This window comes from Sparus aurata, chromosome 1, assembly GCF_900880675.1.
Source record: "Sparus aurata chromosome 1, fSpaAur1.1, whole genome shotgun sequence".
In the NCBI taxonomy this organism is placed as follows: Eukaryota; Metazoa; Chordata; class Actinopteri; order Spariformes; family Sparidae; genus Sparus; species Sparus aurata.
In genome coordinates, this window is record NC_044187.1 from 26,465,088 (window position 1) to 26,595,087 (window position 130,000).

The following is a 130,000-nucleotide window of genomic DNA, read 5'->3' on the forward strand; positions in this document are numbered from 1 at the left end:
TAGTAATAGAATATAAATGAGCTGCCAACAGGAAGCTCCAGGACATTGTGATGAGAGCAGTTCTATATATAAAATAAGATGTTTACTGCTGTAATGTGCCAAAGTATAACGCTTTAACTACTTAGAACCGGGTCTTTTGGAGCAGAGTGCACAAGCTGACGAAGTACACACAGTAAAATCATTGTATGATCATTGCGACTCAACAGGCAGAGCAGCTGACCATCATTTAGAGAGTCGGCAATTTCATCCGTCACACCCGTGATTAGATTTAATGTCGCAGGATTTGCTCAAAAGACACGTTTGGTGCTTGATGAAGTTCAGATCAGATTCTCACATCATTTTGATGTCCAGCTAAAAAACTGATAAAAATGTCTCAGTTGAAAACCAGTATTGCAGATCCCAATGAAATATGATCCAAATTAATGTGTTAATTAATGTCAGTGAGCAAACTTTCACTCTTTAACCAATTTTGATCGTCTTTTCAAGGAAAAATGATCCCTGGAAGATCTCTTTTCCGAAAAGTCCCAACATTTTGAGATTTTAAAGGTACCCTGTAATTTTTCATTATATCTAATTATTGATTTTTTTATATATATTTAGTGGAGCTTTGGAGCAATGCTAAATTGAGCAGGTCTCTGTTTCATTTATGTTGTATGTTGTGCTCGATTTTATTCCTGTGGTTTTCTGTCTTGTCACCCTTTTTGTTCCTATTTCCGACTATAAATATGTACTGTAGACATATCTCCTCATAAACTAACTACCAACACATGTGAAAGCTAACAAGTAGGTGGATATTAACTTCTGCTGATATGTCAGTTGAAGTTGTTTTGCCACTGGTCTCTGGAAAATGGAAATGTTGAGTATGTATAAATGGTATTCCATCAATTATATATATAAAAAAGGGAAAACATTTTTTTTAAAAGTGCATGTTTTTCCTTGAATGAAGGGTAAGGGGAGGGATATTCAGTTGGTTGCCATCAGCACCCTGACTGCTAGATGCCACTAAATCCTACACACTGGAGCTTTAAATAAAAAAAAACTCAGCTTATTGCTCAGCTTTTCAAATGTATCCATCATAACAAAAAAAAACAACCCCATGGGAGAAAGAGAGAGAAATGGAGATGTGCTCAAACAGAATAAATGGAGGAGAAAAATCTTTAGAGTGGCAGAAGCTGTGGAAGGTGGAGGGACTGAACCAGTAGATGCAAACCTACTTAGGATTGATCACAAATAGGAGATAATCAATTCAACCGCAACTGAATTCACATCAAGCAGAGGGGAGAGGCATTTCAACAGAACAGCAGAGGCGTTGCTCTCCTCCACCATTGATGGCGTGTTTGACACACATTTGTCATGTCAAGACCTTGTGGGGAATTTCTACCAATTATTCAGTAAAAATCCATAGCCTCCTACTCCCCTGCCGTTTCTGGAAAATCTCTGCTGTCATTTTTTTTTCTTGTCGCTTCTCATCCGCAGGGCTTTGTCCTCGGCGCAGTGCAGAGTCACCAGGGGTATTGGGTATTTATGATGACTATACAGTCTGTGTGGACTGAGCACACACACACACACACACACACACACACACACACACACACACACACACACACACACACGGGCATCTCCTCCATGATGAACACACAAACGCTGTTCCATTGATCTGCTAATCTAGTGGGGCGGGGAAGTGCAAGACTCTCATTTAGTTAAAATCATTAGCCCTCCCACAAGATAGATAGAGATAAAGGGGATTCAGAGAGAAAGGAGAAAACAGGGAGGTTGAAGGAGACAGGAGGACAGATGAGCTGACAGGAAAATACGAGGAGAAGAGAGAGAGAAAGAGGGGGGAATGAGGCATGAAGAGAGAGAATAGCATGAAGGGCAATCCTAAAATTAGTTTTTGCAAATTCTGCTGCACAGAGCGTCACTTTCTGTCTTTCTCCAAACTCTCCTGTCCTCTCTGCTTCTGTCCCTTTCTCTCACTCACTAACTCACATCACACACACACACACACACACACACACACACACACTGCAGAGAAGAGGGTTTTGCAGAGGGAAGTCTTTGCAGCGGTCGATAGCACTTGGCGAGTGATCTATCGACAGAGCAGGAGCGTGTGAGAGATGAGTTCAATATACTTCAATTTAGCTCCACTTGCTTTAATTACTTCCACCCTGTATGTGTGTGTGTGTGTGTGTGTGTGTAGGTTAGTGTGTTTGTGTGTGTGTGCACCCCCAGAGGGTGAATGGTGTTAGACTACCCGTGAAGGCTCATAATAAAACTACAGCTTTGGCCATTATTGAATTCAGGGTCTGCTGAGTATTTAGGAGGGTCCTGAGGGCTGTGACCCCTCAAGGTGAGAATTCATTTAAAGAATACGGTATGTCCATTTCATATTGTTAGGGTTTTTTTCTGTTATTTATTTATTTATTCATTTTGTAAAATAAATGTCTGCAGCTGCTGATTTGAACCTGTGACTCTATAGATTCAAGCCCACCTGCCTGAATAAATGGCAGCTTTTATGTTGTTTATGAGTCCAGGAAAACAAATAATATTGGAAAACAATTTAATCTACATGGCTGTATTGGGTTCCAGTCCCACATTGGGAATAAATGTAAATGCTTCAGCTTGTTTTACCTCCAGGAGAGAAGATCATACAGCTACAAACCTTTTCTAGGAGAGACTGTCCTGAGATAAACAACACCATTAGTTGTTTTTTTCATTTGGCTAAAGTAATACAAAGATATTTATAGTGTCCCAAAACCTCTTACAGAAGATGGTTGAGTGGATGAAAGTGTGGTTGTGGCAGTTGGTAGGATGGGTCCACCATTTAAGAAAATGTTTTAAAATACTTTGGGAAATACTTGTATTCGCTTTCTAGCAGAGAGTTGGATTAGCAGATAAATCCCACTCTCAAGTCTGTGCTAAGGAGTTGCTATAGAAAGGAAGTGATTTGCTGAGTAGAGCACAAAGATTGGAAGCAGGGGGAATTAGATGTTTCTGTCCAGTGCTGAAAATTACAACGAGCAAGCACATCTGAAGCTTTCTGCCAGTCAACCATTGACTTTCATTGCAATTATGACTAGAATATTATATGTCAAGAAACATGTAACCACCTGACCTCGTTGTTGATGGTGTCATGACATCAAATAATGTAATATGCAACATACTAAATATTTCTGTAAAGCTGCTTTTTTGCCCACGTCATTGTGCTAATGAGGCCTCTGGTGCAATGGCATCCTTTTCAGCAGCTTTGCAATTCAACCTTGAACTGCAATCTTTCTGGAAACCTTGGGCTGTGTTTGTTGACCAATCAAACGCTATGCTTCTGACTTCTATACAGTATTGTCAGCCGCTGGATTTGTAATGAATTTAGAGAAACTTGAGCTCTGGTGCACTGATGACTAGATATGAAGCATAAAGTTCTTCTATTATGTAACCCCTAGTTGTACTTTTGAGCGTAGTGAAATCTTGTAGTTTACAACACTCTCGTTCTTGTTCATTAGTTGCAAACTGTTACATTCAGTTAACCAATTCTCAAGCCATTTCAATGAATGTTCTTTCAGCGTATTTATGCACAACCATGGGAGTGTTATTGATCCAACCTATATAATACTTAGCAAGAGAGCAAGTGAGTAGGCATAATTTACAAAGTTTGCTTTGCCTTTGACCACAGGGTCTGTGGTTTAATTTCATTTTCTGCTCTTCTTGTCGACCTGCCAAAGTGTCCTTGAGCAAAACACTGAATTCCTTATTGCTCCATAGTTGTGTTTATCATGAAAACATTCAATGAATCTAGACTGACTGTGCAGCATGTGCATTCCTTTTTCTCTACTGCACCTATCACAGTATCTTTCAAACTTTCTTTTACAACTCCCTCTCTCCATCTGTCACCCTCTCCCTCCCTGTACCCCCCTCGCCTGACATGTTAATGGATGTTTCTGCTCCTATTAAGAATTTAAGAGTGAATTTGTCTGTGAATCCATACCATTGAACCAACATGTCTGCCGTAAGCCACATAAATGATTTGACACCACAAGGGTGGAGAACCACAGGGGAATAAGTATCCGCTGTCTCATCTCTAATCACTTCTTTTTCCTGCAATCAGTTCACATCTCAATACCTCTTTCTCTACACCTCCACTCAGTGAGCTTTTATAAATGAGAAGACGTTTTTAAAAGTAAAATCAAAAGCAGCTTGATGTTATACACACAGTTGATGTTTTTGTCTTAATGTAGAAATTTGGTTAAAGCTATGCTGTGGAGCTTTTGACCACTAGATGTTTACATCTCCATCAGGATGACTTGTAATAACTTTGGTGATCCCGTAACCTTTCATCTAGCACCACCAGGAGGTGGACATGTCGTCCTCGTACTTAGTGGAATATTTTAACAATGCTTGTGAATTTCCATAAAATTATGCACAGATTTCCATTTTGCACATAGAATTAATTGTAATCACTTTGCTTATAACCTGACTTTTCATCACAATCATCAGGACAATATGTCAATTTGTCCAATTTGTATAATTTGGTTTATGTCTAACATGTTAACACGCTAAACTTTGATAATGAGTGTGGTAACCACTATACTTTCTGAACAAAAGTTCATATTTGTAACACTTATATTTAGATACATTTAGATAATACATCTACTGAGCTTGTAGAAACATGCTGAATATTCTATTCTATTAATCTATTGTCCTTCAAAACATAATTGTGATTAAGAAGTAATAGTTTTTACTTTTACTTTATAGTTTTTATTCTGACAGTTGATTCCAACTTCTACCAAGGGCTGTCAGCCAATAGAATAACGCCACTGGTATCACGTGGACCCTTTATCTGTGGTAGTTGCCAGTTTGTGGGGGGAAAAAAACCCATAAAAATGGCTGAGTTTACATTATGCACCCAGTGTACTGTACTGACCTTATGTTAGCTAGCTAGTGTTAGCGCTGTTAATGTTAGCTAGCTCGCATAAGCAATGCTGGCTATTGCAAAAAACCGGCGATATCGCATTTAGTGGCACCCTCAACATTGGGGGGGAATGTTAGCATGCTATATTAGCATTTAGGGCAAACCACTGCATTAGCAGAACTGTAAGATTGGCCGTTGTGTTCTGATATGTATAAACATGTCTAATGTTTGTGCCTAATGACTAAATATTTAAAATCCTGAGAAATCCCACATGTTGAATAACTAACAAAAAACTTCCAAGAATGTGTGGCTGCAAAGATTCTTCTTTACAGCCTTCTTCTTATGTTCAGGTGGTCCAGAGATTTCACACAGTACAACCAAAAGGGGGAAATTAACTTAATATAACATACTGTGGAATAAAGGCTTTCCACCTTCACCATTTTAGGTCATTATTCTGCTTGAGTTGATCATCACAATGAACGTTTCCTGAGTCAGGGTTTTTAAAAAAAAGTAAGCTGAGCTGAGATCACACCTGCAGGTTCGGCTGAGTTTGTTGTTCATTTTACCTCTGTTGTACTGGCAAATGTGTTGGGGAAACAGGAGCAGCAAGATTAATTAAAGTTGTAAGGTCGAAACTATTTGCAGTTATAAACAAACCACTGATGACTTAAAAGGTTATTATTTTTATGTGCTGGCACTGTTTTGTGACCTTAGGGCTAATGGCAACATCCACTGTAAACTATAAAAATGGATTATGATTGTCATAATCATCTAAGGAAAAAAGTGGGCTGTTCTGTATGAGAAAAAAAAACCTCTTCGTTCTCTGACCAATATTATTCCATGTTGTGTGTAATTTGTGGTTTGTGGATTTGAGCTGAAGACAGCGGTATTTGACATGGCATCTGCCTTCTGCTCAACAACATGTTCGCCGCCTGCTTCAGAACTGTCGATGATAACAGGGTTGAAAATATGTGCACCGGTGTGAATCTTTCATCTGCAATATGTCAGGTAACACTCTTTCATTGAAACAGACGGAGAGAAAACAGCAGGAAGGTGTGGACGAGCACATCAGTTACACTTGGTTTACTTTAGCTTGTGATGAGGTTTGACTGTGTGTTGTTGTGTCTTCTCAGATAATCTAACGTTAATTTTAGCCAACACCGGTACTTTCTATCATTGTTACAAAAATACATTGTAGGCAACATTTTATTTCAGGGTTGTATATTAAATACAGGAAATACACCCAGTTTTCCGTAAATGCTTGAAATCTGCATTAAAAAATGTTTTGCCACTTGGAAGCAGTGAAACAAGCTGTAAACATTGACTCATTAGAAAGTAACTAAAGAAAAAACTGTTAGCAAATAATTGCTTCTTTACACATGCAGCAGACACGGTTGGAGACCTTTGATTCCGTCCACTCGACCAATATGACTGATCTTTCTAGCATTGTTACATAAGAAAGTGGTTTCTCACCTGAAAAAGCAGACATCTGGGGGGGACCCCATCCTCATATAGGTCAATTGTAAAAGCAACTTATTACAACCTTTATCATTGTTTTTTGGTTAGGCAGCAACCTCTAGCGGCAGTTGTAATTAGTACAGCTGCAAAGGAGGAAGTCAGGAAAAACCAGATGCCAACAGTGAGTTCTTTTGACTTACTAAAGTAGTTAAGTTCACGTCATGGACTTTAGGTAAGTCACTTACATAGTGTAATAAGTTTGTGACACAAGGAATGTAATTATTTAAAAGAAATGAAAAAACATACACAATGTTCCGTAACCAGATCTGGTATGCCTGTGGCTGGTTTTGGGAATTGTGATATATGTTTTTTGGGGGGATCTGGTTTGGTCTTGGTTTGAAGATGTGCTGTGGAAATAACAATTAGCCAATCAGTGTAATGGGCAGGACTAATGCTGTTGTCATCTGTTGTCAAGGAGGAGAAATAGACACAATATCTGGCTCTTTAGCTGCTGAATTCTAAATGTTCATGAGGTTATGGCTAACTTTCATTTAACTCTAATTTAGTGCTTCCAGCTGTCTGTGGTGTCTGTGGCTCAAAGACACAAAAAAGACTCCTCAGAGCTGACAGCAATTGCGGCATCGCAACCCATTTCATATTTCACATCTTCATCGATACATTGTTGATATAAAGGTATATCTTATATTCTGCATACGACATTTGAAGGCCTGGTCACATACAGATGCTCTAACTAGAACAAACTAGAACTCCATGTTTTTCAGTTTTGTAGATTGCAGCTCCTTGATACTGTTTTTGATTTTTTTGCAGATATCTGGAGAATAGACAGAATTTAAGTTTTGTACTTTTGAACAGTGTGTCGCAGCAAAACATGAAGCTGGAGTGGGTACGTCACGAGGGGTTAAGTCATTTGTTAGTCAAAAGTGAGATGAGTTCATAGCTGTCTACTGTGACTAAGAATTTGGGAAGTGTTTTTTTGTCTGAATTCACCACAGCTGAGTCACTGTAGGACCATTAATCTCAAACACAGAGAGGGCGATGAGAGACAGTGTGCGCTAGTGTGAAGTGTGTGTGTGTGTGTGCGTGCAAGCGTGTGTGTGTGTGTGTGCGCACGTCTGTGTGTGTGTGTGTGTTTGTGTGTGTGTGTGTGTGTGTGTGTGTGTGTGTTGACGACTGCAGGAAGAACACCTGTGTGGACTCTAGTCGTAGATATGTACCGGCAGAGATCACTGACTTCTCCACCTGTGATGTTGAGAAAAACAAAACACACACACACACACGCACACACACACACACACACACACACACTTCATGGCACATAAAAAGGACAAACCCAAAAATGTTTGAATTGTTTTCACTCTGACAATTACTTATACTATTGAATTTAAAGGGGCCTTATGATATTTTGGTTGTAAAGGATTTGTTAATCCTAACAAGGCATTGTTTTTGCTGCGAAAAACACAGTTAAATGTTAATAACTGGCTCATAAGGCCATAGTTAAAAGTATTAATCTTGACAAAGCAACAAAAAATCTTCATAAAGGTTGAATAATGACATAATAGGTAAGTCAGATAAACTCAGTCAAGGTGATTATAATGCTATTATAAATAAACAACATTCTTATAGGTGCAATAATTACGAATTTTAGATTAAAACATTCCAAAATGAGCTGAAGTTAAAGTATTGACGTTATTTAAAGTATGTCTACATACTGTGTTACAGAGATGTCTGTGGAAGTTAGCATGCTAGCCAGCTAGCTGGAGCCAAGTCTTTTCTTGTAATAGCACTCTGAGCTCCCAGTCCAGACCCCTAGCTGCATGGCTAACTGAGCTAATTAGCTACCTGCAGCTAAAGTAATCACCAGTTAGCGGTTACTCTGGTGATTTGCTGCCCCCCATCTCAAGTTTCTTGCATTATAAATGTCCACAACAAATGTGTTTTTGATGCCATTATTATCAATAGTGTTGTCTTATGATGGCCTTCTTACTTATTAACTAAAGCTTATGACAACAATTTCAATATAAAGTAACATTTTAAGCTTCAAGCTGCCTTCATTGTTTCTTCGACAAATACAGTACATGGGCTTCATTTGGGCTTTAAAAATTTGAGAATTATTTTGCTCCTTGGGTAAATCGTGAAGACAAACATGACATTTATGATTTTTGTAGAAGGCACACTGAGAAGATGGACAGGAACGACACAAGGAAGAGATGAAATGATCTGAAGAGAGAGATAATATTTTTCCCTGTTCTACTGCTTTTGCTCTGGTTATCTCAGCGTGGACCATTACCTGCTGGATCCAACTGTTTAGATCTAACCAGTCGATGGAAAACCCCACAGAGGACAGACAGAGAGTGAAGAGAGGGGGTGGAGGCATGGCACTACACACACACACACACACATAGACAAGAGTCTTCACACATCAGTCAAACAGCCCTCTAGTCAGGAGAACCCCTGGCTCACCTTCACACAGATTCACAGATCACACACACACACACACACACACACACACACGCAAACACACACACACACACACATAGAAGTTGTGCTGACATGAATCTACGCAGTCACTTTGACTCACATAAACATGCCTCCCCCTCCCTGCGAACACACACACTTCAAAGGAAGATTGTAACCTGACAGGCCGGCAACACTAAGAACCCACATGCAGCTTTTTTTTCTCTAATTCTTCTTCTCTGAAACCCACCTGTTTCTTGCAAACTTTCATGTCATACACCTCTCTGCCTGGTTTTAAGATCTCTCTCTCTCTCTCTCTCTCTCTCTCTCTGTCTGCCTGACACACACTCTCAGTCAGTGAACATATGCTGGTACTCAGGCGTTGTGTGTCTGATGTTCCCTCCGTCTCATCCTACACTGTACGCCCTTATCAGAGGATTATACACACACTGAACCGTGTCCTAACTAGACACAATGTAGCCGTGTTCCTGCCTGTACGACTGGGCAGATGTGAACCACAGCGCCCTGTAATCTTATCTGAAACATGTTGCCGAGCTGATGAGCCTGTATGCTGGCACCGACCTACACATGGCACTATCTCCTTGATGTGAAGTGCAGCTGGAGACCTAAAACCATTTGAGGCAAATCTGACAGAGCCGGTGTTTCCCCAGCGGTAGGCCAGATGTTGAAGGGTACAGGCTTCGTACAGGCTAGACATTAAGTACTCTAGATGGTCAGTCGGGCTTCGTTGGGCCTTTTTGCTGCCATCCCCAGTACGTACCCGTGGGGTCCTGTGGGTGTCACAGTAGGGCGTTAAAGCATCATAGAGCTTGTTGGAGCACTTAGCCTGTGCTTAGTAGAGCAAAGGTCACTACACATTACAAGTGGGGGCACATTCCTACATCACACAGGGTCCCCAGGTAATTTTAGGATAAAGTGGGCTTAAGGTGTGCCAAGGTAATTCAAAAGATTAGTTACTGAGCTCTGGTGACCAAATAATGCTCGCTCCAGTTTCTCTCCACTTTACCTTGTAGACTGAATCACAATGTTTGTTTACAATAATGTCTGGCTAGAACATCACTGCATTACATGTTAGTTTACATACAATTTAATTTTCCTTATTCAAATTGACATTGCAAATTGTATTCATCTAACTCATCTTAAATGCATGATTGATGCTTTCATATTCAATTAATAACAGCACTTGGACTAAAATGAGGTTGGAGACAACTTGCAATCACCTCAAGTAGCAGTTAGCATTAAACGTCAGATAGGTCGGACCAACTCTATATCTTTAAATCTTTACGGCTGAAAATTACAACAGAAAAAAGTAAGTTTGCATATGTCTCATATCTCCATAATGAAGGCCCACATCAACACCCACTAGAATACTTTGATGAGTTTAACTGATGAATAGATATCACTTAGACATGTATTCAATGGCTCTTATGCAGATTTTCACCATATCACAATACAACCTCAGCAGATAAAATTTGGACAGTTGTCACTGAATTGACTGATTGCTGTCTCCCCTTTGAAAACTGTTGCTACATTTGTCAAGGTCCTGCACTGCACAAATGTAGCTTACCATAATACTGGGGGCAGATAATATATGCCCAACAATCGATCCTTAATCCTTTATTTCACCCTGAAGGACACAAAAGGAGGCTTCTCAATTGTAGCTGACGATCAGTTAAAATTACAACTCTGCTAGCACGTTTGTCTAATATCTAGATAGAAATTGAACCTCAACACATAAAGCCACCCATGATCTGTATTATTTGATTGCAATAGGCTGCAAAACAAATATCCCATGCCTCATTCTGTCTTCTCCTTTTTCTGCATTACTACATCATATCTGAACTCAAGCACTCGGCAGCTCTTTCTCTCACAGAGGCCACGGTGACATCTGGCATATTCAGTCTTAGGTGTCGTAAGTACAAGGGCTGACTCACCCAAGACAGGCGGATGAAGAGCGAGATAAAGGGATGATGAAGGGCAGGATGAAAGAGTGAAGCAGCGCGCTTGGCCTGCCAGTCACTTGTCTAATTGCAGTGTCTGTCAGAGCAAGCGCGTGCTGTCTCTTCACACAGATGACTTCATGTTATTTTTCTCCTCCTCACCCATTAGTCCCCATCACTCTGTCTATCTTTTTTTCGGTGAACCATGCACTATTTGCCACCTCTCTCTCATTATTGCTTTTTCAACATCGCTATGTTTACTTTCTGGCTTTGTTAATATTGAAACAGCAGTTGTTCAGATGGTCACAGTGTGCCTGTGAAGGTTGTACCTTTTGCTTTATGTGTATTCGCAACTGCATATTTTGGGATATGCACCAGCTGCTGCTACTGCTCCACATGTGCTTGACATTGATCAGTGATCAGTGAAAAGCTCTGTCTCACTGTCTCTGTTTTTAGCAGACTTTATTGGCTTTGTCAACCCGGACAATAATCCAATTGTCAGTTTCTCTATAACATTACACAGAGAGTCTGCAGGTTTGTACTGTGTATACTTTGTCATATGGACAGACACTGTATATTAAAGGGGGCACTAAAGCGATATTACTTGTCAAAGTTGATCTACTGTTCCACGGAGTAATACTCAGCTTATACAAAACAGAACATTATTTCTTCTGTGGCTCTGGAGGATCTTTGTCGAAGAAAGAGCAAAGCAGTTTGAGCCCTGGTTTGTTTAATCCCCTATGAAATCATCTTGAGTAAATACATATATTTTATGTGTGTCCCTGCATTGATACAGGTGAGATTTTGTTCTGCACCATGCTGCACAATGTGTCCACTCCTTCTAGAACTGAATCACTGTTAAATGTTAGATATTACCAGAGAATGTGGCCAGACTTTAAGTGAAGTTGGTGCATAATTCGTGGAGATGGACATTCAAGAGAGTTAGACATGAGCCTTCTATGAAAAGGTGTGCCCATAATATCTCAAACTATATTTTGTTGTATCTATATTTACAGTATGTATGTTTTGTCTTCATTATGATTAATTATAATTAACAGCAACGGAGTGATTTTTACCAGGACCTTCATAGTTTCATGTAAAACCATAATTTAATTAACGCTCTGTCATTATAAATCATGTGTAAACACACTGAGACACACTGAGTCGAACTGCTGTGTTGAAGCATTATGTATTGTATATTGTATATTGTTTTTCCATCTTTTAATTTTTTTACTTTTTGAGCCAGAAGAGATCATATTTAGAAGAGAGGGTCAGAAACAAGGTAGCCACGCCCTAAAGCATACCCTTCTCTGTCCTCAATTGTACTGTAAACTGGAACTATAATTCTTAAAATGAACATCATGCTGTATTGAAGAAGACTTGAAACTATAGATGGAGACCATAAACTCAACAGGAAACTGTTCACTGAGGTAATAAATCAAGTGAGAAGTAGGGTCATTTTCTCATAAGCTTACATACAATCAGACTTCTTTTTGTAACCAGTGTAGTCGCCCCTGCCGGCCATTAGAAGGATTGCAGGTTTAAGAGACTTAAATACACCTGGAAGCTCCATCCTTAATTATGCAGGCAATGTTATAAATCTAAATCCAATCTTTGTATTTGAAAATAAGTTTGTTTAGGATTCACTTTGGTTACACAAATACAGAAAAACAGCCCTGATAAACAGACACATGGCAGCAGTGTGCTGCTTTACTTGGAAGAGAGCATTTCATTACTTTCAGTTCATCTGATATGAATATAACTCTTCAGTGATACTGTAGGAATGGAAAACAGCACTTTATACCGTGACAACACAATAAATAAGAAAACCTCTGATGTCGTGTTCTTGATATTTTTTATTTTATCTCATACCTGTAAAAATAGATTCTCAAAATAAATAAATATATGAAATAAATATACTGTATGTCCTAGGAAACAAAAACTCATAAATAAGAATAAAATCTGTCAACAGGTTTGTGACGGTCCCGTGCTTGTCAGCGGGAGGACAACAGAATTCCTTCACCGGGTTCTCGAACGAGTTCCAACAGAACACGCAGTATTCTGCCACAGGACACCACAGAAGAAGTCCTCATAAATCTCCATTGGATCAGTACTTCTTCTCTCGTTCCTCATGCACTTTGTAGAAAAGTCATATTTTCTGAGCAGCCTCTGTCTTTGGAGCACTTTCAAAGGGAATCCATCCATGCAATCGCAGCAGTCAGTCCCATTTGGATGACCCCCCCTCCTCCAGCTCTCAGACCCGTTTCACAGAACAGACACAGCTGCTTTCCAGTGCATAATACTACCTTTTTGTGTAAACCAGCCACACTCTATAGTGGATTATGCATTTTTCAATAAATTGTTTACTTAGCAGCCACAGTAGTGTTTTGAATAAAGTTAAAAGGCCTACTGAAAACAGTGGAATTGCTACTAGCAGCCAGTTGTTAATCTCATTTATTAGTTCCCACACTTTTGTCCTCTTGAACATGCAATTTGGACAAGCAGATAGTTGGATTTAATTAGTGGAAACTGAAAGGAAATCCTTGTATCTTCTGTTTGGCCACCAGGGCTTCTGCATAGGACAACAAAGAGTGAAATTAGGGACCCAGGTGGCCCCGGTGTCTGTCATGGGACGTTCATGGCATCCACAGAAGTTCCTCAGTACTATTCAAACTCCCTGCCTCGTCGGCTTCAGAGAGGGTATCTTTCCTTCCTCCATGCCAGCACCGGGGAGTGTTGATTTGGTGCACTTCTTATAATCCTGTTTTGTCCAGACCAACAAGATCTCCCTCAAAAGTGGTCAGGATTATGTGCACTTGGGTAGCCTTTCAGCTCATACCAGCTCTGACGAGGTCACGGTAACGCCACCTCAGTCTCAGCTCTGGCCCAGTATGTCCCTGTACAGTTCCGGTACTCTATCTGGGTCTACGGGCCTCGGTAGGAAGTGAGTGAATCTCTGATGTCGCCTTGACCTCGTTCCATCCCGAGATGTCCCGTCTTTGTTCAGAGCAACAAAGTAAAACGCGCCTTTTTCTCCGTGTCGATAGATGTTGGATGAGTAGGTGTTGTACCAGTTTTCCTCAAATTGCTCCCTAAAAACACATTCGGCCGACAGCTTCTCCTGCAGGAAGAAAGACAAGCAGAGACGAATGTGAATTAAGCGATGCAAAATGTGCCATCTGGTGGCCATGGCTTACACATCAGATATGATGTGGGTCGAAATATAAATCTGTGGTGTTTAGTGTCTACTGGGTATGGTGTGTACTCACCGATCCGTACAGTTCTCCCTTGCTGTTCATGGCGAGGTAAAGGCCACTGTCCACACCTCTGATGCTAACCAGTCCCACAGCCAGACTGATGAACTCCAAAATACCTGCACATACAGACACATTTCATTACATCACATTCAGCTGACACTTTTGTACAAAGTGATTTAAACTAAGTACATTTAACACTAATAACTATGATTTGAGAAAACATAGGATACAATATGGCAGAGCTTCCAGGGTTTATTCCACTACAACATCCTATTATATGATATAATTTACAAGCAAAATGAAACATATCTGAAGGTGGTCAGCAGTCAGACTGAAAGTAGAGTTAATAACTCTATGTCTATCCACACCAGCTGACTCTGACAAGCAAGGCTGGGAGTCTGGAATGGCCTCTGGCGCAAAGTTGCATCCAAGTCCAATGGAATGAATCAAGTGCCAGAAGCTCCACAGCCTCGCAGCACTCAGAGAAATCTCTCAAAGATCTACTTTTGATCTGCCGTAAGCTGCGGCTGTTTATCTTTATAACTGGAGATAAGCTGGTAAAAGTAAAGAAAAGCTTCCAATTTAATCTCGCGAAGGAAATGTGTTGGAAATGTGCAAACATAAAAAATAAACGGTGTCACACCTGGAAAGCTTATTAATGTTGAAATAAAGGATGTTTCTTTTTCATACATTGGTACATCTACTGGCAGCACCACAGACTGCAGTTCAGTGTTACTAAAGCAGCAGCAGCTGCCATCACAGTGGGCTACTACATGAGTCTATGATTAGTATTTGATCACAGTAACCTGTATGACTGCAGTGATGTTAACAGTTTTCATGATTACACCCACCAGCACTTAGTTCTCATTTATTATCCATCTAAATGTAATTCTATCTATACTGTTCATTAAACCAGAGACAATTAAGGACATAAATTCTCACATTATGTCTGACTTTCTCCTCACTCAGTGTGTGTTCCAGTGCCTCAGCACAGGGATACCTGTCAGTCCTTCTGCTATCATTTATTATTGTATTTCTGCTCTTAGTGCACACCATTGAAGATAGATAGATAGAAATTACTACCTCTAATAATAATAATACAAATATAAACAACAATAATGACAATAATATTAATTATGATAATCATCCTTATAATGATAAAATGAATATAGTACCGAATCTGCTGTGGTCCTTCCTGGTGCCCTGCACGGTGCCGTCGGAACGGATCTCCAGGTGGAAGCCCGTCCTGCAGTAGAGCTGCCGCCGCCTCAGAATCCCCTTCAGATGGCTGAGGCTCGCCAGGCTCCGGGACAGCCTCTCCGCGGACACCAGGTGCTCCTGCTGCTGCCCATGTCCCCCCATCATCAGTCCGGTTACCGAGTTGTAGTCCATCGCCCCGGCTGGGGTGAGCACGAAATGAGAGCCAACGGGAGCCGGAGCTGCACCCGCGGGGCCAAAGCTGTCCAGAAACCCGTTGACGAAGCTCCCAACCTCCGCCGCTGCCCCCATCACAGAAAAGACACCCGATCCGGTTTACTGCACGGGAGATCCTAGTCAAGGTCCGAGTGATGAGCAGAGGGAACCTCGGTGGCGAGATTCAGCCCGTGGAGCGGAGAAAAGGGAAAAGTTGGACTTGCAGGGCGCAGAAAAATCCCCAATGAGTGCGCGTTTTGGCGCAGTCACCACCACCGTTAATTAGACTGTCAGCTAATTGAGATTGAACTCCCGCGTTATCTTGATGCATGCAGGTATCCCCGGTTGCAGCAGCCCGTGTCCCTTCTCCTCTCCTCTCTTCTGCTATTTATCACCCTCTCCTGTCCTCTGCCCGCTCCCTCTCTCTCCTCTTCACCTCGGGATACTCCCCTTTGCTCCGGAGCACTTCAGGGTTTTCCTCTCTCTCTCTCTCTCTCTCTCTCTCTCTCTCTCTTCGATTCACTTAAGCCTTTTTATTTCTGCGGTACCCTCCGCTCCTACAGCAGCAGCAGCGTGTAGCGCAGTGAGAATGGTACGCTGCGCTCCACATCTATATAGCGCAATACTCCCAATGGAAATTAACCCCGGGTTGCCTTTTTATGCAAATGCGGCCCGATCTCCTCCCTGCACGGCTCATTTCTGTTCCCGTTTGAAACGGTGGCCCTTCATCCCTCCGCTCATCGCTCTCCTCTGCCTCATCTTTGATGTTAGGTTTCAGTGCAGGGAGCGCAGGGAGTTGTAAAGGAAATTAAAAAAAAACTACTAATAAAAATGTGCCTGACAGGCTTATGTTCCCCCGTTTCCCCTTACAGCAGCGGTTTAACTGGAGCTCTTGCGTAGACGAAGTGTCACATTTGCTCGTGGGCACTCCAGGAGTGGCTGGCTCCGGATTAGACTATGTGCGTTAAAGAGTCGCGGGGGGGGGGAGTGGAGCGCACTCGGTGGCAACTTGTGTGTGAAATGGACACAGAGGGAGAGAGAGTGAGTGTTTATGTGTCAAACAGCATGAAAGTGATATTGCCATTAACCTAAACGCTTTACAACCCCACGCCCCTCGTTTCGAAATGACTCAGGTGCGGCGGGAGAGACAGAGAGACAGAGAGAGAGAGGGAGAGAGAGGGAGAGGAAAGCCCCCATTTGCGTAATTTTCGCACTCGGCTGCTGATTTATTGCCCCTGTTTTATGTAAACCAGCCGCACGTTTACAGCGCCCGCGCAGACACAAACACAGACACACACGAGCGCGCGCGCGTACACACACACGCGCGCGCGCGCACCCACACACACCTGTGCAAACGGCATCACTTGACTGTCAATCCCTTCATTGATCTTCCCACGAGGCTTTGAACAGCGCAGGGAGCCCATATACTCCTTAATTGTGGTCTTAAAAGACGAATCAAAGACGCAGATGCTTCAAAGTGCGGGGATCTTGTAAGGGGATCAGGCAATAACAGCCAGAAGAAGGGAATATACCTGTTTGAACTGCAAGCTCAGATAATACCCCGACACTTGACACTTGAAGGGCTTCATAAAAAACATGAGCAGCTGTTAATGCTTCATGTAAATGCACCGAGTTCGTTATGCATATACATGCATCTTTCTAAAGGTATTCTATTGACTTTTATATGCAGATAAGAAAACCCTCCTGAATATAGAAACAAATAAATGGCCTCCATTTTTGAAACTCTGTGTGGGTTATTTCCTATCAAAATAATGACACATCTGAATATAATAAATAGATGGTTGTTGGCTCACACATTGACACAGGTTAATTAAGTATTTCTCTTGATTAACATCAGTATAATAAGTCCAGATCTGCGTGTGTTGACCACGGAGGTCAAACCGCAGAGCATACGTGTGATTCAGACTGGTGTTTCATCTAAACAGTAGCACACACAGGGGTCCATGTTCAGCCTATATGGCATTGATTTTGGCAACTATAGCCTAGCTGCAGATACGCGCTCACACACGACACGCACGCGCGCACACAGCTGGCCCCTCCCCTGGGAGCTGCGTTGATAAATGAGTTGAAGGTGCAGAGGTGTTTGTGTGTGGTCGCTGCGCGTCAGGTCGTTTTGTAGTCGTGTCCGGCACGACGGCACGAAGGGAGGACAGAGGCATTGTGCGACATCATGTGTGTATTTTCTATTCTCTCTCTCTCTCTCTTCTTCTCTCTCTCTCTCTCACTCTATATATATATATATATTTATATATGTGTGTGTGTGTGTGTATGTGCGTGGTAGATAAACCTGTATCCATGCGCCAGCCGTGCGTCATTCTGCCTTTACCCCCCCTTCATTAGTATTTATGACCAGCGACTAAAAAAAAAGCAACTTTTTTTTTTCTTTTTTTTTAAAGGAAACGTGATCGATCTGAATTGCCTCCAGGCTGATCAGATCCTGATACACTCGATATTGACCGGGCCACAGAGAAGATGTCAACCAAACTGCCACATTTCCAGGCAGGCTTACAGGTGCAAGTAGTAATCAGTTCCCAGGATCACATGGTTGCTTTAAAGTATATTTTCTATAGGTTTACTGCCCTGTTTGTGCGGCAGTGTGAAGCCAACCATAGCAGTCATGGAGGAGGAGGAGGAGGAGGAGGAGGAGGCCCCCAGGGTTATACCCCCCACCCCTCACCCACACACACATACATAGACACACACACAAAGAAATTACAAACTAATCGAATGCCCGGGTAATGGAATAACTGAATAAATAGCCTAGAGGTTATTAATGCAAGTGCTTTCCAAACCAGGGAACTCCAGGGGTCCTTTAAAGCAGCATTCAGAAGGCCCAATATGATATTTTTGACTTGATCATAATTTAATCGGCTAAATGCCAGCTAGAAAATATGTCTGAGATTTTACCCTCCCCACTTTGGTGTTCCTGAGTTCAAAATCCAACCACAAAGAAAGCTTTTGTTCGTTATGGGACAAATGAGGCAGTGCAGGACCTTTGTGATTCTGCACAGAGCTCTGTTAGCATTTATGTAAATAATTAAAATGGCCAGATTTGACGCTACAGTCGATACAGAATGGTCAAGGGTTTTGAATTAGATGTAAAAATTGTTGGCCTTCAACATCTGAGGGTTTGTTTTACATGTCAGATTTGCATGTATTATTAAACATTTCTTTCTACATCAGTCAACCCATTAGGGACTGCATTGCTGTGATTAGTCACCATAGTAGGCTAATCTTCTTAGTGTTGCAAATGAAATAAAAATCAAAGCAACAAATTAAGGGCTCAATAGCTTTAATTAACCTCTTAAAGGTTTTAATTTTATCAAGAGGTTTTTTTTAAGTCATTGTTTGATCTGAGCTTACAGGGTCAGGGTGATCCACCATACTTCATGTGTGAACAGGTGACAGGCCCATCTATTAGACGTCTCTCCTTTATTCTCTCAGCATCAAAGTCACAAGAAAAGCCCCATCAGGTTAATATTAGTCCTACATGTAAAGACTTAAATGAAGAGTTCATCTTTGATATTCGTTTGATATCTGCTCTCCATCGGCTCCTTTGATCCTGCACTTCCTGGAAACGTGATACCACACTGACCCTCAACGAAAAAGACGATGACTGACAAATGTTAATGTCATCGGTCACTTAAAATTTCCCCCATGTAAATAGAGAAGTCTTTCAAGTTCATTCCAGGATGAAGCCTCACTTGTCGTGAGATGTTTAAGAGTTTTCACAAATGTGGCTTCACTGGTTTTGAATGTGATTTGCAAGACTTTGCATGTGTGTCAAAGCGTGCAGTCAGTTGGCCACCTTGGAAGTAGGTCTATGCAGCTGTGGAAAATACAATTACATTACATACATGCTACAGTGGGTCTTTACTTGTGTATGAATCCATTTCATGTTTTTCATTTTATGTTTTTACCACATTTGAGAGGGAAATGTGGAACATCTGATATTGAATTTATGAAATGTGGAACATCTGATATTGAATTTATGAAATATAATGCATTGTTATATGTTAAACTTCTCAACAACAAAACTAAGATTCTCTTTGATGAGTGACAACATGGAACTATCTTACACAGGAAGCATCAATGATTATATTTCAATAATGAACTGTACAGGCTAATAACGTCATAACTTTCATAGGGACATTTTACTGCTTAATGAGAGTGTTTACCTTTTTATGTTTTAAGAATATCTTTGTACTTTTACTTAATTAAGACTTGAAACACAGAACTTTTATACCTACTTAAAACCCGGGGGTGGAATGTAACTCTGTACATTTACTGAAATACTGTACTGAAGGATAATTAGGAGGCATTTGTACCAGCCAAAGTAGCACAATTTCAAATGTATCTTAATTGATCAATCTGATAAAAATGTAATCTGAAAATTTCAGATAAACAGAAAAATGGAGAATATCTAGTTTGAAAGTTTGTATATATATATATATATATATATATATATATATATATATATATATATATGTACATATATATTTATATATATATATATATATGTTTGTATATATATATATATATATATATATATATATATATATGTATATAATTTACCTTTACTCACTCACGCATTTATTGCCAGAAAACTAGGTACACTTACTAGCAGATACGATAAGACTTTTATGCAGTGTTATACCCAAAAGTCATACATTTTTGAGTAAAAATAAAGACATTGTGATAAAACATTACTTGGGTGTGGTGGAAGTCACCCAGAAGAAAAGTACTTTAGTAAAAGTATACTGATATTAAATGTACTATATCATAAGTAATTTTCTGGCAGTTTTGCAGTACATATATTTACATGTCTGCATGATGTATACTGTTGGTCAACTAGTTATTGAATCTGTTTGTATTTTTGTTGCTTATTTTCCCTTTTTTAACAAAATCTGACTGCTGATAGAATAGAATAATTTAAAAATGTTCTAGTACGAGAACAGCTTGTTTGTCTAATTGTGGAAACAACCTTAATATTTCTGAGTTCGTATTAGAACGTCTATTATAAATGTTAAAATTCTGAGTATGAAATGTATCCTCCAAAACTACATTGTCCTCTTTTAATCACTCAAGTATGACTTTTGAGTACTTTTTCCAACACTGGTTTACATTTGTGATATGCTATTCCTGTCTAATTAAGCGTGTGATTACGTCTTCCATCACTGTCTATAAAATATGACCTCAATTTGATGACTCACACTTTTAGATCTGACGCATTTCTCTGATAATTTTAATATGATGTTCCTGGCCTTATATGTAGCCTACTGAATTTGTTAAAGAAGAATCGAGTAGATAGGTTGAGTTGTGTGTTTATCTTCAACAACATTCTTGTATATAATTGACCCAGATTAAATGAATCACTCACTGTCAGTCAGTGGAGCATCAAACCGCTCCTCTCCTCACTGAGACTTTGCCCTCAGCCTCAGCATCAACACAGTGCCCGCACATCTCGCGATGAAAGCCAAGAAACGCGATATTTTTGTTCTGCCCGCAAAGTTATAATCACAGCAGCACAGCGGCAGCAGCAGCAGCTATGGCCGCTTTCCGCAGAGTGGCAGCGCTGGCCGGTAAGCTAAACCTCTGGTCTGCTGCGAGAAACGAGCTCGTCGGTGGTCAGACGGCCAGTGGAGGACGGGCACGGAAGTGTATGGCTGTCGGTATGTGTCTGGCAACGGGAGGTGCGGTGGCACTTTACTTCTACAGCGATATGACGAGCGGCAGGGGCAGGAAGAGGATGGGGAGTCCCAGCATCAGCGGTCTGCTGCCTTCCATCCCGACCGTTGAGGCCAAGGAGAAGGTAGGACTTGACCTAAACTGCGCTTCATGCTAACTGAATGCTAACAACACGGGCTGAATGACACGTAGCGACTTTCTGGGTTGCTGGCAGAGACTGTTTCGACCTCAGTGTTGACACAGGGGCCTCGGTGTGGAGGACCGTGGGATATACACGGCAGACCACTGAGCGAAAGGGCAGAGAGCGCCCACTGGTCTTCTTCCGCTGAGGTTAGAGCCCCACGGCTCACTCAGAGGGGCCTACTTCTGTTTTGTATCCATGGTATTTGCTGGCACTTTATGTTTTCCTCTCAGGCGGGTGAACTGTGTCATTCATTCCCATCACGCCCAGTGGAAACGCTTCGCTCAGGGTTTGGCTGCAGGACGATATGCGCGCGCAGATGCTGCTGGGATGGCGCTCTCCGCTCGAGCTGGTGCTGAAATGACAGCACGTTGAGGATGACTGACAGTCAGCCAGCTGTGGGGTCACAGCTGCACATAGCTGTGTGCTCCCAACCTAATATTACATGTGGTTTACTTGAGAACAGACTCAGATAATGTAAAAGCTGAGTAGCAATACCACACATTGAAACCAACCCATCAGAGTTTTGCTTTTACAATTTGTAATTTACTTCTAGAAGCAAAATACTGGAAATACAAAAAAAACATTAAAATCAAATATCTTGCGCTGGATACGATGCCCGTCAACATGTCCCATTTCGACCCATGTGCACTCTGAAGTGCTACACTATTGTGTGAGTAGTCCCGCCAAACCGTGCCTTCATTTTGAACATTTGTGCACACTTGTTTCCTCACTGCATCGTACATTGTTTTGACACTATCAAGATGACAAAAATATGTCCACAGACAGACAGACAAGGTGAAAACAAGAGTGGACTGTGTAATGATTGGAACTGTAAACCTGATTTGCAGTCTGGATGATAGAGACTGCATTTAGAATCACATGAAGAGACAATGGCTGGATTGGGTGAAGATGATTGGGTGAAGCTTGGCTTGGAGGGACATAAGACCTCTTGGGAATGTCTGGCAGCTGTGTTTTCATTTCTCTGGAGAGTCAAGCAGCTTCGAGACTGCCATAGACTAATGCTATGCTCATACAATGAGCAACTAAAGTTATAAAACAGCCAAATGCGGCCAGCTTAATCATCTCCAAGTCATGGTTGAAAGTCGAGGCCTGCTAAACTGTGATTTGTAGTGCTTTATATCACCAACTTTCATTGAAATTGGCTTTTGGTCTCTTGCTTTATCACCGGTAGTCTTAACTCACCAGTCCAGTTAGAGGCTTGCTGTACACCAGAGAAGACTGGAGTGTCAGCATTTCGCCAAACCGTGCCTTCATTTTGAACATTTGTGCACACTTGTTTCCTCACTGCATCGTACATTGTTTTGACACTATGTTGATGACAAAAATATGTCCACAGACAGACAGACAAGGTGAAAACAAGAGTGGACTGTGTAATGATTGGAACTTGCGACAGTGATCTGCAATGGGCCAGTGGCGTAATTGGAGTGTCAATAGCCCATTTCTTACTTCCTACCTCTCAAGTTTAGGCCCTCATGCTCAGACCAAGCCCATCTTCAAACCCAGCCTTTCATTGCATCCTGCACACCTGTAAGGTTTGGGGCCTGTATCTTGCAGGGTTGTGATGCTATTGCAGTGACACAAATCTGAGTGTAGACAGACAAATAAACACCTGGACAATTCCCAAAATCACTTCTGTGTTAGTTCCCGCTACAGAAGGTGTCTCCAGGAACACATTTTGTCATGATACACACACACACACAGACAGATTTCATAAATTCAAAACATTATCAGCCAATGCGGATGTGGCTGGTAAAAATTATGCAGAATGTGTTGTATTGTGTTGTGTTGTATTATTGACAAATTCAAATGTAAGCAGGGATTTGAATATAGAAAGCTATGATGGTCATTTTTCATGTTTTCTTACATTTTATAGACCAAACCATTAGTCGAGTGTATTAATTCAATACAATTCAATTCAGTGTATTAGCTGCTGCCTTAATAGCTAGATATGTGTAAATCTGCATGCAATCTTCATTAGTATATTAATAATGTGCCTGCGTCATTCAAAATGTCTGGACTGTCTGGCTCATGCAGACACGTTGTAAATGTTGTTTTTTGTCAGAATGGTAATTTAAATAAGGTACAGTCTCCAACAACATGTTTTGTCCACTTCTAACACTTTGCTGACGTCAGCCTTTTTTTTGGCTGACTTTGCACTCAAGCACATGTATTTTAAGTTAAAAATTAAATGAAGATTGATTGTTGAGGAGTCATTCCCAGTTATCAGGTTGGCACAAATCCAATTCTAATCATTACTTTTTGTTGTTGCGTACATATTAATAACTACAGTAAGTTCATCACCTCACTGAACTGAAGTGACTCATGTCGAAGGCAAAATAATACTAATTTAGACCATATTTAAAGGAATATTTACACCAAAAGACTACTAAAATATCATCAACACCATCATCAAAATGAGCTGATACCAATGTTTTATTGGAGGTAAGTAAATTAGAAAACTTGGAAATTGTCGGTTTTGAATGTGAGATAAAAGAGCTGCCTGATGGAACCCCCAGTCAACACACTAGACTGAAGGAGGGGTAGCCAGTTTAAAGCAAAAAAAGATAGCCCATACGAGGACAGGCAGATTACCTGACTGGGGAACAAGTTGGCTAGATGGCCACCCTGCTTGGGAACAGGATAGCTCCAGTGGGGAAAGGGATAAACAGCCATCTGTTCATCAGTAAAGGTAGTCTATATGGATTCAGAATAATCGGGTTTAAAGAAATATGGAAAGCTCCGCTGCAGGGAAAGAAAAACAAAGCGGCAGGGATACTTAAGTTCTTAGTTGCTGAAAAAAAGATACAGTGACGACCCTGTCAGGAAACAGAGGAGTCGGTCAGAAGTGGCTCCAGACACATGGATTAAGCGAACTTGGTAGCCGACTTGTTTTGGTAACTGCGTAAAAAGGTCCATAACCATGAGATGGACAGGAATATCGTGTCAAGATTATGACTGGCATACATAGTGACTTGATAACTGATTTGCAGTCTGGATGATAGAGACTGCATTTAGAATCACATGAAGAGACAATGGCTGGATTGGGTGAAGCTGATTGGGTGAAGCTTGGCTTGGAGGGACATAAGACCTCTTGGGAATGTCTGGCAGCTGTGTCCTCATTTCTCTGGAAAGTCAAGCAGCTTCGAGACTGCCATAGACTAATGCTATACTCATACAATGAGCAACTAAAGTTATAAATAGCCAAATGCGGCCAGCTTAATCATCTCCAAGTCATGGTTGAAAGTCGAGGCCTGCTAAACTGTGATTTGTAGTGCTTTATATCACCAGCTTTCATTGAAATTGGCTTTTGGTCTCTTGCTTTATCATCGGTAGTCTTAACTCACCAGTCCAGTTAGAGGCTTGCTGTACACCAGAGAAGACTGGAGTGTCAGCATTTCAGATACAAGAACTGGTCGATATCTGCTTTGACCTTAGCTGGCTGGATTGTATGTTAATGAAATTTTAATAGCTACATTTAATGTCTGAACACTGGATGGATAGGGTTGGGATAGTTTAGCTCTGAGAAAAAGGAGATTGACTAAGAACTGTAGCTGTGGGTGGAGAAAACCAGGTTGCCTGAGGGGAAAACACCTGGAGCATCTGCTCTGCATTCAGGAGAACAAGACCAGGCAACAGGAACAGGTTTAGTTGTGGCTACATGACATTATAACTACACAAGTACAAAGTGTACCACACTGATAAATTCCAATCACTGTTATTTTTTCGCACTACCTTTTACATCATGTTGTGCAGCATGGCACCATGAACCTAGCTGCCTTTGCTGAACTTTATAAACTTCATTCATTAGTGAGAGTCAAAGCCATGGGCGCCTGTACTCTTACACTTTATTACACTGCATTCCTATGAAGCCGAGCACTCATATCCTATTCATGCCTTCAAACGCCCCCTTGGTGAAGGCAGCATCAAAGCTTTATGAATGAATCTGTGTGCTCATTAGCATGTTAGCTGAGCTGAGCAGGAACCTCAGTGCACCGGGCCCTGCAGCCAAACAGGTTTAAATTTGGAAACCTCTCTGCTAATTACGCAGCTTCATGCAGCACAATCTGTTGGCGTAGCAGCTCTCCTCCACTGCAGCTAATCAGGTTGAAACCCTGGCTCCTCACTGAGAGAGAGAGAGAGAGATGCTAATCAAGTAGAAAGTTGTGACAAAGTATTTGTGTGTGTGTGTGTGTGTGTGTGTGTGTGTGTGTGTGTGTGCATGTGTGTGCGCCCCTGTTCTCCTGTTATCTTACTGCGCCAGAGGTGCTGACTGTATATAATCTCAGAGAGCTAAATGGAGAGAGTTGTTGCCAAGAATAGATGGATCTCCTCATTATAGAGGTTCAAAAGAAGTGAAGAGGCAGATATAGTTTAGATTATGCCGTCAGTGTGAGAGGCCAGAGAGTTTCTCTTCACAGAAGCTATCACAGCAGGGAAAGTCACATTCAAACTATAATCTTTGGGACAAATCAACACCTATCACTATGAAGTTTATTTAAATATGCTGGTTGAATAGTAAAAGTACATTTTTTCACATGAATCCTCCCTTCTATTCACTAGATACAATGTTTATATTGTAAATAATGTAATAATTTCTAAATAAAGGAAATACACTCCGTCGATTGCTTTGTCTCCAGCTCCTTGCTGATAGTTGTTTGGTTTTTCAATCGCTTTTCAAGTGCCTGTAACCTTAAAAACGCTTGGTTGGAAGTAATATCCTAAAATCATATATATATATATATATATATGTATATATATATATATATATATATATATATATATATATATATATATATATACACACAGCAAATCATAGTAAAGTATAGTGTAGTGCAACTAACAGTCAATAACACAGTGTTATGTTTTGTACTTTGGTCTTATGTCTGCAGGGTCGTCCTTTTGACTTTGAGGACGGTGACGTGTACATGTCGTCCCACGAGCATCGCTTCCGCATGTTCAGCTCTGTGGAGTATGAAGGGCAGCTGTACATGACTCCACAGAACTTCATCGAGTCGGTCACCATGAGCGAACCGAGAAGTACGTCGCACAGCTTTTACACTTGCTTGCTTAGTCTGGGACACTGAAATGATTGGGCTTTGTGTTGAACTCATCAGAAAGATTGAAGATTGTTACTTTTTGTGAAATGACATTCTTCATTAAGCCATTTCAATTGGGCATACACTAGATGTGCAATTATTTTTTATTACCTTGGTCCCATTTTGACCTGGCATAAGATGTGGTTTATATCTGGGCTTCATCAATCTTCTCACTGATTATATCCACACATTACATTAAAATATTTGGCATTATGCATTAAATTAATCCTAATGCCTCACAATCTTACAGTGTTCATAGTAATGTATCATTTTTTGTGCCGGTTCGATCCAAATATTAAAATAAAGTTATGTTCCTGTAGTTTATTTAATTTTAGACATAGATTTCATTGTCCTAAAGAAGTATTTCATTAATATTAGGCCTTAAAAGTCACTTAGTAGTCTTAAATTTGAATGGAGGTCTTAATTTTTTGCTCTTTTTGTTTTTATTCAAAATGAGTCAAGCTCTTGTGCCTCAAAGTCCACATTTCTGATGTTACAGTTTTTTTAACCTACCACTGAACCTAATACTATGTTTTACTTTACTACTCTACCCATACTATACTTTTGGCAAAATTATATAGAATAGATAATAGATAAACCTCAGTCTAAAAAACCTATTTCTACATTATACTTATTACTACATTGGACCAGATATGTACTACTTTTTACTATTTCTTATTTACTACTTTGTACTTACCTGCAATGCTTAACTAAGAAAAGATGATTTGTCTTAAAAACAGATCTTGAAAAGCGATACATGTAGGTGTCTGATACCTCTAGTCACATTGAAATGAATTGATCACCCAACATTGATTTCAGTACCAGGCTTAAAAATAGATTCTTTCCTTCCTTTTTTCTATTTTTACTGAAACCAACTCGGAAAACACATTAAAATTCAGGTTTTAAACATGTCCTTGCTGTTTCTGTCAGCCTGCTGCCAGTCGTAACAGATTACTCCTGGCCAGCCAGCCTAAAGCAGATGGCTTTACAGCTATTGTTTAGTCTGAGGTTAATGTTAGTCAGACACTAGCACACACGCACACACAAACACAGACACACACACCCACACACACTCCTCGACTTGTCCACATTTCTTTTGCTCACATTTACCCTTACTCTTAACCAGTAAATATCTAAACCAGACACTTTTTTCCCTTCATGACATTGGTGAGTTAAGGTTATCAAAAAAAAACCCTTCAAGAAAAAGCAACCGTTCCTCTCTTCAGAGGCCATCTGATTGTATTGCGTGCAGACTGTGCACCTGTATGTGTGTGTTTACATCTACCCTGGCTCACTGACATATGATACAGCCGCCCCAGCCCTCTCAGCAGCTGACATCCTCTAATGCCCCCTTTGAAGTTGAATTAGATGAACTTTGTTGTATAAAACAGAACAAAAGTAGTATGTGCTTTTACGGGGACATTCCGCATACTACAAAGACAAGCACGGGGCACTTTAGATGGTACAAATGGGCCTGTGATGATGACAGTGTATATACAGTGTGCATCTGTGTGTGTGCGTCTGTGTGTTGTGACTGTACCCGGCACATTAAGACCCATTTCTAGATCATACAGATGCTATCTGACCAAGCCCACCCAAACTCTCTTCTCCTCTTTCCCTTCTTCTCTCCTCTTTTGTCTCGTTCCCTGGCAGGCAAGAGGCCCTGGAGGTCCCTGACCAAACAGGTGGGAGACACACACTTAATGCTTCTCTCTTCTGCCCCACCATGTTGCGTGCATCTGTTGCATGTTACATCTTTTGCAGGCTTTGTGTACCCTGCAAAGTTGAAATCCTGATTTTGCTGGGATTGTTGAGAAGTTTCTTAATGCAAATGTAAATGTCTTAGCATCTGTGCATGATTGCAAGACTTTTTTGGTATCCATACTGAATTTAACACTAGATCCTGAGACATTTTGAAATTTTTTAGATTGCATTAGTGCACAAAACAAGAAATGGGTCCTGCACAGCCCAAAGACTGATACAGTCATCATTTTTGATACTTTTTTAACAGATATACACTGATCAGCCAAAACATTAAAACCATGACAGGTAAAGTGAATAACGTTGATCGATCATCTACTTACGATGCCTTGTTCTGCTGGGAAATCTTGGGTCTAGGCATTCATTTGTGTGCTCATTGAAACACACAACCCGCCTAAACATCGCTGCACCATACAGGTGGGAGACACACACTTAATGCACACCCCTTCCTGGCAGGACATTAATAATCTTGCCAATGCACAAAAACTACTGGAATGTGACAAAGACCTCAAGATGTTGACTAAGCCTCCAAATTCCCCAGATCTTCAAGCCCCATTCACAGGATCCTGTACCTCAACCCACAGGACTCAAGTGATCTCCCTGGTGTAGGTCACTACAGGGCATCTTCAGCAACAGGTTCTAGCAACGGGTCAAGTTGTTTTGGTGGTGGCCTACACAATTTACACAATATTGGTCAGGCGATTTTAATGTTGTGGCTGATGGTATAGTCTCTGATCCTTTCTGCTTGGCTTCAATAACGATGTAGCTTTGGTGGTGTCTATAGGATTGAACAAAGCCAGATAAAAGTCACTCTCTTGTAAATTATGCACTTTTGTGTGTGTGCATCAGGAGCTGGAGAAGATTTTGACAGACACTCCCCCAGTGTGGAGAGGATCCTCCAAACTGTTCCGCAACTTGAGAGAACGAGGTCGGAGAGAGTACACACACACACACACACACACACACACACATACATAGATGCAAAAACAAACAATAAAAAGGAGCAAAGGCACCTAGAGTACCTTTGTACTTACTGATATAAACGCACCCAGCAAATAAGTCACAGTGAGATAATATCAAGGTCAATGAATGTCAGTGGACTCAAACTTAGAGTTTTTAAGCCATTACATTTTAATTTGCTTAGAAATATACGCAATATATTATTCATATTTCACTTTAGCTTAATTTGCTGTAAAAACGAGGCGTACGTGACAAACATTTCAAACATTATAATGCGTTTTTGCAGCTTTTCAGTACACTTGATTGTGTATGTATACCAGGGCTGACCTGCTGATGTGTGACTAAATAGCACTTGTGAGCTTGTATGGGTGGGTGTGTGTGTGTGTGTGTGTGTGTGTGTGTGTGTGTGTGTGTGTGTGTGTGTTTGCGTGCGAGCATACGTGCATGCGTGCGTGTGTCACTGTAGGTGTCTCTAATCCGGGGTTGGAGCCATGCTGTCCCTCCTTACAGCCAAACAACCTGCTGAAAAAACTAAAAATAAATCTCCTCTCCTCTCCTCTCCTCTCCTCTCCTCTCTTCTCTTCCTACTAAGACACAGAGAGAAAGAGAGAAGCTCCCCTGATCAAAGCATTTTCTTTAAGAGAGTGTAACATAGGAATCACACAGTCGGGGAATGAGTCCCCGTAGTGATAATTACACACACACACACTGCGAGATGCTAAATATAACGCACCCTGTCTTCCTCTACCATGATAATGTTCTACACCTTGAAACTGTTATGTGAAATAATCTGAGAAAATTAGGAGTTTGAGAGAAGGAGAAAGGACAACAGAGTCATGAGGATGAAGCAGATGATGTGTCAAGGGATTAATACAATCTGAAAAACTGAGGGAGCGAGGGAGAAATTAAGAGAGCATGAAGAAAAAGTAGAAAGAGAGAGAAAGTGTGTAAAAGTATCCCAGGTCTTAAAGAGTAAGACATTCTATTAATGCATGTTGCTGGTGGCATATGGCCAAGACCACACAAACACACCTCAGTACTCTCTACGTGTACTCTATGTGTTTGTATTACCTTAAAACGACTAATTTGTTTGTTCACACATTTATTTAATTCAGTTTTATTTGCCATCCCTTGTATGAGACATGAATAAGCAGTGTGTGTGAATGAGTGCTAGTGTCAGGACATGCTCTCCTCTTCATACCATGATGAGCGAGGACAGTTAAAATCCTTGGGATGGCTTGTCAGAGCTATGTGTCAAACAAAGGAATGCGTAGTGTTGACTATGTGTTTTGGTGTGTTTGTGTGTGTGTGGGTGTGTGTGTGTGGGTGTGGTGGGCTGTAAGATACGTTCAAACTGGTTTCTTGTGTTATACAGTAACTTGGCACAGTAATAGTATTACTTTGATTGAGAAAGATCAGATGTATTCCAGCACTTTGACAAATCTTGGCGATTTCAAATCCTCAATAAAGTGTTTTTTTAAACAGTTTTTTTTCACAAACCCAAAAGTTAACTGCCTTTGGAAGTATCTCACTTGAGATTCGCCAGCCATTTCTTTATTTATTTTTTTACTAAAGTATTATTAAGTTACTGCAGCTTTAATAAAGGTCTTCATTTAGGTCAGGAACGTGTATTGATATGGGCCTTGAAGTCCAGTTTTTTATACTTTGTATCTATGACATTTCCTTGTTTGACAGGTTGTTCACAGTGAACTTGCTGCTTTGTATGGGGAGTTGTCAGGATTGATGGAGATCTACTAATCAAAACAAGTGGCTCACAGCTTCAGAAGGCTTTAGTGTTGATTCTCAGTGAGGTCAGATTTAACAACAACACTTGTATATAACAAGTTTACGCTTTTTTTCAAAACTTCAGGGAAATAGATCTTGTTTCTCTCTGTTTAATTTATTCGAAAATTCCATTCTATGCTTTTCAGTGGAAGGTACAACAATTACAAACCTTTACTTTAGTGACAGATTTGAATATGAAAAACTCATAGACATTCTAGAAAATATGAACGCATTAAACTCTCATTTAATTTTAACAGATTATTAACTAAAAGTTGTTCCCCTAATGATAATTACTACCTCAGGATCAATGTTAACCCACCATAGCATTATATCACAGAGAGTAATTGAAATGCAAACACGCAGAATGTATTTTAGAAACCTGAGTAGTTTCACAGTGTATCTCCTGGTCTTTGCACAGCTCAGGCTACATGGGGGGAAAGGAGAATTCAGTTCCGAACCAGCTCCTCTACACAAAGCAGCAGAGCATCAGGAAAACACAAGGCTCACACTGGTCTTTAGCTGGTGTCATGTTCACCTGCACACACATACACACACACATGGGAAAGCAGTCTCCCGTAACACTCAAGCGAGTCACCCTGAACTATCTGAACGATCAAGACAGAAAGCGAAAAAGAAGGAGAGAGAGCAGAGACGGAGCTACAAAGATTCCTAAATGGGCCCGAGGCAAGAAAGGATCATCTCCTGAAACATTTTTCACTTGCTTATCCAAACACAGACATATACACACGCACACACCCCTGCCAGCCAGTGTCTTCACTTTGGACACTTGGGGTGTAAAAAAAGAAACGGTGTGTGGCCAAATGGCTGTTGGCAGCTCAGCTCCACAAGACACATTTTAAGATGCTATCTTCATGAAAGGAAGGATTATGTTAGCGTGTGTGTGTGTGTGTTTGAGGAGGCCCACGGTCTTTGAACATCTGTAAACACTGTGTGTGTGTGTGTGTGTGTGTGTGTGTGTGTGTGTGTGTGTTGAATGTGACCTTTTCTTTAACTCTCTCTATCTTGGTCTCGTTATTAGGCATCATCTCATACACAGAATACCTGTTCCTGCTCTGCATCCTTACAAGTGAGTCTCTATACATCCTCCTTGACTTCATCTCATTTTCTACTTTCTTCTTCTATATTTAGCCAAGATACATGATCTGAACTATGCTTAGGCCCACCCAGAACTAACAAGAGCCAATTATGACACAAATCTGGTGGTTTTTCCCTTCCCCTTGGGGTAAGACAGAAATTGAGGGAAAGACGGAGAGAAGAAGATAACAGATACTTCTACTAATAACCTTTAAAAAAGTTTTTCAAAAGAAAGGCTAAAGGCAAAAAAGTTATTTAGAATAGGAGCATGCTGCACTGGGTATTAAAATGTTTCCCCTTCAAAATTGACTACAGCAATTGTTCAGTCTTTTTCTCTTCCATATATGATCAGGAAACCGTGTCAATGTTAAATGTGCGTATCCTTTTTTTTTTACTTTTAATACTTCCTCCTAGAGAAACTTGAAGTAGTTTTGTATCTAGTGTAGCTCAGTGTGTGTTTACATCAAAGGCCATCGTAAATCAGAAGTTGTCATATTAACCAGGAAAGGGATGTCTTATTACTTTTTGATCAATTGAATAAATGTTTTCTTTGAAATTCCGATGCGAGGATAAAGATCTATTTTTGATAACTGATAGTCAGTTCAGACTAGTCATGTGTATTATTGGACTTTCTTTCTTAGCAAATATACCCGCTCTGGTATAGCTAATATAAGCAAATAAAGTGACTCAAGTTTTATCTGATTTGGTAGATCAGCAGCAATAGAGCAATGTAGAAGAATTCAAATGTAAACTGTGGTCCATATAGATTTATCCACCCGCCCCTTATCCCTCCTGTCTCACCTATAGGCCACTTGAACCCATGCTATTTCTGGATTTAAAATTGCCCTCAACACACACACACACACACACACACACACACACACACACACACACACACACACACACACACACAAACATACACACACACACACACACGGACACACATTCACTGTTCACCTATGTGCTCTCCTCCCTGTTCTCCAGAGCCCCACGCTGGCTTTAAGATTGCTTTCAATATGTTTGATGCAGACGGCAACCAGATGGTGGACAAGAGGGAGTTCTTGGTGGTGAGTCTCTGATACTGAGAGAAAAACCTTTCGTATTCACATGTTATCGGTAATCAAAAAATGCAAAAGTTAGATACTGACAATGAGTGTGAAGTGGGTTATGATGGAAAATAAAGCAGGATAAAAAAGAAAAAATCTTCCCATCGCTTTAAGCTGATGCCTTTTTTTTAAATTACATTTAAAGCATTTTAGCTGGATAAGCAATAATTCTTAATGTTAAAAACCTGTAAGGGCTACATGTGTCTTACTAGCTCTGTGGGATTGGACCAATACATTTCAGTTGAAAACACTGCTGCAGGCGGGAAGTGGTCAGACTCTCTGTGGAGGATGGTTGGAGTGGGATCTCATATCAGAGGGAGTGGGTGGTAATGGTTGAAGATCCTATGGGAGTGGGCAGGTGCAAGATGGACCAATGAATTCCCACACAGAGGGTGTAGCAATAGACATTTCTTTTTCTGCTGTCTTGAATTAATTTAACCATGTTTAAAGAGTGAATTTGTAATGTATCCCCAGCTTGGTTACATTCAAGAAATTAACTACAGTGTGTGAACAAAACAACACTGTTGATGTTATGCCAAAGATTTAATGTAAATCACCTCTGTAATGTATCCCCTGATGCAAACTGGCATTTTTGGTCTCAAGGCCTATTTTGAGTCCCAATCTAGTGCCATATTCACTGGGAGGCGGCTAAGCCTGATTCAGCTGAGCCCTGTGGACCGTGTTGATTCCTCCCTTTCATTCAATATTGTGGCATGGACACACTCCCAGTTCAGCTAAAAGGGCCAGTTAGCTCTGTGGCTAACTGGCATTTAATACTAAAATTCTGATACTGGTTACCCTGCAGCTGCGATTTTCTGCCAGATGCAAATTTAGCATTTAGTTACCCTTTAATATATGTGACCAGAAGTCCCTTTGAAAGCCAAACCAGACAACCAACACTCTCACAGTGGTGTTGTCAAAAGGCCAAAATCACATCATAGGCCAGCATGAAAGAGTGAACTTGTGAGAGTGACTTTATGAACTCAGTGAATGTTGTGTTTGCACGTATGAACATTTAAGCTTCAAACAGAGCTTTGAATTGTCAATGAGATCCTCATTCTGTCTCTTATTACAGCTTCAGGAGATATTCCGGAAGAAAAATGAGAAGAAAGGGAGGAAAGGAGATGCTGAGAAATCAGCACAGTTGGTAAGAAAGTTGGTAACGAAGGACAAGGAAGTGTTTGTGTGTGAGGACAGCTACAGTTGTATGGATGTAAATTAAGTTGCTAATTACCTTAGCAGAGCCAACAGTGAAATGGACATGGAAATCTGCAGGGACAATGCAGTAATGCTGCTATCATCGTTGAGATAAACCTGAAATACAAATATAGTAAATATCTTGCTTTTGTATAACAGTACAAACTAAACATTACTGTAAAAGGGCATTTTAATACATCCATGCATGTAACATGGCACAGCACCTCTGCTGTTTTCTCTTTAATGTTACATAGGGTGCAAATTGAATGTCGTCAAATTGTGTGTGTGGATGTATTGACCGGCACATCATCATCCAAATTAATTGTCATCTGTATTCAAGGAGAAACTAAAGTTAGCTAAACCTTTCATGTAACCATGTATGAGTGCATGCTGCCTTATAGAAACAGTTTTTAACAGTGTGGTATCTTATCTCTGTTTACTGAGACAGTTATCCTGACTGTGTACTTGTTAAACTTGATACACTCTCAAAAGAATTTGTCCTTTTCAACACTTCTGGGGTTTAGGTTTAGGAACAACACAAGTCATCTTGCTTAACTACTCTGTATGGTTCATTTATGCATTATAGTTATATGTAGTTATATAATGCATAAACTGCATATATATATGATAGTATATTATAGTTTATAATGGCTGCTTTTAATGTATAAAGATAATGTATAAAGCAGAATTAGAGCCAAACAGGGGCGGTTCTTGGGGGGGGGGGGCCGTAACTCTGAGTCTGGACCCCCCTGTGGCCCCCCTGACAGGGAGTCTGCATCAATAATACAATGACAGATTTCTTGCAAAGACTTTGTTTTGAAGAAAAAGGCAGAAATAAAGTGTCTCAACAGTTTACTACCCAATCAAAATTGCTGAAATTGTAAACATTGTTTTGTCTGAATGAGGGATTTATCTTTTTTTCCGGGTTGTATGTGCCCCCTAACAAAAAAGCCGGCCCCAACCTGGCCCCCCTATTAAAACTGGTCCAGAACCACCACTGGAGCCAAATTATTAATTAGGTGAATATCAGCAGTTTACCTATTTCGTTGCTAGCATACAGTATATGGCTTAAAAGGAACAAGACATATAAGTACAGAAATGCCACAGATTTATGGAGGCAATTCATGAGTGCCATATCTAAGTTCTGTCCACCAGAGAGACTTTAATTTTAAACACTGCTGGGTGCAGATTAAGTTAATTGGCATGTGTATCAATGGGAAACTACTCACAGTTGAACCCCCTTTTTTATCAGTTAGTATCAGTACTATCAGTTGTTGTTTATTTTTATTTAAAAATGTTAAACATTAATATTTCAGGGTAATTTTAGAGTAAATTGAACATTAAAAGACCTCATGCAGCCTACCTGCAATACCTCCAAAGCCTGCTAGGGGGCTAAGACAGTTGGCTCAGATGTCTACCATCTTTTGTCTGCAGGTGACAGTAAATAAAGTAGTCCTGCCACATCACCCATTATGAGCTCTTAGCAGAGGACACACTGCACTCTACCCAAAGAAACATTTTTGGATAAAAAAATTAAATGCTGACAACCCACTATAGGACATGACAGTACTAATTTTAGTCATAACTGTACAACTACATCATATGGTAAAGTATTTATACATTTGTTACTCTAAATAATTACTGTTTTGGTACTTGGTACGTGGTAGAAATGCTTTCACCTTACTGGAAAAGTCTTAAATATCATCAACAGATATTCTGAAATAACAGAAAGATAAACCTGACAAAGTAAAATGTTACACAATCCCTAAAACGCAGCCAGTTTCACTAAACACCTGTTGGAAGTGCAGTACACAGTGAAATAAGGGGAAACGTGTGTTATTCTAAAATGTAATCATAGACGTGTTGAAAATGAGACATCCCTCTGCAGAGTGTATCCACAGCCTCTCCTTGCATGTACTAACATGTCTTTTACCTTCTCTCTTCCTCCTCTCTGACTGCATGCTCTGGCCTCCTCTCTCTCTTCTCCATGTCTCTCTCTGTGTGTTAGAGTATGCAGCTCTATGGATATCAGGTTGCCCCCATGAACAGCGTATGTATCCAAAACCATAACCCAGTAGATTCCTTTCTGCTCTTGTTTAGCTGCTTAGAGAAATGTGTGTAAAGATGAACAGAGGAACAGATACCTAGGTGTTTATGTCAGCTTGGTTATTAAATGCCATGTGGTTTCAGTTGACATTTTGTTAGGTATTAGTAAAATCACAGGGACTCAAACATGGTGGGGATCGGTTAAGCAGTCTCTGTAGACATATTTTATTTTATTTTTGAATATCTAGAACTTTTCTGAACTCTGTGTTGAACGGATTCAAAATCAATGTCATTTTTATCCTAATGTTTTGTGTGACACTTCTCAGTTGACAACATTTTACAGTCAGTGTGCGTTTTTCAATATTGGGAAATATGATTTAACAGATGTTCCGATTTTTCGAGTATGATTATTCGCTTTGCCAAGAGTTACGTCAGAAGTTTAATACGACTCTGTCCATTAAATCAAAGGCCACAACCAGCAGCCTGGTAGCTTAGCTTAGCATAAAGGCGGGGGGGGGGGGGGGCATTTACTAGGCGGTACTATAATAATACTATTTTTGTTTAATTTTTGGTGGGGTGGAATGGAGAGTCTTGGCCAGATGCAGTGACTTTCTGAAGTCTCCACTGGTTACCTGGCACCGTGATGCGAAGACTCGAGGAAGTGACATAATTTTTTACTTTAGTCAGAGACAGGCTAGTTGTTTCCCATTGCCTCCAGTCTTTATCCATCACAAACCATAACATGGTTTTACCTTAATATTAAGAGCATATACATGAGTGTGGTATCAACCCTCTCAGCAATTTGGAATATTTCTGAAAATGTTGAAATGTCTAATTTCCCTTGAAATTTTTAAATCTTGCCATATCACAAAAAGATACTGCAGCTCCCGTCTGATAGAAATTGAAGAGCGAGAGCAATGGATGCAGGGCGGTATGGAAACAGGGATTATAAGGGCTGCTTAATGGTTCACACATTTAGTTTAATTGTACTCACGTTCTGCAAATAATGAATCTCATGATACAGTTTCCACTCTTGCTTGTATCTGTTTTACCTCACTCTAGTGACTCTAGTAGGTTTGTTGGGTGTAAATGTATATTATACTGGGATACTTAGAGGGCTCTGTTTAATGCCCCTGTCACCCACTTTTGTGTCCTGACTTGGTCTTTGAAAAAACCCCTAACCCTGACCCAGTCCACCTGATCCTCTGTTGTCAGTAAGATATACACAGTAGACTGCTTGAAAGGATGGATGGACAGAAAGAATGAGAGGGACAGAGAAAGACAGGGTGTCCATCTGTCAGGTCGACTGAGCGATTGATCGAGGTATGATGGCAGAGGGTGGGATGAATGGAGAGAGGGAGGGCAGAAGAGGAGTAATAGATTTAAGGGGTCAGGCGAGACGAACTCTTTCAAAAGGAGAATGATGTGATTTAGAATGACTGGAGACACTCTTAAGGTCTAAACACAATCAGACACTGTCCATTTGAGGCTGTTTTAGGACGTTTGTTTGGCAGCATGTGTGTGTGTGTTCCTGTTATGGAGCAGGTGATTTTTATTGAAAGCTACAGACAGAAAATTGCTTCGCATTTGTATTGTTAAGAAAGCATACGGGTGTATGAAAAGATGGGAAGAATTATACATACAATAAATACCATTTTGTTATATACTTATTGATCAAATATAAATGAGTATTTAACATCATAATAAGGAGATGTGGACACTTTTTTTCCCCTTAAGATACAATGATAGCAACTGTAGAAGTGTCCAGCAAGGAATATTTTCTTGTGGAGATGGAGTAACAGTGCAGCAAAAATGTCAGGATCTTTCTCCCCCTCTCTCTCTCTGTCTCACATAGACACACACACACACACTCAGACACTCCCTGTCCTGTCAGTGTTGTGATGGATAGCTGCATTGTCACTGTGAAGTCGAGAGCAGTGCAGGGTCATGTTAAAATGGCTGCTGCTGCTTCGTTCTCCCTGGAGAGAGAGAGAAACTAGGTGGGTGGTCAGGACCTCAGTGGCATGGTTGTCTTTTATCAAAGCAGCATACACACAAAAAGAAGCAGCTCTCTTTTGTGCTGCATGTGACATTAGTACGCTCAGCTGGTTTACTATCATTGGACAGATCATTTGGGTGAAAAAAATGTATATTTGCTTCAGATATCAATCAGACATTTTCGATTTTTATGCTGGTTCGATTGTTTGACTCCATTGTCCCCCTTAGTGAAAATGTGTCTTTGGCTTTTCCATAGCTTGTTTTCAGTAGACTGAGCCCAAAGGGAAGGTAACGAATGGCAGTCCGTGTTTTAAATTGTTTTAATAGAAAGACCTTATAGCAGATGTCTTTATTGTTTCTTCATACTGTTGAACCAAAACCACAGGAAGATTTATTTCAATTATTAGACAATATATTTTGCTGTGATGTACTGTAACTAGCTTTTGCCTAAATGTGACCCCCACCCCCCCCATTCCTGTGTTGTTTGACACTAATCAGTTTTATGCGCGGTGCTGATCAGTGGATGGGGTGACATTAAAGTGAAATTAAACATTATAAACTGTTTTGATGACAGAACAGGCATTCTAAACATTTTTATTTTGTTTCTCTGTAGTTGTGTCTCTAATCACTGTAGAGTTAGTTAAATAATTGCAAAATACCAGATGAGAATTTTGATCTTTGATTTACTATTTATAATTGCTATATGATCCTCTTTTCATGACCATACAGTATATACTATAACAACAAACAAAAAAACAACTTACTGAATGTGTTTGTATATATTGAGAATCAATAGCGTGAATATTTGAAGTCTACTTCCTGAAGTGGTTGAGTCGGAGGTGAACTGACCCTGGGCCTGCTTGACCGCTCCTACAGGTGCTAAAAAAAGACAGTCAGGAGTTTGTGGCGAGGAGTTACTGGGACGTTCTGAGGCGAAGCGCCAGTCAAGTCCTCTTTTCTGACCTGGCGGAGGTACACAGATCCAACTGTCCTCTGTCCCTACATCCCTCCATTTTTCATCCTTCATTCTTCCCCCTCAACTCCCTGTAGTTAGTGTCGATCCTCCAACTTGCCCCATAGATTCATGTAGAGTAATGTAGCAGCATCAAGCTCAGCCAGAATAAGACCAGAAATGGTTACCTTCGAAATAAAAGCTTTTGCACAGAGTATAAAGCCCTTAATCTGTGATTTCTGGAGAAATTATGCTTAGCTGCGCAACAGTCATATAGACCGAAGAAAGTTGTTTAAAATAACTGTTGTATTTGATATTTTTCATAGATAAAAGGAATGAAGAAATTCAATTTTTCTATTTCATTTATCTTACCTTGAATGCCCTTTCAGGACGTATCCTCATTTAAACTGGTGTTAAGATGGAGAAAGAAAAAATTATAAAATGTTCTGATCACCTTTACTTTTTTATTCTGGTTTGGCTTGATACTGATAATACACGCAACATGACTTGTCACCTTTCTTCCTTCATACCTTTCCTACACATTACTTCTTAGTGTAAGATAAAATTTAGGTTATACGGTATCTTCCATCATTTTATCTCACTGTTTTATACACCCAAGTCCGGTACAGAAACTAATGCTAATCCATTCCCTCCAGTCCCTTCTCTAACATGAAATCGTTTATGTTTGGATGAGCTCTAAAAAACGTCCTTGCACCAAACACATCATATCAAGAAATCAAATTGATTTCTACTAAAAATATAAGCTCCTCCAAATGTTTGAACTGTCCTCCCCATTTCATCATGTCACTAACACTCACTGACAAATATGACAAGAGCTTCTTTCGTATTTGTTCTTATTTATTAATGTTTCAGAGGAATTTTCTATATTGTACTGGTGTGACCATATTGATCTGATAAGTTAGATGATACATATTGTAATGTCCGTATTCTAATAACCTGATCTGTTTCTCACCTGCCTTCTGTCATTTGGTCTCCTCATTATGCTTTTCTATGTGTATCTGTGCTGTGTCGTGGCTAGTGTTGTAGCTTTGGTGTCAAATCATTCTCGGTGTTACACCACAACATGTTTAATGACACTCATAAAATGATGACTGCAGAGCAATTTCAAAAACACACCACACACTTAAACTAAATCATGTAGACGTTGGGAGTGATTTTACACTCTTAAATAGTAACCTAAAGGTCCTGTGGCTAGCAGGACATTGATACCTTTAAACAACCCCTGAAACGCTTTTATATATACGACTATACATCTTAATAAATAAGTTAAAAACATACAGACAGGACCAACAATTTTCCATTTCAGTTTTACCTTTTCATTTGCTTGTTCCTGTGCAGCTCAAATTGCCTTTCTGATATGTCTGACACAAGGTAAAACTGCTGGTAATGATTAATAACAGCTAACAGTGTTAGCAGGCTAGCTGACTAATGACAGGCTGTGGGCTGTGGTGGCAGCGGAAACTGAGGTGGAGGTAATGACAGTGGAGCATAATGGGGCTGACCTTGTATTTACACTGAGCAGCCTTTCATCTGCAGGGATGTCAGACGGACAGAACAGACAAATCAGACAGAGGGGGGAGGAAGGGGTGAGAGAAATAAAATGAAGAAAAACAAGGACATTAAAAGTGTGAGGATTAAAACATTTGTGTATGTATGTATGTATATATATATATATATGTATGAGTAGATTTAACAAAAAAGGTGAGACATTATAAAAAGCACTATAAAAAGCGGAAAGGATAAATCATTGTAATTGTAACATATCTATAACACCATCAGATAAGCAGAAAAACTAATGGTTGAGGGGGAAAGAGGAAGAGATAAAATCAGAGAGACAACAAACAGGTGAGAGAGGCTCAAAGAAGATGACACAGGTCACCAGAGAAAACAAATGTTGAGGAACAAAGTGGGTGTGGAGAGAAGAAGTTCGGGAAGCACATTTACGGGGGAAAAGAAAGGAACAGGTAGTTTTTAGAGAAAGATGTGTTTACTCAACAGATTAGTCACCATTATATCTCTTTGGTTTTGTCTGGAGAAGGAGGGACTGACTGATAGGCTGACAAAGGGGGGGGGGAGGGGGAAGAGCGAATCACCCCTATGTCAGGTGAAGGAGGTACTGATGGGTAGTATGAGGAGAAAGGAAATCAGAGTAATCAGAGCAGTTGGAAATGATAGGAGAGGGAAAGAAAAAGGAAGAGAGAGAAGGAGACAAAGTTGGGAGGTAGAATGACGAAAAAGGTCGTGAGAAAGGAAAGGGGGTTAGCTGTTTTTACCCTGGAATGTATGACTGGCTGACTGACAGTCTGACTTACTTGACTAAAGAGCGAAAATGAGCTCTTGCTCCAAGCTATTACTCACAGATAGGGAGGGTGAAGAAGACCATTTAGTGTTTACATCAATAATTACTGTTTTTACCTTCAGCTTCATGATCAAAGTCTGTTGAAGCTTACACACACACACACGCAGATGGACAAATAGACAGATGCGTGCACCAGGTGTCGGCTCGTGCCTTGTGGGCGTGGTAACCATGACGTCTTTATTGAGATGATGAGCTCGCACCAGTGCAGCCACACTTCCAGGAATGATGAGCTTGTTATGATCAGTTTGGCATTACGTCTACCCAAGGGTAGACTGATATGGGGCCTTACAGTGGTTAGAATTAAAAGCAACATTTTTATTGAACCATGCGATACACGGACAGTTTCTGATGTTATATTATGGCTTTAAATAAGACAAAACTAATCAATACTTTCATATAAAGAATGGATCAAATGACTGTTGAGGTGTCTTGAGGTGAACCCGCAGAGTATCATCACACGACTCTACAGTTTTCATTAGCCTCAAAGCATTTTAGTGTTATTCAGCTTATTGTTTTGATTTGATGGCCCATAGCATATTGTCTTATCAGCCGTGCAGACAGCTGTTTCCAATGAAAAAGCTCTGATAACTTACTGCACACGACTTGCCCACAGCACACACTGAGAGACAGATATTTCCCTCAGGAGTAACTGGAGAACAAAACAGAGCTAAAAGAAGAATTGATTTTAGTGGCCACGCACAATAAGTCCAAACATGTGATAGCGCGTTCACCAAAAACAGCTTTATGAGCTGATAATGCATCAATGTTGTGTTTACAGCTTGTTAAGCTACTCCAAAATGGCAGAAAACTGCTTTGATAATCATTTTTTACATTGTTTTAGTGTAATAAGTATATCATATACTTACACCTAGTTATAGAAAAGGAAGTTTAAACCTCTTTAAGACACACCTGATAAATCAATGCAACTGCAATTCAACAATATCTAGATTCATTATGAATTCCTCAATTACCTGTATCCACTTAAAAAAGAATCGCTATTTTGTTAACCAGTCTTTTGTTTTAGTGTTCCTGTCACCAGAGGAGCAAAACAGCAAAACCAACAGTTTTATGCAGAGACACACCACCTGGATGCTGTCTGATGTACTGTATGAACAGCTCATGTGTCACAAAGACATCAGTAATGCATCAATTACAAGATAAAAGAGCAGAAGTATTTTTGTCCTGTTTGTCCGTAATCAGAGGCTTAATGAAAAGGCCCCCTCAAATCAGTGAGTCGCAGAAAAGACACTGGAATGATACGTCTGTAATTGTTTCAGTTTGTCTGTGTTTATACCAAGCCCCTAATCAAAGACTGAGAGACCAGACTGCAAAGTGAATCAGAAACAGACTGGAAACACTGGGAGACACACTATTGTTGGTGGTCCTAAAAACAGGGTTTACTTTTAATGTTTGTTTCCCAGAAGACATTTTTATCCTTTAAATGTATGGAGTACTAAAAGTGCCATAATTAAATAAATAAATACACCATAAAATAATTAATTAATTGTGTAATTAATTAATTAAATGTGTCATTAATTCATTAAAATACCAATTCATTTTATGTAAAAAAAAACATATAGAATTATTTCACTATTTAATTTGTTATTTTACGGTCCTGTGTTGCAGCGCTTCATGAATGTATTTTATCCGTCAAACCTGACCATCAAAGTCGGGCTAATGCAAATTTAGTCTAATCCATTGCTTTGGTCTTAAGTCTTGAAACCGAAAGAAGAAGAAGATGTCTTTCAAAACATGGTGGCTATGTTGATGGAGGATCCCCATGAACTTTCAAGTGAGGGCAAGTTTTTGACATTTTGTCCTGCACCTCGCACGCTGTATCAACACAGGGGCTAGCAGGGGATCGAGCCTTCCACTTGATTTTTAGCAGTTGCCAATAAAGTTTTGATTGCATCAATCCATTATCTGGAATCAATTTGCATTGACTTGATGTGCAGGGTAACCAATCAGGTGTTAGGATCCGCCCACCAACTGCACTGCAACACAGGACCATGAAATAATTAATTAAATAGTGAAATAATTATATGTTGTTGTTTTTTTACATAAAATGAATTGGTATGTTAATGAATCAATGACACATTTAATTAATTAGTGACACATTTAATTAATTAATGGAACATTTAATTAATTAATGGCACATTTAATTAATTATTTAATGGTGTATTTATTTATTTAATTATGGCACATAATTACAATAACAATTGGCATCCATTACAGAGAGATCTACTTTTTTTTCAAATTTGGTTCATCCACAACAAGGAATTTAACAAGTGTACCCAGAAGTGCGAGACATAATCTAGTTTGGCTGTGAATGATTACATAATGGACTTGTACCAGTGGTGTTTTTAGTTTGCAAATTATTGATCCCGATGGTTATCAACCTAGTAAGATATGATCAACGAGTTCGAAAAGAAAGACAAAAAATATTTCTATCCTATAAAATTGTATTATTTTTTTTGTTTAATTCTTGTGAAATACAAGACTGATTGATCCCTTAAGGCCTCTTAAAAGTATTAGTATCAAACAACCTGAACATAAATAACACATTTAACCTGTAGTTCTTATGTGTTGCGGGAGCACTTACCATATACTTTACATTTTAGAAACTAATGGAGGGTTTTGCATCTTAACACACATTATCGCAGTCATTTGCTCACTTTTGATTTTGATTTTTTGAATAGATACACGTTATGCCACAATAAACAACACAGTGACAACTGCCTTATCTGTCGAAGATGTGAACCTGTAGTTTGACAACTTTATCAAACATCTTTTTTTTTTTTTTTGTAAACCTGTGTCATCTTGTTTGACATTTCCTTCTTGTCCCACTTTGGATTTTAGGATTTTACTCTTGAGGTAGAACCACGAATGGCATCGTGGTGATGATGATGATGATGATGATGATGATGATGATGATGAAAATGGCATAAATGCTCTTCCTCCTTGAAAAGACATGAGATTCCACCCAATCTGATGTCTGCATATTCCTCAGCATGGCCATGGACTGGACAGGGGGGTTGGCTGGGTGGGGCATGGCAGGGAGAGAGACTGAAGATTGGGCTATTGACACCCTCTCTTTCTGCCCTGATGCTGGCTGAATCTTTTCTTAAACTGCCCAAAGCATGGTCACCTTTTTCTGAGAACTTAAACATAGGCAAATAGTTAAATAAACACTTAGGTGGTTTTCTTAAAGGATCATATAATGTACACATGTCAACTAGGGATTAAGATTAAAAACAGATTAAAATATGACAGAACAATGGTTTGATGGTTTCAAATGAGTTTCAGATGACCAGATTCATTCAGTAACCACACGCTTGCAAGCTGTGGAGAGAGGAGTGAGGGGCAAAGATTGAAGAATATGTAAACAGAGAAAAATAAAAATAAAAATAAATAAACAGCTCCGAATTGTACAAATATGACACTATGATTCTGGCTCGTTGACGGAAAAAGGTGGAATCGGCTCACATTCTCCGTACTTGTTATGCTTATGTGGGTTTTGTTTTACTGTGCTGCTGTTTGTGATGTAAGGTCCTGTCTGGTTGTGTCAATGTGGCATTTACAGAGAAATGCATGGGATGTGGTGGCTTTCATGTTTCTGTGTGTCTGGCAGTTTAGTGTTGTGTATTTTTCTGTCTCCCCCTTAGTTGTTCTTCCACGTGTCTCCTCTTCCTCTCTCTTACTGGTTAACACTTTGTCTTCCTACATCCCCCACCCTCCCACCCCCAGCTAAATTAATATTTGCATGTCTCTGTTTCTTATTTCCATTTGTCTTTGTGTCTTAATGTGTGCTGCTATTTGAACATTTCCTGTGTCTTCACCAGACCAGTGTTGTCTCTATTTCATGCTGCTACAGTAATACTCCTCGACAGTCTAGGCAGCATGGAAAAACAAGCTTCATATACCTTTTGTTTTATGTCCTTTCTTTGATTGTTAGAATTAGAATGGAGAGAAATGCTTCTGTTCATTTGACTTCATTACTCAATTTTACATGTTTTTCTGCAAACACTTAATCTTGCTAAAAAGCTTGAACAATGTTTCTGTTAACATTTTTATTTGTGTTATCATGGCGGCAATGTACTGAATGTGCCAATCATTTATCCAATTTCTAATTTTGATTGAATTATTTTTATTGAGGTTTAATGTGAACGTTATTGCTGCCTAGACTGCTGTTTTTGACGCCACAGTGGCCGCTGACTGTTTGTCTGAGCTGATCCGTTTGATTGACAGTTTGTTGTGCACACGTGCAGCAGATCCCTGCTTCCTGCTGGCCATGTTGGATTGATGATGGACTTGTCCCGCTCACTGCTTCTCATCCATCCACAAAGCTTGATATTTATTGATTAGTCACTCATTAATCCTCTCTCTTGTTCATCTCTGATGATACGTAGCGAGCAGATGAGAGTATCACCATTGACACCACCCTATTGGTCCATTTCTTTGGGAAGAAAGGGAAGGCAGAGCTTACATTTGATGACTTCTACAGGTACTGAAAAATCTATAGTGGATGTCATGAAATATGTGCTAATGCTCTATTAAATATGTAACAAATCACCATGCAGTAAAATGCTTCCTTTTGAAATCTTTCCCTTCCCTGGTGTTTTCAGGTTTATGGACAACCTTCAGACAGAGGTGTTGGAAATTGAGTTTCTGACGTACTCTAAAGGGATGACCACCATCAGTGAAGAGGACTTTGCTAAAATCCTGCTGCGCTTCACCAACGTGGAGAATATCAGCGCCTACCTGGAGAATGTTCGCCAGTGTATACCTGACGAGAAGGTACAGGCCAATTAAGCACAATCTGATATTGCTGGGTCAATAGCCAGGAAAAGACAACACATATACCATAGCACGATATAATGATATGCAATATCAAAGATGATATATAGTAAAGTCTCAAATCCCAATAACGATATATATATTGTATATATTACCCAGCCCTACAACAATGCACTGATCAGATACATCATACATGCATGTTTTTGAGGAACGCATAGACAAATCAACACATCGGTAAAAAAAACATGTAATCAATTTGTTCAAAGATGTATCTGTGCAGTATCATGTTCTGTTTTTTCAGCTGAAGTAAAAAATGAGAACAGAGCTGTGAAATAGCCAAACAATGCTAATAAACTGTCAAATTACAGAGTGCCACAACAGTACAGTTTTGACCAGGACTTTGAGTTGTCGATTTATCTTTATATAACACCGGATACATTACCTAATCCTTTATCTTCTAATCGAAAACTTTATCTATCCTTTTATCTGTTTCATTTCTTCTTCCTCCTTAATGGATACTCCTGCCTTCTAGCCATCTAGAGCCACCGTAAATTCCCACCACTGTTTCTGCCTGAGGCTGTTGTGGCTCTCCACACTTCAGCGCCCCACTGCATCACTGGACCACAAACACAAACACACACACACACACACACACACACACTATCTATCTATCTATCTATCTATCTATCTATCTATCTATCTATCTATCTATCTATCTATCTATCTACCTTCCTACACTGGCAAGTTGTTATGCAACCCAACTCTATTTCTGTTCCTTCTTTCTTTCCTTTTCATGCTGTTAAAGAAGCAGGTTGGTCTCTGCCTCGTACAACACACAACCTGTCCATCGAAACACATCAGTCTATCCTGCTATTTAATTACGTCACTGTGTGTCTTTGTTTCTCCATATCTGACATGTCTAGGTTAAGAACCACGGCTGAATAGTTATTTATTTATTTATTTATTGTGTCCTGCATCTTTTCATATAGATCTGCAAAGACTGCCTCATTTGATTCACATTTTTTTTTATTTGTAATGTTTTTCTTGTTAATCTAGTTGTCATAGGTTTGATCTTGATTCACAACAAAGAGCATGTGGCGGTTACAGCTACTTGTTGAATGGCTTAAGGGTTATGAACCACTGCAAGAAGGCTGCTGTTGAAATGTTTCTTATCATCAACACATAATCCTGACCATACATTAATGACATTCTATGTCATTAATGGGACTATTTCATGGAATAAATTTGTTATTGATTGATATTATGAGATGTGGTCAGTTGCTTTTTTTATTTTAGTATCTTTGTTTTTCAGACAGCTGAGGTGATGTGCCTCCTGGAATGTCACGTCTGATAAAGGTCCCTTTGGATGGCAGCCTGTGCTGAAACACTCATTCCTTTCATTTTCAAGCTTCTTTTTTTTTCTCCAGAGAACATAATTTCCATCATTACCTCTCCTTTTTCCAGGGCTAATTTAAAATTTGTTCCCTCACATATGCTTTTTTTCTGGGATTTCAGGGAATCACCTTTGATGAGTTCAGATCCTTCTTCCAGTTCCTCAACAACCTCGAGGACTTTGCCATCGCCATGCAGATGTACAATTTTGCTTCTCGCTCCATTGGACAAGGTAGGTGGAGAGCAGTGACAGCTCACAGGTGCTGAGGGTCTCTGCACACAGATGATGCTTTTTTCCCCTCTTAGTTTGGTGTGAATTGAGCTAAATAGTTTTTAACTCTCTCCTAAACTAGATGAGTTTGCGAGAGCTGTCTACGTGGCCACTGGGCTGAAGCTGACACGTCACCTTGTACACACCATCTTCAAGATCTTTGATGTAGATCACGACGACCAGCTTTCCTACAAGGAGTTCATTGGAATAATGAAGGACCGACTACACAGGGGAGCCAGGGTGAGGAACTGTGGGAAACAGAGAAGTTATTTTAGCTTGGAAAAACTTTGAAGTGTCGGGCTTTGATAAAATGAAACATAAAAGTGACTGGGGGTGGATCTGTGGTCCAAATAAAAGACCTGCGTTTCAAAACCACTAAGAGGAGACTAAATCACAGCCAGTCACAGCAAGCAGGACAAGAAGATTAGTGAGATTTTATTGATCTTTATTGATTTGTTTTAGTACCACCCTCCACATGGAGGTACGAGTTTAAGATCTACTGCAGAAGTTGCTTGGGGTTTACTGTACAAATTTACATAAAGTGGTGAAAATGCTGAGACTGCATTGTTACAGAGGAAATCCAAAACATTTTAGCATTAAGGTCAAGTATAAAAAGAGCTAAAGTTGTTATTCTGATAGAGATTATCCAATAATATCACCATCGCGACTTGGTAAAATTCACAATAAAAGGCTTCTTCTTTTGTGAAGCATGAACAAAATCCATGATTTCCAGGTCAATCTTCCAAAAGGTTACAGTGATCATGAGATCTCCTCTTTCATTTAAAATGAGCACTCAGACACTTGGGTGGCATCTTTTATTCTGAGGATTTGGTAGAATTTTTATGGAACAGAAGAGCTTAAAACTGAGACACAGGAACTCCTTGTCTATTTATTTTATTTTATTTTTTTATTAAATCAATGAATTCATTAATGAAGTTTATCTGAATTACAAGCTGGTCTTCCTTAACCAGTGCTAAATGTGTTGTTATGGGTTAGCACATTTTCAAAAGATATGATGTGGCTAACAAACAGAATAGTATATTAATTGAATTGAACTCAGTAATCTTAGTCATTTTGTAAAAGGGGTTTTGTGGGTTAGAACCCCTGTGAGCCACTGAGAGAACAGCCTCAATAACAAGTAGTCCTCCTGCTGTTAAAAAGTTTGTTTCCATTTATTGTAAATGGGTTCAAAACAGCGCAGGCTAATATTGTCCTTCAACAAACTCAAGTAGTTAAAGGGAAATGTGGCCAAACTAGATTCCAGACTAGAAGAAACATAGGTAATGAGTACACAGGAATCTGATGCAAAAAGAACAATAGAACTACAATCTATACATTCGATTGAAACTGAGCCTTCATTGAATCTAACGCATGTAGGAAGAAGCTGGTAACAACTGTAATGAATTACTTGGAGTGATGAAAAACTGTGACTGAACTTGAAATCACCCCGAGCAACTTCAAGTGTTGTTCCCAAGGAGGGATGCTGCCCTCTGGTGGTGTATCATGATACAATACCACCATCAACCACCTCCTGACTTTATGTAGATTCATGCTTAAAATGTGCCTGAAGTGCAGTGAAGTTGTTTTTTATGACCCTGTGGGCTTCTTTGGATGCTTTCTTGGCCTCACAGTCTTGGCTTATTAACAGTGTCTCATCTCTTTCTCTCCTCGCTTGATCTCTTTCTGCCATACTCATCTATGCTGCCATCAACCAACACCAATACCTTTCTTTTCTTCTTATCCATTCATCACCCCTTCTTTTTGTCTTTCCTACACATTTCCCTAATCCCTCCTTCCTCTTCTTCACAATGTCTATCCACTGACCTCTCAGGGCTATAAATCTGTGGAGCGTGCCACATCTTTTAGATCCTGTCTGAAGAAGGAGCTGGCAAGCAGATAAGTACCAACAACAACAGAAAGTTGGATTCAATGCATGACACTCATTCAACTATCTGACCTGGATTATGACTTCTATCATTATCATCATAATGGGGTTTAAATGATCTTTCAAATACAGTCATTAAACGTGACCTATTATCTACAACTTATATTAGGAAATTGTACTAGGGTGTAATTGCCAGGGGCAGTATGACTTCAAATTGACAGTTACCTCATAAATTAATGTTTCATGTTGCTAGCTCAGTGTCTCTTATAAAATACACCGCTTATTCAGAAATACATGTTAAGATTAATTGCGTTTTACAACCACAGAAGTGGTAACTTCCTTATACTTCCTGGAAACTGTCAAATTTCCAAGGTCACTATAAAATGTGCCTGTATGTGCACCAAGTTGCAATGGTGGGTTCCTGAACGTCTTCATTTTGGAGAATCCAGAGCATACTGCTCATAGTTATGTGCAAAGTATTTTTGAACTTTTGCAAACATTTTCCCTCACAAAAATGTTATGAAATAAAAGAAAAAACATCCCTGAAAGTCTATTTTCTTATGACTGGGAAATTTTGCTGTCTCTGTAGCCATATTATAACTCATAGTTAAGAGATCTGGCATCTGGCGCCCAGAATGACTGTGCCTCCTTCTGCTGTGTCTTTACCAGGTGAAGCGCCAACACCACACTTCCTTCTCCAGCTGTGTTCGGTCTGGAGCCAGACGACAGGTGCACCAGCTCTTGAGGAGGTTTAAGGAGAAGCCGTAGAAGAGGATAGTGAAAGAAGGCAAAAAACAAACGGAGAAAGAAGTCTGAGGATGGAATAAATGGCATTTGGGTTCTGGCTTTTCTAGTCATTGACCTGAGTTAATAACTTTGCATTTCCAAGGGCAGATCTCCAATGAACACACAGCTGACAGATGCTGATAATGAGCAACATCATTACTATTTTGGTTCCTGTTTCACTAGTCATGTTGATCTGATGTCAGTTATCCCAAGTATGATTTACATACTTATTAGTGTATTAAAACAAAGCAGCATTAGATTAGACTTTGATGACTTTGAAGATGCTATGAAGATCCACAGCTACTTATTTCTGTTTGAGATAAATATGTCAATTTCTTTTAAATTAAGCTGTTAAATAATATTTTCATGATTTTACTTATTCTGATTTGGTCAAAAAAGTGTGAAGGACAGTATTTGTTTCATAATTAACGAATGTGCCATAAACAGAATTCTATTTTCACAGCTACTTAGCAGTTGTTGAACTGTGGCATTACAAACTGTAACAGCTGAAAGAGCACAACAATAATTAAGTAATTACAGAATCTATTTGATGATGATGACATTATCATTTTAAAATTAAAATGTATTCTACATAATATATTATATTAACATACAGAACACTAAAACTGAAAAATTAAATGAAGTTATTGTGAATATGTATTGTTCTCACCTCATTTTAATCATGTCAGCCTTTTTTAACTTAATTTTGGTTTGATGTCATCTAGCTAGTAAAGTTGTATACTACTCTTTTATTGCACGGAGTGACTATATAAACGCTATTACAGTTAGGAATGTTTTATTATCATAATATTACTAAAGCAGGAAATCTTTGACCTGGTAGTGACAGCATAGATCATAAAAGACAAGGGACCATGATAATTGTTTTTATTTTTTAATTATAATATTCAGTTTAAGATGACCAAATCCTTCTTGCCTTGACCCAAATGTTTCAGAGTCTCGTGTGTGTGCGTGTTTGTAGGTGCCTTCTGTCTATTCCCTGTCTCATCTCATGATCATCATGTCACATAGCAAATCTGACTTTGAACCACATAATTCAACACTATGTTGCTTTTAACAGCAACAGAACATAGAATATGTCCATAACAATGGTGTAATATGAGTCACTGAATATAATTTTGGAATGTTCTGTGTGTGAAATATGGAATATATTTTGAATATTGTGAAATGAAGGAAGAAGTATAGATGAGTAAAGAATGGCGGAGTGCGAAGTTATTTCGCATAATTTACATTTTTGTCATTTTTTCCCCAATAATTCATTTATTCCTCTCATCAGTGGACCTGGTGGGCAACTTTTCTTGCATGAATAAACTATTTTAGGATGACCTACGCAGTCCGTGGTATTTATTGCGCATGCGCAACGAAATCCTTTACGCAACCACTGTCTAAATGATGGAGGCAGACATGTCGCAGCAGGGTTTGGCTAAAACTCAACATTCCTGTGAGACAAAAGAGGGTGCCTCGGGCCATCGGCTTCAACATTGGTGAGTTGATTTTAGAAGTGTTGGCAGCATTGGAGTGTCGAGAAAAAGGTCATGTAGTTGACACAACAGCGCTGTGGATGAAAATGGCGACTTAACTTACCTAATAAATACGCTAGCGTTTAAGCTAACTTCGCGTTATGAGGCACCGTAGATTATGGGGTTATTATCACCAGACCAGGACTGTTTTTTCTCACCTGTAGTAAGCATTTAATACATTTTAATCAGTTTTTAAGTAAATGAGTCAAAGTATTGTAACCGATACAAAGTTTATGGTTACCTGGCCGCTTCCGTGAGTGAGACACCTGTGGTAGGAAACATTAGCTAGCTAATACTAGAAGTAACAGAAGGTTTTGCTAGCAAATTGTGAAGTAGCATTTTTAGTGATAAAAACAAAGTTATAACTTAATGCCCATTTTGACCGTGGGTTATTTTCTATTGTGAATGTTAGTAGCTCTTGACAAGTTTGAGCTGAAGTTGCCTTAATGCCGCCTTAACAGCGCCCCCGTGTGTCGTACCGACCACACTGCTGGTTACAACCATAGAGAAAACTGTGTGCCTGAACACTGGGTCGCTATGTTACGGCAGAAGTGACCGACGGGTTCGCGTGATTTTCAGCGCAATGTGACGACAGATGTACGCTTTCATATAACTCTTCTTTATGCGTGAATGTTGTCTAAATTGAGATTATATATCGCTAAATTAATATCCGCACAACGAGCCGGGTCTAGGGTTGTCGTTGTAAACGGAACTGTTTTGTTTGCCAGGTGTCTGTCAGGAACATAAATTCCGACGCACCGTTGAGCATATCTCGTGTAAACGGTGTAAATCCACACTTAATAACGTCAAACGTCTTACCGTCTCTCATATTGTTTCTTGACCGAGCAGTCCGATCTATTGTCAAAGTTATGTTTTACATAAACATCAACAAATATGACAAAACATGGATGGTCGTGTGTGGCTCACTTCGCAAAGCATTGTGGGTGTTCTGAAATGGAACGCTAACAATAAAACACCATTTAGCAGCAGTTGAGACTAAAGTCACATTTCATGGCTGTGCTACAAATTAAAATGTGTTTACTCCTCATTCATCGGTTATTTTAGCCGTGTGTGGCGGCAACGATGAACCCTGACAGAGAATGATCGTTCTGTGAATGACTTCGTGTTTTCACCCTCTTTCAAACTAAGACTATACTTTCAGGGATCATTTCTATAGTTTCTAACTTGAGAAATGTGCTTCTAAAGTGTTTGGTCTCGCTAACCACGATGATGAGTCGTGATATTCCTTTCTGAGCGTGAAGCGGATGGAGAGTAATGATTCAGTTCATAAGCTTTCTGTCATTGATGATCGTTCTGTACTTCTTTATGGAGTACTGAGGAAAGGAATATGAGCAGAGTGGTTATATATGTGTCAAAAAAACAATGACAAGGATTTGTGATGTGAACCTGTCTAAAAGAACTGCTAACAGTTGGGCTTAAAAATAGTGATGTCTCACAGTAGAAGATCTAGTTGATTAAGTCGATTTGGAAATGTCATGCATTGAGTTAAAAACATCCACAATTATTTGAATTGTGCTACAGTAAATGTTAACTTCACTTGAAATATGAGACCTACAAATGAAATAAATAATCCAGTAGCAGGTCTGATAATTAGAAATTGTGCTTTACGAAACAATGCCGCCTACAATGTGTGTCAAGTGTATATTATACTCTTGCCTCATAGCAGCCAAACATTGCTTAATGCTACCCTCATAAACATTCCTCCATAAGGATGATTCAAAACACATCAGTTAATATGAATTAGATAAATATCAATTTGTGTATTGTCATGTAAACTGGGACTGTGTTAACCTGTCTTACTTCTCCAGTCAGTGAGAGAAATTGACTTCTTGTCTTACCAGTACTTTGACTAAATGTATGTTTTCACTTTAACTTTTAACTTTTTTCTCTTACCTAAAGCTTATTAATTTTTTTCTTTATCTCAGTACTGCCTTAATCTTTTGTCTTTACAGTGTCACAGCTGTGCTGTCAGTGGCATGCTGTGATTGGCGGTGCTATGCTGTGTCATTTACATAAAACCACATGGCTGGATGAGATGCTGTAAATGGAGGAAGGTTGAACAGAGAGGGGCCGTGAGTGAAATGGTTCTCCTGTGAATCATCTTGTGCTTCTACCTGAGTTCAAACTAAGACCATACTTTCAGGGATCATTTCTATAGTTTCAGACTAGTTGTTCTGTTAGACACAGTGTAACCACTCTGATCATATTCTCTTCCTCAGTACTCTATGGTAAAGTACAGAATAATCATCAATGACAGAACATATGATTACTCTTTATCAGCTTCATGCTCAGAAGAGAAAAACTCAAATCATTGTCATGGTTAGTGAGACTAAACATTTTACAAACACATTTCTCAAGTCAGAAACTATCGAAATGATCCCTGAAAGTATAGTCTTACTTTGAATGACGGTGAAAACTGAAGGTGTTTCACAGGACAATCATTCTCACTCAGGGTTGAATTAAACATTTTTCTCTCCATGATTAGCAGAATAATATTGTGTTAAATCTTCTATCATTACTAGACAACAAATCCTCTAGAGGTGATCAAACAGGAAACAAAATGGATGAATTATGATGAAATCTGTTTTCAAATAGACTAACATGGCCACTCACATGTACACTGTTTATCTTCCTGTAATGATTAAGTTTCAATTTGGTGATTTTGGCCCACTAACCCATTGATCATCTACTTGTTTTCTGAAACATAAGCAAAGTCTTCACCTGTTTTTTTTCCAACGCATGTTGTATGAAGAGCAACAGCTAAAACAACAGTTTGATGTCTCAGTATTTCTAGCTTTGTATTGTTTATCTTTTCACAGCTGTACTTTTACCACTCTGATCATATTCCCTTCCTCAGTACTCCATAAAGAAGTACAGAACAATCATCAATGACAAAGAACAGATGAACTAAAACATTACTCTCTGTCAGCTTCACACTCAGAAGGGAATATCACGACTCATCATCGTGGTTAGCGAGACCAAACCCTTTAGAAACACATTTCTCAAGTCAGAAACTATAGAAATGATCCCTGAAAGTATAGTCTTAGTTTGAATGAGGGTGAAAACTGAAGGTGTTTCACAGAACCTTCATTCTCACTCAGGGTTCATCTTTGCTGCCACAAAAGACCAAAAATGACAGATTCATGAAAAGTTATCAAAAAAAAACTACATCTTCAATTGAAACTGCAACTAAAGCTGATGATTTCATGTTAACAACTTGGACATTAGATCTGCCTCATTTTATTTCACAGACAGCAATTTGTAACAGGGAGACCTTCAACACCAGACCTACTCAACAGACAACTTGAGGGTCTAATGTGGTCCTCGAACAACCTCATTCCTCATTTTGTAGACAATTCATTAGTTATGTCAACAGAAAAATAATCTTTTTATCAAAAAGGATTAGCTTTTTATTTTATTTACCAGACTTTTACAGTGTCATGAATGTAAACTGGAACTGTGTTAGCCTGTCTTACTTCTTCCAGTCAGTGAGAAAAATGAACCTCTTGTCTCACCAGTACTTTAAGATTTGGGTAAATGTAGTCACTGTATTTTTTTTTTACTTTCATTACTTTGTTACTTACTTAAGACTTTTCAAACAAATGTTTTTTTTCTTTATTTCAGCACTGCCTTAATCTCTTGTCTGTACACCACGTCAGAGCTGTGCTGTCAGTGGCATGCAGCGATTGGCTGTGTTATGTTGTGTCATTTACATAAAACCACATGACAGAACGAGATGCAGCAACTGGAGGAGGGTTTCAACAGAGACGAACCCTGAGTGAGAATGATTCTCCTGTGAATGACCCGATGTTGTCACCTTCTCACTAACTAAGACTATACTTTCAGGGATCATTTCTATAGTTTCTGACTTGAGAAATGTGTTTCTAAATTGTTTGGTCTCGCTAACCGCGATGATGAGTCGTGATATTCCTTTGTGAGCGTGAAGCTGACAGAAAGTAATGATTTCGTTCATGTCTTCTGTCATTGATGATTGTTCTGTACTTCCTCATAGAATACTGAAGAAGGGAATATGATCAGAGTGGTTGCAAAAATCTGTCAAAAGAAAAAAAAAGGTTTGGAATTGAGTTCACAACTAACAATACTGGTAGCTAACAAGATTGTAGTAAAGGTGATGGTTAAAGTTTAGCGCTCATTTGAGGAGTTAAATAATGAATGATTGAAAGACAGAGTAACTTTGATCATTTGTCATTTCAAACATAAGAATTCCAGTTCTGTTACAGCTCAGCTGTCAGTGGCCTTCAGTGATTGGCTGCGTTACGCTGTGGTTCAACAACTGGAGGAGGTTTATGGTGTTAGTATTAGTGTTCTTGGAAACAGATTTTATCATAATTCATCCATTTTGTTTCCTGTCTGATCACCTCTGGAGGACTTGTTGTCTTGTAATGATAGAAGATTGAACACAACGTTGTTCTGCTAATTATGGAGAGAAAAATGTTTAATTCAACCCTGAGTGAGAATGATCGTCCTGTGAAACACCTTCAGTTTTCACCAGCATTCAAACTAAGAAACAAAGTTTCTAACTAACAAAAGTATGTGGACAACTCAGGAAGCAACAATGGTGCCATCTAGTGGTGACCAACGCAAATGACTTCTAACAGGTGTCAGAGGCAAGCCTACCTCTCTGATTGGATAATCCGGCGGGGTCGATGGGGGCGTGTCATGCTCCTGACGTATTACGTGGTCAACCTCCAGCCGGGGGATTTAAAAAATCAGGTGGCAGCCATAAACGGGTAAAATTTACAACAGAAAAGACGATGGCTGGAAACTGGAAACTCAACGAGTACATCAAGTTCCTTATTCGGTGTGTAGAGGAAGATGCCTACCTTCACTCAATTTCATCTGTAAGAGAAGACTCGTTGTAAGATTATACTATGAGATACTTCTATCAAACAAGAGTAATACTGATAACGAATCAAACAAACTTTAGTCATATAGCACCTTTAAAACATATCAAAATTAATTGAAAGTGCTCAACAAGAGATAAAGTGAATTAAAAAACATATGTTTTTAAAAAATGGATTAAAAACTAATGCAATCCAAGACAGCAATAAAATATGAGTAGTAAGAATAACAGAACATGAAGAATACAAAATCGTACAGCACTAACAATAAAAAATTAAATACTATATTATAATAATAAAATCAATGATAAAACACTATTGATCTTCGTCCCTTTCCAAACAACTTTACAAAGTGCTTCACAGAAAAGGAAAAGAAAGAAAAAACAGCAGATACCAAACTTAAGGGACATACTTTATAATAACCACAAATGGTCAAATGACAGTTAATATAACTTTAGTTAACAGTTAATTCATTGTCAACAATGAAATGTTTTTATAAAGCATTTACTGAGCAATTGATTATTGTAACATTGCAACTGATGTTTATGAAACTTTGTAAATGATTAATAAATGGTTTATAAAGTATTTTATTATTTGTTTGCATTGAGGACTTTGAATGTGAGCCTCCTGTCGCTCCTCTGAAGGATGAAGGAAGCAATAGCATCCTTCCAGACGACTGCATCTCCTGAAATTCTCCCATCAGGTGTGATCCTGGATCGACCTGCGACAGCCGAGAACAAAACGCTGCTAGAAGATCAGGAGATTCGAGTTTAGTAAGCTGATGAAAAATAGTATAACAATCTGTTGCCTTTATCTTTCACTCGCTTCCTAATCAAATCCACACGATAGCTGGATTAAGATCTTTATTACAGGAGGAAGTTAATGATCGTACCGATTTGGTCCTCAAAAGCCACCAGAATCAAGGAAAATGAAGAGTTCCTCGTTGCAGCTTTGAGATGCAATGATATTAACATGAATAACACTCTAACCTTTTCTTTTGTGTATTTAGTTTTCAGTCTGGACTGAACAAGATGTCAGAGTCTTCAATGAGCAACACGGTAACGGAAGTAACACAAAGTCTTCGGGCTTAACCCCATGTGGTAAGTAACAGTCACCTCTACTTGTGTCTGAATTGTTGTGAAGTACGGCTTAGGTTTTTAATGTCCTCTGATTTTCAGAAGACATAAGGAAGAAGCTCAGAAGGGAATATCATGACTGTTCTTCATGGTTGGCGAGACCAAACACTTTAGAAACACATTTCTCAAGTCAGAAACTATAGAAATGATCCCTGAAAGTATAGTCTTAGTTTGAATGATGGTGAAAACTGAAGGTGTTTCACAGGACGATCATTCTCAGTCAGGGTCCCTCTATGTTGTCAAAAATCTCCTCCAGTTGATTTCCAAAAAGAATTTCACTATAGAATCTCTCTATAAAAGCAAGGAATCTCTGTCTGTCTGTGTTTCTCTTAGTCAAATATCTCTGCGGATAAGGATCACACTGACCTGAGACTTTCAACATGGCTGCTGCGTGGTTCAGTGGTGTGCATCTAAGCATTTGCTTGGACTGCAATGATATCGTGAATACATTATTTCATAAATGCTTTACAAATTCCGCCGAGCATAGTCCACCGGAGCCACCACAGTCACGTGCGCACCAGAGCCAATCACTGCAGAGCTCAAGCCCATGACATACCTGAAGAAACGAGCGGATTTATACATGCAGCGGTGCGAGCTGGACCGGGATTTTGCCGGCGGTTAGGTCCCGTTGTTCTGTTCTGTGCATCTAAACTGACTGTTGTGGATTAATGAGATTAAACGAGTCCGGACCGAGTCTGTTCGGGTCTGAGGAGATCCGGAGACGCACGGACAACAAAGTGGAATCGGAATCTGTGGATGTTCACCTACACGGCCCGACTCCCGAGGCGATGGACCGGACGCATCGGCACGTCCAAAACCGGACCTAGGGTAAATAATGTCCGCCACGCTTTTCCGCGAACATTGCCGTCACGTTTGCTTTGTGTCTGGTGCAGGAAGAAACGGTAAAAACAGGCTTTTGTCACAAAAGTGTCCAAGCAGCAAGTTTGGTTGTTGAGGAACAGGAAGTTGTGGGAGGGACGTAGGCGGGTGATTTACAGGCAACGACGGTCGGTGTATAGACAGCAATATTGAGAGTTGAGAGATTTGTGACATTTAGCGTGTTTGGAGTGTATAGTTAGTGTATTATGTAGTGTTTGGTGTAGTGTGTTTAGTGTGTAGTGGAGTCGGTTTTTTGTTTAATGAGTCAGAATAATGAGGAGAAGCTGAATGTGGAGCAGGCAGTCCAGCTATTTATTCAGCTGGAAGGAGCTCAGGCAGACCTGAGCATTGCCTGCATTTAAATGTAAATAGTTGCATATAACTTCGTAAATGTTTAAAGTGTATGCACAAATTTGGCAAACAACAATTTATATTTGCATTATAAGTAAAAAAAAAAAAAAAAAAAGGGTTGTTAAACATATTTGTGGTTTTCACAGTAAAAAAATGTAACTTTTTCTACTCGGATTTTATGGTTTTTTTTTGTGATTTTAGGTCCATTGTGTTAATACAGTATGTCAAAATAAAAAAATAACTGTACAGTCACACATGTGAGGTTGTGCTGAAAATAAGGACACCAAGTAAATAGCTTTTAAGATGAAATATAATGGCAAAATCAAAAATAGTCAAAAACGGCCAATTATACCCTGGAATATCGGATTTATCAACAAACCTAAATATCCCTGACGTCCCACCTTCAAACACAGCCTCATTTGGCCATCCATGAAGAAGCTGCCTAACCTCCTACTTTTTTATAGGAATACACTTTTCTTACGGGCACTGCACTAGTTTCAGAAACAAAGAGAAGTGTCTACAGTAAATTTGCAAGAACCTGAACAAAGAGAATAACTTGACAATTCTTGATTATCAAGGTTTCTGTCTTTAAATCAACAAATTCATTATTACATTCTGTGAATGAGCTCTAAACTTTAGTCAACCCTTAATCTGCGATGTAACTGACTACCAACATTCTCGTACAACTAATCTGTTCTCATAAAGGTGTTGAGATTGTTCTTAAGTTTTTTTCTTTTACTAGTACAAACTCTTGCAACCACTCTGATCATATTCCCTTCCTCAGTACTCCATGAGGAAGTACAGAACAATCATCAATGGCAAAGAACAGATGAATTGAATCATTACTCTCTGTCAGCTTCACGCTCAGAAGGGAATATCACGACTCTTCATCGTGGTTAGCGAGACCAAACTCTTTAGAAACACATTTCTCAAGTCATAAACTATAGAAATGATCCCTGAAAGTATAGTCTTAGTTTGAATGATGGTGAACACTGAAGGTGTTTCACAGAACCTTCATTCTCACTTAGGGTTCATCTTTGCTGCCATAAAAGACCAAAAATGACAGATTCATGAAAAGTTATCCAAAAAAAAACTACATCTTCAATTGAAACTGCAACTAAAGCTGATGATTTCATGTTAACAACTTGGACATTAGATCTGCCTCATTTTATTTCACAGACAGCAATTTGTAACAGGGAGACCTTCAACACCAGACCTACTCAACAGACAACTTGAGGGTCTAATGTGGTCCTCGAACAACCTCATTCCTCATTTTGTAGGCAATTCATTAGTTATGTCTGCTGCTAAGCAGGAAAAATACTCTTTTTTTATTAAAAAGGTAACACTCGGGCCATCCAAGCAGAAGAAATTTACCAGACTGACCATCTACTTCTAATGTATATATAGTCTTTTCTTTACAGTGTGAAAAAAAGTGGAGAAAAAAAACATAAGTACAACATATTTAAATTCTGAGCTTAACAGGTCAAACACAGGAAATGTTAAAGTACAGCCTTTCGCCTACAACCACCATATCAAAATTATTCTTGTTTCAATCAGGGAATTCCTTCTTAAAAAGCCTTATTTGGCCCTCAACTAGTAAAGGTTTTTACGACTAACTGTTAAAAACTTACAGATTTTATAGTAAGAGACAAGCACTTTAATTCTCCTGTACAACCTCACCACCACTCTGATCATATTCCCTTCTTCAGTACTCCATAAAGAAGTACAGAACAATCATCAATGACAGAAGACATGAATTAAAACATTACTCTGTCAGTTTCATGCTCAGAAGGAAATATCACGACTCATCATCATGGTTAGCAAGAACAAACACATTTCTCAAGTCAGAAACTATAGAAATGATCCCTGAAAGTATAGTCTTAGTTAGTGAGAAGGTGACAACATCGGTTCAGTCACAGGAGAATCATTCTCACTCAGGGTTCGTCTCTGTTGAAACCCTCCTCCAGTTGCTGCATCTCGTTCTGTCATGTGGTTTTATGTAAATGACACAACATAACACAGCCAATCACTGCATGCCACTGACAGCACAGCTCTGACGTGGTGTACAGACAAGAGATTAAGGCAGTGCTGAAATAAAGAAAAAAAACATTTGTATGAAAATTCTTAAGTAAGTAACAAAGTAATGAAAGTAAAAAAAAATACAGTGACTACATTTACCCAAATCTCAAAATACTGGTGAGACAAGAGGTTCATTTTCTCACTGACTGGAAGAAGTAAGACAGGCTAACACAGTTCCAGTTTACATTCATGACACTGTAAAAGTCTGGTAAATAAAATAAAAAGCTAATCCTTTTTGATAAAAACATTATTTTTCTGTTGACATAATTAATGAATTGCCTACAAAATGAGGAATGAGGTTGTTCGAGGACCACATTAGAGCCTCAAGTTGTCTGTTGAGTAGGTCTGGTGTTGAAGGTCTCCCTGTTACAAATTGCTGTCCGTGAAATAAAATGAGGCAGATCTAATGTCCAAGTTGTTAACATGAAATCATCAGCTTTAGTTGCAGTTTCAATTGAAGATGTACTTTTATTTTGATTACTTTTCACAAATCTGTAATTTTTGGTCTTTTGTGGCAGCAACGATGAACCCTGAGTGAGAATGAAGGTTCTGTGAATGACCCTCTGTTGTCACCAGCATTCAAACTAAGACTATACTTTCAGGGATCATTTCTATAGTTTCTGACTTGAGAAATGTGTTTCTAAAGTGTTTGGTCTCGCTAACCACGATGATGAGTTGTGATATTCCCTTCTGAGCGTGAAGCTCACAGAGCGTATTGATTCAGTTCATATGTTCTTTGTCATTGATGATTGTTCTGTACTTCTTTATGGAGTACTGAGGAAGAGAATATGATCAGAGTGGTTGCATGAATTTGTACTAGTAAAAGAAAACACTTGAGAACAATCTCAAAACTTCTGAGAACAGATTGGATTGGTTGTATGAGAATGTTGGTAGTCAGTTACATCGCAGATTAAGGGTTGACTAAAGTTTAGAGCTCATTCACAGAATGTAATAATGAATTTGTTGATCAAAAGACAGAAACCTTGATAATCAAGAATTGTCAAGTTATTCTCTTTGTTGAGGTTCTGGCAAATTTACTGTAGACATTTCTCTTTGTTTCTGAAATTCTATAGTGAAATTCTTTTTTGAAACCAACTGGAGGAGATTTTAGACAGCATGGAGGAACCCTGAGTGAGAATGATCGTCCTGTGAAACAACTTCAGTTTTCACCGTCATTCAAACTAAGACTATACTTTCAGGGATAATTTCTATAGTTTCTGATTTGAGAAATGTGTTTGAAGTGTTTGGTCTCGCTAACCACGATGATGAGTCGTGATATTCCCTTCTGAGCATGAAACTGACAGAGAGTAATGATTCAGTTCATGTGTTCTGTCATTGATGACTGTTCTTTACTGAAGAGGAGAATATGATCCGAGTGGTTGCAAAGAAGTCTCCAATCTAATTGTTTATTGAGTGCTAGAGGAAACCCACGCAGACATAGGGCCAATGAGCGGCTTTACACAGACAGAAAGAGGCCCGGGAAAAGCCAGTGCCTTCTGCTGTGAAGCCACAATGCCAAAATTGACCACTGAACCTAAAAGGATTTTGATTGCACAACTCTCTAGAGGCCCAGAAGACCATACTAAAGAAACCCTACACTTCACTTGACCATCCCTAATCCTCATCAACGCAGCCTGAAGTCTTCCTCAACCAAGAGAAGATGCGTCTTTTTCTTCTTCGTCTTCTTCTTTATCCTTGTGTCTTCTGAAAATCAGAGGACATTAAAAACCTTAGCTGTACTTCACAACAATTCAGACACAAGTAGAGGTGACTGTTACTTACCACATGGGGTTAAGCCCAAAAACTTGTTACTTTGGTTACTGTGTTGATCATTTAGGACTCTGACATCTTGTTCAGTCCAGACTGAAAACTAAACACACAAAAGAAAAGGTTAGAGTGTTATTCATGTTAATGTCATTGCATCTCAAAGCTGCAACAAGGAACTCTTCATTTTCCTTGATTCTGGTGGCTTTGAGGACCAAATCGGTACGATCATTAACTTCCTCCTGTAATAAAGATCTTAATCCAGCTATCGTGTGGATTTGATTAGGAAGCAAGTGAAAGATAAAGGCAACAGATTGTGACACTATTTTTCATCAGCTTACCTAATTGAAATCTCCTGATCTTCCAGCAGCGTTTTGTTCTCGGCTGTCGCAGGTCGATCCAGGATCACACCTGATGGGAGAATTTCAGGAGATGCAGTCGTCTGGAAGGATGTTATTTCTTTCTGCATCCTTCAGAGGAGTGACTCGTGGCTCACATTCAAAGTCCTCACTTAAAGAAGTGAAGCTTCTTGATGTCTTGACCCCATCAGTCTGGACACTAAACATGAAAACATACACACACAGAATTATCTTGTTATTGTTCTACAGTTTCTTGAAGATTCTTCACAAACACACACACACACACACACACACACACACACTTTGGCCACATTTACACATAGCCGGGTATTTAGAGAAACAAATATCTCCCCCCCTACGTTTTCAATAATAACATTGTGCACACAACATTGTTTTCAAAAAAGTTGCAATTTACATCAACCATCAGAAATACGCGAGTGCGAGTCGAGTGCCATTATAACTATGCCAAACCTATGGGCGGCAGTGTAGGTAGAAGGATAAAGCCATGCAAGCCAATCAGAATCCTCAGAATCGACTACAATGAATAACATGAATGACTTCCTGTTCCTTTCAAAGAAACTGTAAACATAGGGCGCTCACATGAGGTTAAGCATTTTCTGGCGCATAATGTGACGTTTGAGGACCTAAAACCCCGTTTCCCCCAGCTGATACGGCAACACATAACCGGTGTTAGCAGAAAAATGCACTTTGGCCGGAGTTTTTATAAATAATTGTTTTCTGTGATAAAAACAGTGTTTTTGTGTAAATGAGAGGCCAGACCGCAGTGAAATAGCTGCGTCTTCCCTTGGTGTAAACGGGGCCGTACCGGTAGTCTTTGGTGATGAATGGATGAGTGAGAAGTTCATGGGGAGTGATCCTCTCATCTGCATCAAATGCCAGCATGGTCTTCAGGAGCAAGACACACTGCTCTCGCTCTACAGCCTCAGTTTTGTCATCTTCCTCCAGACGCATCTAGTCAAGGAACCATCAGTCAAGTCATCCTCATGATCATGAAAAGACAATCGATCATAGGACAACAAAAATTACTTCAAATCTTAATACTTCCAGATCATCCAAAGATCGGAACTTCCTAAGGCGTTCGTATTAATGTTCCTCCAAATCAATTTGAATGATCAACTGTTGGATGTTATGAAATGTAAACATGTTATGTTATCTTCAAAAAGAGAGTGTGGTCTGTAGCTCAGTCACTCTGGCTCTACAGCACACTACAGTACCAGGTTCACTGGCACCAGCAGCACTTTATATGACCAGACTGAGCGCCAAGACGGATCAGGTGTGGACCTCCATCTAAAACAATAGTTTGACATCTCAGTATTAATAACATTCATACTGTTTATCATCTTTTCACAGCTGTACTTCATCCACTCTGATCATATGCCCTTCCTCAGTACTTCATGGAGAAGAGCAGAACAATCATCAATGACAGAGAAGATATGAAGTGAATCATGACTCTCTGTCAGCTTCATGCTCAGAAGGGAATATCACAACTCTTCATTGTGGTTAGCGAGACCAAACACTTTAGAAACACATTTCTCAAGTCAGAAACTATTGAAATGATCCCTGAAAGTATAGTCTGAGTTTGAATGCTGGTGAACACTGAAGGTGTTTCACAGGACGATTGTTCTCACTCAGGGTTGAATTAAACATTTTTCTCTCCATGATTAGCAGAACAACGTTGTGGTACATTTTCAGTCATTACAAGACAACAAGTCCTCCAGAGGTGATCAGACAGGAAACAAAATGGATGAATTATGATGAAATCTGTTTCCAAGAACACTAATATTTACATCATAAACCTCCTCCAGTTGTTGAACCACAGAGTAACACATGAGATCAAAGTTGAGTTGTGCTCATACTTTTGTTTTAGTTTAATGTTTTTCCATTTAATTTGTTTAATCATGGAGCTGCTGATGAGTTTTTACTGAGTCACAATGAAAGCTGTTGGACAGCAGGACAATAAAGCCAGAGGAGCATTGTAAAGACTAAAGACAGACTGCACATGTTTGTTGTGGTACATGTGAGGACTGGACTGTGATCACATGACTCTTCACTTCTGTCTCCTCTCACAGAGAGAAGATGATCTGCAGGATCCTGCTGCTCATCAGCCTCAACTGTGTCTGTGGTTAGTTTACAGCTTCACTGTATTACACTGTGATTCGATGAATCAATTAAAGTAGCCCACATGTGAGCAAAACAGCTGACGATGATGAGCTTCTGCAGCTCTGAGACATCACCTAACTGTCCACAGAAACGTGTAGATGGAGTTTAAAGGCTGCTGTGTTAAAGTTGTCAGTGTGTCTGCTCCTCACTTTACCTCTCCGTCTCCTCAACAGGAACATTTGGAGTGAATGTGACACAGACCTCCTATCAGGCAGGGCAGAACACAACATCACCACAACTCCCTTTATATCTTCTGTTTGCTGGTAACTGATCACAGGCCAACCACCTATGAACCGATATCATTTACATGTTTATGCCAATTGTTACGACCCCTCCCTTTTTGCTCTCACCAGGATGCAGCTGATCACCTCCTGCAGGAGCTGGCAGTCAGGGAGGGTCGTTACGGCCAGGTGCTGACACTTGGCTAGGCTTCTACCAAGGCTGCAAATAACAGCTTGGTCTCTTTGTCTCGCTCTCTCTCCTAGGCTCCACACCTTTCAGGATCTGGGTTCGTCTCGGTGTTTTCTGACAAACAACCACACGCTTCACTCATCCATACACTGCAATCATCACTGATGCCGCTACTCTCCATCCCATGCTTTTGTAGATAGTTTCCTTCTGAAGGTTACAAATAAACATTTTTGTTGAAACTTAAAAACCTCACTTGTCTCCCCTCATTGTCACAAACATTGAGCCGGTTCGTGACACAATGTTATGCTAAATATTCATGTAGAGGACAATTAAGACACTAAAAAGACCAGAACCAGTTACAGTATGTTAAGCAGTTACAGTATGATGGTGGGAAATTTCCAGACACATCTTAATTTGTTTTGTGTGCCCTGTTTGTTTGATGTTTTATTTGTGTATTGTTGATTCTCAACCCTGTGAAGCACTTTGGTCAACTTTGTGTGTTTCTTAAATGTGCTATAGAAATAAACTTGACCTTGACCTTAATTGCTCAAGAACAATCTACCATCCACCTGGAACAAAGAAACAGGTGTCTTCAATAAGACAATGTGGTCTGTAGCTCAGTCACTCTGGCTTCTTCACACTGCAGCCGCCCGGCCCACTGGCACCAGCAGCACTTTGTATCACCAGGACTAAGTGGAGAGTAGGATCAGGTGTGGATCTCCACATGCAGGCGAGGAGGAGGGGGAGAAAGAGGGCAACACCTGAGCAAAAGTGCAACACCAAAACACAACACAAGCACTATGGCTGCACAAACAGAGCTCAGAGCATCAGGCGCTGATTGTGATTGCACATCTGGGCTGGGAACACAAGAGGGTTTTGGTCAGCATGAAGAACTGGAGTTGGAGTTTGCTGGAATTGCTGCAATCAAAAGCCACATTCATAATGTCACTGCATGTAGATCAATACGTTATTTTTCATCCGATTTGCTAAATAAACATATCCCCTCTGAATGACACCATTAAAGAATATTCAGCGTATTTATTTATACAATAATAGTAGTGACACGGCCTAGCGCGTCATTCCTGTGAATTTCTAGGCGTTGTCAGCTGCTGTATGCTGCCAGAGATCATGACCCAAACCTCTTCTTACCACTTATCCTCATCCTTCACCGAGTGTCGTCCCGATCTGCGTCACCAGCAGCAATCAGCTGATTGTACTCGGGCGTGCTGGATTGATGGGCGGGGGTACCAACAGCCTGAGCCGAAAGCCTCAAATGAACTCCAATACACAACAGTAGATCCAGTATAACACATCATGTGTGTATGATATAGGCTACACACATTTTTGCGATGTGTCTAATGATTTTTCCTTTACATGCAGTTCTCTCTTGAGCCCACCCGATGGCGCTACAGCAGCTGTATAATGTCCCGGAATAAATGCACAGAACATGTTTGTCAGGAGAGGAGCCGCAGATTAATAACAACAATAATATTACTTATAAATGATATCAGGATTTCTTGTGCGCTCAGATATTACACATGCTGCATGCCTAGAGAGGCCTGCTCACGTTATAAGGGCATCTTATAGGACACATTTGTATTAGATATGTAGTGCCCCACAGGTTAACATGGGCCTGATCTCTGGCCTCCATCGTCGGGACTCCACCATATTGTTTGGATCAGGATCCTCCAGGTGAGATGTGGGCTGACGGGCCGCCATGTTCTAAGAGTGGACCGGAACGTTCCACGGTCGCCATGGTTCGTCTCCAGGTGCATCATTCGGGTCGGGACCAAAACATCAGCAAGACTTCCAACCGCCAGAAACGTTTTCAGAAACTTTGTACTGCAACTCGACGATTTCTCCACGAAACAAACATCCATCGAAGATTGTGTTTGAATCTCAGCCTCGAGGCTCGAGGCCCAGTGTCACTGACAAGAGGGCTTTTGTCAAGAAAATGTGAGATTTATAAATGTTTCAGTCCCGTGTTGTTTAGCAGGTGTTAGACCATAAACCCCTCACAAGTCACTGATTTAAGCTAGCATTTATTGCTAACATTGGCAATAATTTCAATTAGCATCGATTAATGTATTGTTTGACACAAACACTTCTTCATAGATCAAACTTTATTTTAGTACTTTATTTCATGTTGTCCTGGCCAACACAGACATCATCAGCAGAGAGCTGAGAAACAACTGCAGACAGACACTTCTCCTCCAGAAAAGGTGAACGTGCCTGTAGTGCTGATGACACTCAATATTTCCATTTATTCATTTAGGCTCAGTCATGGTCAGGAGGAGGTCTGCAGGTTTGTCAGTCAGTGAGAGAATTTAAAATTGGCATATTGGTGAATGGAGTCTGGTGCAAATGTCACTTTCTAAAGGTTTTTTGCTGAAGGAGTGTAAGAGTTAGCTCTCAGACTCTTAGCAGGACAAACTGGGATTAGATATCAGTGATTGAAATAGCACATTGACTCAGGTACACTACTTAATAATTCAAGTCATGTAATATTTTCACAAGTTCAGCTATTTTGAGACAAAAGCTGGTATTCACTCAGCAACTGGTTTTTATGGTTTATTTTACAAGGTAGAAGTCAGGTCAGTACTGACTCTGAGCGGATTGCAAATATTTATTTCAGGTGTAATTCTAATTAGTTTTAACAAGTTGACTGACTGAAGTGTTTGACAATAACATGCAGTCACAATTGGTTTAGTAAACTATTTACTGTGCACTTCGACTTTATATGTGCTGACTAGAGGGTGTGTTCTTGGGCTTGATGTTGTGTTCTCAGATGGCTCAGCGTATGGTGAGGAAGGCTATCCTCATCGAGGCCCTGCCCATCAGGCCAGAGGTCGCCCGCCTCAAGGTCCCAGCACGAGCCTCCTGCAAAGGCTCCACAAAAAGGTCAGGTCGTTCCTCCTGTAGCCCTACCCTGGGCCCCTCTTCCACCTCCTCCTCTCGCCCTAGCTTGGGCCCCTCTACTAGCTCCTCCTCTCGCCCTAGCTTGGGCCCCTCTTCCAGCTCCTCCTCTCGCCCTACCATGGGCCCTTCTACTAGCTCCTCCTCTCGCCCTAGCTTGGGCCCTTCTACTAGCTCCTCCTCTCGCCCTACCTTGGGCCCTTCTACTAGCTCCTCCTCTCGCCCTTCCTTGGGCCCTTCTACTAGCTCCTCCTCTCGCCCTACCCTGGGTCCCTCTTCCAGCTCCTTCTCTCGCCCTACCTTGGGCCCTTCTACTAGCTCCTCCTCTCGCCATACCTTGGGCCCTTCTACTAGCTCCTCCTCTCACCCCAGCTTGGGCCCCTCTTCCAGCTCCTCCTCTCGCCCTACCTTGGGCCCTTCTACTAGCTCCTCCTCTCGCCCTAGCTTGGGCCCTTCTACTAGCTCCTCCTCTCGCCCTACCTTGGGCCCTTCTACTAGCTCCTCCTCTCGCCCTTCCTTGGGCCCTTCTACTAGCTCCTCCTCTCGCCCTACCCTGGGTCCCTCTTCCAGCTCCTTCTCTCGCCCTACCTTGGGCCCTTCTACTAGCTCCTCCTCTCGCCATACCTTGGGCCCTTCTACTAGCTCCTCCTCTCACCCTAGCTTGGGCCCTTCTACTAGCTCCTCCTCTCGCCCCAGCTTGGGCCCATCTTCCAGCTCCTCCTCTCGCCCTACCTTGGGCCCTTCCTCCTGCTCATTTTCTCCTCTGCGTGGCACTTCTGCCTCTTTACGGTCAGCCTCTGTTGTGTTAAGTGATCCTGCCAGGATCACTTCACGCAGGCAGCAGAAGGCGTTCACATCTATTTGGCCTCTACCTAAGGGACCGCGTAGGCTTCAGCCACCATGGAGCGGCCCTAAGCCAAAGTTGGTTCAGAACCAGCAGCTTTCGTTGACTAGCAACAAAGCAGCAAGGTTAAAGAGGAGTGCAGAACCTGAAGGTGAGCCTGTCGGTGAGCCTTCAGGTAAGCGTTTCTGTTCCTCAAATTAAATATCAATTTAGTTTTCATTCTCATTGAACTGAATTACAATCAATGAGAGTTTTATTTGAGAGAATTTGATTTGATTAACGGGGAGCGATGATACAAGGAAAGCAGTTTATTTGTATTTATTTGAGTTGCCTTGTATTTGATTCCTTTGACGTTTTCAATTCAAATAAATCAGATTCAAAGTAGGAAGCAAAGGGTGAACAAGGAAGGCATTTTCTTTCAATGTCTTGAGTTGCCTTGTGTTTACGTCTCCTATTACAGGGGTGTTAGGACACAAGGAAAGCATTTTCTTTGCAATTATTTGAGTTGCCTTGTTTTCACCTTCTTTGAATTAAATTTATTTGAATCAGCTAAATTGAACGTGTTCGATTTGCGTTGCGTTGCACGATGATGTGTGAAGAGACGAGAGAAGAAGAAAGGACAGGGAGCGTGAATCTTCTCATGCAAAAGGTCATTATTACATGTTAATATCAGATTTTTTGCAGTATTTAATTATGACTCTGCACCGGATATGTACACAACCACCATTGTCTTTCATCTGTCTTTTAGGATGGAAAGGAAAGGAAAGGACAGGGAGGGTGGGCAATATCAGATGTGAACCCCCATACAAAAGGTACAATTATGTTAAAGTCAATTTCTGGATAGATATTATTGTTTTATTGTTGTTGTGTCTAAAATGTATGATCTGCTGATCCTGTTGCTGATCTTTAGTACTTTAATTCACTCTGTCTCTTATTTGTCTTTAAGACAGAGGAGAGGAGGTGGTGAAGGAGAGGAGAGGAGAGGAGAGGAGAGGAGGAGGTGGTGAAGGAGAGGAGAGGAGAGGAGAGGAGGTGGGAGTGCAATTTGACGTTTGAACCCTTATATGGAGAATGTAAGTATCACTGTATTTCTTAATTTCACACTTCCTGTAGTGATTAGCAAATAATTTATTCTCTTGATTTTTTTTTTAACTACAACTCCTTGCGTCATCTATTTGTCTTTAAGCAAGAGGAGGAGGAGGAGATGACAGAGGGCCAAAGCAAGTGTGCCCTTTCATTTAAAAGGAATTTCTCTCAAACATTTCAACATTAAATTTCTTTAATGTTATTATCAGAATAATACACATACTGTACATAATTCATCTGTTTTGACAGTAACTCTCCTTGTCTTCTATCTGTCTTCAGGAGAGGAGAGGCGGTGGAAAAAGAGAAGCCTGTGTGTGAAAAGGTAAATGTTGACATTGTCATTGTTATTATCAGTTATAATAATCTGTTTAGAACATAACTAAACCTGTCTTGTATTTGTCTGTCCAGGAGAGAAGATGGGGGGGAAATAGGATGTGTGAACCCTCACATTGAAAACGTAAATTCCCTTTTTAATGATATTACAAGACAAATACATGCCAATAATTCATCAGTTCTAATAATCTATTTTAACAAAAACTCTCCTTGTCTTCCAGAGAGGAGAGGAGAGGAGGTCAGAGGTCAACAGGAAGTCTCTCTCATGACAACAGTGAAACTAAACATCCATTTCTTTAAGGGTATCCTCAGAGTTCATTTAATGAATAATTGCTCTGCTGACCTGGTTTCAGATATTTTTTAAGTATAACTTACTTTATCTTCCTTTGGTCTTCTAGAGAAAAGCAGAGGAAGGTGGTGGAGAGTAGAGGAGGGCAGAGGGCAAAAGGAATTGTGATTTGTCTCATTTAAAAGGTGAATATTAACTCATTTAATAATATTGTCAGAACTTATTTAGTTTGCAGTCATCCAACTAAGTAACCACACTTACTCAGTTGTATCATCAAACTATACCTGACAGATAAACTGACTGTACCAGATGGCAGTAAGATGAATTCAGTAAGCCAGGAGCTGAACAATCATCTATGTGTAATAACGTGAGAAGAGTCCTAAAGTGTTTTGTTGTTTCTTTACAGCGAATCAAACTTCATAAACTCCCAGAAGTGGAACTCATCTCACTACAATGACTGTTGACACAAACAAACAGTAAACATGTGTTTCAAATAAAAAGTCAAAACGAGAGGAAAGGTTTCCGTATGGTTTCTAAGGTTTAGGTCATACCTCGTGTTTTTTAATGGCTTTGCATGTTGGGGAATCAGAAGGCTCTGTGTTTATATAAGAAACAGGATGTAGTTCAAACAGGTGTCTTTAAAAAGAGAATGTGGTCTGTAGCTCAGTCACTCTGGCTCTTGCACACTACAGCTACCAGGTTCACTGGCACCAGCAGCACTTTATATGACCAGACTGAGCGCCAAGAAGGATCAGGTGTGGACCTCCATCTAAAACAGTTTGATGTCTCAGTGTTAGTAACATTCATACTGCTTGTTAACTTTTCACAGCTGTTCTTCAACCACTCTGATCACATTCCCTTCCTCAGTACTCCATAAAGAAGTACAGAACAATCATCATTGACAGAACACATGAAAAGAATCAGTACTTTCTGTCAGCTTCATGCTCAGAAGGAAATATCACGACTCATCATCATGGTTAGCGAGACCAAACACTTTAGAAACACATTTCTCAAGTCAGAAACTATAGAAATGATCCCTGAAAGTATAGTCTTAGTTAGTGAGAAGGTGACAACATCGGGTCAGTCACAGGAGAATCATTCTCACTCAGGGTTCGTCTCTGTTGAAACCCTCCTCGAGTTGCTGCATCTCGTTCTGTCATGTGTTTTATGTAAATGACAAAACATAACACAGCCAATCGCTGCATGCCACTGACAGCACAGCTCTGACGTGGTGTACAGACAAGAGATTAAGGCAGTGCTGGAATATAGAAAAAAACATTTGTATGAAAAGTCTTAAGTAAGTAACAAAGTAATGAAAGTAAAAAAAAAATACAGTGACTACATTTACCCAAATCTCAAAGTACTGGTGAGACAAGAGGTTCATTTTCTCACTGACTGGAAGAAGTAAGACAGGCTAACACAGTTCCAGTTTACATTCATGACACTGTAAAAGTCTGGTAAATAAAATAAAAAGCTAATCCTTTTTGATAAAAACATTATTTTTCTGTTGACATAATTAATGAATTGCCTACAAAATGAGGAATGAGGTTGTTCGAGGATCACATTAGACCCTCAAGTTGTCTGTTGAGTAGGTCTGGTGTTGAAGGTCTCCCTGTTACAAATTGCTGTCCGTGAAATAAAATGAGGCAGATCTAATGTCCAAGTTGTTAACATGAAATCATCAGCTTTAGTTGCAGTTTCAATTGAAGATGTACTTTTATTTTGATTACTTTTCACAAATCTGTAATTTTTGGTCTTTTGTGGCAGCAACGATGAACCCTGAGTGAGAATGAAGGTTCTGTGAAACACCTTCAGTTTTCACCCTCATTCAAACTAAGACTATACTTTCAGGGATAATTTCTATAGTTTTTGACTTGAGAAATGTGTTTCTAAAGTGTTTGGTCTCGCTGACCCCAATAAAGAGTTGTGATATTCCCTCAGAGCGTGAAGCTGACAGAGAGTAATGTTTTAGCTCATATGTTCTTTGTCATTGATGATCGTTCTGTATTTTCTCACAGAGTACTGAGAAAGGGAATATGATCAGAGTGGTTACCAAGAAGTCTCTGAAAGAAAAAAAAGTTACTCATCAAAAATTTTACATGACTGTGACAGAAATTTAGCTTACAAGTATAGCAAGAATATTGATAGATTGCAGGTAAACTGTTTAAAGTTTAGTGGTCATTTGAGGAATTAAATAATGAATGATTGAAAGACAGAGTAACTTTGATCATTTGTCATTTCAAACATAAGAATTCCAGTTCTGTTACAGCTGTGCTGTCAGTGGCCTTCAGTGATTGGCTGTGTTACGCTGTGGTTCAACAACTGGAGGAGGTTTATGATGTAGATATTAATGTTCTTGGAAACAGATTTCATCATAATTCATCCATTTTGTTTCCTGTCTGATCACCTCTGAAGACTTGTTGTCTTGTAATGGCTGAAAATTTAACACAACGTTGTTCTGCTAATCATGGAGAGAAAAATGTTTAATTCAACCCTGAGTGAGAACGATCGTCCTGTGAAACACCTTCAGTTTTCACCAGCATTCAAACTAAGACTATACTTTCAGGGATCATTTCTATAGTTTCTGACTTGAGAAATGTGTTTCTAAAGTGTTTGGTTTCGCTAACCACGATGAAGAGTTGTGATATTCCCTTCTGAGCGTGAAGCTGACAGAGAGTCATGTTTAGTTCATGTGTTCTTTGTCATTGATGATTGTTCTGTACTTCTTTATGGAGTACTGAGGAAGGGAATATGATCAGAGTGGTACAAGTACAGCTGTGAAAAAATAACAAACAATACAAAGCTAGAAATACTGAGACATCAAACTGTTGTTTTAGCTGTTGCTCTTCATACAACATGGATTGGAAGTTTTAAAAAACAGGTGGAGACTTTGCTTATGTTTTAGAAAACAAGTAGATGATCAATGGGCCATTGGGCCAAAATCACCAAATTGAAACTTAATCATTACAGGAAGATAAACAGCGTACATGTGAGTGGCCATGTTAGTCTACTTGAAAACAGATTTCATCATAATTCATCCATTTTGTTTCCTGTTTGATCACCTCTGGAGGACTTGTTGTCTAGTAATGATTGAAAATTGGGACATAAACAACTTTGTTTTGCTAATAATGGAGAAAAAAAAGGTTAAGGTTTATGATGGCAGAGAGGAACCCTGAGTGAGAATGAAGGTCCTGTGAAACACCTTCAGTTTTCACCAGCATTCAACTTAAGACTATACTTTCAGGGATCATTTCTATAGTTTCTGACTTGAGATATGTGTTTCTAAAGTGTTTGGTCTCGCTAACCACGATGAAGAGTTGTGACATTCCCTTCTGAGCGTGAAGCTGACAGAGAGTAATGTTTTAGTTCATCTGTTCTTTGTCATTGATGATCGTTCCGTATTTTCTCACAGAGTACTGAGGATGGAATATGATCAGAGTGGTTACCAAGAAGTCTCTGAAAGAAAAAAGAAGGTACTCATTAAAAATTTTACATGACTGTGACAGAAATGTAGCTTATAAGTATAGCAAGAATATCGATAGCTTGCAAGATTGCAGGTAAACTGGTTAAAGTTTAGCGCTCATTTGAGGAATTAAATAATGAATGATTGAAAGACAGAGTAACTTTGATCACTTGTCATTTCAAACATAAGAATTCCAGTTCTGTTACAGCTGTGCTGTCAGTGGCCTTCAGTGATTGGCTGTGTTACGCTGTGGTTCAACAACTGGAGGAGGTTTATGATGTAGATATTAATGTTCTTGGAAACAGATTTCATCATAATTCATCAATCTTCCTCTCCTGTCTGATCACCTCTGAAGGACTTGTTGTCTAGTAATGATAGAATATTTAACACAATATTATTCTGCTAATCATGGAGAGAAATTTTTTTAATTCAACCCTGAGTGATATTGATCGTCCTGTGAAACACCTTCAGTTTTCAAAAGCATTCAAACTAAGACTATACTTTCAGGGATCATTTCTATAGTTTCTGACTTGAGAAATGTGTTTCTAAAGTGTTTGGTCTCGCCAACCACGATGAAGAGTCGTGATATTCCCTTCTGAGCGTGAAGCTGACAGAAAGTAATGTTTTAGTTCATCTGTTCTTTGTCATTGATGATCGTTCTGTATCTTCTCACAGAGTACTGAGGAAGGGAATATGATCAGAGTGGTTACCAAGAAGTCTCTGAAAGAAAAAAAAAGGTACTCATCAAAAATTTCACATGACTGTGACAGAAATTTAGCTTACAAGTATAGCAAGAATATTGATAGATTGCAGGTAAACTGTTTAAAGTTTAGTGGTCATTTGAGGAATTAAATAATGAATGATTGAAAGACAGAGTAACTTTGATCATTTGTCATTTCAAACGTAAGAATTCCAGTTCTGTTACAGCTCAGCTGTCAGTGGCCTTCAGTGATTGGCTGTGTTACGCTGTGGTTCAACAACTGGAGGAGGTTTATGATGTAGATATTAGTGTTCTTGGAAACAGATTTCATCATAATTCATCAATCTTCCTCTCCTGTCTGATCACCTCTGAAGGACTTGTTCTCTAGTAATGATTGAAAATTGAAACATAAACAACTTTGTTTTGCTAATAATGGAGAGAAAAATGTTTAGGTTTATGATGGCAGAGAGGAACCCTGAGTGAGAATGAAGGTCCTGTGAAACACCTTCAGTTTTCACCAGCATTCAAACTAAGACTATACTTTCAGGGATCATTTCTATAGTTTCTGACTTGAGAAATGTGTTTCTAAAGTGTTTGGTTTCGCTAACCACGATGAAGAGTTGTGATATTCCCTTCTGAGCGTGAAGCTGACAGAGAGTCATGTTTAGTTCATGTGTTCTTTGTCATTGATGATTGTTCTGTACTTCTTTATGGAGTACTGAGGAAGGGAATATGATCAGAGTGGTACAAGTACAGCTGTGAAAAAATAACAAACAATACAAAGCTAGAAATACTGAGACATCAAACTGTTGTTTTAGCTGTTGCTCTTCATTCAACATGGATTGGAAGTTTTAAAAAACAGGTGGAGACTTTGCTTATGTTTTAGAAAACAAGTAGATGATCAATGGGCCATTGGGCCAAAATCACCAAATTGAAACTTAATCATTACAGGAAGATAAACAGCGTACATGTGAGTGGCCATGTTAGTCTACTTGAAAACAGATTTCATCATAATTCATCCATTTTGTTTCCTGTTTGATCACCTCTGGAGGACTTGTTGTCTAGTAATGATTGAAAATTGGGACATAAACAACTTTGTTTTGCTAATAATGGAGAAAAAAAAGGTTAAGGTTTATGATGGCAGAGAGGAACCCTGAGTGAGAATGAAGGTCCTGTGAAACACCTTCAGTTTTCACCAGCATTCAAACTAAGACTATACTTTCAGGGATCATTTCTATAGTTTCTGACTTGAGAAATGTGTTTCTAAAGTGTTTGGTCTCGCTAACCACGATGATGAGTTGTGATATTCCCTTCTGAGCGTGAAGCTGACAGAGAGTAATGTTTTAGCTCATATGTTCTTTGTCATTGATGATCGTTTGGTACTTTCTCCCAGAGTACTGAGGAAGAGAATGTGATCAGAGTGGTTACCATAACTTGTACAACTAAAAAAAACTCTTGTGGGTTTAGATATTGTCCATGTGGTTTCCCCAAAGAATTTTAAATCCAGAGATTACTTTTCAAGAACTATATGGGAATAATGACAACACTGATTGTTAACAACATTGCTGTTTGAGGGCTGACTATGGTTTAGTGCTCACTAAAAGAACTTAATAGTTTGATGCTTGAAAGATTAAGCAACTTTGACAATCAGTGATTTGTTATTTTATATAAATATTGTGATCAGAGTGGTTGCAAGAATTTTACAAAATAAAAATACTCTTATTGAGAAAACTCTCAAAGCTTCCATGAGAACAGATTGTTTTCATTAGAATATTGTTAGTCAGTTACATTGCAGAATAAGGGTTGACTAAGGTTCAGAGCTCATTCACAGAATGTAATAATGAATTTGTTGATTAAAAGACAAAAACCTTGATCATCAAGAATTGTCAAGTTATTCTCTTTGTTCAGGTTCTTGGTAAATTTACTGCAGACACTTCTCTCTGTTTTCTGGAATACTGTAGAGTAACCTAAAAAGATAATCAACCGATTTTCATTTTGTAATTATGACAAAGAGAATCTGGTCATCATGTTTTGTGAAATAATACAGCCTTAACTATACTGTCTGGTGTATGTTTAGTCTCCATAAGAGCCACATAGCAGAATGAGATGCAGCAACTGGAGGAGACTTTTGAAGGCAAAGAGGAACCCTGAGTGAGAATGATTCTCCTGTGAAACACCTTCAGTTTTCACCCTCATTCAAACTAAGACTATACTTTCAGGGATCATTTCTATAGTTTCTGACTTGAGAAATGTGTTTCTAAAGAGTTTGGTCTCGCTAACCACGATGAAGAGTCGTGATATTCCTTTCTGAGCATGAAGCTGACAGAGTAATGATTCATTTCATATACGGTCTGTCGTTGATGATTGTTCTGTACTTCATCACAAGGTATTGAGGAAGGCAATATAATCTGAGTGGTTACAAAAATGTCTCTAAAAGAAAATTTATATAATGAATGAAAATGTGAAAGGAAGATAAAGTTGTTAAAGTTAAATGCTTATTTGAGTAATTAATGAGTGAAAGTCAGAGCAACTTTGATAGTTCGTCATTTCAAACATAAGAATTCCAAATCAGTAAAGCTGTGCTGTCGGTGGCCTTCATGTCTTTGACTGTGCTACGCTGTGGGTCAACAACTGGAGGAGGTTCATGATGGCAGAAAGGAACCCTGAGTGAGAACGATAGTCCTGTGAAACACCTTCAGTTTTCACCCTCATTCAAACTAAGACTATACTTTCAGGGATCATTTCTATAGTTTCTGACTTGAGAAATGTGTTTCTAAAGAGTTTGGTCTCGCTAACCACGATGAAGAGTTGTGATATTCCCTTCTGAGCATGAAGCTAATAGAGATGAATGATTCAATTCATGTGTTCTCTGTTATTGATGACTGTTCTTTACTTCTTCATGGAGTGCTGAGGAAGAGAATATGATCAGAGTGGTAGCCAAGATGTGAAAATAAAACAACTTGTATATTTCTAGTAATTGTACAATATGAATGTACTAAACCTAAATGATTAATTGGTTGGTGGATTGACAATTGTAGTGTCAAACTACTTATCAACTATAAAACACTCACAGGTGGAGTCCTAAATCAAGGATGAAACAGCTGGTATTCAGGTCAAAAATATTTATGTCACACAGCAGGATACATGCAGTGAGCTCTCCCAGGATGAACTGAACTCTCTGTCTAATGCTCCAACTTATATACTATTCTGATCTGAGGGTTTCCACGCCCCTGGATCCTCCTTCCTTTAGGCCTGATCAATACCCTTATCCTCGATTAACTTCCATTTTTGGACTATACTGGTGTATTACCTTCCAAATAAGGCCTTAAAAGCCCCCTCCCTCCTCTGGACCTTGGGTGCGACGTGGCAATAGTCATCTTTTGTTTATTTCATACATAGCATTTATAATTTCCATATACAGCAATTGTGACTCTAGTGGCCTTCTTGGGGATTCCCTCTCCAGTGTTTTCTGCAGTGCAGGCCTCCTAGGTACTTTCTGGCTCTTACATAAAACAGCTGAGCACTTCTAAATAGGGTGATGGTATTGCAGCTCAGATTTGATACACTACACAATTAAGATCATTATGAAACAGAATTACTACAGGAAGAGAAACCCTTTCTGTTTAAATGTTTGTCTTATTAAAAAACAAATTTCCTCATGATTTATCAAAATTGTTTGTTTTATGATCAACTCTGAAAGACTTGATGATCATTGAAAATTGTGACACTGCTGTGTGCTGTCAGAGTTCTGCAGTGATTGGCTCTGCAATGCTGTGGTTCATCTTCAGCTAAAGAGTTACACTGCTAAGGTGTTTGTGAGCGACGGAGGATATCATTCCTGCTGATGTCTGAGAAACTTTACAACTCATCTGTTGTTTGTCACCAAATGAAGGGAAACTCACTATCTTTACAATGCGATTCAAGGTTTTTGAAATTAGTGTTCCTAGTTATCCCAAATTGATAAATGTGTGCCATTCATGAATTTAGTTTTTGCAATCAAAACAAAAAACAAAACAGGAATCTATTATGAAAATGATCTTGATACAACAAACACAAAATACAGGAAATATGAAAAATAATAAAATGCATTAAACCCCCAGCTCTTCTTCAATTACAATATGGATTCAATTAATACTCAATAGAGTGAGTTGTCTCCTAGAGGACCACGAAGATGGGCTTTATATGGTAATAATCTTTTGAATAGATGCCTACAATTACTTTTAAATGTGAGGTCTAAAAAGTAAATATCATTTATGTTGAGCTTTAATTGCTTTACTTTTATCATGAAAACATCATTAAAAACAGGAAGTTGCGCTGACGCTCCGTGACGTAATACGTAAATAAGTTGATCAAGCTTGCCTAGTCGAAAGATTGTCTTCTGAAGACAGAATTATCTCTCGCTTCGGTAATATTAACGACAGAGGTGAAATTATAGACTTGCTCCGAGATTAAACAGAACTGATATTTTATCCGACATGCTCGGACATGCCATCTGACTTCGTCACGTAGCTGTAAAGTAAGCCTCGTGAGGACAACAACCCGTCGGTAGTCAACAAGCTAACAGGCGTTAGCACCGCACATCTCTCACTTTGTCTTCCATTTCGTCTGCGTCTGTCACCGGCCTTTAGATTCCGTCACCAGGTTCAGCCCGTTGTTTTGCCAGGAGAGGATGAACTGGCTTTTCCCCCTGTCCAAAGGCTCCGGACCTCTCCCTCCTGTGAACAGCCTACAGCAACAAAGACATCGGCAGATCGAGTCTCTCAAAGCTGCTCATCCGAGGTAACGTGGATGGCAACCGGTCACTCAGAACCGGTCACCCGGTGCTGCCGTATAACTTGTTAACAGTAATGTTAATTTATTATCTTAAACAGAGATTGGTCAGCTGTTTCTGGCTACTGGTGTCATTAACGACAACATGTTGTCCGAGAGCACACGCACACACGGTGTGTTTACTTAGCATAGCTAGCCACTTGGCTGACAGTTGAGTTACAAGAAGTACGTTAGGCTTACATATAGCTCAATGCCTTTATTCTTGCACGCGTTTATAGCTGCCATCCTTAAGATATGTCAAAATAACAGAGTCGCGATATTACGTGAACCAACAGCCACTGCTTTTATGTGCTCCTCTGTGGACACCGAGTGGCTAATGTTTGCTAACCTTTCCACGTAGCTAACTAGCTAGTTAGGTATGATCTGACAGGGCGCTGTTAGCTGGCTAGCTAATCAAGTCAGATGGTGACAGTTACAGTGTCTATATTTAGGATTGATGACACACGTTGTAGCTGGCCTGATATATCTTGTGATCGTTCTAGTGTTCCCTCGAACTTGTCACGCCTGTAGTTTTAGGAGGAGCTAGCTAATTAGATGTGGAGATTAAAGTATTAGCCTTTGTTTACTTTAATAGAATTGCACGGGCCATAGAGGCTAATGTACTGTGGTTAATGCTGCTCATGGCGTGTCGATGATGTCAAAGTATGAGTCAGTGGGAGAACAAGTTTCATACTGTTTGAAGACTGTGAGCAGGCAGAGCCTATAAACAGGCCATAGCAGACTTCTGTAGGGGGAAATGATTATATCAGGCATAATGTGTACAGTACAGTACAGTACAGATTGTTCAAAAATCTGATATAAATTTTGGAACCAGTGTCAACATTACTCAGCAATACATTTCTATGCATTTCGTCAACTGTCTGATATCATCATGACTGCAGTAAACACTATGGTTTTACAGTTATTGCCTGCAGTAACAGCTGGCAAATATCACTGGTCGAGTGTAGTCATGTGTTGTATGTGGATCAGCATTGGGCAAAGTTGTGACTACAGATACTGGTATTATCTGTATGATTTTAAGATAAGTAAAAAAAAATTGTCGTTAGTCAAGTTTCTTGAATTCAGGTTCTCTTACAAGCTCGGATAAAGGGAAAAAAATAGTAATAAAACTTTTAGATTGTACAGCACACTCTGTTATAGGTCCAGTTCGCCTGGAAAACCGTGTTCTGCTTCATAACACTATACTTATTAGCCAAACAACATTAAATGAATCAAATTGCAGATGTAATATAATTTTCGATGGGTAAGGGATTAAGCATATAGAGTCATTGCGCAAGGTTAATCATGGAAGGCCTCTCTTTGTGACTGTTTCCAAACTAGCAGAAGTTGAATTAACATTGATAAAGGATGTATGTGTACTACATTTCCTAAATGTGCTGATCAAGACAACAGATCAAAGATTACAGACCATGACATTTCTGTATTACTGTTTCCCAACAGCCTCGCAGAAATCCAGAAAGATGTCGAGTACAGAATACCATTCACAGTCAACAACTCCACCATTAGTGTTAATGTGTAAGTAAAGTTTCTCACGCATGGTCATAATATCAAATGCAGGCCGTGTGCTCGATTCACAGTCACTTATCATATTCTCTGTTCTATTTTCCTTAGTCTGCTGCCTCCTCAGTTCCCCCAGGAGAAGCCGGTGGTTAGCGTCTACCCCCCTGTTGGTCATCATTTAGTGGACAGCAATAATGGCACCATGATCACCAGCCCCCTCATCAATAATGTAAGTAGTTGTTTTGTTTCTTCTGATTCCTAATCTTGGTTTCTTAAAGGGGTTCCATGGGATCCAGGGGTTGTGTTCTTACAAATCTGTGATCTGAAATCATTCAAGAAAACCACCAGTGACCAATGTTGCTTAGTTTTAAAACTGTCAACATACTCAGTGACATGAATGTTCTTGCTGTTTTCTCCACTGTTAAATTAACCTCACCTCATGGTTTCATTGTTAAGGGATTCACAGCAAATAAAGAACAGCACTGAAACAGTATCACCCTGGCACAACGGCAGGTTGAAAAGGGGGAATATCATGACTCCCAGCTGTATCCATAATCAATAAATGTCACCAAAACTGAAACTGAAATGATTAGTCACAGTAAAAAGCTTTCTGTAGCTGATTGTTGCAAGATACAGTCACATGTGACTAGTGCTTCTTTCAGCACAGAATAAGCAAGAGTCAGTCCTTGCTCTTACTGCGTCGTCAGTTCAAATGTTTCCATGATTCCATCATTATGCTGGTGTCTGATCATCTTTGTTTGTGGAGCATTTGTTTGACTACTTGATATCCCTCCCGGCAACTATCTCTCATTTCTGTACCAAAACCAGGATACGAGCTTATCCAGGTTTCTGGTACAAGAATGTGATGTTTATACACAAATAGCTGCAGTTGAAATAGAGATGGGGGAGAAATCTGATTACTGCCCAGCTGCATGTAAACATGGGTTTTCCCCTAATCAAGTGAATCTTCCCCTGATTCTTATAATAACATACAAACGTAGTGTTCAACTCTTGCAATATGAACTTCTTTTTTATCTTTCCTGGTTGTTTGATATTTAATGTAACCTTTGTTAGGTCAAACTGTGGTTTTATAAGTGATGATGTTCTTAGTTTCCTCCAAGTATTTTTAGTTTTTTGTTGATGTGTATGTTGTAGTTTGGAATGCACTCAGATCTGGGTAAGGTCATTCAGAGTCTGCTGGATGAGTTCTGGAAGAGTCCCCCTGCATTGATGTCCAGTGGCCCTGCTGGCTTTCCATAGTGAGTGTGCTCTTTCATTCATGGACATTTGTCTCGAAGTATTTTCTCATTATAACAGGAAGTTCAAGTGTTGCGTAACTTAAGTTTAATTTAAGTATTTTTGCAGTAATACTTTTTTATGGGCATTGCAGTAAATAAGTAGCCCTAAAACCAAGTTCATTATTATAATGGAAATTTGGGGCAATATTATGTAACTTTGTCATGTTTTTTTACTATCAGACATATTGTGTTAAACTAGAACCTGTGTGCCTTTTCCTGAATATTCACGGTTGAAATGGCCTGTCTAGTGGCTTCCCAGGATCCCACAATGAAGCTAGTAAATAAAATAGTCACTGTAAAGACAACTATTAAAGTAGCTTGTAAAAATGTTCTCTGAAAATAAATTTAACATGTGTGTGTTTTTTGGTTTTATCCCCAAGTGAAATAATCTTTTTTCCTTCTCCCATGTTCATGCAGCAATATGTACAAGCCTCCTTACCCCACTCAGGCTTTCCACTATGGATCTCGCCACATGGGTCCCAGTCACACGCCGCCTGCTGGTCCAGGCCCAGCTCCGTCTCCAGCTCCCATGCCTCACCCTGGGGCCGAAAGTGCCCATGGACACCCTCGAGCTCCAGCCCCGTATGGACTGATATCTGACCTGCCACTGCCTGTTCCCACTGGAGACTCCCAGGTACAACGCATAATATACACAAGTGGGTTGGTAGAAGGAAGCGGTGATAGCATTTCAAACATTAAAACTCTGACAGCCAAGAGAAGTAAGAGGCTGGCTTTCAGATTAAAGTATCTATCCCTACAAACTGATCGGCCATGTTCAGATAATTATGTTGTGAGTTGCTTATACTACCACTGTCTGTTTCAGGCTGGACTGAACGGACACATTTACAAGATGCCTGAGATTCCCGAGTCTTTTCCTGAACTCTGTGACATGAAGTACAGTATCCCAAATATTCTTGACATGAAAAGTATTTTGATTGAGATCTGAAAACTTTCTTTTGGTTCCATTACATTTATGTCTTTGTTCCTTTCTCCTCTTACCTACTGCGACACATCTGCCACCTTCTGCTGCGCCACTTTCCAGTCTAATGCAGTTGTCAAGCATGTCTGAAAACGAGGACGTGTTACTGGAGTTCTTTGTGAGTTTGCCACAACTCAAGCAGATCACCAATGATAAAGAAGAACTTGTCACCAGTATAGTGGACATGGCGAGTAAGTTGCTCTTCGACACCTGATCTGAAGGTTTTGATGGTTATAACTATGAAAGAGAAGTTAGAATTAAGTTGAGCTTTCCTGATATTTGTGCACCCGTTTGTCATTTACAGAGAAAAACCTTCAGATGGAGCCACAGCTCGAAGGAAAAAGACAAGAAATGCTCTACAAGGTCATATATTACATCTCATATCTTGTGCTCTCTAATTGTGTCTCTCCCATGGACACTTAAAAACACATTCATGCTGTTACATCTCGCAGCTTCTGATGTTTTTGACGTCTGTTGACAGTACGAACAGCTGACCCAGATGAAATCGGCCTTTGAGACAAGGATGCAGCGACAGCATGACCTCAGTGAGGTAAGAGGCTCATTGTACTGTAGTTTTATTGATAACAGGGTTTGAGTACGGATGCACTTTTGTGGATTCAAGCCGCCTGTTTACTGTCCTTGATTTCACTTTTATTTTTACCATTTAGATGACTTGGAACAGTACATTTGGGTTGTTCCCTTTAGTTTACCATAGTGCTGAAGTTGAAGGCCACATAGTTTTTACTTTGTCAGGTGAAAGAAATGAAAGGAAGAAATGTTGAGCAGTTTAAAGAAGCCAACCTGGAAAATGTCTGTAAACACTGTTCAGAAAATGTCTGTCTCTCTGTTTCTTACTTTGATATCTTTCCTCCCTCACTAGAGTTGCAGTCTTAGTACCTTACAGGCTCGGTTAAAAGTTGCAGCCCACCAGGCTGAGGAGGAGTCAGAGGAGACAGCGGAAAACTTCCTGGAGGGACGCACAGACATCGACGAATTCCTGACCAGCTTCATGGAGAAAAGAACAGTGAGAAGAGTGCAGTGTTTGTGTGCCTATTATTTTGACATATTGTTTTTGTTGTCCATGTAATCAAATGTTCAGTATGTAACATTAAAAGGCGAAAGGTGTATTGACCATGTTTGTGTTATTCCACAGCTTTGCCACAGCAGAAGAGCCAAAGAGGAAAAGTTGCAACAGTCTATCAACACACATGGACCGTTTCCTACCAGCCACTAGAACACAAGGTACAGCACACACGCAAACAGATTACAAGGGTAATTTCTAAACAAAACTCGCAAGACTGTAACTCTCAATCAGTCACCTGTCTCTGTAGAGGGAAACCGGTGGTTCTCAGCATAATTTTTCACATCAGGCAGCACTGGTGGTTTTTGTTTACTATACTTCCCTCTATTTGTCATCCTCTTCTTATTTTCTTACATTTGTTCCTCAGGTTTGATGTTTTCTCAGCCAACTGCTGCCAACTAAAAAGGATAAAGACATTTGACGGGACAAAAAGCACACTGAGTCAACAATGGGCACTTTGGAGAAACACAAATACGACGATCGCAGTGCTGGGCTTAAAAAAAAAGAAGAAGAAGCCTGCTGTGCCCAGATTTGAGCTAACAAAGCCTGGTGACGTTTGATGGAGAAGCTGTCGAGTCACCACAAGAGGCCAAAACTGGGAGATGGAGTCATTTGCCTGGCCTTTACTACCGCATTACTAAGGATTGATTACACAGTGGATAATCTCCATTGCACACGCTGTTTGTCCAGTTTTGACTTTACAGAAAGACTTTTGTTTCTTTCTAGAATTTAATTTGCTCACTAAGAGAAAAGCCAGTGGTCGGTGAATTGAACACATTTGGAAGATAGTACAAGTTGTTTAGGACAGTATTCCAGGCAGTGAGTAAGAAAATGTCACTATGAAGTAATTGTTAAAATGCTGATGTTGGAGTCTGTATTTGCTGTCTCTGAGATCACTGTCACGTCCTGGACAGAGAGAGGAAATACATTTGCACTGCATATCTCCTGTTTACATTGGAAAGGTTGGTCTAGACATTTTCATGAAATTGAGTAAGAATAGTGTTAACTTAATAAGTCAAGATAATCTCGCCAACAAGAGGCAAGGACGGGGCAGTGTTGTCAGGAGACCTTTGCTGTGTTCAAAATCTTGAACACAGCCTCAACATCAATGTGTTTGCACAAGCACTCATAATTCGATAAACTTCCCAGGGTAACAATCTGACTATTTTCACAGTGTTGACACCATAACAGAATTCCAATATGTACTGTACGTCAAAATCACAGTCACCACAATCCAAATTACGAAGTTGATCAGTTTACAAACATATTATGTAAACCGGTGTCAGCAGAATGCCGTAAACCAGGTAAACGGTTTAATCACACTCTTACCTAAATGCTTTTTACATGAATTGAGTTGTTTGTGTTCATAGAAACATACTTATCACATCAGCACCTGGCTGTTTTCTGACATCTTTTGAACTGGACAATTTTTGATGCAGATTTGGGATACTGTTGGGGAATATTAGGTTAAATGCTACAGTAAAGCTTGATGACATTGGATACTGTATTTAAATAATGTTAATAATAGGCTATATTGTAATCAAAGACTCAGACACCTTGTATTATATGTTCTTATTTAATTTGTTAGAGTAATAAAGCATTTAGAATAAATCATGTTTCCTTTATTTGCGGTAACACTGAACGCATTGTCTTGCATGCTTACCCAGACACCCCATATGCGTGTTAATCGTGTAACAACAAAACACAAGTGGCACAAGTGCAATAGTATTGCTTTTAAGTTTAATTCATAGCCTCTCAGAAGCACCAAAGAGCACTTATCTAAAAATTGTATTCACATAGATTAAAATGACTGATCAAGGAATATACAGTTGACATCAATTTATTATTGGCTTCACGGGGAGCAGTTGTCAATGGATCCACTACAATGATTACATGGATTAAATGTGCGGCTAAAATTACAAACACAGTAAGAACAGTTTCACAAAAGAACATGCCTCTAATATGAGTCCTTGAGTGTCTTCTCTTTAAAATGCAGATCCATGAAACCTGCTCAGAACACACAGCTGTGTGAGGTTTATAATACAGAGTGGTGCTGCAGAAGCACACACACACACACACACACACACACACACAGAACTGATGGGGTAGTACTCATACTCAGCAGGTTTTATTGTATGCGAAAGGCAAGCCCTCACAAAAGAAGCCACTAGGCCTGAACCAAACAACCAAGCCAGCAGATGGGTGCTAAACTTTGCAGGTCACAGCATTTCTTTACAAACCTGTGAGGTAAACAGATACTGTGTGTGTCTAGAATACACATCTCTAAATTAAAGCTTTGGGGCTAATGCTTCATCAAGAGCCCCGCACTTCATGTCAGTTTTTACGGTGGCCCTGAAGTGCAAATCACAGCATCGCATTGGAAAACATATAACAACAAATAAGAAAACAGAACGGCAAATATAACACAACAACAAGTAGGAACATACATCACATGACAATAAATCACAAAACACAAAGGCAAATAGGAATTCAATTTAACAAAGGAGAAAACACAACAAACATCAGTGAGCACAACCAGAAAGCAGAAGAGACGAGGACATAACTTATACTGGCAAAGGATCAGTTGTTGTGTTCTACATTTATTTACAAGAGGAAAACAGCATCTTAAAAAATAATGAATGAATGGAACAAAACATTATTATATTTTGATGTTTGTTTTGCCTTTACATTTTCCAATGATAAATGTAACATTTAATTAAACTATTTGCTGTTGTGTTTCCTTTTCGTTGTTGTGTTTTCCTATTTGCTGTAATGATTAGCACTTCATGGCCACCGTACCTTTCTGTGTGAATTACGTTAAAGTTGTGTTTACATTGCTTCGAGTATAAAAGTGAGTAAATTTACTCGTAGAGTACGTACATTGTTCAGTGTTTGGAGAGATGTAGATTTATTTTTGTTGAGTGGCATGGTGAACGTGATGTTCTCTCCTGGGCAGCAGGGAGCGGTAATTCACCACACAGGCCTCAGCAAGCAACCGGAAATAGACAAGTAGGGAGAGACGAAGAAGAAGGAGGAAAACCAACTGAGAAGGCGCGCGTTACAGGAAGCAGAAGGTAAATAAAACTTATTTTAACTTAAGACAGTCGACTCTGCAAAGGATAGAAAATTAGGTCGTAAGACTAAACCGAAAATAACCGATGTCTGTGGTTTACTGACTACACTTGGCAAACGGTTGACAGTTAGCTGACGTTAATTTTGCTATGGACGTTAGCTAGCTAACGTTAAGTTATCACTTTCTACACTGTCAGTAGATAAATGATGTCAAATGCCTGCTTGTAATGTCAAATTTAACTCATAGTTAGCTATATAATGATGTATTTTTCGTGGTGTTCATTGATAAGCATGTCCTTGGAAAATACTGGCTGCTCGGTGAAATCAAGAAATGGGATACTGTTTTTGCAGTTGATCTTTTTGCTTTGGTCCCATTTTTTTAAATTGCTGTTACCAAACAAAGGAAGAGCCACTGATGGGGTCAGTTAGACCTGAATCGTTTACTTTTAAAGCCACGTTGTGAGTTACAGACTGTATAGTTATATGTGTTCTGTGTGTCTAGGTCAGTCCAGAAACATGTCGCGACAGATGGGAGACAGCCATCGCAGGTTCCTACAGACCATGATGGGCAGTGGCATCATCGATCAACAAGGGGCAAAGACACTCTATCAGTATTGTTGTGAAACCCACAACAGTGAGTCATCTTATATAACAGTTACTGATGTTGATAGCAGAGTAACTCAAGAGTTCACTTCTGTAGCAGCAGACAGACTTCATACAGCAGGTTGAGGTCTGTGCAGTTCCTTTAACGGCAAGAATAGAAATATGCCTTGAAAGTCTTTTTTATTTAATCTTTGAAGTTTAACTGAATATTTGAATTGCCTTTTACATTAACTATTTCAAGTACATACATTTCATAAACACAACGGTCAATACAGTATTTTCGGTCAATCATTTCCCTTACGTTTGATTCAAAAAATGATAAACAGGACAGAAATGGAAAACTTCCTAATAAAGGAATTTAAAACCTGTGTTGAAAATGTAAATATTCTTTCAGTTTCCAAATCATCTTACTGCTTCTTTAAGTGTATCCTTGAAACTAACAAACTTTGTCTTTCTTGCTGTTTTTTTTTTTTTTTGTAGCACAGCACGCCCCGGACAAACTGGATGATTTCATTGAGACCATCAACTCAAAGCTGCAGCCCATGTTCATGCAGATAAGAAAAGGGATGTCTGAAGACAACGGTCAGCAGTACTACGCCTTGGTTAGTGGCTTTTAACTGAATTCCTAGCTAATGACCTTTTTTGAAGTCATGGGTTGGTTGGTGAATTGAGGGAGTAAGTTACACAGATGTGAGGCTGTGGAGCACAACAAAAAGCAGCTTTTTTTTTGTCAGTCGGTTCCAGTAGTCTGTGATCACATTGAAAATCTCTAATACTATCGAATAAACATGGAAATAGTCTGAAAGTTTGCAGATTCAAAAGATATATGAAAGTTAAATTGCTAGTCTAGCCAAGAAGACCTTTCTCAGCTTCATGGATAGAGTATAGGTTTCTAAAGTTGCAGTGCACAGAACTTTCAAACGTTTTCAGAAACAAGATCATATCAGTCGAATCCAAAGATCAGGCCGACTCAAAATGGCCACAATAAAGAAGTAATGTAAGATTTGCAAATCTAATGTCAGAAATTAAGCTGTCTTGTGTTTATCTCAGAGGACGAGTAGCAGTTGCTAAACCACATCTCAGGAGGTGAAACAAAGCCAAACTCCTGAAATAGTCATGACTGGAAAAAAGTCCTGGAGGCTTTATTAATCACAGTTTCTGTTAAATCCTGTCCAGGTCAACATGGCTGAGACTGATGTCACCAGGATGTCCTCAGATTATGCTGACAATGAGCTGGAGCTGTTCGGGAAAACGGTGAGTGAATTTTCAGGAAAAAAGTAAACTTTTGTAGACCATTCTAAACCACGTGTATTTATTTCAATGGGATGTGTTTCAGCAGTAAGCAGTATAGCTTCTTCAAAACCTGCTATTTGTTATTCCTGAACTCGAGCTGTTGATACTCAGATTGAGCTGATCGTGGGCTCTGAGAATGGCAAAGCCTCTTCCACTGACATCCTGAACAGTGCTGACATGCTGACCATCAAAAAACTGAAGAAGAGTGAGACGGAGCACGTCTTGAACCGACTTGTGCATGACAAATGGCTGAATGAGGTAAAACACATACCATAGTTAATTTTAACTCCTTGTGTTTGTTTTTTCTTTTCTTTTTTACAAACTTCAAGCACTTTTAATGTGGACACAACTTTTGAGAGACACTTCTGTAGCCTTTCATATGAGTTGGATTATCATCTACAGATGCAAAGCCAACCGGTGCTGTACAGATATACAAGTGGTGTCAGTTTTGTTTTTCAACTCCAGATGCATATTTCTAAAGATGTCCAACTTTGCTCTTAACATTGGTGATGAGAATGATCAAATGGTTGTGTTAACCATATCACAGTGTGAGACTTTATCGTCCAAGATTCTATATAGCTTTATATCATGATATGTCCCAAGTGTTGTCTTTTACTGGTTTTAAAGGCTAAATAACAGTAAAGGTATGTAACTATCTGAACTTACCAGGGTCCTACTTGTTCTGAAACTTGCCTTAACAACTTCATTATATCCGCATTACAGATGGTCGTTTATCAAAACACTAATTGTGTTAATGTTTTCAGGGTTCTCCCCAGAAATGTTTAGTATAGTGGCGCACCGTCAGCCGGGGGGACGGACGGTCGTTATTGCCTTCAGCTAAATAGCTCAATATAGTCGATATTGAGCTATTTAGTAAAAAAATATTGTGGTGTTTGATTTTGTTGCCCATTCCTAGCATATATGTAGTGTTTTGAGAAGATTTTAAAATACTGAGATATATATCTTGTATCACAATATGTCCTAAAAATATTGTGATGATATTCTAAGTCATATCGATTGGTCCTAGGGCAAAGGCCCATTTAAGAGGGGTGAAACACAATCTCACATGCAACATCAACAGTTCAAATGTTTTTGATGAGGAGGTTAGCTCGTTGTGGTAGCTAACCTCGTCTTGCTCCCACTTTGTCGATGACATTTTTTAAATAATTGATTTCTTTTCATTGATCTAGAAACGGGGTGAATACACTCTGTCCACCAGATGTATAATCGAGATGGAGCCATACATCCGTACAATGTATCAGGACCAGGTGAAAATGTGTCACATTTGTCGCAACATGGCTTTTCAGGTAAATTTGGTTGAGCCTTGTCATCCTTATACTCCTGCGATAAATACCCAAATGAAATATATTGCAACCATTTCTGTCATATAGATGCCTGGAGGTGCTTGTTTCATCTAAGCACTTTAAAATGGAAATGCTCTGTGTTATTACTGTGGAGAACTGTGTTTTGTTTGAACTACAAGTTACATGATTACCTTCATTATTGTTGCCAAGAAAATTATCCCATCTCATTTATTCAAAATGACTTTTCTCACAGTATCGATCTGATCGGATTGATAAACATCTGTTTTAATTTTCAGTGCCAAATTTGTGAGAATCCTTCGTGTGGGATAAAAATACACAACCCATGTGTGGCAAGATACTTTAAAGGAAGATCAGAGCCGCGGTGTCCAGCTTGTGATGACTTTTGGCCGCATGAAATCCCTGGTAGTTATTGTTTATTTACTGATGAAGTCCTGCTTTTTAGTGCATAGTATCTGTTCTCAGCATACTATTCCTGTACATCATATTTAAATACTGCTTTAATTTTCTAATTCAGATGAATGCTTGAAAAAGATCATTCCACCATTACAAATATGTTGCCCTTTCAGTTGTCTTTATTTTTTTTCTTTTCAAAACTACACAGTAAATCAGGCTTGCTTTAGATGTGTGAGTGAGTGAGTGAATGAATGAATATAATGAAAATAATTTTATCTGCTTGTGTAACATATCATTTATTGTGTTCATTACAGAAGTCAGACACACCCGCTCTCAGTCCAGAAGATGAGGACTTCAGCACCAAATGTTTGTGTTTAAAACTGTTTATTTTTAACATGCCTTTGTGATAAACCAAATTGTTAATATAAATGTCTTTTGTTATTTTTACAAAAATAAATGAAAATGTGTTCCACTCAAATGTCTTTTACTATGTTTATCCACATTCAACCATCTTGAAAAAACAAAGTCAATGCAGATTTTTATGGTGGTGTTTTAAACATTTTACATCTGAAGAGAAACAAAAACTTAGACGCAGAGTAATTGTCCTCCAGATTATTCCCTTCTGTATACTGCTTTGAGCTCAATTATCAATAACATAAGAAAGCTGGAGATGTTAATGTAAAATATACATGATGAAATTTGTTTCATCTCTGCATAAGACGCAGCTTGTTTCATCCGTCTTTCTTCAACTATATTCTTGATCTGACAGAAAGCAGCTGTTACTATCACAAGAGCATTAATAGTTTTACAAACCAGGAGAGACATGACGTTTGCTCTCATTTCCTTTCAAGAGCGAGTTAGGGTGAATATGGTTTCAACATTAGTTTTGTAATTCTGCTGAACCCTCGTCTATGATCACCTTGATCATTTTTCTTTGTAAATGGAATCACTGACAACAACAATAAACATCATCAAACGTCCAACTTAAGAAATGCTTCACATTTTCTGCCCCCTAAACACTTGGATGACACAAGGTAATGCAGTTAGACAGCTTTTATTTCTTCAACTATATAAAGAAAAATAACTTTTGGAGAGTCACAAAATTCTAATTTGTGTTGTCTATAATCTAAAGATGGTGTTTGTCACTTGACCTCTCAGGAACTCAGCAGGTTCAGCCTGTTGTGGTCCAAACAGGTTAAGAATTAAAGCATTATAGAATTGGGGAAAGACATTTTAATCGGAAGAGAAACATCATAATATTTTTTATACCTAAACAAACATTTTTCATGACTGAATAAACAAACTGACCTTAACGGACAACACAATTTCATACTGTTTTACTGTGTTTATATTTGGTGGACCCTGCCACTTCTCAAGCTTCAAACTGTTCTGGGGACCTTATTTTTCTGAGAACAGCTCTTTTATTCACTCATGGAAAATATATATATTTTTTCTGAGTTTGTGTTATTACTTCATCAATATTGTAAATATTTTAATGAGTTTGAATTTCTTCTCCTAAAATGCACAGTGTCGCTTTAAAGGTATAAAGTTATAATCTACATATAGGCTGTAAACTTGTACAGTTTTAAATATTCAAAAGATCACTTTGTGGTTAAATCAACTAATAGTTTGACTAATAGTTTAAAAAATGGCATACATTCTTTTGTGATATCAGCTATCTTAGATATTCAGTATACCATAATATAAGAGAAAAGAAAGCACATTTATGAGGCCAAAACTACCAAATGTTGTTGCTTCACTTTTTTTCCAGCTCTGATTTACATCTGTGCTGAGTACTAATGTGCAGACTGGCATGCTGTTTAAAGAGGGAAATGTAAAATGTGAAATCAAACACCCGACCATATGTCACATGCTGCATATAGGGTATTTTACATGACAGACAGCAGTTTCATGATTGTTGCTGGAGAAAGTGACTTTAAAGTATATTTGCCTGGGAGGAATCCTGCTCAAGTATCCTCAGGGTGACAATTAACTTAATAGCTTTCCTAAACCACGGGTAGAAAAATGCGTATATGAGAGGGTTCAAACAAGAGTTAAAAAACAACAGCCAGGACATGATGGCCCAGTATGAAGCACTGTTTGAGATGTCCTGTCCTCCCAGAGAGGGGTAGTAATATGGACAGAAGGTCATCAGAAACACCAGTATGACAATACCCAGAGTCCTGGCTGCTTTTTTCTCTGATTTCTTTGCAGTGACTGTAACCCTACCGCCTGCAATGACTGTAACATGAGACCGCATGGCTCGAGCCTGAGACACTGCCACAACAAACACTCTCATGTACAGAACAATGATGAGCGAGCACGGACCGATGAACGTGAACACGAGGTCGATAGTTCCTAAGACGTAGTTGATCACCACCAAACACTCCCCGTGGCAGGAGTTGTGTCTGTCCGGGCGACTGAGATGGTCCTTCAGAATCAGCCCGTTGTAGAGGAGTGAGCAGGCCCAGCACACGCACACACACCCCTCCACTCTGCTGCGAGTGATTTTGTTGGGGTACTGCAGAGGGTGACAAATAGCTACGTAGCGGTCGATGGATATGAGCACCATGTTCCCCACAGAGGCTGAGGTGAGGGTGACGCCGATAATGTAAGACAGAGCGCACATGAGATCGCCCAGCAGCCAGCAGGTTTCTATGAAGCGCACCATCTCCACCGGCATCACCAGCAGCCCCACCAGCAGGTCGGAGATGGCCAGGGAGAGCAGGAGCAGGTTGGTGGTCGTGTGGAGCTGCCTGAAGTGGGAGATGGAGACGAGCAGGTTGGGAGCTACAGTGAGCACGGTGATTCAGGAGAACAGAGTGTAGAGGGACACGGCCTCAGAGCGAGGACGCTTCAGACCCCTGCAGGACGAGTTCAGGAGCTGAGGGTAGCAGAGCTCGGCTCGCTCTGGGCCCTCCATCGTCTGGCACCGAGGGGAGGAGGTGATGACCTGAACCTGCTGAGCTCCAGCAGCTCTGTGATCGTACCAGACATGCTGCAGCTCTGTTACCTCCTCCACAACTCCCCAGTCATCCTCTTCATCACTGTCTACTGTCAGCCTGTTCTTTGTTTCTTTCATTTCTCGTCATCATTTCCCCCCCTCACTTATTCCACCCTCCCCCCTTCCCATTAAATCCCACTGATACCTGATGCAACATATTTGTTTCATGCAACAGATGGATAACTTTTCTGTATAAGCTTTGTTAAAGTTTTCTTTGAGTCACAGCAACTTAAAGGTCCAGGCTGTAGGATTTTGGGGGATTCGCCATGATTTACCACCATAGGTTCACCTACACGCTCTGATGGGGAGAGTTAGGGGAGCAGTCTTCAATTGATTGCGATCTGCAACCTCACTTTTGTCACTAAATCATTCACACAATCTAGGCTTGTCAGTAATCCAAAGACAGGAGCTAAGGCAACATTACTGCATTGGTTGACTGACTAAGGGCATAACTAAACTCGAGCAGCACCTCGAAAGAACAGTTGTTATATATTTCATGAGTACACGAACAAAACCGCAGCAGTAGAATTGAAGTCTCTTCTGACCTTTAGACCTGGATACGACAGCGACGCTCAGCCTTGCTTCAAATTTTGCCCAGTGGCCCTTTCCCCATAGTACACCATTATCAAAGAGACGTCTGTAAAACAGCTGACAGGAGACCCTGAACTGCAAACACTGCAAACTGAATTTTTGACTCATGAAGGTTTGATATTTGTAAAACTGAGAAAAACGGAATTAAAAATCTGTGACTTCATCAACAAAGTCTGCTGGCATAATGGGAACTCAGTTGAACTCAATTGTCAGGGTTAGTGAGAGAATCACTACTGCACATATTCAGTGGGCCTCATAACCAGGAAGTAAACCTGGAAGCTACAAAAGGTTTTTGTTCTGTACGCCAGATGAGTAATTCTTATTGCACTGAATAAGAGCCATCTTTGGGTCTAGTATCTATCTATTATAAATCGTGGGTGATTAAAGTATACTTGGTTTTTGGCTCCGAACTCTGTCGACTTATAATTGCTAGGTTGATTGCTTTAGTCATTGATGGTCGAACAGGATTTGCTGCTTTTCTCACTTGTATTTTGAATGTAGCTTTGGTTTTTCGACTACTTGTCAGACAAAACTGACAAAAAGAAGAGGTCAGTTTTGGTTTCCGGGAAGTTATAGAATTAAATCACTTAATGTGGCCCCAACAACATATGTGGTTACACGTCACAAGTGATGTTATTGGTCTCCTCGATTTTTCAAAATCAGTATCACATCGGTTGACTCCTAATTATGGCATTTTAAAACAAAGAAATGAATCAATAGAACTAAAGAGGCAACTGACAATGAAAATGATTGTTAATTGAAGCCTTGGATTTGACTCTTATTCACAAATGCTCGATGGTAACAGATCAGCTACGCAAGACACTGGTCGAAGCGTCAGTTGAGATTCACCCTTCGCCTTTTTGTAGACAGGACCGAACTTTCCACCCCGCGATTAATGGATGACACACTCTGCCTCCAAAGCCAGAGCTGGGATGAGCTTTAACTCATCCAGAACCTCTTGGACCAGCTCTGTTTGCTCGTTTTATATTGGGATATGGTCACAGTCCAAACTTCTCTTCAGTACCCTTTCCTTCAGAGTAGTTTACTACTGGGAACGATCAAATGAATGATTTCTGATTTGAGTGTGGCTGCTTCAGTGGCAGTCCTGGTGTTTTTCGTGCTGGATCACTCTTACTGGGATGCTTAAGTACATTCGTGCCATCGTTAATGTTGTTAGTATCGTATGTGAGTACTGTGTCAAGCCAAAATGTCTGCTGTTGAAAAGGGCTGATTGAGCTTATTTGACAAAACGAGCACCATACCAAAATACTTCTGTTAGGTCCAAAATGGTTTAAATACACCTGTTTATATCTTCACTGTAATGCTGCATGATATACAGAGCGTCTCTTTTTCTGACACGCATCCTCTCTGAAACAGTTCCACGCACAGTTGGATTTTCTTCCCTCTATCTGCTGACGCTATCGTTGTAAGTTTTTCTTTGTGGCTCCTTACTTTTCGCAAACAAGTACGTCCATGTTTTCCGCCCCAGGTACACGTGGGACGAGGAGATATGGTTGCATCATGTGTTGATGTTAAAGTGTGCTTATCAACACCTTTGAGTGGAATTCAGTTGTGGGTTAATGTGTTATCAAACATTATTACGAGTGTGAACGTGTCCCCCTGGTGCACCACACAGCGCTCAGCAATAGGGTTTGTTTTTCTATGTTGAAACTGTCCTCTGAGGTTCTGACATCTTTGATGAGTTCCTGTGTGTGTCAGTCCGAAATAATATCTAAACAAAACTTAAAGGGGCAATTTGTGAGATATAGCCAAATGTTTTAGTTTAAAACACCCCCAAAAAATGAACTAGCATTATCAACAGAGTGTGAAGAAACAACAGTGTTGATGTAAAAGATGTTGATGATGTAGAGATGTCTACTGAAGTCAGCGTGCCAGCCGGTCCTGTCTCCAAATACCTCTCTGTACCAGCAAGAGGTGATAGTCCGATGACCCCACATAGTTTCAGCAGGGAGATGTTCGTTACTGATAATCTAATAAGTAAACAAAATAAACTCACAAAATGTCGAGGAAGGAAATATTAATTTGTTCTTCAGACTGCTCATCAGTGAAGTTAATCTGTAGTTAATTAAAGGAGAACTTCGGTCGATTTAAACATGCAGCTTCATTGCTCAAGCTACCCTTGACTTGCCAGTACCGAAGACGCGAACACATTTGGTCCAGCCATTACAGAACTCTGTGAACGCAGATTTAGCATTGAATGCTAACAGCATGGGGTCAGAACTTTGCACTGTGTTTTAAGCGTCTTAACATGCTCCACATCTCACACCAAAAGTTATGCAACATCAGCAGACACCTTACAACACAGCACTGTAGCGTGTATGACTCAAAATGAATAAAAAAGTAGTTAAAACAGTGTGTTTGTGCAAGCAGCCACGTACCTGTTTGTTGACATCCGTGTGTTCCGGTAGCTAGACCAAACTAGTCAATCCATCGAGCGTGCGCTTACTCCCTCACTGGCGGAGACGGAAACGTATTCCAGCATTTTCGTGTTTCTGTTCATAATGTACATGTCCATGTTACAGCCTGTCATGAGCCATGAGCCTTACAATAGCCTGTTAAGCCTGTTCAGTGCACACTCGATGGATATGCTAGTTTGGTCTAGCTACCGGAAGACGCGGATGTCAACAAACAGGTAAGTAGCTGCTTGCACAAACACACTGTTTTAACTACTTTTTTATTCAGTTTGAGTCATACACGCTACAGTGCTGTGTTGTAAGGTGTCTGCTGTTGTTGCATAACTTTTGGTGTGAGATGTGGAGCATGTTAAGACGCTTAAAACACAGTGTAAAGTTCTGACCCATGCTGTTAGCGTTCAATGCTAAGTCTCCGTTCACGGACCTCTGTAATAGCTGGACCAAATGTGTTCGCGTCTTCGGTACTGGCAAGTCAAGGGTAGCTTGAGCAATGAAGCTGCATGTTTAAATCGACCGAAGTTCTCCTTTAAGTTAATAGTAACTAATAATCTGCTGGAGTACAATTTGAATGCAGGGCCTGTAGTGGTAATGGGTTGTGTTTTATTACTGTGTTGCTGGAGGAGGGAATCTTCTTCACAACTTACATTTAAAATAAAAATAAAAATGTCCAGGCTTTCAGAGAAAATATTCATCCTGGTTTATCAAAGACTAATAGCCTGCTTCATTTGACTTGGGAGGATTCTCAATACTGCTCTAAGATGATTTGTTCAACTATTTTAAACCTTTAAATAAGATCTGAGTATTTTTTTTATTTTGCTCGATGACTGTTCATTTGAAAAGCGTCGTATGTCTGCATCTGCCAGTGGGCTATTATTGTCAGAGTAGGCATAAATATATGTTAAATGTATTTCAACATAAACTCTGCAGTTAGATGGAAATAAATATGGGCGTGTATTGGTATCAGCGATCAGCCAAAATTAGTTCATAACGCATCGTGCCTCCCTTTCAGACTTCTCACACCTGCAGGGCAAACAAATGAACAGTTGCTGAAATGACTTAAAAATGAAAAGAAAACAATCTGGTAAAATAGCGTGGTCTGTTTCTATGTGATTATTTGGTAACACTTCATAGTTTCAAGTGTTTATAATAATTAACAACACAAATTAATGAGCAGTTTCATATGTTAAATAGACTTGGACTACTGATTGCTCACCGTGCCTGACAAATTCATCAGAATCCCACATTCACACACTGATGGCAGAGACTGCCATGCAAGGTGCCAACCTGCTCATCAGGTGCGATTTGGGTTTCAGTACCAGCGTCCTTCTTATTTCTGGACAACCCACTCGACCTCCTGAGCCACAGACACCCTGTCTGGTTTGTCAAATCTATTCTTGGTGTAGGCCTTAGACTTATATCAAATTACTAACTTGCATCACCAATAATTTCATTACTCACATCTTGTCTTATCTTCAATCTAATTTAGATGCAGGGATGTTGAAATAAGACACAGTTTATTAAATGTATTTATTCTATTCTATTTAAATGTTTCCATCATTATTAACTGATATAATCTTCAACCGAAACATTCACTCACAGGTAACATCCAATCTATTTGTTTGCATTCAAAATCCTTCATAGCATGCTAACATGTTTGTTGAAAATCGTTCAAACATTAATGTTAAGTTTATTTTTCACTATTTTCCTCATCATCAAAAGAAAATTCTTTCCCATGTTGGATGGCTCTTGTCTCTGATGTGCTGCTGCCATCTGTTGATGATGAATAACACCTCATGCAGAGGTGTGTCACTGTGAACGTGTTCCGTGGTTTGGTTGAGCTGTTTGACTTCATCCGTCTGATAACTAAAGCTGCAATAGCACAGTCAGCTGTACTGGAGAAGCCGTGTGGCTCATCAGACACTAGATGGCCCTGTTGATAAAGCAGTTGGCTTTGACAGCCTACTGCACTCTCACTCAAGCTTGTCTTATTCTTGCTCGAAAAATACATTTCTGCCACATGAATGTCAGCTTTATGTTTTGAATACTTTGTGACACATGTTTGTTTGTTTGTGTGTTTTGTAATATTTAGATTTTAACCTCCCCACCCAAATCAACCAGACAATAACAAGTGGCCTGTTACGAACATAGTCCAAAGAATAAAATCCACAAGCACTACTCACATTATTAAATGAATCCGAAAATGTACAGCAGACATTAAATGGAGCACAAATTAATCAGAGATAGTGTGAAAATGAAGGTTAAATATTCTCTGTTGATGCATAGGTGCCCTTTTAATAATACTAATAAATTATAATATAATGGAGATTTTGAAAAATGCTGCAGTACTAATCTATAATCCCCATTACTTCACAGTTTACATGTACATATATGTGTTGTTGTTGTTTTTTTTTTTTATTACCAGACGTCCTGCATTTTATATACTTTATTTCAGGCCTTTCACTGATGTGTTTACTGGTATTTAAAATTTTAAGACCAGCAAAATCTGCTCAATTGTACAGAAATCCGCGACAGGGGAGAACCACCACGGCCCTGTCTGTGTAATACCGGTGTGACCACACTGAGTAAAGAGTAATGAATACTGAGGACGAAACAGAATTGAACTGAGACAGACAGATGGGGGTTTTTTTTAGAGAGTGTTGGGAGGTTCAGTTCTAAAAGTTGGAAGAGGGCGACGTTGTTTGGAAGATGAGTTCTAAGTTGAGCAGTGAAAACAGTCGGGCCCCCCTGAGCCAGAGAGGAGGTGGATAGCAGAGCGGTGAGAACAGGAGCTGCTGTGTAAAGGACAAGATAGGTGCTTCTGCAGGTCTTTGTGAGCTACCGTGTCTTATTTATCCTCGTATAAATGTTGGAGACCCTGTACCGTAGGTCAGTGACTGCCTCTACAGATGTGGTTGAGGATGAGGTTTTAATTTTCCTGTGAAAATAAGTGTTGCCTCCGAGGACCACGAGCATTGTGTGATCTCACTGAAAATCTGTAATTACTTGTGTGAAAAAATGAATACAATGTTGTATTCAAACTACATAGCAACTTTACCACAAAGTCTAACCAAAATAACTTTTTCTAACAACATCAATTTGATCTTAAAGAAATATACAAATTTGTAGTTAAAGTTAGTGGCTGTGTGAAAACACTGGAGACCGAGGGAAGCACTGTGCTTCTGTTGTTTTTATGGTGAACACCAATGTCTGTTCTTCTTTTTCCTTCAACCACATCGTCATCGCTCTGCCTCAAATAAAGAAACACCAAAGCTTCAGATCCACAGTCAGTGGAAGTGTTTCTGAGCCAATATTTTCCTTCCTCGACATGTTTAGACCTGAAAATCCAACAACTTTTAGAAAGAACCATCTGTTTCTGTTGGTTATATTATATAATTTGATCTCACGGTAAAGAATCCCATTAAAACAATTATTATTTCAGCAGATGGCAAAGTCGAAACAGTTTTATGGCTTTTATTTTTGGTTTTGAGGACAACGCTGCTCTTTTTGTTTTATATTTTGGTCTCTCCCTCAACCTTTAAATGTCAAGACTCACTTTGCCAAATGGAACCAATTTACTACAAAAATAGTTTTGGTGCTCTCGGGTAACCGTAGCAGATTTCTCTGTCCAAGAAAGACCATTAACAACAGTAACTGATTCACCTACAATGAACCTCCTTTCTATAGATAGATTTTTTGTCTTATTCTTTGTTTGAAAAAAAAAAAAGACAAATGGCTTTTGTTTAGCAGATTTTCAAGCAAAAGATATAAACAGTAAAAATCATTTTTATTATCAAACAAAACATACTAAAAACAGACAAACAAAAATAGAAAATTAACCACATAACCAATTTACCACATGATTTACGAGCTGTATGCCCGCCTGTACTTACATTTTTTAAATATAAAGAGTACTGATCATGTTTGTGTAAAGCTAAAGTCAGAGTAATGTTTGTTTAAGACACCAACTTTGTATAAGTGAAATGATCAAATCCTCAGAATGCCACCAAGGTCTGTAAACACATTTGTGCAAACACAAACAAACATTCATCACGCCTGGTTTCCCCCACTTTTTCCTCCATTCACTGCAGCCTAATTGATTCTCATTTTAATTACGCTGACCCAGACTCCGTCTCTCTTCTTCACTCACAACAAAACCCGCGCAGGCCGGCAGTCTGCCTCTCACACTGTGAGGATGACACCTCCGTCTCCTTCCAGAGCAACGAGTGGAGGATCCACTTTGATGTCACTCCCCCGCAAAGGAAAGGTCAAAATAATAAATGTAGGCCCAATTGATGGGTCTGCAGGGGGGCGCGGGGGGTTTCACTGCCGATTTTTGGACGAGTGCTCCACTAAAGGCATAATGAATTCATACAGTCAGCCACGGCCAAAGAGGAAAACAGCATGGGTCCTCCTTCCATGAAAAGGTTGATCTAAATCTGCAGACAAGCCTGGCTCCTTCTTCCCACTCATTCTCCAATACGTCGCTCTGTGCTTTCTCTCTCAAACACACTCTTGTTTTACACTCACACTCACTCGGGGAGGACTAAATACTCAAAAGTATCTCTGTCTTTCTCTCTGACACACACCTCTGCATATCACCTCCTCCTCACCTTCGCTGGGAGAAGTGAACCACATCACCATGGATCAAAACACCCCTCAGGAAGCTGCTCCACCTAACTCCTCCTCACAGTAGGACGTCTTTGATTCAAGAGTCAATAAGCCAGAAATACACAAATGCTCCTATATGTCTTTGAAGAGTCCTCAGGTCATCCAGGTCGCAGCATATCTGTATCTGTCTGCTGCTCCCTGGCCCTCTGTCCATCATTACAAACCTCTGGAGCTGGAGGAGTTCCTTTTTAAATTGGGTAAAGTATAAAATAACACACAGTGCATAAAGAATGATAGTTACAAATTCACAGCAGCTTTGGTTTAAATATTTCACACAACATTTTCAGCCAGTGGTGGAAGAACATTTGAGGTCTTTTAATTACAGTTATACCTTAATGTAAAATTCTCCAGTTGAAGCACTCGGTTCGTTATTCTGCTTAAAAAGCCCCGAGGTTCTCGTAACAACAAGCTCTCATCATGCAGCATGGTTACGTTTTTGAAAGCTGTATTACTGACGGATGAACATGTGAGCGGAATTTAAACTACAGTACTTTAAATAAACCGTTGTGTCATTGTGCTGTGTAAGTTAATCATGTTGAATTGAAAAAGAAGGTTGTGCTTCAACAATGGGATTCTTAGCGGAAACATTTCCAAGTCAAAGAGGGCGAAACACTCACATTTCACATGTTTATTTGACTCACATCACAACAGATAATCCATTGTTTTATTCTATAATCTAATGTGATGTGAGCCAAATAAACAAGTGAAATGTGAGTGTTATGTCCTCTTTGACTTGGAAATTTGAAATATGCTGCCCCATCATCTCTTTTTTGGAACTGTCTAACTGGGTTTTTTTGGGGTCCGGCACCAAGTTAATCACAAGTTTTGTTTGTAAAAATGTTAATCTGCAAAGCAGCCGGGGCAACACTTGATGTTAAGTCACCATGTTTACCATTTGTAAGCAGTATATTAACATGTCATGAATGGTTTAAAACACACTTTAGTTATGTAAGCAGATATATATGTTTACTCATGTATTTGTCCGCAACTAACTCCTCTTCTGGGCACCAGCTGTTATATAAACAAAATCGAGAATCAGTTAGTTGTAATAATATAAATTCAAGTTATAGTTGTTAACTATTTTCTATTCAGTGTTTATACATTGATAAATGAGAAGTCAAGTCCCGTCAGTTTTGTTTGTATGGTGTCAGTTCACAAGAAAAGTTATCACACGACACTCTTCAGTCTAAACCTACATTTTGATTCATTCATTCACAGAGACCCAACATTTACTGAGTGTTTCCGGAGTCAGTTACAGCCGTCAAATAAATGTAGTCCAGTAAAGAGCACAAACCAAATGTAGTGGAGCAACAGTAAGAGTAAACAGAAATACTCCAGTCTAGTAGAAACACATCAAATCTACCCAGGGATAAATGTCCTGTAGTTTTAATTCCACCCCTGAGGTCAGCAGACACTGAACACACACACACGGGATGCTCTCCTGTAGTGTGGAAAAATGTTTTTGTCTAACTTTGAGAGAACAAGGTGACACGTTTTAACAACCATCATTTATAAAAGGTACATTTATAGTCAGTTCAACTTCCGGTAATAGTTATTTCACTGTTTACAAACAAGGACAACCTTTATAAAAACATTTATTACATTTAATATCATTATAAGCAATTGTAAAGGTTTGTAAACGTCAACTTCAAAATGGCCGTTCAGGTGATGTTTACAGATGAACTACACAGTGTTTATTAAAGTATTCATCAGTTGCATCTTCATAATAAACAACTGCTCAATAAGAGACTAAGAGAGCATTTTTATTGTTTGTTAGCTGGGAAATAACTAAAAACTACATTTGAATTATTAATAAATTGATCGTTTTTTTTTTAAATTGTGGTCATTATGAAGTGTTAACTTTCAGAAAAACGCAAAATCCTAAAATAAGTGAATAACTGCAGAATAAGTGTAGATGACTCAAGTTTAGTTTGGATGATAATCCGTGGCTTAATGCTGCATGTGGCTGCTGCTATTCATCGATGTTTGCTTTTATAATTGCTTGTCTTTCATCGATCGATTAGTCATGTGTTTCAAATGCAAATCCAATCGTTTTTGCAGCTATTGAATAACTGTGCGGTTTATAATTCACACTGCGTGTTTCCGCTCCAGACCGAGAGTCCTCGGGGCCCTGCTGCCTCACCACACTGATGACAAACACTCAGATAAACCGAGATATGAATCGGACTGGGGTTTCTTTTTTCCTCCTCCTTCTTATTCTTCTTCTTCTTCTTCTTCTTCTTCTTCTTCTTCTTTCTTCCCAAGCAGAATTTCCTGATCAGCTCAGACGCGCATTCATTCACTCAGGCTGCTGAGCTGCCAGTTTTCCTCCGGAGGACCGAGGGACGGACGGACTGAGGGACGGAGCCGCTCCGGGCTGAATTACATGCGCAGTCCTGCCGTGAATCACACATCACCACGGCAACCGGCGTTCACACCGAGTCCCCGTCAGCATCAGTGTGGTCCGATCCCATCGACACACACACACACACACGGGCGACAGGACAGCACCGAAAATCACTGTAAGTTTATCTCCTCTTTTTCTACCTCCAGTATGTCTGTGTGTATTTGTCTGTTGTGTGTTTGCGGGTGAGGAGAGCCTGTGCCGCTGCGGGTTTTTCCATCTACACACGGGCTGTGAATCCATACACGAGCTGTTACCTCACACGGTGAAGTGTGTTTTTGCGCAGGTAATTCATTAATGTGCTTTAAGGAATGAATGGACAGGCGTCACATCTGTATTTGTATGCCAGTTAGGCTGTGTGTCCGTGTGGCGGGCGCTGTTAATGTGCCCTACCTCCGCCTTACATAAATAGGCTTAAATAAAAAAAAAAAATACGCATTTATTAATAAGTCCTTGTAGCTTCAGGTTGCCTTAATGAAGTCTGCAAGTCATTAAAAACAAGGCTCACCTCGTAGAACATTCACAGTGTTAGATTTATGATCATCCAAGTATGCAAAAAAGAGAAATGTATTCATTTTTAATTTAAGATATATAATTAGATTGGAAATTGTAATCTGCTTCTATCTATCTATCTATCTATCTATCTATCTATCTATCTATCTATCTGTCTGTCTATCTATTTATCTCAGGCTACACTGCCCAGTACTGTACATCTTGTCGCAGCTGTCTTCAATGCAGCAACTTGGGGCTATGCATGACAAGTGAACCCTGAAGAACTTGAGAGGCACGCACGCTTAAAACAGCCCACTCATACCTTTTTATTTTTATTTTTTCGCAAAACTCAGCACGTCTTAACCTCCAGAAAGCTGCCTCCTCCCTGTCCTGCCAGTGGATAAATGTAATATCAGATTGTGCCGTAATTCTGGGGCAAACAGGCTTTACAGTGGATTTAGAGTGTGCATTTAAGAGATGCCATTCGCAGCTCTGGTGGAGCTGCTGGATGCATTTCCTGCCACAGAGTGGGAGCGTTTGACAGCGACACCCGGCTCATTTGTTAATCACAGATTCAGGATGATTCATCGTACCCACACTTTGCTCTAACTGTGGGGAGGGAAACATGGTGGTCAGAAGCGCAGATGACCACTTTAGCTGCCCACACACCAAGGACACCAACGACTTGAGTAACGCTCAAGATCCCCATGACAAAAGCTGCTCTTTAACTGTCACAATATGAACAGACTGCTGCTCTTTTACTCAATTTAGGGGTAGTTATTTTGCACCAGTGGTCCTGCGACGCTGTTGGAAATGTTTAATAAAGAGCCTGAAGTGAAAACATATAGTTTATCAGTGTTATCACACAATGTTCCCACTTCCCTCTTCAGCAGACAATCCATTTACAGCTGATGTGTCCGGTGGCCTCATGATCCTGTGTTTCCTTTATCAGGAACACATTTCCTGTGCATCAGGGATTTCTCCTGCAGCATAAATACCGGAGCTCTTAGCCTCCTGCTGCGTGTATCATCATTGTGAGTCGCTGGCGTCAGCGGGGCCCGTGGGGTCCTTGGCTGAGGGAAGGTGTTGTGTTGCACCGTGTGAATGAGATAAGTGGGTCCTCACCTCTTCCCTCCACATTTAGGTGATCGAGGACAGAGAATAGAATCATTATCGCAGGGCAGAGGTGTTCAGGGCTGTGTTGATGGCGCGTTAGATTTATATCTCGATTATAAACACTACAGATAAGAGTTTGGAGGGAGCGATGGTGCTGAGATACACAAGCTTAATCATACCCTGCAGTTATGAAACATGTTTACTTGGGTTGGATAAGCCGCAGGAAGGCTTCCCTGTGAGGACGGTTGCAAATACAAAAGACTGAAGTCATTTAGATAATCCCCCATTAAAACCACATAGTTATAATTCCACTCTAACCTCACTGAATTAATCAGTCATTAAAGGAATAATTTGACGTTTTCATAAAAACTAAGCTACTGCGAGCGGTGAAAGTCACTAGAAAGTCACTGCTTCCAGCCAAGAAATAATCCAACACTTGACCTACTGTAAAACAACAGACTGTTGTTTTCACACTTTGGTTTTATGAGAATATGAATAAACACATAGATTATATTTATAATGTTTTATTTGATTCGCAAGCTAACAAGATTGACAGGTAAACCAGCGACTTTACAGTAGACCTGTGAGCTAAATGCTAATATCAGCATGCTAACATACTCACGCGAACAATGTCGTGGCATTAGCAGGTGGAACACCCTGTTTACTGTGTTCACCATCTTCAAGAGACTCAAAAATAAAAATTAACCTCTTCCCTGTTTTGGTATTTACCTGTCTAGAGTGTTTTGGTGTGAGCTGATGTGTTTTGGAGACATCAGCTGCAGAGACGTCTGCTTTTTCTCAGTTACAATGGAACTAGATGGTACTCGGTTTGGGGTGCTAATATAATACATGTGATAAAACTAAAAAGCAGCATCAAATCTTTCTACTGTAGAAAGAAATGTGCAGCTACTCATGGACGAGAGGCTTGTACTTGTGACAGAGCGGGATGTAAACATTAATGGCATCCTACTTGGATGAGCTGTAATGTTAGCTAGCATGGTTAGCTTAGTTAGCTATCTTCTCGTCCATGAGTAGATGCACACTTCCCTCTGTATGTTGGTCTGTAGGTTGAGCGCATGGATCGTAATTTCTATGGAAAAACCTTGCTGCTGAGTTTTTCAAATTAATTTTTTTGGCACTTTAAGCACCACAAGCCGAATGCCATGTAGTTCCAGTACATTCAAGAAAAGGCACTTCTTAAAAACTTAGTGACTTACACCAAAACAATCAATAGATACACACTGTCTGGACTAAGGATCAGGTCTGGGCATTGTCCGCAGTTGCTCTTGAAAACATGCAGAACACAACAGGAGATTGTCCTTGTCAGACGCATTCTCACCTTCTGGAAATACAGCGTGCAGGAAGAGGACGAGGAGAAAGACTCACCAGTAATGATGACTGCATGTCCTGAATTTAACTGGATGGATCCACAATATCAACAAAAGGATGGAAAGCAACACACATGCAGGCGAAAAAGAGTCCGAAGCCGCTACATTGTGTGCGACGTCATCAATGTGCTCACTCACTCACTGTGAATCCTCTTGACAATGACCTGCTCTATTTACACATGGGCTCCACTGGACATTACAAAGACTATGTACAAGTGAACTGCAGAGCAATTTATAGTCTGGTTAACATCTGCTTTAACTGATTTGGACATTTGCATCAACACATGCAGATCCTCAGGGCTATGTCCAGAGAATTTCAGGGTAAAAGTGCAAGTGTAGATATGGCTTTAGTTTAGTGTGTTAGCATGCTATCATTTGCTAATTAGCAGGAAACACAAAGTACAGCTGAGGCTGATGGGAATGTCTGTAGTTTTGCAGGCATTTGGTGATCAATGTCAATCACGTCCATGAACCGATACTTGTTGATACATTTCACAAACAAACAAAAAAACAGAACTCTGTGGCCACATTTTTTGTTCTACATTACACTTGTCCTGTTGTGTGTTTCCTCATCACACTTTCATCTTCTCCACGTTCCTTCAGGTCCTGGCAGGAGCTACTAGTCGTGCTGTCACATGGTTACAAAGCAAACAGTCAGTCAGTCTGACCAGAGCTGTCTCTCCCTGCTCTCCAGATCCATCCAGGCATTTTCGTGCACCCGAGCAGCCATGGTGAAGCTTGGAAGTAATCTGTCTGATAAGCTGGAGAAGCAGCCATCTGCGGACGACGGCTTTGATAACATCCCCCTCATCACACCCCTGGAGGTCAGCCAGCTCCAGCAGCCATTCGCGGAAAAGGTAAGTACGGCCTGTTAGGTCTGTGTTTGCGAGTCTGTTTACAATTCCGCCCTGTTATGTTAGTTTTTCTCTGAAATACTGCGTTTCTAAGTTGCCAGCCGACCACAACATAACGTGCATTACAGCGTGACAGAAATAGCCAACAGATTACACGTCTGCACAGACATCATTAATGTGGGTACAGGAGCTCAGGAGGCTGTTGTACCTGCTGCCCACACAATTCACGTACCTCTTTGAATGCATGATACTCCACACACAGTCATATTCTGGTCGGATGAAACGCACTCAGCACAGGATGTTCCACAGGCTGATTAGATGTTGCTGAAGCATTAACATGAAAAACACTTTGCAGCTTCCAGATGTCTTTTAAAGGCATCAGTTAAAACTGGCTGATTTTTCAAATGACTCTCGTGTATTTTTAGACGTGCAGGACAATACTTTTCAGTGGAAGCAGGATCGCTGAACCTGAGCTGAACACGGAGGACAACATCATCCATCAACCATGATTCGAGTCACAGTGACAGAGCGTTGTTTCTGGTGTTTCAGGTCATTGTGAAGACGTCGACACAATATCAGCTGCAGCAGCAGAAGAAGAACAAGCTGTATGTGCCCAGCATCAAGAAGCTGAATATCAACTTCTACAGTGATGTTTCAGATAAAGCCAAGGTACAGCAACGGACACTCTGCTCCAGTTCTCATTAATAGATAAGTGTGGTGATATTCTGTATTTTTCTTGTCAACAATCCCAGCGAAAAGACAGCAATGGATCAATCACACTTACAAGTATTGGCTGTGTTTCCAAAGCTGTACTCCTCTGTGCAGTTGAGCTCCATTCTTGTCCAAAAACAATTAAAGTCCAAGTGAAATCACATTAATTTTCTCAATGCAGCTTAGAGTAGTGTCAATGTATTTCTTCAATCTAGTCTTAAGTGTTTTGTATAATTAAGAAAAAAAAAAAAGACTCAGAAATGCTCCTTTTGGTTTTAAAGGGCTGGAGGGCCATATCTGTGCTGGACCGACAGCAGCTGGCATTTTGCGAGACAGCAGAGTAGACACACATGTGCTGTCGTTACATGTCATGGGCAGACAGCGTGTTGTTAGTGGTAAGCTCAGGACAAGATGTGCGTCCATGTCTGTAAGTTTGAGAATGAGGAGACTTCAGCAGGAACACTTACAATAAAAAGGGTGAAAAAGGAAACAGTTTCTACACAATTTCTGTCATGGCGTCACAAGGCTGGAAGTATTTTAATGGTCGTGTTTTAGATGTATTCATTTGTTTCATTTTGCAAGAGGTGTGCAGCCTTTGTACAAAAAGGTGATCTCAGTGTTGTGTTTAGATTTTTGAGAAAATGAGCTGTAGTTTCAGGAATCATGTTTAAACAACTGGGAAAAACTGTAAGTAGCAAATGTGTATTAATCCCCTGATGTGCTGCGTTCTGCTGTTAGAGTAAGTTTTGCTTAACAACTACGGAGTCCAGCTGTTTTCGGAAATTATTTAGCCTTTGTTAAACATTAAAGTCTCCTTCGGTAGGAACCCGTGGCTGGGTGGGAAAGTTAGAAAGTACTGAGAGACAGACTAACACTGGATCCTGTCTTTTAATGGAATTTGTAACAAGGATATATCAGCAGTCTTAGACTTTAGGTGCTGATGATGCTTGTCGCTGAAGTGCTACCATATATGTATTTTGTGTGTGTGCGTGTGTGTGTGTGTCTGTTGCTTAGATCACAGGTCTGATCTTCATCACTTTGGCCTTCCTGACCAGCCTGCTCCTTCTGCTCATGTACAAAGCCATGTGGTATGATCAACTTACCTGCCCAGAGGGTTTCATCCTGAAGGTAGGAACACACACACACACACACACACACACACACACACACACACACACACACATCCACAAGTGGATTTTCATCATTTAGGGAGAGACAGAACAGCTAAATATCTCGGCCATCATCTTCCTGCGGTACAGCACAGACCAGCAGAAGCTGCTCATATCAGAGTCTCGTCCTTGGATATCACAGACTTCTTATTGCATTACTCAGGCTGTATTAGTCTGTGTGACACCCACTTAAAGGGAACTTACTCAGTCTACAATTCAGCTGGCGCTTTGTTTCTCGGCACACCCGCTCATCAGTCACTTGAGTAGGATTCTCTGAAAACTGGGGCTGGAAACGCAAACTCATTATCTCCAAACGACACCTTGGAGGCATCGTGTAGCGAGCCGGCACTGCCACACATGTTAGTTAAAGAGTCCGTCTTGCGTAGGAAAATGAGGGAGTATGAGAGAGACGGAGAGAGTGGTAGAAGGAGGGGGCGACCGAGCCCGCTTTCTGGTCAGGCAGAGATTGGGACGCCCGCCTGTGAATCGGAGGGGTCTTTAATTAGGGCTGAGCGTGACTAAACTGTGATTAAAGGCTTAACAGTGAGGGGGGAAGCGAGGAAGGGAAGGGGGAGGGGGGGACCTTCCGGCAAGGCTTTTGAAGTTTCTGCCGGTTACAGTTGCTTTCAGCATTTTTTACTGCTAATGCGTTGTTGGAGACATAAAAAGAGGAGCGAGGATGGAGGGAGACGTAGTCACTGCTGGGCTTTTGAGAGGTTGGGCTCCTCACTGTGAGGGAGGGTCAGGTAGTGGATCCTCCGTCGAGAAACACATTTGAAGGTCATCAACACAACTCGGTGGGCCTTTTATAGAAACACAACATTAACAGGCTGGACGTTCAGTTGGTTGGATTTAATTCACCCACACTGTCTCTTACACCGCTGTCACAGACGAAAGACCAACATTCCCCGGCGATTCTTTGAGCGGAGTCAGCTAACAGAGCTAACCGAGCCCCCAGGAAGAGCAACAGGCTTTGAAGCCAACTTTCGTAGTGGCCAAATAGTGTAATAACAACATCATGTGATGCACTGTGGCTGTAAAAAAATGTTTTAGTGTCATAATCTGAGCCATTCGGTCCAATAAAATCTGGATTAAATAATTTTATCACTATTCAAGTTAACCAAGCATTAAACCGGAAGTTAGTCAGCTTGGTTGGCGGAAGTCTCTACTGTCTCTATGGTCTTTCTGGGTAATTCTGGGTAATTTTGTCCCTTTGGAAGTTTTTTTGGCTTCATGCACCACTGAGTAGCTTTCTTCAGAATGAATTGTGTCCTTCCTCCAACATTGTATCCAGGTTTTAATGTAACGTCCTTGGAGCTAACTTGTAACTACCGTATGCAGCAGTTACAGGTTGCTTTCAGGAAACTCCGTAAATCACAGAGTTGAGGCAGAGCAGTCGGAGGACATTAGAAGGAAGACCAGAAAACATATACTCTGTGAAATATGATCGAGTTCAACTAAAACCTGTGATACTTTGAGCAGTATGTATTGTATGCAAGCTTCTGAGAAAATGACCCTACTTCTCATTTGATTTATTACCTCTGTGAACAGTTTCCTAGTGAGTTCATGGTCTCAGTCGCTAGTTTCAAGTCTGCTTCAGTACAGTATGAGGTTCATTATGGATTAATGGTCCCCTTTAGAGTAAAATAGATTTTGACAGAGTTTGACGCCATCAATTTTGTTAAAACATTAATTTCACTTAAACTCACCAAAGGCGTCCCAGACAAGACTGTCAGTAATTATCATTAGAAATAATAATAATTTCAATGTCACATCGCAGTACTTTGTCATCGAATTTAAATTGCCAAATTTAGACAAAGATATTTTCGTCTCTAACAGCAGAAGCACTGCACCCCGGTGGCTCTGGAGATGTACTACACAGAGCAGCAACAGCAGCAGGAGCCAGGCTTCCACAGCAGCGCCAACAGGGGGCTGTATGCGGCCCTCAGCCACCTCAACCAGGTCAAGAGGACGGGGCCTGAGCTGCCACCACCATGGTTACCAGTCATCACCGCTATGAAGGAGGCTGAGCTGGCCAAACAAGGCAGCGAGCCGCTGAAAGGAGCACTGGAAGGCGAGGAGTGAAGGAGTAGAGGGAAATGATGATGGGGCGGTAGTTTAGGTTATTTTTCAACTGTCTGTGTGTGTGTGTTCAGGATTTATTTCCCCTTTTCCTTGCACAGGCCAATATATCACTTGGTGCTTCAAAACCTGGAAGGTGTCTGTACATCTACCGAAAATGTAAACCACAATTTAACTCGTTTTTTCAATGCAGGTACATTCAGTTCATATTTAAAAAAACAGGCTGATACTCAACTGTGGTAGTGTGTGTGTGTGTGTGTGTGTGTGTGTGTGTGTGTGTGTGTGTGTGTGTGTGTGTGTGTGTGTGTGTGTGCGTGTGTGTGCGTGTGTGTGCGTGCGTGCGTGTGGGTGTGTGTGTGTGCGTGTGTGTGTGTGTGTGGTGAGTTGTTGAGGTTGGAGGCAGGAATGTTATTAAAGTGTTGGAGAATGTGCCTGACTTTTACAGTGTTACCGAATCATGACTAAACTCTGCCATCTGCATGTTTGTGTGTGCGTCTGTGTGTGTGTGTGTGTGTGTGTGTGTGTGTGTGTGTGCGCGCGTGCGTGTGTGTGTGTGTGTGTGTGTGTGTGTAAAAACAGTACGCTGAAGATGCTCTAATGCATATGAGAACATATATACTGTATACATATTTACAGTCATGTGCACTGTGTGTTTGTGTGTATGTGTGTGTGTGTGAGCACACTTTTGTGTACTTGTGTGAGAAAATCGAAGGTGAAAGAAGAGAAGCGATTGCTCGGAGTGCGAAGTGAAGATAACAAGTTTTTAATGAGATCATGAGTTTCTCCTCAACACTCCATCTCATTATCTCGCCGTCTATTCATTTAGTTTTAGAGGAGAACGTATGAAATCATCAGCGAATGTGCTCATAGTTTAACCAGTAAGACAAAAGACAAACTATAATAGAATGTTTTAAATATGGGCCGAAATGAGTTGAGTCCACATCTTCTTATCTCGAACTGTAAATTGCAGTTCTGTGTGCATCTGCAGCTAAAGTCATAGGAACGTGTGTTTTTGCACTTTAACTCCACAAACCACAAGTGTGCTCGCTGTTTTAAATCAGAATCACACAGTGGCTTTGGAAAGCATCAAAACAGTTAAAACCACATTCATTATTCACTATTAGTGTTTTTTGTCTTCTCAATGTCATTGTGGGTAATTATGTGTTGGAGTAATTGTCAAAACAGTTCAATTATTTTGAACAAATACATAAAATTCAGTAGAGTGAGCAACAAGTGAACACTTTCTGAAGCCACTGAGCAATTCTTCATAATGTGAGCTACTGACTGTAATTATGGATAAACTTGAGAGCTTTTAATGTATTACTACAAACAATCTAAATGATTGATATCATGATTGTAAGCTAATTGTAAAAAACTGTTCGCCATCTGAGTTTTGTTCCCTAATGTTGGTTTTGATTCATGTCGCTGTAAGTATTCTGTAATGTAAATGAACATGTACAGTGTAACCACAAGGGGTAACTCATCATGAATGTAAGAAGTAGCTGCTCTAATCATGCAGTAGATTAATGCTTATAGTGTTCTACCTTACGAGCTTCTATTATCTTCACATGTTTATATTTATTTAATTAATAGAGTATTTACGTGTATATTATTTGGTGTCTGGCAAATCTGGCAAATCTGAGTTGTTTTCTATTTCATCATACATCTGTTTTTAAAGGACAGAAAACAATGAAGCAAATGTTTTTCCTTAAGTTGCGACTGTCAGCTGTCATCTTAAATAACCCTCTGACAAATCTTGTGATTATCTGCCGTCACTCACTTTAAGACAACTTTCCTTTTTGTGTATCTTTGACTGTATAGAGTCACTTTTTGTTCAAAATGCCAGATTTCTGATGTTGGAACAAAACTGTTCATGTAAGCAGGAGGAATGTGAGATCACAGCACAGCTTGTTCCTTCGGGTTCAAGCGCCAAACGTCCACATCAGACCAGTCTGCTCTGACGTCTGAATGGAAATAAATGACTGAGGTGTTGAGTTCTCTGTCGATGACCTTAATCAACGATGAAACGTAGGCGGATTGATCAGCAAATATTCATAAGGCGTATTTTTTTACACACTGTAAGCTCATCAACATCTCATCTCTTTATATTGAATCATACGTTTAAGTAACATTTCAGATAAATGCAGGGGTCAAATATATTGCAGTACTTTTACTGTACTTAAGTGCAATTTGGTGTCTTTTTTGTGCTACTTTCTAGATTTCATGAGAAAATGAATACTTGAATATTTACTTCACCAAGTTTATTGAGAGCTCAAAGAAGCACTCAGGTCCTCTACTTTAGGAAAAGTGGTAATATCACACTTTGAAAGTAATCCATTATATATTTGAATTATTAAAACTAAAACTGCTAAAACTGCTTTATATTATTATGTATAATCTATAATTAGATTATTATCATTAAAGCCATGAAATGTTTGAAATGCATTTTTAAACTAGTTAATTAAACTTTAATTAATAGTTAATTCACAGTTAACAAACAATGAAAAATGCTTTATTGAACTTTATTTATCATTTAAAAGTTCCGACTGATGTTTGTCATACTTTATAAAAGGTTAGTAGATACTGTATAATTATTATTTAGATAGCCTTATTAACCTTTACAATGCTTAAGAAATGGTTAATAAAGCAGTTGCTGTTTATTAACTACAAAAAAAACTATTAACTAAAGTGTAATGAACTAGAAATGTACCTTTTGTTAATGATTGTTATAATAAAGTGACGAGTGTGATGGTAACTTCTGTATAAACATTTTTAATATGTTTACTCTAACTAGGGACCAGAGTTGTGAAATACGTGTTGTTGAGTAAAAATATACAACATTTCCTTTAATGTGTGGTGGAGAGGGGCACCTCGGTCGCTGAATGGTTACTGCGCATGCTTTATAACTGTAATATTGCTGGTTAAATTCCAGCCGGGGATCTTTGCTGCACGTCAGTCCCCGTCTGTCTCTCCCCACACGTCCTGTCTGACAGTAACATTTTCAAATAAAGGAAAAACTTTCCAAAAAGTATCCAACATCACATTAAATAGTTGGAATTATCTCATACTCAACCTGCAATAACAGTAAAATGCATAAACATTAAAGCATCATTGATAATACATATTAGAACAGCATTATTTATCAGTAAGATAGGGAAAGATTACCATGCAACAATTGGGAACAATTAATGAAACCTTACTTGACATATGTAAGGATTTAATTATGAATGCTACAGATAACTGGTGTTGACAACATTCAAAAAATTAAATACTGATATTGTGTTAACAATAGATGTAATAATATTGTGTAAACAATCAGGCACTTCGTCAATTGTTTCTGTTTCTTTCAGTTCACACTTTTTCAAAGTGGGTATCGGTAACACACCTTAACACTGTTCATCAGCCGCCATACAACAGAAAATGAAGAGGAGGAAGCTGCAGTAACAGTTAACTGTTAGCTGGGTAGTGTGTGGCTCCTTCATTTACTACTGCTGTGCAAAATCACATTGAAACGACCGACATTAATGCTTATACAGACTCTCTCTCCACCTACCTACTCTTGTATAATGAATGTTATTCATTTGACAAGAACAGACCAAACACATAATAAACGAAGTTAAGGTGAATTTCACTGAGAGCATGTTTTCACCTCAAAATTTCAACATATATTACTATGATATAATCGTGAATTCATTAGTTCCTCTAAATACCAGTTATCTTGTGAATTGTCAATCGTTCTCAAGTAACATTTATTTTTGAGTGTTACCAATGACAAAGGCCTGTATGCTACTTGTGCACTTTGGGGAACATTTTAAATGCCCGTCTTTTACTTGAAAGATTCTGTATTTTTTATTTTTTTCACAATCTAGTGCTTCTACTTAAGTAGATGATTTGAATATCTCCTTCACTTCTATGTTTAAAAAAATATCTAATCCAAAGTGAGCAGAAAAAAAAGTGCGGCTCCGTTTACGCTCTGCTGCTCAGAGACGATCAGTATGCGCAGAATTCAAAATATGATTCCTTCCTCCTCAAACTTTAGTTTAGCAATTCAAAGCCAAGCCACATCCTCTCTCTGCCTCTGCAGGCTTCACTGCTGTGAGCCTGTCTGCATCTCATTTACGCTCACATATTTTCACACCATCGCTCCAAACCCAGGGATGTGTGGCTTCAAGTTTATGTGTGTGTGTGTGTGTGTGTGTGTGTGTGTGTGCGCATGCTGCCTTGTTAGAAGTGTGTGTGTGACTATGAAGTCATTAACATACAGTAATGTGTGTTTTAATTATTTTCTTTTTGCATCGTTGTGCTTCTGTGTCCGTGTGTGTGTGTTTATACCTTAATGTGTGTGCGTGCGTGCATGCGTGGTTGTGTGCGTGTGACTGAGTGTGTGTGTGTGTGTGTGAGCCCATGCCTAGCTTGTTAATTAAATCTACATTACGCCTTGTTTAGCCTTTAGGGTTTTTCTTCTCCCCTCTGTTACTGGGTGACATACTTTAGAAGCAGTTGGCCCAGGGCATGGAACTAAATAAAGTGTTAAAACATATTTATTAGGGCATTTACAGGTCCCATGCTTGGTCAAGGTATGGCATGTTGTGCCAAAAAGGCTTAGATTCAGGGCCGGGGGAAAATCACGTAAAATCAGCCGAGTAGTTATGTTAAGGCCGCCAAGCCCCATTTTCCTGCTTTATAGCATCAACAGATCTGAACAGTAAAATAGCAGGTTGGCTTTTTAATTTGTCCTGACTGTTCGGGGTCCCCCCTTCACAAGACTAGGAGGCAGGGAGGGCCGTGCCAAGATTAATTTTTGTCCGACCAGGGTTGAATTTGTCTACGCCCTGATGTCACTCACATGTTGGAGAGAGAAAGAGACAGAAGGAAGCTTTGTGGTGATGTCAGTACTGTCTCGCTGCTCTTCTTCCTCTTCCTGTGCATCTGCAGCTGATCAGACAGGAGGTGTTATGATGCAGCTACGTCTGAAGCTGCGTCAGCATTTCACAAAATGCAAAACAAAGATGGGTAGATGTGGGCGGAAGAAAGAGATGAAAACCAAGAGGAGAGAGCATCTTGGGAAACACTCTTGTTCTCGTCCCTGCGGAGAGCCGGATGAGAAGATTCTTTTACACACCGCGACCTCATAATCCACCCACAGTTCCATTATTATAAAACCGCCATACTGTTGGAGGTGCAAGCTTGTCATCCTAGTGCTTTTCTGTGCTCTAGCAAGCTATAAGAAAAAGTTAAAACTTTGTGGACTGAGTGATTGTTTTCATGGCTTAGGAATTTTGAACTGTGACATCTGGAGTTCCTGTCTCCACCTTCCATAAGTTGTTGCTTGGTGTATGCCCCTGCACCACAGCACTTCACCGTGGTTATGCACTGGCACCGTCAAAGATGAATCTGAACAACGGAGTGATCTTAATGGCGATGATCTTTTTGACTGCGTCCAACTATCCGAACTTTGGGCACGTTCACTGGAACTCTGAGGGTGCTGAGGGCCGTCCAGACTCACAATTCATCCAGTCCACATGGGACCACTGATTGAATTACCCACTATTCATTGCAATAAGGACATGATGTTGTAGAACTTATTATAAATGTGTAAAACAGTTTCTTATGAACATTACTTGACTCGTAGAGGCCAGGAATAATATTCCCCGCATGTCATGATGCAGAAATATGTAGACATAAAGGCTGCCGAGGTAATCAAAATGCATCTTATTATTGTAGTCTTTAGGCTTGGATAATTGCGGCATTAAATAACTGTGTAGTCTTAGACTTGATGCGATGACAGAGAAACAAAATCCATAAATAACATCTCGATGAGGAGTTTAGTTAGCAATGACTGGCTGGAATTGCTGGTTGTGTGTGAAATGATTGATACCACCCTCAGAAAACTGTGGTAAGGAAGTGAATAAGCGTGCGACGGCCTCCTCTCCTCTGGCTGCCGGGCTGGTGTTTGGTTGCAGGTGCCCAGCAGGTGTGGTCAGGTCGTCGTTTATTGGGAACACAGAGCCCAGAGCTCCCAGTATGAGAGTGCACCCCTCTTGCGCTCTGATGGGAGAGGGGAAAGAGGAAAATGTTCTCTATGCTCCATGCTCCATTTCCATGTCTTTTCTGTTTTTACCATGCAACACTCATTCATGATTGCTTTTTATTGCATGTACATCTACACCTCCGACTTACTGAGTACCTCACAGCACTTCATCTCCTTAGTTTTTGGCGTTTGTTCCAAATAAGTGGTTGGTTTTCCTGCTTTAATACCATATTCTGTTTTTTGTCATGGTTTTTGATAGGTCATGACAAGTGTATTTTCAAAAACTGTAAAACTTTTGTGTTTAAGAATTAAACTTATTGTCATTATCATTATTATCACTATGACCTAAAAATACTCTTAAATATACGAGTGCTCCAGAGTTTAGTTTTTTGGAATAGATCTAACTTGCAGTACAGAAAAAGATGTGTGAGGAGACACTTTCTGAGTTTAAAGAAAAAAAAATGCATCTGTCATCATGAATAGCATGTTAGCTGAAGCAGTGTTGGAACTGTAGAAGATTTAGCCTTCAGCATTTTTCAGGGGTGCAAACAACACAAATAAAATGTTATTGATTTTGTTCGCAGTCTTTCCTTGCACCTTCTTGTTCTGCTCTACATTCCATTTATGTTTTCTTTGTACCTTCCTGATCCAAGCATTTGATTTCCAATTATTCCACCCTGTATATATATATATATATATTTGAAGAAACAGATAAAGCCATTTTTAAACTGAATAAACCAACACCAGTTTGTTTATAATTTTCTTGAGGGCAAAAGAGTGTGACACCTACACAGGTGCTTCTTAAAACATAACTTTTTCTATGTGTTTTGACCTGTAATACATGTAAACTGTGTTTCAGGTAGCTGAAAAGTAACCTTTTGAGGCCGAGACTCCCTCCAGGGTGAAGATATTCAGATAGATCAGTGTTCAGTCTTTATGGCTGAAAAATACTTTTCAAAACACTGTTTTCAAAAATACTCTCGAAAAGGGTGAACTGGGCTTTTGTATTTTTTAAATAGAAAAATAATGGAGATATCTGTTTTTACAAATCTTCAAAATAAGAATGTTCTTTTGTAAATTAGAATCTGACAGTAACACATGTCACTGAGTAAAATTAAAAGATTAAGCTGTTGACTCATGCAGGAATTTTTTTAACAGGATTTTAAAACAAAATGAACCGTCCAGATGAGCGTTTTAACAGCATCTATACAGGCACACATGATAATGCATTTCACATGACAAGAAGCAGATTGCATACAAAAGAAACTATAAATGAGTTCTACTTTAACTTACTCTTTACTTGCTTACTTACTTTTAATTTTGGTTTATATTAAAGGTACTGGGACTGGTAACAGCCTCAACTCATTCTTCCTAAGAACACGACAAAAATGATGAGGCAGAGAAACTTAGGTTGCCTGTATCAATAAATGTCTTTTTTTTTTTCTCTCCCTCATCAGAGAACTTCTCTTCAGAGCATTTGTAAAAGTAATTCTCAGAGGTCTAATAAATAAGAAGAGAGAAAGTGAGACAGAGAAAAGGAGACAGCAGAGAGAAGCAGACGAAAAGATGAACAAGAGAGAAGGAGCAGATGAGAGGCGGCCAGGCCTGGGAAGGGAAGGCGGGGGGTGAGGGTTTGGGTAGAAGAAGAGGAGGCGGAGGAGGCCAAGAGGCATGGAGGAGGTGGTGGTGGAGGAGGAGGAGGGTGAATCCAGGCTGACCCCTGTGTCTGTGTGTGTTGTTGTGTGTCTCAGTGGGTTTCCTCTGCCCTGGCGCCAGCTGGAAATGCCTCCACTAAGCAGAGGCAGTACACACATCATCCTCCATTCACCCCCATTCAGTCCCCTTTGATGAGAGTAACACTATACATGCCCAGCGCGCCTCACAGATCCTATCAAGCTGCTGTTTAAAGGGCGGGAGCGAGAGCCGGGGCAGCTGATCATAACTTATCGAGTGTTCGGACACTCTGTCGTCCAGGTTCGCTGGCCTGCGGAGCAAATAAAAGCGAGGACAATTGAGAGGGTTTTGAAATTGGAGGGGTGTTGTTGTTACAGTGGTGGAGGTTTCATGAGGTGCGCTGCCACCTAGGGGTCATCTCCCATGGTTGCAGAGAGGAATGTGGTCTCCTGTATGCTTATTTTGAACCATTAGCTTGATAAACAGAATTTAATTGGATTATGTTTTCCCTAGAAGCCTAAAAAGCTGACATGACGACTAATACCTAATACCCTAATTTTTTCCACTTAACAAGGGAATTAAAACCTTTTTGACCATACCTTTGATACCTGCTATCGGATTAGTTACAGTTGCTCTTTAAAGTTGATCCTCATGATGGTCTTTTTAAAATGACTCAATAGCCATGAAATTAGTCATTAGTTTGTTATCCTGCCGCGAAGTTGCCCTCACGCAACAAAAACCTCGCCAGTAAACAATTATCCGACCGACACGGCGAGGTAAAGGCCCAAATCTGCAGCCCAGACATGCCGTGAGGAAGAAAAACAACCGGCTTTGCTTAGCTTAGCTTGAGTTTGCTTTGTTCTGGCCATTACGGAGCCGAAATATTGTCATTACTCATAGACCAAATCATTTTACGACATCCTGCAATTAAACTTTAAGCTAATAGGTTAATGAGACAAATGGAGTCTGAACTCTGGAAGTTGGTTTCTATTAGGGATGGCAGGGAGAAGTGCACAGTTGCATGCTCTGCACACACACACACACACACACACACACACACACACTTACCCTCAGTGTGTTTTTTTCCCCTTTTCTCTCTCTCGCTGACACACACACACACACACACACAAACACAAACACAGAGAACAGCCTGGTTTGATTTAGGTTTTGCGGTCCCCTCCCGCTGCAGCCTCAGACAGGCAGAGAGGACCAGTGAACTCCAGTTCAGCCTGAGCCCGGCTGTCTCTGCTAAGCTTCAAGTTGAAACCCTCCAAATTGGGTTTAATCTGTGTTTTGCTTTGCCAATTATCGACCCGCAGAGCTGCATGGCAAATGGGGATGAATGAGCTTTAGATGGGCCTGGTTGAGGGGAAGGTCACGGTGTGATTAATGGTGATCTGTTGAATCCATGACTCAGATGCAGCACGAGATGAGTTATCAGAAAATGAGCATCTGCGGGAATGTTACACAGCACTGATACAGAAGAAATGCAGTGTGAAACTTGGAGTATAAAACTTAAAGTCAAACAAAACTGTGTTCATCGTACAGTACATTTGTCTGTCAGCCAACATGGTTTCTAAATGGAACCAGACAAGAGGTTTCAGCACGATGCTATCATTAGTTTTATGGAGATGAATATTCTCACTGTGAGCTTTCTGTTCATCATAATCACTGCTAATTCCACCATGTTCACATCACAGTGGAGCACTCAGAGAAAAACATAATGATATCTCATTTCTACAACTTTCAAATGTCAATGTCTAATGTGAATGTGCTGAAAGATATGGGTAAGATTTCTGCATTAAAATGTCTAAATTGTGTACTTGTACACATTGTTTCCAACAATGTTCAAACCCAGAACAGACAAAACTGACAAAATCAACTTTATTCAGAAAGCATTCTGTTTCATTTACTCACCTCTCTTTATCTTCCAGGAGAGAGTCATAGAGTGAGGAGGGAAGTCGGAGAACCTGACTAATGTTAATATAATTTGAAAACATTTCCGTCTCTGAGCGTTTCTGCCTGAGTCACTTTTATAGATTAATCAGCAATGGCTGCTGTTTAACAATGAAGACAACAACTCCAGTGGTCCTTCACTACTTACATCTACTGTTTTGTTTTAATTGGGAGACCCCTAGTGGCAGAAATTTCATACTGTGCCTTTTACTTTTTGGGAGAGTTACACTCTTACAGTCTTGTTTTTTATGGATTTTACACATAGTAATCAGTTTACTGACCACAATCAATGACAACCTGTGAAAACTATTACTCTTGAAGTCTGAAAACATATTTATCGTCTGTTAAGACTAAATCTATTAAACAGCCTGTGTTATAAACAGAAATTGTGACTGGTTAGGCAAGAGGGTGAGTTCTAATGAATGATGCTAGTAGGTTGCATTATGGGAAATGGAGGATCCACTAGTTGACACATAGCCATATAGAGTCCCTCTGCTTAATATAAGTGCACCAATGGAGCGTCACTATAGATCAACTGAAGAAGACTTTTATAAATTGTACTACTGTGGATATATGTGAGGTTTACAACATATAATAATTTCAATGATTGATTGTTGATCACAATTTGATGCTATCAAATATCTTCCTTGATTTGACCAACAGACCAAACCTGAAGATATGCAGTTCACGATCACATGGATAGAAAAGCAACAAATCCTCACAACTGAGAAGTTGTTACAATGGACGTTTGGCCATTTTTACTGATCAAATGAGTTGCTTATTACTTCTCTGATGATCTACTAATCAACCGATGGTTTCTGCTCTGTAACACATCACTTTTAGTTAGTTAACAGCTTCAGCTGCTGTCCATAATGCTATTTGTAACCTTATCTGTGTTGAAACATCCAACATATAAACCACATGTTGGTGAAGTGTGTGTCTCTCTCTCAGCTCGGTATGTTTCCACATGTCTGTCTCTATCTTAATTTGAGGATGTCCTAACTGACCTGTCTTTCTCTCCCTCTGGGTGTCTCCATCTCTCTCTGCTAGTGTCAGTGTTGACACACAAAGCGTGTTTTGGATTCCATCGTTTAATTAAAAGAACACAATGTTCATGTTGATTTTACTTCACTGTAACAAGAGCACTGAATGTTCATCCTCTATGAAATGACTGTGTTAATGCGCCACGTTTCTGTCACTGAGTGTTCAAACTGTGATAAATATATAACCTCTTCTTCTGCAGTGCTTCGATCACACCCTACTGGAGAACAAGCACCATCAGCTGTTTATTGCAATGAACCGACTCCTAATAATGACATGTCAGTTATGATGGATGGAAACAAACATTAATCTGCATTTTCTTTTGCTGATTGTCTTAAAAATTTAATTTGTGTTACGTCTGGATAGAAAGTGGTGATAGATAGTGGGTGAAATGGATAGTTTAGCATTTAGGGGAAAAATGAGTAAGTAGATGTACGTAAGTGATTTCAGACACAACGCTGTTTCTGTTACGCTTCCTCCTGCAGAAAAAAACAACCTACCTTTAATCACAAGTGGACTTGAGATCGACTTTACTTTGCCAAAAAGCTCTCACAAAAAATAAAGTTGATGTAACTTCCTGCCAAAGTAGGAAGATTTACCTGCAGATTCCTCCACATCACTCACTTGAGACTGAAAATAGACAGTGATCAGACAACCATCACATCCCATGTTGATTAATAACAATACATTTGTCTCCCTCCCATCATTTACTAAGCATTGAGCTTGAGCTAACCCAGTTACCCAACCTTTCATAACCCAACTGCATTAAGATCCATCAACATACTCTTTCAAATTGAACTAGCAAAATATCTCTTTTCTTCATGACCATATATATATTTAAGATCAGTTTTTAACAATATGACAATTTTGCCAGGTCTAGACCAGCAAACAGGGGTGTGGCTACTGGCTACACATTCTGGGGCCCCTGACAACATCTACAACCGCTGACAAATTTCTAATCCCTGACATGTTCCAGGGACCTCGTCCAGCGTGTGTGCTTCCAGAAAAAAGGCATCGCGGCCCAAGAACCATGATTCTCCAGAACCAAACTGCCATTCATTTATCTGACATATTTCTGTGTCACTGGTAATGCTGGAATAGCCACTAAGTGAGATCTCTGCACTGCAGTTAAACTGTTCAGAATGTGAAGAATGTAAAGTGAGGGTTGGTAAGTTATTTTGAAAGCATTTTTGATATATTTGTAGAAAATCTCTTAACATCCCGAGATTTATCGATACATCAAATGCTGTGAAGTAAAAAAAAAAGCCTGTGGCTATCGCAGGCCTCAAATAGGCCCAATCAATCATTTCATTTGGATTGAGTGAAACAAACTACCTGCTTGTCTTCCTACATGCCTGCCTACCCACCTGCACTCATGACACATGACCAGAATTTTCCACAAGGCCTGGTGCAGATATATACCCAATGCTAAGCAAGTTCGTAGCGTACAGGCAATAACCATGTTTGTTATTTACACTTATTATAATAATGGCAGGGTTTTTCTTACAGGAGAAACCTCATGTCTCTTAAAGGAGACATGGAGTAGTGGGAGATGGTTGACTCTGCTCACAGCAAACAGCCTCTGAGCCTGTCGTTCAGCAGCTAACCCAGTTAGCGCAAAGAATAAACACACAAACGATCTATTGGATAATGCTGTGTTGTTGTTGTTCCTGGAACATTGTAGTTGAGGCTCTAGGACCATCATTTGTAATTGCAAAAAGTGACAAAGTTGTGGCTTTATACAGGGCTGAGTACAGGACTCTAACCCAAAGGTCCAGGTTTATGTTCAGATCGGAAAATATTGTCTTACTGGTCAATTAATTCTTTTTACATTAAGTTCAGCTTATTTTCGGTTTATTTTCAGTTTTCTGTCACAGTTTGTTAAGGTTGAGGGAAAACAAATACTCAGTAAGGTTTTGGAAAACATGGTTTGGGTTAAAATATACACTTTCAAAAAGCTTAACATGTGTTAGAAATGATAACTTCTCCCTTGTGCGTATTTTTCTGGTCTTTTTCCACGAGGAGCAACACTGTGATATTACAAAAATTATTACTGGTAAGTTGCTGTGTTAATGATGTTCCAGAAACCCACGGTTTTTATTGCTACAAACAAGACTGGAAATTGTCCTGAGGCATCCTTAAAAATTTTTAACAAGTGATTTTAACAAAGACAGATATTGAAACGCAGTCTCACACAGTGTCACTGGCTTGGTAGGCTTCTGACTTGTAACTCCACCAACATCCCCTCTATTAAGGTCAGTTTGTAAACACGTAAATTGAGCATGATATGAGGGTATTGTAGAAATGTCAATATGGTGCGAATGACACGTACAAATGCAAATGTATCAGTGGTTTGCAGAAACATTATCGGCCAACATATTATCCTGTATTCAGCATCATAAACTCCTACACATTCCATCTGTGAGTACCACTGTCTGCAGCCTGTGTTAACAGTCATTTTAACATCAGCAGGTGGGTCCACTTTACTCCACGCAGTCTCCATGGTGGTTCCAGAGTGCACAGGCCATCCTCGACACACCATCACTTCCACTTCTACTCTACATTGTAATTATCATATGGGACTTCAGTTAACAGGCAGCTAAAGCAGAGAGTTTTGCAGGATTAACATTGATTGCCACTGCTGACAGATTCCTCAGCGGGCGACGCACACCGACACTGGGCTGACTGTCAGCAAACCCCACTGAGACTGAGTTAAAGCTGACAGAGCAGCTCTGCAGCAGCCGCAGCACTCACACTGCACAGGACAATCATGGCCTTCTGTTATTAGGCAACTACAGTTTCACCACTGGATCTTTTGGCTACACGTAGATGACACAGAATTTAAGCAACTCTCTTTCATTGAGGGGAATGAAAATGTCACTGTCAATTTGAGGTGGTGTTCCAGGTCTCTGGGTCTGGTTACACCAAGTAGCCTAGAAGCCAAATGTGAGACAAGAAGCTCTTGTAAAAAAATGTTATTGATAATTATGAGAGTATCTCTTGAGCAACACACAAGGACGCTTATGATATGTATCTCCTCATAACCTCACCATAATAAAAAAAGATGTCATGTCATGTGCTCATTGCCTCACAGTGGCCCACATGTTTCCACCCCCTCACTTCATTTGACAGTGGTCATAAGTGCAGCGAAAACAAAGAAACACTTTCAAGAAAACACAATAAATTTGGAAATGATGATGAACAACTGTCAACAAATAATGACACTTGCTATTAAAAACCGTGACCCTCTTGCCACAAGCCACTCTCGAGGGGGACAAGGGGAGCCAAGAATAAATTGCCTGTCTGTAGTCATTTGAATGCAACATTTAGCCGTGATTTATGTGAAGGCAGAAAAAGCATTATGAGAAAACATTTTCCAAGTGCAACAGCTTGCAGCAATTTACATTATATGGGGGGAAAACCGCTGAAACAAATATTTGACTGGCCTCCATAATGAAATGGATATATTTATACACACCGAATTGAGTCAAAGGCTCTGTAACGAACGCATGGCTTCACCAAAGGACCTCTCCGCGGCCTTGTAGTAAACATTTTACTGATGCTACAGGGGCTTCGAATGAAAGTTATTAGTGCTGTAATTCTCTGAGTGGGCCAAGAGATACAAAGATAATCCACATGAAGAGAGAGAAGATACGCTGGAGGGAAATCAACAAAAAAGATTCAGAGATTCACTGATTCTATTTCAATTAGTCTAAAGCTGAAATAGATTTGCTTTTCCTCTCCCAATTAGAGTCCTGACTGTATTTCCCTTTAATCTCCCACATTTTTCTTCTCTGTGAAAAAGTCACTGAGAGAAAAGGTAGGTATGTTTTACTACATTTACCTTGATGTTAGAACAAATTATATACTTTAGTTTCACTTTGCAACAACTAGAAGCCAACCTTATAACACAAAAATTAACACATGAAATACGGCCATGTCCTCTTTTTGCTTCCATTTTGTTTTATCAAAAGTTACACATTAACGAGTTTTATAAACTAAAGACATGATTAACGCTGCACTAATCAATATTTTATATCCACAATAGGACAAATGACTGTATGACAATGTAGTGTTGAAGCCACGGGGAATCATCACCTGATTCTGCGGTTCCTTGCGGTTTAAGCGTCTTTCAGCTCATTATTTTGATTTTACACCCCACAACTGAACTGTTTTGATTCACTCTCACTGTCATCAACAGCAGCACATGAAAAAGCATTATTTTTACTGTGCACTACCAGAACCAGACTGCAGAAAAAAATCCGTTACTAGCTGGTGAACATACCGAAGCATTTAGAAGCTAAAGGGTCAGATATTTCTCTCAGGAGTTGGTGGCGAACGACACAGAGGAAAATGAATATTGGATGTTTTGCATTTTTTCTGCTGGATGTCAAAAAGCAACTTTTTGCCAACATATTGGGCTATACAAAGTAAACAACACCTTCTCTCTGCTGCCCCTTAATGACCGAAAAATAAAAAAGAAATAGCAATATAAGTTAGTCTACATTAAAGCCAACAAAATAAAAATAATGCACAATTCTTCAGCATCAAGATTATTATTCCTGGTAGTACAGAGAACGCTTAAAAACAGCATTTACATGTTTTCGGGGTTTTTTTTGTTTTTTGTTTTGGGGTTTTATTTAATTTTTTTTTCTCCAGGAAGTTGGTTTGTTGTTGTTGTTTGAGCTCAGATGAAATGAGTACAGATATTTATAAGCCCATTTTTGAGGCTGTCCTAGGAATAGTTTTCTAATAATTATAATAATAATACTAATAATCATCATCATCATGATAATAATATAGTAATAATAATACATATAACAACTCATCAATATTAGGCTCCAAGGGGGACGATACTTACACCATTTTCAAAGCCGTCACTGTAGCTGTTGGCTAAATGTTTTAGCTCTCAGTCTGAAGTGGAACTTCTTGTTAGCCCCGCCCACTTTCAGTTTAAGCACCACCTACTTCCAGTTGAAGCCCAGCTCATTCCCAGTACGGCTACAAACAGAAGTAATTTAGTTGGTTGAACAAATACATATACAGATAATGGTGGATGGTGGATGTTGAGACCACATGATGGATCAGTGTTTACAATCACGGCTACTGCAACATTTGTTAGTTAAAAAGTTCAGCATAGAGTGTGTTTCAGTTAAACCTCAAGTATGAGTCATCGTCACACATTGGTCTCTGTTTTTAAATGATAGACCGCTGTGTACAAATGGTTGAAATGTGTGCACAGCTATCTTGTCCCTATTTGTGACATAATGCAGCATGAATGAAACCAAACACACACACACACACACACACACACACACTCTTAAACATACACATGTGTAACTTCAGCACTCTTCATGCACAGGCGAGAAGACACGAACGCAACACTCTAATTAATATGTCACAGAGAAGATATTTTAATGGCTTACAAATGGGGGTGACTGCACACTGCCCTGTGCCATTTATTTACAGTGAGACTGAGACTTACTGGCATGAGGCAGCACATACAGCAAATTCTTAGACATCTAAATTAGAGGGGGCCTGGAGTGTCGTGGCTTCAGATACATGTGTGTAACCCCTGTGGTCTCCAAGCCCCCTCCTTCAAATTTGCGTCTTCCCTAATCAGTGCCAAATGGAGCTCTTTCCCAGCTTGAGCGATTCATGCGACGTGAGAGGGAGAGGAAGGAAGTCATTGTATTCAATGAGAGCCTTCCATTTTTATTTTTTACAACCGCGTCACATTCTGCCCCCCCCCTCCACATAAACGCAGCAACTCTTACAATTACCAACGCTTTCATGTGTCCCAGTCAGCGGTCGGTGGGGAAGGAGGGCCAATTGCTTATAATTAAGAGGTATTTGTTTTGGAGCTGCGGGGTGCGAAATTCTTCATACACATGGCACTTTTTTGCC

At 39.8% G+C, this 130,000-nt stretch overlaps 6 protein-coding genes, 2 long non-coding RNA genes, 15 other non-coding genes and 6 pseudogenes across 39 annotated transcripts; 19 read left to right on the plus strand and 10 right to left on the minus strand.

Moving 5' to 3' along the window:
* Nucleotides 1-12,638: 12,638 nt before the first annotated feature.
* Nucleotides 12,639-16,330, minus strand: LOC115571255 (fibroblast growth factor 20-like). Its single transcript, XM_030400575.1, has 3 exons — nucleotides 15,233-16,330; nucleotides 14,070-14,173; nucleotides 12,639-13,921 (listed from the first exon to the last, which is right to left on the minus strand). The coding sequence occupies exons 1-3, from the start codon at nucleotides 15,564-15,566 to the stop codon at nucleotides 13,676-13,678; spliced, it is 684 nt and encodes a 227-aa protein (XP_030256435.1). The 5' UTR covers nucleotides 15,567-16,330; the 3' UTR covers nucleotides 12,639-13,675.
* Nucleotides 16,331-20,916: 4,586 nt separating this feature from the next.
* On the plus strand, nucleotides 20,917-52,234 carry micu3a (mitochondrial calcium uptake family, member 3a). 11 transcript variants are annotated; one of them, XM_030418969.1, is made up of 17 exons: nucleotides 20,922-21,303; nucleotides 26,274-26,421; nucleotides 28,134-28,165; nucleotides 29,091-29,169; nucleotides 32,026-32,073; nucleotides 33,066-33,148; nucleotides 34,263-34,334; nucleotides 36,393-36,434; nucleotides 39,305-39,400; nucleotides 44,620-44,634; nucleotides 46,170-46,264; nucleotides 46,386-46,557; nucleotides 47,363-47,368; nucleotides 48,073-48,181; nucleotides 48,303-48,460; nucleotides 50,052-50,116; nucleotides 50,772-52,234. In XM_030418969.1, the coding sequence occupies exons 1-17, from the start codon at nucleotides 21,040-21,042 to the stop codon at nucleotides 50,776-50,778; spliced, it is 1,491 nt and encodes a 496-aa protein (XP_030274829.1). In that variant the 5' UTR covers nucleotides 20,922-21,039; the 3' UTR covers nucleotides 50,779-52,234. The 11 variants fall into 11 exon arrangements, with proteins under 11 accessions (XP_030274861.1, XP_030274877.1, XP_030274894.1 ...); XM_030419001.1 differs by lacking the exon at nucleotides 36,393-36,434 and having other exon boundaries at nucleotides 20,917-21,303; XM_030418985.1 differs by lacking the exon at nucleotides 44,620-44,634 and having other exon boundaries at nucleotides 20,925-21,303.
* Nucleotides 52,235-53,575: 1,341 nt separating this feature from the next.
* Nucleotides 53,576-53,791, plus strand: LOC115593372 (small nucleolar RNA U3). Its single transcript, XR_003986301.1, has one exon. It is a non-coding gene; the product is annotated as a small nucleolar RNA U3 (small nucleolar RNA).
* A 786-nt stretch (nucleotides 53,792-54,577) lies between these two features.
* On the plus strand, nucleotides 54,578-54,680 carry LOC115593314 (uncharacterized; annotated as a pseudogene).
* On the minus strand, nucleotides 54,642-54,846 carry LOC115593303 (uncharacterized; annotated as a pseudogene).
* A 433-nt stretch (nucleotides 54,847-55,279) lies between these two features.
* On the minus strand, nucleotides 55,280-55,495 carry LOC115593378 (small nucleolar RNA U3). The gene has a single exon (XR_003986308.1). It is a non-coding gene; the product is annotated as a small nucleolar RNA U3 (small nucleolar RNA).
* A 785-nt stretch (nucleotides 55,496-56,280) lies between these two features.
* On the plus strand, nucleotides 56,281-56,494 carry LOC115593272 (small nucleolar RNA U3). The gene has a single exon (XR_003986279.1). It is a non-coding gene; the product is annotated as a small nucleolar RNA U3 (small nucleolar RNA).
* Nucleotides 56,495-58,485: 1,991 nt separating this feature from the next.
* On the minus strand, nucleotides 58,486-58,616 carry LOC115593309 (uncharacterized; annotated as a pseudogene).
* A 1,818-nt stretch (nucleotides 58,617-60,434) lies between these two features.
* On the minus strand, nucleotides 60,435-60,650 carry LOC115593232 (small nucleolar RNA U3). Its single transcript, XR_003986269.1, has one exon. It is a non-coding gene; the product is annotated as a small nucleolar RNA U3 (small nucleolar RNA).
* Nucleotides 60,651-61,359: 709 nt separating this feature from the next.
* Nucleotides 61,360-61,560, minus strand: LOC115593280 (uncharacterized; annotated as a pseudogene).
* A 783-nt stretch (nucleotides 61,561-62,343) lies between these two features.
* On the plus strand, nucleotides 62,344-62,559 carry LOC115593244 (small nucleolar RNA U3). The gene has a single exon (XR_003986273.1). It is a non-coding gene; the product is annotated as a small nucleolar RNA U3 (small nucleolar RNA).
* Nucleotides 62,560-62,940: 381 nt separating this feature from the next.
* On the plus strand, nucleotides 62,941-63,137 carry LOC115593293 (uncharacterized; annotated as a pseudogene).
* Nucleotides 63,080-64,002, minus strand: LOC115587104 (uncharacterized). The gene is made up of 3 exons (XR_003984974.1): nucleotides 63,863-64,002; nucleotides 63,540-63,627; nucleotides 63,080-63,461 (listed from the first exon to the last, which is right to left on the minus strand). It is a non-coding gene; the product is annotated as an uncharacterized LOC115587104 (long non-coding RNA).
* A 1,259-nt stretch (nucleotides 64,003-65,261) lies between these two features.
* On the minus strand, nucleotides 65,262-65,477 carry LOC115593285 (small nucleolar RNA U3). The gene has a single exon (XR_003986284.1). It is a non-coding gene; the product is annotated as a small nucleolar RNA U3 (small nucleolar RNA).
* Nucleotides 65,478-68,092: 2,615 nt separating this feature from the next.
* Nucleotides 68,093-70,616, plus strand: LOC115586596 (putative protein TPRXL). 4 transcript variants are annotated; one of them, XM_030425786.1, is made up of 3 exons: nucleotides 68,093-68,428; nucleotides 68,627-68,694; nucleotides 69,261-70,616. In XM_030425786.1, the coding sequence occupies exons 1-3, from the start codon at nucleotides 68,170-68,172 to the stop codon at nucleotides 70,431-70,433; spliced, it is 1,500 nt and encodes a 499-aa protein (XP_030281646.1). In that variant the 5' UTR covers nucleotides 68,093-68,169; the 3' UTR covers nucleotides 70,434-70,616. The 4 variants fall into 4 exon arrangements, with proteins under 4 accessions (XP_030281646.1, XP_030281823.1, XP_030281910.1 ...); XM_030425963.1 differs by having other exon boundaries at nucleotides 68,096-68,428; nucleotides 68,605-68,694; XM_030425876.1 differs by having other exon boundaries at nucleotides 68,097-68,428; nucleotides 68,637-68,694.
* Nucleotides 70,617-71,469: 853 nt separating this feature from the next.
* Nucleotides 71,470-72,452, plus strand: LOC115587043 (uncharacterized). Of its 2 annotated transcripts, XR_003984960.1 has the most exons (6): nucleotides 71,470-71,640; nucleotides 71,727-71,775; nucleotides 71,873-71,953; nucleotides 72,050-72,125; nucleotides 72,232-72,269; nucleotides 72,347-72,452. It is a non-coding gene; the product is annotated as an uncharacterized LOC115587043 (long non-coding RNA). The 2 variants fall into 2 exon arrangements; XR_003984958.1 differs by lacking the exon at nucleotides 72,232-72,269 and having other exon boundaries at nucleotides 71,476-71,640.
* A 327-nt stretch (nucleotides 72,453-72,779) lies between these two features.
* LOC115593252 (small nucleolar RNA U3) lies at nucleotides 72,780-72,993 on the minus strand. Its single transcript, XR_003986274.1, has one exon. It is a non-coding gene; the product is annotated as a small nucleolar RNA U3 (small nucleolar RNA).
* A 782-nt stretch (nucleotides 72,994-73,775) lies between these two features.
* On the plus strand, nucleotides 73,776-73,990 carry LOC115593298 (small nucleolar RNA U3). The gene has a single exon (XR_003986286.1). It is a non-coding gene; the product is annotated as a small nucleolar RNA U3 (small nucleolar RNA).
* Nucleotides 73,991-74,490: 500 nt separating this feature from the next.
* On the plus strand, nucleotides 74,491-74,705 carry LOC115593288 (small nucleolar RNA U3). Its single transcript, XR_003986285.1, has one exon. It is a non-coding gene; the product is annotated as a small nucleolar RNA U3 (small nucleolar RNA).
* Nucleotides 74,706-75,168: 463 nt separating this feature from the next.
* LOC115593265 (small nucleolar RNA U3) lies at nucleotides 75,169-75,383 on the plus strand. Its single transcript, XR_003986277.1, has one exon. It is a non-coding gene; the product is annotated as a small nucleolar RNA U3 (small nucleolar RNA).
* Nucleotides 75,384-75,894: 511 nt separating this feature from the next.
* LOC115593241 (small nucleolar RNA U3) lies at nucleotides 75,895-76,110 on the plus strand. Its single transcript, XR_003986271.1, has one exon. It is a non-coding gene; the product is annotated as a small nucleolar RNA U3 (small nucleolar RNA).
* Nucleotides 76,111-76,634: 524 nt separating this feature from the next.
* Nucleotides 76,635-76,849, plus strand: LOC115593353 (small nucleolar RNA U3). Its single transcript, XR_003986297.1, has one exon. It is a non-coding gene; the product is annotated as a small nucleolar RNA U3 (small nucleolar RNA).
* A 463-nt stretch (nucleotides 76,850-77,312) lies between these two features.
* LOC115593236 (small nucleolar RNA U3) lies at nucleotides 77,313-77,528 on the plus strand. Its single transcript, XR_003986270.1, has one exon. It is a non-coding gene; the product is annotated as a small nucleolar RNA U3 (small nucleolar RNA).
* A 778-nt stretch (nucleotides 77,529-78,306) lies between these two features.
* LOC115593264 (small nucleolar RNA U3) lies at nucleotides 78,307-78,520 on the plus strand. Its single transcript, XR_003986276.1, has one exon. It is a non-coding gene; the product is annotated as a small nucleolar RNA U3 (small nucleolar RNA).
* A 302-nt stretch (nucleotides 78,521-78,822) lies between these two features.
* LOC115593257 (small nucleolar RNA U3) lies at nucleotides 78,823-79,038 on the plus strand. The gene has a single exon (XR_003986275.1). It is a non-coding gene; the product is annotated as a small nucleolar RNA U3 (small nucleolar RNA).
* Nucleotides 79,039-80,397: 1,359 nt separating this feature from the next.
* Nucleotides 80,398-87,402, plus strand: vps37a (VPS37A subunit of ESCRT-I). The gene is made up of 12 exons (XM_030433498.1): nucleotides 80,398-80,882; nucleotides 82,374-82,448; nucleotides 82,545-82,662; nucleotides 83,589-83,692; nucleotides 84,149-84,365; nucleotides 84,555-84,625; nucleotides 84,774-84,901; nucleotides 85,015-85,073; nucleotides 85,192-85,260; nucleotides 85,591-85,734; nucleotides 85,864-85,952; nucleotides 86,159-87,402. The coding sequence occupies exons 1-11, from the start codon at nucleotides 80,773-80,775 to the stop codon at nucleotides 85,942-85,944; spliced, it is 1,176 nt and encodes a 391-aa protein (XP_030289358.1). The 5' UTR covers nucleotides 80,398-80,772; the 3' UTR covers nucleotides 85,945-85,952; nucleotides 86,159-87,402.
* A 1,313-nt stretch (nucleotides 87,403-88,715) lies between these two features.
* Nucleotides 88,716-92,955, plus strand: nsmce1 (NSE1 component of SMC5/6 complex). 2 transcript variants are annotated; one of them, XM_030441180.1, is made up of 9 exons: nucleotides 88,754-88,865; nucleotides 89,267-89,283; nucleotides 89,366-89,497; nucleotides 89,947-90,068; nucleotides 90,643-90,720; nucleotides 90,871-91,017; nucleotides 91,950-92,066; nucleotides 92,360-92,486; nucleotides 92,792-92,955. In XM_030441180.1, exons 3-9 carry the CDS (start codon nucleotides 89,380-89,382, stop codon nucleotides 92,824-92,826), a joined length of 744 nt encoding a protein of 247 aa, XP_030297040.1. In that variant the 5' UTR covers nucleotides 88,754-88,865; nucleotides 89,267-89,283; nucleotides 89,366-89,379; the 3' UTR covers nucleotides 92,827-92,955. The 2 variants fall into 2 exon arrangements, with proteins under 2 accessions (XP_030296961.1, XP_030297040.1); XM_030441101.1 differs by lacking the exon at nucleotides 89,267-89,283 and having other exon boundaries at nucleotides 88,716-88,865.
* A 1,458-nt stretch (nucleotides 92,956-94,413) lies between these two features.
* Nucleotides 94,414-95,400, minus strand: LOC115589617 (trace amine-associated receptor 13c-like; annotated as a pseudogene).
* A 9,898-nt stretch (nucleotides 95,401-105,298) lies between these two features.
* caly (calcyon neuron-specific vesicular protein) lies at nucleotides 105,299-116,146 on the plus strand. Of its 2 annotated transcripts, none has more exons than XM_030430628.1 (5): nucleotides 105,299-105,697; nucleotides 109,179-109,432; nucleotides 109,979-110,098; nucleotides 111,155-111,268; nucleotides 113,149-116,146. In XM_030430628.1, the coding sequence occupies exons 2-5, from the start codon at nucleotides 109,211-109,213 to the stop codon at nucleotides 113,392-113,394; spliced, it is 702 nt and encodes a 233-aa protein (XP_030286488.1). In that variant the 5' UTR covers nucleotides 105,299-105,697; nucleotides 109,179-109,210; the 3' UTR covers nucleotides 113,395-116,146. The 2 variants fall into 2 exon arrangements, with proteins under 2 accessions (XP_030286488.1, XP_030286497.1); XM_030430637.1 differs by having other exon boundaries at nucleotides 105,308-105,697; nucleotides 109,270-109,432.
* The last annotated feature ends 13,854 nt before the right edge of the window (nucleotides 116,147-130,000 follow it).

Bases quoted from the DNA above. Each gene is read 5' to 3' on its own strand.
- LOC115571255 (XM_030400575.1), bottom strand. From the start codon at position 15,566: ATGGGGGCAGCGGCGGAGGTTGGGAGCTTCGTCAACGGGTTTCTGGAC. The intron at 14,174-15,232 runs GTACTATATTCA...CTGTATGTGCAG, and splicing joins GAAGGACCACAGCAGATTCG to GTATTTTGGAGTTCATCAGT. The intron at 13,922-14,069 runs GTGAGTACACAC...TTCTTCCTGCAG, and splicing joins AGGGAGAACTGTACGGATCG to GAGAAGCTGTCGGCCGAATG.
- micu3a (XM_030418969.1), top strand. From the start codon at position 21,040: ATGGCCGCTTTCCGCAGAGTGGCAGCGCTGGCCGGTAAGCTAAACCTC. The intron at 33,149-34,262 runs GTGAGTCTCTGA...CTCTTATTACAG, and splicing joins ACAAGAGGGAGTTCTTGGTG to CTTCAGGAGATATTCCGGAA. The intron at 34,335-36,392 runs GTAAGAAAGTTG...TCTGTGTGTTAG, and splicing joins CTGAGAAATCAGCACAGTTG to AGTATGCAGCTCTATGGATA.
- LOC115586596 (XM_030425786.1), top strand. From the start codon at position 68,170: ATGTGGGCTGACGGGCCGCCATGTTCTAAGAGTGGACCGGAACGTTCC. The intron at 68,429-68,626 runs GTGAGATTTATA...CATGTTGTCCTG, and splicing joins AGGGCTTTTGTCAAGAAAAT to GCCAACACAGACATCATCAG. The intron at 68,695-69,260 runs GTGAACGTGCCT...TTGTGTTCTCAG, and splicing joins ACACTTCTCCTCCAGAAAAG to ATGGCTCAGCGTATGGTGAG.
- vps37a (XM_030433498.1), top strand. From the start codon at position 80,773: ATGAACTGGCTTTTCCCCCTGTCCAAAGGCTCCGGACCTCTCCCTCCT. The intron at 82,449-82,544 runs GTAAGTAAAGTT...TATTTTCCTTAG, and splicing joins TCCACCATTAGTGTTAATGT to TCTGCTGCCTCCTCAGTTCC. The intron at 85,261-85,590 runs GTAAGAGGCTCA...CTCCCTCACTAG, and splicing joins GACAGCATGACCTCAGTGAG to AGTTGCAGTCTTAGTACCTT.
- nsmce1 (XM_030441101.1), top strand. From the start codon at position 89,380: ATGTCGCGACAGATGGGAGACAGCCATCGCAGGTTCCTACAGACCATG. The intron at 90,069-90,642 runs GTTAGTGGCTTT...AATCCTGTCCAG, and splicing joins GTCAGCAGTACTACGCCTTG to GTCAACATGGCTGAGACTGA. The intron at 92,487-92,791 runs GTAGTTATTGTT...TGTTCATTACAG, and splicing joins TTGGCCGCATGAAATCCCTG to AAGTCAGACACACCCGCTCT.
- caly (XM_030430628.1), top strand. From the start codon at position 109,211: ATGGTTACAAAGCAAACAGTCAGTCAGTCTGACCAGAGCTGTCTCTCC. The intron at 109,433-109,978 runs GTAAGTACGGCC...CTGGTGTTTCAG, and splicing joins AGCAGCCATTCGCGGAAAAG to GTCATTGTGAAGACGTCGAC. The intron at 110,099-111,154 runs GTACAGCAACGG...TCTGTTGCTTAG, and splicing joins ATGTTTCAGATAAAGCCAAG to ATCACAGGTCTGATCTTCAT.